Genomic DNA, 144,179 nt, shown 5'->3' with positions numbered 1-144,179 from the left:
TCTCTCCCACAAAAGGCCAGTCATGGCCAAAGAAGCAAACTTAGCTAACTCAGGTGGCATGTCAAAGTTGCTGCTGATGGACACAGCTCCTGCTGGTTTCCCTCATGTTCCCTCAAATATACCAGACTTACAAATGGGCCCCATGGTCTTTCTTTAGCATGTCCAGCAAAATTTCACAAAGTCATTTTATCAGAAGTGTGTCAGATTATTCCTCTTTGGGTGGTTCTGCTTAAAAGGACAATCTTGAATATATTATCCCTATTTCTAAATGTAAACTGATATTAAACATGTATTTTTTTTTTCCTACAGTCCAGCTTCACTGATTGAAGAAGAGTTATGAGCAAGATGTGCAGTTTTTTCACCCTTCTTATTTCTAGAAGTTAAACACAGAACAGGTAGAGCAGCTTTACTGATTTTTAGTGACTGTTGGCATTGGAATTGGTTATATTTCAGTTCATTATCTCCATATTTTGTTTTATCATCTTGAACAAGTAGCTGGAGAGCAATTTAAAAATGTTTAGCATTTGGGAAAAAATCTTCTGTCATTAAATGATTGAACAAGACTGTAATGTCTGTTAAAATGAAGAAAAAGTCTCTAAGTCTGCTGAACTGATATGCCTAGCAGCAATGTCATTTCAGTTCTTTCCCTGCTAACTCCTTTATTCACCATCTCTTCTTTTATGCTTAAAAGAAGCACTTTTAAGATCGGAGAATTTAAGTATAAATGGTCTCTGGTCCATTAATTTGGATATTTTCAGTCACAAAACTGAATTTGAAACAACTAGTTCATTAATGCCATGGAGGCTTTTAACTGTACTACATAGTGTGGATCACTTAAAATTGAATAAAAAAAATTATCTCTCTTTTACATATAGCAAATTTTAAAGTGAATTCTTGAAAGTAACTTTGAGGAAAAAAATTACATTTTGTCAATAAAAATTAGGATTCAGTAAGTCAAGTCAGGCAGCAGCAGTGATTTTCAAACAGTTCTACATTAATGACCAAGATCTCTGCCAAGAACTTCTTGAAGAATCTTTTGGAATTAAAATGCAAAATAGGATAAGATAAAAAGAAGGTCAAAGAGAACTTGGGTGAGACCTTATCAGGTAAGATTTTTCATTACTCTCCTCTTGTGTAATTTTTACTTCAGGTGCAAATGGATTGTAAAAGTTAATGATTTAAGAACAGCACAATCCCATGATGAAATCTTGCCCATAGTGTTTAAATACATTTTGAAATATTAAGAACAGGTGATTCATGCACTATGTGTTGAAAAGTAGATTAATTACTAATTTTCTGATACATTCTATAAGAATCTATGAGAAAAAGTGCAGGATTCTATTGGTTCTATAGAAAAAATGAAACCATATGTAATTTATGCCATTATATTGATTTGATCATTACTAATGAAAAGAAAAAAAAATGGTAATGTCTCACTAGCTCTTAAAATTTCTCAAACACACACTTCTTCTGAATTGTAGAGGTTGAGAATTGTTAAATAAGGACCTGACTTGGACCATTAATAAGCACCATCTGTTAAATGGATATAAGATTTTTACATTGAGAAAGATTGTTTCTATGTTAAATTTTATGGATAGACTTCTTTAAAACAAATAATATTCTCCCTTTTTAAAGTTTAAGTGTTGTGACTGGTTGAAATGTGTGCATTTCCATATAGAGAGCCAGACAATACAGTTTTTTAGCAGTGTTTATTTTTGTAAAAAAAGAAAAAAGAGACCAATGAATTTGAAAGGAAGTCATATCTGTCTTTTGATTGCACATTTTTAAACAAAAATAATACAAGATGAAGAATGAAAAATACAGATTTATGTTGCTATGTCAAAATAACACCTAAGACTATGAATGTTCAAAATTAAAATATATATACCTAAATGCTAAAATGTCTATTTTACATTATCTACAAAATGTATGTTCTAATCCAGCCCCAAATCATAGGAAAATACTTTGATACATATGAAAAGCTATAAACATAAGGAAATTTTGGAGGGAAATACACATAAAAGCTCATTAAATAATTACAACAACAAATAAATAGTTTGTTCAGCTTTACTTTTTGATTGCTGCCATGCATATTTTAATTTTTGGTATACTGAGATAAGAGAAATGAGCATGCAAAGCACTTTTTTTTAGAATTAATCTGAAAGCAGATACAATGTGTTGCATTTTAAGCTGTTGTCAGAAGATCATAAAACATGATATAAAAGGCAATAGATGTGATAAATGTTCTCAGGAAAACACACAACAAAGCATCATTTTACAAAATTGACTTCAGTGAATACTCTTGGCAAATTTTCTTGGCTTCCATGGCTGGAGAAATTGTAAAAGTTTATAGTGTGGTTTTGGAAGGCTTGTATTATTCCCAATCTTGAGCATTTGGAAAATCACCCAAAAAGTCCATATGCTGAGAATGCCCCTTTCGATTTTGGTCAAAGCAATAAGCATGTAGTGTCAACTGAGAACACAGCAATGGCAGACTTGTCTTTAAGCAGTCAGAATGGTAAAGGAAATGGTTACAGGTGAGTTCAATTTTGGCACAAGGAGAGGGAGATGAGAGAGCAGAAAATAGTTGACTCCTAACTTGTACTATGCTTGCTGGATTTACTGGCTCTTTTCCTTTCTTTGTGGTGCTGGATGGGTTTTGCTTGAGAGGTTCCCTCAAAGTTGTGGCTGGACTCATTGTGCTGCCTGGTGTATCGCTTGCACTTGCAGGCCGTGACCACAGTTATTTTGTAGGTTCTTATACTTCCATCCTGGCACTGAAGCTGGATCCTCTGAGTGCGAGTTTTGTCGTTGACACATCTCCACTCCTGAGAGCTCCGCCTGCTCCAGTACTTGGTTCCGTAACCTCCTCCAATCCAGTTGGGCAGCAGTGGCAAAGGGAGGCATTCACCAGCACACACCAGTTCTTTCAGGGGGTTAATGCTGGTGCACTGGCCATCTGAGATGTACTTGGTGGATCTCAGTTCTCGACAGCCAACTTGAACACGATCTGCACAAGAAGCAAGAAGCGCTGAGATTCAGAATGGAGTGATTTCCTTAACCAGTCATTTTCACATTAACCAGGTATGTTTTAAAGAAGTTAAAGTAGGCTGTAATCTTTACAGGACATCTCTTTACTCTTGTGTCCCCCAACACAAGGGCCTCAAGTGCTGATGGTATCTCTGGATAATACCACAGCATAAAGAAATCCTAATGGCATGCACTTCAGCAGTTGTGGTAGAAGAGGCAATTTTATTATCTATACTTCTTCTCAGGGACATACCTTTTAGAAGAGAAAAAATGCCCCAAGGGAAGAAATGTTTCCTGCTCGTTCTCAGTCTAGGGAATCTGCTCTGTGATGTTTACAACAATTATGTTGGATCATTAGCAAGGGGGAAAACATTGCTTTGGAAACAGTTGAAATGCTTTTAAATTAATTTCAAACAGTGTGTTTCTTCTCATTCCATTGTTACAGTGGACTGAACTCTCCCATGAACTCTGTGGCTCTGAGCAGACACTGCAGAAGTGGTAACAGCTGAAGTTACCAACAATGGGGTTCTGCCCATGAAGTTTGAATGATTAGCAGTAACAATTTCAGAGGGGTCCTTTCACCCTCAAGGGAGCACCATCTGTGTAACAGTAGTCTGTAGTCTGTATATTATATGTAACATAGAGGATCCTGCAAATTCTCTCAGGCAGCTGACAGAATCAACATGCAGAGCTTCTCACACAGACATGTTTGTACCCGTCTCTATGTGTGGCTCTGCACCCTACAATAAACACAACTGTTTATTTCAGTAATTATACTTTGAAATAAACGCCCACAGTGTGCTTAATTTTAATAAGCAATCTTTACTGTCTGTGCTCTCCCTCTTTCCGAAGGACAATTACGGCACAGACAATGCAATTAACTAACGCTTTTAAAATAGAAGTAATTACTAGAAACATTTCAGAATGAATCATAAAAGGCTTTGAAGGTACATCTACATATCACAGCTACAGGCTGCTTCTGTTTCTACTTGGATTTTTGGAAGCAAGTTCTGAACTGGGCACTGCGTTAAGATTGCTTCACCTTGTCCTTTGTGTCTCAGGGTGGGCAGGCAGAGGGGACTGTAAATCTGCAGGCTGATCCCAGGGAATATTGACAGAGCTGCTCTACTGCCTGCTTTGCAGGAAAGATTCAAACTTGCCTTCCTGCAGCTGCACTCAGGAATGTACTTGGAAGCATCTGGTCACAGATCTAAGTTTGTCTTTCCTTCTGTTTTTCTGTCTTCCCCGGCTCAGCTTTTCACCAGTGACAGCTCAGTGACAATGAATACCTACTGAGCTGTCCCAGTAATCTCATAATGATGAGATGTTTCCTGTGCATTTAAACCCTTAGCATTCTTAGAAGCTGACACACCTGGCTTAGCTGAAAGGTATCAGTGTCACTTGTTGCCTTCACTTTCCAGGGATGACTATTTTTATCAAGTTGCTGTGGGTGGGTTGGTGTGTGTGTATGTTTCTCTATCTGGATTTCTTTCATTTTAAGGGGGTGTGCAAGGGAGGGAACAGATAAAGTCAGCAGGTTTCCAGATCCCCACGTATCTGACTTATATACATAAAACTCAGAAGGAAAAGACTGGATATAAAAAAAGGCAAGTTACAGCAGAGATCATAGGTAAATTACAAGCTGATTTGTTTACTTTTGCTGGAGGTGTTAAGCGGGTAAGTACTACGGCAGGAAGTAAAACTAAACAGCGGGAACAAAATTCAGAGTTTTTTATTGCACTTGAAAAGTAGCCCAGACACCTCCCCTACCCGCAGTGGGAGGTGAGTCAAAAAAGCGAGCGCTCTGGAAATGCCTCTCTCTCCTCTTTATCTCGCTTCCCTGCCGGGTAGATGCCATAAGAACTCGGCATTCCTGGATGAACCTCCCTCAGGAAGCAACCTGCCCGAGAGAGCCGGTCCTACAGGACTTCCCAGCACGGGGGTGGGAGGGCGGCTGGCTCGGAGGCCGCCCGGCGAGGCAGATCCCGGCCCGGAGCCAGCAGCATCTCCCCGGGGCCCGGCTTCCCCCAGGCGCCGGGTCCCTGGAGCGCCGCGCTCGGGCTGCGGGGCCGGGGCGCTGCCACGGGATGCGCGGCTCCGGCCGGGGCTCCGCTCCCGCTCCCGGGGCCGGGACAGGCGGGGCTGCCGCCCACGGCTGCGGTGGAAGTGCCGCCGGTGGGATACTCACTGTTACGGTCGGATCCAGTGCTGGTGTAGTGCCTGCCTCCGTTCCTAGCTTGATTCAACGTGCTGTTGCTACTTGGGCTCGCCGCAGCCGGTTTAACAACGTGAGAATAAAGTATCTCTGTGGCATCGTTCTTGAAAGCCAAGTAGCTTCTCGTGAAGATGCAAGCCAGGAGAAAGCCATAGAAGTGAATGGCAGGGAGAAGCATGGCTGGTTCAGGCTGTCTGACAAAGCTCGATGAAATCTTTTCCTTCTGCTTCTTCTGTGTAACTGAAATTGCTCTTGCAGGTTTCCTTTATATATTCAGAGGGGTTTGGCATTCATTCAGGTGTAAAGTTGTGGACAGCTTCAGAATGAAAACCCACAAAAGGGGTGGGGTCCCTACATGAGCTGCGAAGACCTTTCACCAATAGGAGAGAAGACTGCAATAAAGGAGGAGTTAGATGCACTAATTGCAGGATTCCTATTTGGGGCTTTTGAGGGTATCAGGAAACTCTTAGGAACCAGCACACAGCAGCATTCAGGCTGAGAGTTAGAGACTGTCGGCTCTGCCCTGCCATTCCCTATGGTCCTGCATGACTGACACTGTGGTGTGATGTGACTAACACAGTATCAGAATGAGTCTTTCCTGCCCAACTTATGCAAAGTTATGTACCCTCTTCTCAAACTGAGATGAGCTCTATAAGGATGCAAAATTTATAGAACTTGCAGAAGACTGCTAGTTACACAAATATTGTCTGCAATATACCAAAATTATTTTTAAAAAATATTATGAATAATTTAAAGCTGCTTCTAGATGCTTTAAATTATGCAGCTTTGATCAACAGGGAGTACTGCAAGGGAAATTACTTGGTTTAGGGGAATATTCTCTCCCTGGTGTGCAGAGTTATAAGTATGTATTTCTGTATCACCACACATAAAAAGTGTCTCCTCTAGGCTCCTTAGAACAAATGTATCCATATTCATAGCCTCTCACCGTGCTCATTCACCAAACTAGTCTTTTTTAGTTTTGTACATTGCCTAGAGCATTCTTATATTTTAATATATTATTTCATGTGATAAAGGAAACAATGAGAAAACATGCAAATCTTTTTTCAAAATTTTGGAAGAATAATCCTTATTTTGGCATACTTTTTTATTGTGGCATACACTTACTTGATTTTACATCAAATTGCATGGCCCAGATAAAAACACCAGTGTAAACTGAGATGTTGCCAGTAGTCCGATGCTTGCCTGCATCATGGGGAATGCTCTGTAGATTTTCAAAATAAATAAAACAACAGTGATCAACACTGAAAACTCTATTGTTCTAACTAGAAAGGAAGCCCTTTTATTGGGAAAAAGCACAGCCTTTCAGAAAGCCATATTTATGTAAAGGTTAGACTGTAATCTCACACTCTCTATAACTGAATTGGTATCTAAAGTCACACTGGATTTTATTGCTGTAATAAAATCAAAAGTGGAACACAGGTTAGTTACATCTATTGCCAGTATCAAAATCTGTCATTCAGAGAAGACAACTTTATTTCACCCTAGTCACAAGCAGATATTTGTCTATATCAGCAACACTTTCCTCTTGCATCACTAAGAAAGTTATCCTGGATTTCAGCAGGAGTGAGGACACATCCACAATGAGTGCCAAACTGATAGCTTTTGCTTAAAGGACACAAGAAAACAGGAGTGTTGCAAGGTGAAGTGAGTTTTACTGGCAGAGCTGTGTGTGGGGAAGTTGAGTTGATTGCCTGCATCTATTATGATTAGCCCAACCCAGTTCTGGAATAACAAGAATGTTGCTAGGCAGAGTGAGATCTTTCAGCAGGGTAATGTATGGAGGAGTGGGATCACTGCTAACCCCTTACAAAGTGCCAAGTTCCACTCTCATGGAGAATCTAATCTAACCCCAAAAGCAAAGATGTGCATTTTACCTTCCCTTAAAAAAATAAGTTTTCTTAAACAAATAAAAAATACATGTACATTACAGATCATTAATATCTGAGTATTGGTTTTTTTTCAACAACAGAGAACCTTGTTGATGTTGAAGTCCTACTTCGTTTTTTTTCATATTCGCAGATCATACAGATCTTTACACATCTCACCTACTCTTCAGGATAGTCTCTGTGCTGAACTGAGCCACTGTAATTAAAAGCATGGAACCAATTTTCCAGTTATCCACAGTACCTGTGTATACCAGTCAGGGGACCTCTTCCTAGTAAAGAGATTTTCCCACATTAGAAAAGTCTTAAAAATCAGAGGCTGCCTTGAGAGCTGTTTTCTTTGAAATAAGGCATATAATTTTCTCACAGGGAAAATGAATAGGACTTTGGAGTTGTTATAGAGCTGGGTCAACAAGGAGCTTTCTAGGCCTCAACCTTTTCAGCTTTCAATGAAAGCCAATGATCATCCTTTCAAATTTAGTCTAGATTAAGCCATTAGGTTTGCTACATACATCTCTTGGTCTTGTCACTTAGAGAAGGAAGACCTCACAAAAAGCTTCTTACAGCCTTTGGAAATGAAAAGTTTGGCCCTGAATTTGCCACAGGAAAGATAATATAGATTACCTCATTTTTCTGTGCACTAGACATAGAGTTTTAATTTTATTTATGTTTTCCACTTGTTACATATATTGTAAGAAAATATTGCGATTTCAGTTTCTTGGTCAGTAGTGTCAACCTCCCTGCTTTGAAAGGTAAGCAGGCTTCTGAAGAGTTTGTCAGTTAGTTTGATTTATACTTTCTTTATCAAACCTAAAGCTTGCAGTCTTTCACTTTTTCTGGGTCTTCCTGAGAGAGATTAGAAGTTGCTTGAAGGAATTCTGATCAGATAAATTTGGTTATTCTTCCTCAGTGAAGTTCAGGATAAAAAATGTTTCTTATTGCTTAACTTAGAATGAGTTTCCAGACTTAAAATATATTTTGCTATCATTAGTTAAATGTCGTGATAAGTTATTAAAGGTGAGGGCTCTAAGTTATCCTCATAGTCTCCAAAATAGACTTACACAGTGTGTAGTCTGTTCTCATTCTAGTCAGATTCAATGGCTTGTGTTGAACATTGCTCTGCTTAATCTGTAATATTGGCCATAAGGAATATATTACACAAGGCCTTTGAAGTCTGTACTGGCTTCCTTTTTGCCCCTGGGCATAACTCAGGATGTTCTTATTGATCTATAAAACTCTATGAGCTTTGAGTCCTAGGCAGTAAATTCTCTCTCCTTTATCTTCTATTATGATGCTGAAGATTAGCTGGGGCATACTGACTATACCTGAGTGTCTGGAGAGGTTGAGTGCTCAGTATGAAGGGTCCAGGAGTCTTGATTTCACTGCTGCCAAGGATACAAGAGAGCCTCGTTCTGCTGCCTGGCATAGTGCAAAGGTCTTTGTTTATTCAGATGCTTGAAAAGTGACTGTGGGGAAGACACAGGGCAGAAACCCATTAACCAGATTAATTTAAATGTTTGTACATGTAGCCAGGGATAAAGTGCTACATGTAACTTAACTGCTACTCCTATATTAACAGCCTTGCTTCTGAGTGAACCTAAACATAGTGGTAAAGTCATCCATCACTCTTTAGAGAGAGAATGGTATCCAGAGTTATCTGCACCTTAAATCTTGCTTTTTGCATTTTCTGTGATGGAAAAAACATGCTTTCTCAATGGATGTGGAATAATATAAGGAATACGTTCCATAATGATCCCAAAAGAGAATTCCCTTCTTCATGGTCATTTGTAAGTCTGTCAGGATCCCATTTTCCATGTTTCTTAGACACTCTAATGATGTCTAAAGGGCAAAGTTTTGTGCAGAGTGCACACACCTGTCTAGCAGCACAAAACAGCCACAGGGAATAGAAGAGTATGCACTGACAAGTAAAAATGACTGCCAGAGAGCCTTGCAAACCACATGATTGCTGAATGTGCACCAAAAAAAAGAAGGAATCCTCAATTTTTCATAAAACTTAGGCCTGCCCAGTTTTAATAATGACAGAAAATGTCCAAAATTGGAATGAAGGTGTCATGGAAAGAATGGTTCAAAATTTGTGTTTATATTTTTATTGTTAGTTCCAAGAAGAAGACCACTGCACTTCTGACTTGTTTCAAAGACAAATACTTTGAGAGTAAGCACAGGCTCAGATAAATGATTGGAAAAAATAAGCTGACATTTATTACTTTGCACCTTAACACAGAAAGGACTGTCAGGATATTTTCTGTTAAGCAATAAGTATATTAGTAATGTACTTCAAAGCTGCCTAAAATGTGATTTGGAGCTTGATAAGAGAACTTGTCTGAAAGTGAGGTAAAATTGTAATAAATACAACTGTTGAGAACTTGTAAGCTGTTGTGCAACAAGTGAGCATAGTTTTAAAGCTCATACAGAATACATGTTAGAGAACCAAGATACCCTCCCATGCTGCAAATTCTAAAACCAAAGATTTTTGAATATTGAGGGGTTTTTCTATACTGACACTTCTTAATTTCTCAGTAAATTACATTTGAGAGATTCAATGGAAAACATAACATATATTCTCATTAATAAGAATTACTAATTAGTTCTGATTTATGTCTTCTTCATCTCCCTAAATACCATATTACAATTTATTTTTTCTACATGCTTTTATACATAATGTAGACAAAATAATTTAGGTCAGGCTGTGGCTTCAAATGAGATAAATTATACTTTTATCAAAAAAGACATTAAACAGACTGAAAAGAGTTGGGTTTTTTTAATTCTAGGAAAATTTACAGCAGAGTGAAGAACCCTTCTTGAGTATTTGCAGTAAGATTTTAAGACAAGTATGAAGACAATGTGGTTTATCATCCAAAACATATTTTGGGATTTCTACATGTGTTGAAAAAGAAAGAGTACATTTTACAAATGAAAAGAAAAAAAAGAAAAAAAAAAAAGAATGAGAATAATGAGCCTGTCCATTGGTGATAATGTTTTTGGAAAGTCTTAAATGACACTGAAATGTAACATTTTTCTTTTAAGGAAATTAGGACAGGGAAAATGGATTTTTTTTTTTTTTTTTTACTACACATAGACACTGAAATGAACTGGACTTAGGTATCTACATATTTTTGTAAAGTGTTGCCCTAAGGAGTGAAAGTCCTATTGATTTTTCAGTGAGCCAGTCACTTAAATGCTTTTGAAAATTTTACCCTCCGGTTAAAATTCTGAAACTCCTACTCAATGTTAAACAGGCAAAGTCCCATCAGCATGCCCCAGTTGCAAATAAAACAGAAACTGAGTAAACGTTTTGAAGTCTGACTTGTTTCTTTATGTGTAATTAACTGAACTCTTAATATATCACTATGTTTCAGTAAACTGCTTTGTGTTTCTAATTATGTGGTCTGAAATGATTACAGTGTATTTTAAAAATGCACACTCTACTACAAACCAGCAAAGAAAATCTGGCACAGTGTCAGGATTTCCAAGGCAAACACTTGCCAAACCTGTTGTTAGATCCAAAGTCGTAATTTAAAAACAAGCCTACAAGGTATCTGGAAGAAGATCCCTCTTTCCTTCCTTCTGCTCCATCTCCCACTCCCTTTACAAGGAAATCATTTTACGTTATCAAAACAGAACACTTACTGACATTTGTCTCCTCGTAGGAAACTTGTCTCTGCTACGTTCAGATTTTAGTTTTAACTAGTGCACATTCTTGTTCAAGAAAAAAGTTATCTTCACTAAGAATGATAGTGTCCAAATTCTTCAATCAGATAAACATGCACAACTCCCTGCTGAAATTAAGGAAGTTCCTGAGGGCAAAACCTGGCCCCAAATTAGAATTTTAATAATTGCAATACTGTGTAATCTTTTCCCTGCCAAGAGACAAAAATGGCCCATCCTGCACAAAAAATTCACAGGTTTACCACACACTTGGTAACAGGGTTTCACCCATGAACCACAATACAGTTGATCAAAATCTACAGAGTTTATTTTATTAAAATTAATCCATCTGATATGATGGTGCATTCATACAGTACTAAGAATTTCTTATTTGCAGATGTGGGATCTGCTATAATCCAGCAAATGTTTTCACATTATCACCCCAGACACCATGTTTTAACCATTGGAAAGGAATCTTAATTAAAATGGAAATCTGTCTCTTTCTTAAAGGATCTATCTTGATGTATTGGTTTTTACTCTTGGCTACTGAGATTATTTCTTTCCTATCAGAAATTAATTTTACCTAATTTTTTTTTTTAGTTTCACCTATTTTTTTTAAATCCCAAACTTTCATGCAATAAATGAATGAATCAGTCTGAATGAAATTAGGACACAGGACCAAGAATGATCTGACTACACAGACACTACAGCCCATTCCAGACTTCTTTTCCAGCAATTTCATAACCTTGAATTCACATGTAAAAAGAAAACATAACAGGAAGAGCTGATTGAGATCTCAGTGGAATGCTCTAGAATCTCTTTTAAAATTATATTTACTGAACTAAAGCTTAGTAAAACTTAATTTGACTGCAAAACCTTAACGAATAGAGTGGAAAAATGCACAGTGAGAATTAAGTTTCCAAAATTCTAGGGCTAAGTGCCTAATAGTTATTAGGCATTTTTACAGTGAAAACATTTTGTTGTTGCAGTTGAGTCATGCCACTCACAAATATAACACATAGAAACACATGCTCAGTCTGTTTGGTGAAGAGTGTGAAAAATGTTATTGACATGAAGTTGAGAGGTGGGAATGAATATTCAGTACATTCCACCCATTCTCCAGGTTCTATGTAAAATTTAATATCACAACACTTCAGGGAAGAGCAAGAATGGCAATTCTTTGCAGCCATAAATGTCAAGATTTCAAAATCTTTTCTTCAGTCCAAGTCAGAAAAAAGTCGTTACATTCTGAGTCTCCTTATGGAGGAAAATTCAGAGAAAGAAGAAAATCTAGCCATATATTACTATTTTTATCTTTTCTTTGATTAATCATGACTTTTAATAGTGGCAGTTCACCAGCAATAGGATAATCCCTGCCTTAGGTTTTAAAGGATTATTTATCTCATCTTATCTAAGCTTAGAAGTCACTTAGTATGCCTTCATGGAAATAAATAATTATTAGCAGTACTTGCTTCACAGAGTTTTAAGCAAAACAATCCTCTAACCTGAAGTGCAGTGGGATTTTAGTTTTCATCTAATGCTCCATATAGCTATATGGTCACAACAGATCAGCACTTTGAATTAAAATTTAGTTAAAGTTATATGGTTACAAAACAACTTAACAATGAAGCCACTGTCAGCAGAGATAATCAGCAATGATTATTTTAATATTACTACTTCTTTGAAGATTAAACTTTGTCCACACTGCTCAAAACTGGCCATAACAGTAGCTCTTGTCACTGTTGCACTTCACATCACTGTCCAGGAACTAAACAGGCTCAACAACAAACACATGTTACACAATATTCAAAACCTTAACTATTTATGCCTGTAACCTTCAGGCAACTAAGACATTCTTTTTCCAATGCAAAGCATGGTTGTTGTGACCGACATTTATTGTGGGACTTCAGTCTTTAGTCTTTGCAATGACAAACTGGTTTAGATGACTAATAAACAGTATTCAAGAAAGGAAATGTCAGAACATTCTGTTTGTTCACTTGGCTTTTCTGCAATTCTTCATAGCTTTTTAAAGAGTTGCTTTTCTAAAATGTATCTTATCATGGAAATGTTAGAAAAATAAAGCTTCATAACTGTCAACATCTGACTTTGTTTTTCAGGAGGAATATCTCCAATAAATTTTCACTCTGAAAAGAAACAGAGTAGTATCCTTCCTTCTTGAAGTTTTCATCTAAAATGTAGCTCTCATCTCACATATTCATGCCTGCCTGATTAGAACAACAAAACACATTTTTTACTGCAAATGGAAAATTCTGCAGGTGAAAATACCTAGCCTGATTCTTCCCTAATAGTAACCAGACTGGCCTCCTGTAAGTCTTGGAGATGCCTATTTACTTTGTAGGGATGTATCAAGCTGCCTTGGTATAAATAGCCAGTAAGCCATAGTATTTTGTTTAATTTTTGGTTTTTCTCATTACATGCTACCTTTGCTACCTCTTAGGAGAGTAGGACTATGAAATCTTGTCTTCTAGCCTCCCTTCAGAGTTTTACCTCACAGATGCTCATTTCCATCCACCTCTTGCACAGCTGAATGGAATTAGTGCTCCATGCTGACTCCCTCCTTTTTCCATTGCAAACTCTGGCAAGCTGTTGGAGCAGGAGAGGTGTGATAACAACTGCCTGGCATTCCCGTGTCTGTCCACCTGGTTCCTCTGTGCAGGAAGCACATTTAGCAACCAAAAGACGAGACAGAGTATTGGGACTGTGTATCTCCAGAGATTTTTTTTTCACAATTGAATTTTCAAGGAAGGAAAAGAATTTGAAGCACATATAAAAGCTGCATACTTGCACAATGTTAGAAAAGAGCCATTAGATCAGGCAGGTCCAGGAGGCAATTTGGGGACATAATTAATAAATTTGGTATTCTGAGGAGATTCTCTTAACTAGTAGGTGGCAATGCATTTTGCATCCATTTATATAAAATCATTTGTGAAAGACAAATTTAGAAGTTTCTGTGATTCTATCAAAGTACCTGTTTACTGTAGAGTTCCTTACAACAGTGAAGAAGTATATCTATGATGGCTGTCTTATTTTATGCAAATCACATAAAGGAAAACTAGTTAAAAATTACTTCTATATAGCATAGTTTTTACATTTTGTAGGTGTAGAGGATGTTAGTGTCATAGCTCAAATGCTTACCTGAACTTTGAGGTTTTTCCCTCTCTAGCTAATATAAAGTTTCACATTAATATATTTACCACATTTATATATGTAGTCTGTTATAAATTACACATAAAATAGATGTCTTTTGCTCCTTTTAACAAATAATATAGAAAACTGCAAAGAGGATCTCTTACACAGAATAAACTTTTTTGTTCTGCTCAACCCAATTCATAATTCTTGTAGACATAGTATCAGTATATGGTCTGTTAAGAAAAGAACTAAAACTCAAGGGCTGGAGTGAATTTATTAATTAATGACTTTCTCTGTTGTAAAGCAAGGAAAGTTGTTATTTTATTACAATTAATTTGATCAAAAAGTATAAACAAGACCAAAATGATATAATGGTTACTAAGGGCAGAGGAATACATGGCCATGAAATGTGTTTTACTGTACAATCTAGAAAACACTTTAAAAAAAAAACTGTTTAAGTTACATAATTTGATTTCTAAACTGTCACAACGAAGAGCCATGCATGCTTTTTGCTTCAGCATTAGGGATCCAATCTGAACCTTGCTGAAGTCAATGGAAGTCCTTCAATCATCTCACAGGGAGTTGTGTTTAAAGCCTCTGTGCAGTAATACACTCACCAAGGGAGAAGCTGGCTAAGTTCTGATGATCTGTGTTCTGAGGTTCTGAGTATGCACTTTAAAATAACCCAAAACATCTTTCCAATAGGTGGCACATGAGATTTCACAGTCTAAAATGTGCATACAGCAATGGTATGTCATCATCAGCCCAGAAGGCTCTTAGGTAACAAGTTTGAACTTAAAGGTCAGTATAAAATTTAACTGTCTATATGCAGCAATCAGAATGGTCTTTTTACTAGCTTTGGCTCAATTAGCATTAGATTCACATTTCCATGTTAAAAAGAAACATTCATTATATTTATGAATAGCATGGTTATAAAAATTTTGATTTATCCAGCTTGTTTAAATAGTTTACATCTTTTCATTGTTTCCATTACTTTATGTTTATTACTACTGTCAGCACACTTGTGCTAATTATGTGATGGCAGTCCTTCCCAAGTACTCATTCCAAACATCTGAGGGAGAACTTTATTCATTCTTCCTTTTAGAAGTGCAGTCTGTTTTGAGGTCATTAGTGAATGTATCATATTCTTCCCCCCCAAATATGCATTGCTCCCTATGGGCATTCAACACTGAGGCTCCAATTTCAACCTCATGTCACATGCAGTAATGCCACTGCAAAAAAAAAAAAAAAAAGAAAAATCTGAGACTGTCCTTGAAACAGAAGTTTGGGAATCCTCCCATTCTCATTTGATCCTTTTTGTATCACTAAGAGTTCTTTATTTTGATACAATAGGTAATGTAGCATTGCCTTAATAACATGTCACCACATAAGACTTATCACATTTTGTGAAGCTACAATACCTGAAAGAACTTGAAAAAATCCTAATTATCCCACACAGAAAGATTAAAGGAAGGAAGGAAGAAAGTCTCAGGAATACAGAGGTTGCTAAATGTAATCATACTTCAGGATTACTGTTGGCTAGGGGTGTTGCAGAGGATTGAAATCAGTCACTGTTTGTCTTATTACCTTATTACCATGCAAGGAGCAGAAACACTGAGTGTGCTCTCCAAATCTAGCCTTCAGCTTTGTGGCACACATAATCTTTGCATGGTAAAAGTTCAGACTGTATCCTGAACCTTAATTGGTTTGGGCTCCAGCATCAAAAGATGGAAGTGTACTTGAAAATATCTCATTAATCTAATCTCATTATTTTGGGACCATTACAATGCATTTTATGTCTAGCATTTGCTTCTCTACTGTCAGGCATGTGTGGATCTCAGAATATTCTCAAGACCTAACTCCTCCATAATTCACACCACAAACCCTTAAACTGATACTGAGGTGTTATTTAGATGGGTGCCAGGAGGTGGAAAAACTCTCACTACTCTGAGAAACATTGATTATACTCAGTGGCTTTGTGTGGGCCAAGCTTTTGTTCAGGCAGCCTGCCTGGCCTGCACCCAGGCAAAATCAATCATAGTAATGGTTCATCAGCTAGTACTGGGAGGTTGGTTTTCTTTGTAACTGTGTAAATTATTTAAAACCAAGCTGTGAGTGGGCTATGTATGAAAGTAGAGATGGAAAAATTGTGGGACATGTGGCTTAGGGTGCCCATATGTGCAGTCAAACCCACTTTTCAGTTTGTAGTCTAGACATGGCCTTATGGCTTGGATTTGGCAATACTGAACCTCAAAGAGATGAAAGTCGGATATAATACCCTAAGGCAGATGGATTGGAATGTGGAGAAAACCTAATAATGCAGGTTACTTTAATGTCTGCAGTATGACTGTGGTCAATCCCTCTCTTTTAAATGGGGAGGGGGAATTTCATGTCATCAAAATTTGGCAGGTACAATTCAAGACAAATAGTTTGAATCTCTAGTGAGTGTGGTTTGGAAATGAAATTTAAGTTTCTAATAAATTACTGTAAATTTTCTTTGTGAAAGTTCAGCTAAACACAGCTTCTATCTTGGAGGCAGCTGTCATAATAAAATATTTTACATTTATGAAGTGCTTTTCATCCTGAAAAGTCCCAACAGACTTTGAAAACTTCATTCAGTTGAATTCACCTCAATATGAGTAAATTGCATAGGGAGCAACAACCTAACATGGAGGCACAACACATACCTTGGGCTACAGAAGTTTTGGCTATGAACACTAGACTAAAATTCTACAACTACTGAATGAATACTACAGGTTTTATTTATATTAAATGTCCAGGACCCTGGATTTTTCAAAATACTCAGTTGATTGTAAATTTTACTGGTCCACTAAGTACCTGGAAAGGTAGAAGCGGTGCAATTATTTGGTTGGGATTGGAACAATAAAATTCTGCATGTCTTAAAGCTAATGCTTAAAGTGTTAGACTTTCCTTGACAGATATATCTGGATACTAGCTCCTATGCTTTGCATGCAGATGAGACAGTCGTCAGGTACAAAGCCTTAGTGAGGCTGCAGATAAGCAAAAGTCCTTTCCTACAGGAGAGTGAACTGAATGTTACCAGCATTCATTTGCCTGATTGGTATTCTTTGCTAAAAATAAAAAATACTAAACACAGTAGTAACTTTGAAAGAAAATCAGTACTTCATGCAAGAAACTAATACAAGTAATAATATTGGGTGAATGTATGCATTAAAATCACAGGCTTTTTTGTGAAAGTGGAATTAAAATGGATGATATAGTGACTATTCTTTCTGTTTGCTTGCAGAACTCTCCTGTAGCATTGTATTTTGGCATCAAGTATGTTGGAAGATCCAAAAATGCTAGACACAAGTCAGGACTGAAATGTGTGCTTCTTTAGAAGCAGGAACTCTCACACAGTTCAACTGCAACTGTGCATAAGTAAGGCAGGATCTAGCTTGCTGAAGAGTAGCTTGAAATGCTGAAATATTGTTAGTTAAGACTGGAAAAGTAAAGGATTTACTACATGGCATTAGAAATGTTAAATCAAATTGAAATTGCACTTTTGTGTATTGAGGAAAGAGTCTCAAGAAATTAAAAATGTATTACACCCAATAAAACAGATTTTATGTACTCCATGCTAGCTTACTCCTGTCAAAGGGCCTGTCCTTATCCAAGCATTTTGTGTAAATTACCAGTAGAACACTTAGGGACAAAACACAACTCATATGGTACAGAAAATAAACATGTATATAAAACATTTTGAAATATACATTTTCTTCTTCCCTTTCAAAAAGTAAACTATAATCTACATACTTTCTTTTTTCTTTTCTTTTTTAACAAGTTTTTGGAAGAATTCTCTTAAAATTGGGCCAACTTAATTTTAAAATAAAGTAATTATTACAATTGATGTTGCTTGTTGAGCCCTATTATTCATGAAAACTTTTTGTTTGCTTTCCACACAAGGTCTATTGGCCAATTTTTGTATGTTGTTCTGTGTTACAAACTGTAAATTCTTTAACAGTATAGCTTTGTTTCAGGGATAAATGTTAAGAAAACCAGAAGAGAAGTACTCTTTTTGTAAATGTATGGAATGCAAATTTTTCTTGTTTCTGATTTTGTGTTTGCAGCAGAAACACAAAAAATAGAAAACTTATTTTGGATGAAGTCTTTAAAAGAGACTAAGAAAATCAGCTGTCCACTTTGGCTCATGAGGATGGTTTATTTTCTATCACCTGGACATTTATCTGAAAAACACAGTCATTAAAGCAAGGCACTATATTTCATTGTAGCCCAAGAATCTGAGACTATGAAACCACAAAAATATATGTAAATTATTAATTCTAAAGGCTACAGATATGGCAAAATACTTGGCCTACACGTGAAAAATGTTCAAATGTTATTTCTTAAATGGAAGAGTAAACAGAACATAGATCAAATTTTACTTCATTTCTCAAGTCTTCTTCAAGATTGGAGGGCAAGGGGATATTGCTAGGTGATTTTATACAATACATCCAGGTTCTTTTATACTGAACTTCATTACCTGTATTGACTAAAGTATGTGTTTCAGAAAGACACTGAAATGCAAAGGAAAACTTCTTCAGAGATGTGGAATCCATCCCTTCTGCTAATCTGGACCTTCTCCCTTGTTATCAAGAATATATATCTTATCTATAGCCTGAAGGTTTGGGATTTCATTTTTTGACCACAAAAACTTCTCAGATATAATACTACCTAGAACTTTCCCCTGTAAAGGTAGAGGCACACTGTCTCAGAGATCTCTAAGTCTTTTCTTTCTCTCATTTATCACTGTTCAGTCTCTCAGACAATGCCAAGCTACTCAGCTGAACACAAAGGAGTTATTTTTGTCTCTAAGAATATAGTATGAGGCATGCTATACAGAGAGTACAAAACATCAAGGCATTCATGACAAAAACCTAATATAAGAACAGTGCTGTCAAATTCTGAGCAGTGTCAGAGTGAAGAATACCTTAATAAAAATAGTTATATCTATATTGACCTTTTACGAGCTTTGCTTCATCATGCAGGTAGCTACTTCTAGAAAATGAGTTAGTTGAGGTTGACCCCCTCGCCTCAGTTTTTTTTGATTTTTTAAAAAATCATATAACAAGAACTGGGCCTGTTTCATGCTGGTTGCTAATTTTTCACTGGATGCTGGTAATTTGTACCTCTGCACAGTTCAATTTTGCATTCTCTCTAGAATCCTCTTGCAGTATAAATTACAGATTCATTAGACTGATCTCACTGAACTGTACTGGTTTATGAATAAGTTATATAGACATTGTCTTAGATTCTAAAACTGTGCACAAATTGGGAAGTTGGTGCTTTCGTGGACTTGAAACAAATGCCTCATGAAACAACTTGTGGGATGAAAGTTGGTGTCATTTGATGTGAACTGGGAGCAAGGTTACATGTTCAGGCAAGCACTGTGGTTTCAGACCAAAATTTCCATCCCCTGGAGGTATATTTCTGTATTTCATCAGGCAAACATGTGAATCTGAAGACGGCCTTAGCAATTATACTGATGCCCCACATACCAGCAGAGTATGAGAGCCCAGGAGCATACCAAGGAATAAAGGCAGTGTGTGCTGAATTTTAAACCACAGAAGGGTACCTGTAATTGCCCCTCATGTTTCATAAGTACTATAGAAAACACTGGGAAGTAAAAACCTCGGGAATTCTACTAATAAACAAGGATTTAACACAAAAACTGGAAACTAATTAGAAAATCCAATACAGAATATAGTGAATAAAAGGATGGAGCATACTATTAAATAGAGTGTCAAGTAGCTGCACACCATCACTAAGTATTTTATACCAAATTATGAGCTCTACCTCAACCATTTCATAGAAATCTTATGACTTAAAGCCCAAAGAACCTGGAGTTTTTAGGGTTCTCCATTTTTTCTTCCCCCTTGGTTTATTTTTTGTTTGTTTGTTTGTTTGTTTTCCTTTTTGTGTGACTATTATTTACTTGTCATTCTGGGCCAGTTCTCTACATAGGAGACCACTCCCCACAAGTCATGGTGCTTGAGAAGTGGCTAAAAGATGGATGAGGACAAGGCATAGAGCTGTGCTGGGGGAATGTCTGTTGGGAGGACTGCACGGAGCAGGGGCAGAGGGAGGCCATGAAACAGTGAATCCACTCCTGAATGATGACAACTCCAGAACCAACCTCCTCATCCAAAGCAGATACTGGAGCATACACCAGGAAAAAACATGTTGATACCCTTCAAAGTTAACTAAACCAATCACTACCATGAGAGTGGTATCTACGTGGTATAGAGTCAACTTTTTTGCCCATGACTTAGGTATCTACTTGTCTGTTTTTATTTTCTATTTGATTTTTCCTGACTTACTGTTTTGTTAGCAGGGAATTTAAAGTGATATGGTATTCTTTCATACACACAACCAGATTACACTCAAATACATACCTACAGCTCCATTCAGTAAAAAACCTTAAATTCTCATCTTGTGGTTTTCTGTGAAATTTTTTCATTCTGTCACATTTCCTTTCTCTATTGTTACTACAGACTCCATGGGGTACCATAAGTGAAGATTCACGAGAATGCTCTATTGTAAGGTCTTCCTTTTGTGCTGCCTTTTGTCCTGGCAGGAGATAAACCATCTCCTTCACTCTGTCTGGGACACAGATGGGTATGGGCAACATTCTTCCACTATTGAGTCATTATTTAAAAGGATCTATTTTCCACTTTTTAGTGGCCTCCCTTTTTCAAAATTTTGTCACTGTTGACTATTTTTTAAGCTTGGGCTTTTCCTAAACCAGCTTGAATTGATTAATTTAATGTCAATATTCTCTAAAGCATGCAGAATTTCTTTAGTTCTAATAAAATATGGACACTTTGGATCTTCCTGACTCCATTGCTTGTTGAAAGATGAAAATGGGCAAAATGTAATGCAGCAATAAAGTGCACTGTTTAGAATAGGTTTTTTTTCCCAGATATGGCAATTTAATAAACTCTAAAATTTGTCCTTGAGCATTCAAATGTCAAAAAATGTTTGTGAATTTCAAGAATCTGTTGCTGGTATTTGTGAAATATGCACACGACTGTTCCTCATTCCTTCAGGTGGGTCCTAAGGGCTATGTTGGGGGCCATCCATAAGGTGAGTAAATGTACTTAAAACAAAGGTTTATATTTGCAATTACATATTTTTGTACTATAAAATTTGGTTTTGATCTTACAGTTTTGATATCTTACAGTTTTGCTCTTACAGCTTGATATCTTACAGTTTTGTAACCATATTCAGTCTCATGCTAATGGTAAGAAGCATTATTCTGATGAAAATCCTTCACAAACATGGCCTCTAAGTAACTCAGACTATCAGACCATTGTGTTTAAAGTATTGATTGAAACAAAGTTCAAATGTTGATGATACCCACGGCAACATTTAATCATTGACATTTTAGCTTGTGCTTCTGCAGTATTTATCATGCTTTTATTCACATGACAAAACAATCTCAAAGCATAGAAACCAGGTAGCTGCTAGATAAGATTGATCTAGAAGGTATGCTCCAAAAGCACACCTAATGTTCTCCAGCCACAGAACCAGGCTATCATCAATCTATCTATCTATCTATCTATCTATCTATCTATCTATCTATCTATCTATCTATCTATCTATCTATCTATCTATCCATCTCAGAAATACCTTCCTGAAGTGTGTGATGTGGCTGTTAAGCTCTCAGCACTAACTCATGCCAGAAATGCTTTCCCATTAGCCTGCACTGCTCACTAAAGTAGACATCATTCATGTGGCTCACCTCAACCTACCTGCACAGCAGAGATTACCAAGAAGGGCTTTGCTAATCTGACTGGAAATTTCAGCCCATCCAGCCAAGTGAACAGCAAAATGGAAACACAACTGAGGCAGGGCATTCTATGCTCAAGGATTCATTGCATGTACCTAAGGTATGTAATGTAGCAGCTAGGTTAAAAGCCCTGGGTCAAAACTTTACTTTTTAGTCAGAGTCCAGAACAATTAACTTCTAGAATATGCTTTTTTTCCCCCTTGGTGTCATAGGATGAAAATTTTGAGAGATTTCCTTAGAAGAAGGGTATTCTAATGAATTTTCTATCAGCAAAAATAGAATTTTGAAGAATTTTGAAGACAGCATTATTAAAAATGTATGTTATACTTTTGCCTGAAAAATGCATTTTGTCTGCTGTTTATATTTCTCATGAAGCATGCAAAGAGAGAGATAGTGTCTTTTTTAAAACAAAAAAAATGGAGACAGAATTGCATCTGTGTATAATTATAGCTGATGTTCTGAAAATTTGCAGATCTATTGTGAGCTCATCCTCAGCAAAACCTCACACAATCACCCCTTTTTGTGCCAACAAATGTGTTAAATAGCCTGGATTTTTCCACATTGCCATAGTGTTGGGAAATATTATCAACACCAGTGTATTTCTAAAAAGGTATAACACATTTTTTTATGCTGGTTTCTAACTAAAATTTGCCTATAAATTTGTAAGCACATGCAACCATGTAGTACTTTCCCATTATATGATACAATAAAGAATCTCAAAATACACCAGCTGTATATGTAAAACAAAGTAACCACAAATTCTTACTATTCAGAAAGCAACAGTATTCCTGAGAAGGGGGAACATAATTTACTGAAATTATTTTTATTAGGCAAGCCCAGTTTTGACTTTAATGAGGCCAAGATAAGTTATATAATTTAAGATTATATAACTTAAGATTCTTAAGTTATTTTAACAACAAGCTGAACTATTCAAGTTTTACATTCACTTTTAGGATTAAGAATGCTTAACAGATTGATCCTTACATTTACCTAAAGCTCTTAACTTAAGTTTAAGAATGTAAGAAAGGTTTTACTGGGTCAGACCAATGGTCTATCCAGCCAATGATTTTGTCTTCAGCAGTGGCAATAGGAAAAGTTGTTCAGAGATTAACAAACCCAGCTGTTCTCAGAGGTCCTTTCCTCTTTCTCTTTCCAGGACACACCCCTGTTGGTCAGGGCTGTCAGAGGTACATCCTCACCCTATTGTGATATTGTCCATCCATTTGTCTAATTCCTTTTGGAACCTCTTGATGTCCTGAAATCACATGTCATAGCAAATGCCAGAAGTCCACTACTTTGTATTTAAATAAATGCTTTTAAAAATTTGTTTGATGTTGATATTCCAATATTTTCAAGATCTCATTTTATAAGGTAGAATGAACAGAAAATTTGCTTCTACCTTATCCAAAATTTTCATGACATTGTCACTTCTCTTCCCCACCTTCTCCTTTCACTACTGAAGACTCCCAATCCTTTTAGTCTCTCCACACAAGGTAGCTGATGAATTCATTATTATTTTTAAGTTCTCCTTAGAGCTACTATATTTTATACAGAATTCCAAGACATTTTTAATTATTTTGAGAGATTCTCATCAACTTTGTGATTCAACTGCTCTACTGGCAAAAAGAAAACTGAAGCTTTTCATATTATCAATCTGATAGTTGCTTTTCTTTTGTTTATGCATAGAGGTCCAAAAATTACTTCTGGAGAATACAGTTTGACTTTCCTCCTTACTAATTTCCAACAACTATTTTATATGTAATGCTATCAATTAACTTAAAATTTAATATTTAAGTAGTATCCAATTTTTGCTATGGGAGGCTAATATATTTAGCTGTGTTTCAGTAATACACTTTCCTCCAGTGTGCTGTTTGCTTATTCCTTTAGTGCATTTATCTATATCTACAGCTCTTTTAATTATGTTAGGCTCTCCTGGAATGTCTTTAAAGTGTTGCTCAAAAACTCTGAATCGTGTATCTTCGTTGCCTTCTCTGACACAGTATTTCTGCTGCTCTATCAACTCCATCTGAATACTTTTCACTTTCGTTTAAGGGGCGTTTTTCCCACCTCATCTGCTACAGTGTTAATTTTGCATTAGTAACAGGTATTATGTACAAGCACAGAAGCTTATGGCCACAGGTAGCTTTCTTCTTCCTCCCAGGAGAAAAATACAAGCATTGTGCTGACTCCTAGAGATTTATAGAACACAAAGGCTTCATTCATTCTCATTTCAGGGTCATCGCTGTGTGATCTTCTTTGAACAACTTGCAGATAAGCATCAAGAAGTCCTCATGAATAACAATGACTAAACTGTCATGGCAGTAATAGTGTGATTGAAGAGAGCATACTCTAAATGCAACACATAGTAAGGAATGCGGAGAAAACTTCCATGCCTTACAGTTGTGATAAAATAGCAAGTGCTATTTTTAATATAAGGTGAACTGGAATATTGATTGGAATCAAATCCTGAACAAATGGCTTATTTAACCAAGAAGAGAGGGGGGTTGTGTTTTGGATAAAGCGGAGTGATGTGCGGGAAGCTCGGAGAATACGGTATCTTTCTCTGGCTCTTTTATTCTGTGGGAGGCCACTTTATAGCATTAAGGAAATGCCTTAATGGTGCTGCTGAGCTTCATATGAGCACATTGACAGGATGCACAGTTTGTCACAATTGCCTATTTCTAATCTGAATTACAAATAGCAGTGGTGGCAAAGATCCAAACTGACCTATATTGGTGGAATAATCCAAGTCATTATTCAGGAAACTGTAATGCAAACACATTTAGTTGTTTATTTTCCTGTGGGGTTCAAAATGCTGCAAAAATCTCATGGTATGCTACACAACTGTGAGATGCATGCTGCATACAAAGTTTAGTAATATGGTGAGGTATTTAATGAGACTGAGACAAAAAGATATGTACGACAAGATTCTAAGGAGTAATAAACTGGGTTTCTTTAATTCCTGAATAAGTTTCATAGAAGTAGGACACGTGAAAATTGGATAGTAAAGATTCCCATGCCCAGATCAGCTAAGGATGCCATGTATACTAATTAAGCAAACAGAAACAAAAAATAACTTCTATGCATTTTTGAGGTGCATACAATTCACAATAAGACAGGTTTTCAGTGCCAGATAAGCCTAGTCAGAAAAGATAATTGATTGGTTTTATGCACCATTACACAGTGTCTAAAGGCATTCATAATCTATGGTTGATTGCATTTTGAATATTGCCAAAATGAATACAATCCCCTCACTGTTGGGCAAGATCACAATATTTATATTGACAATTGAGAACTTTGAATAATACATGGTTCCATCATCTTTTCTATAAAATTAAGACTCTTTTATGTCTGAAATCAAAACCAGTCCAAATAGTTAGGATTTTGACAGCATTTTTTAATTACAATTGCTTATTTGAGCAAGTTGTGCCTTTGTCATATAAATATGAAAATACATTCTCACAGTACGGACTTGAATTCAATTAAATTTCCAGTTTTTCTTAAATGTTCTTATAGTAAGCTGTCTGCTTACAAAATGAGATATAAAGGAAGTTCTTAGTTTGTGAAACGGAGAGAAAAAAACAATGTTCCCATTTAAAAATTCTGTCTCAAAAGTTTGTGTTAAATACAGAGACATCTTTCAAGAAGAGTGATCACATTCACTTTTCCATCGCACAAGCTGAGGGAAGAGTATGTCCTTTCTCTGAAAAATGTCCTGCTCCACAGTCAAAAGTTGGAATAAAAAGCTATTTAAACATTTCTGAGGGAACATGGGAAACATCACTATAACCTGTGAATGTCCTAGTCAAGCAAGAATGCAGAATCACTTATAACATACCAATTGTCAAGCACTTCAAAGACTTATTCTCAGGTTCAAAATTCACTGTGTGCATTCAAGTATTTTAAAAGTTTTTAAAACTATTTTATTAAAATATCTTTCAACCCATTTCCTTTTTTCTCCCTTCTAATTGCAGAGAGCTCTACTATTTGGGCATCAAGATGAGAATTAGTAGATCTTAATTTTGTTTCTATCATTACTATTTTGTGCTTCTAATTTCACATTGATAAAAATAAATTATTTATTAAGCTTCAGGATTTATTGATGGAAATACCTTTTTACAGAAACCAATGAGAATAATTGTGATTGATGGCTCCCAAGAAAATCTCTAAGTTATCTAGATATCCTAGAACAAATTTGAGGCCTAAAACCAAACCAAACCTGTAAGTGGAATAGGTTCATCATTGCAGTATATCCAGTGAAGAAGTAGTTAAATTTTGCTCATGGAAGCTTAGAACTGAAATTCCTGCCACAAATCTGACAGAGGAGCAATTTGGGGTCCTCTATATTCATTGAACTTGGGGCATAAATGATCTTCTCAGAGGAAAGTACACAGAGAAGAACCGGCATGTTGTGCTGATGCTGGAGAGCCTCTGAGACAAAGGGAATCCCATTCATTACTGATGCCACTCCCAAAAATTACCTCTGAGTGTTCTCATTCTGTACAGGTAGAGGAAGAGGGTGCTGGGGTGCTTTGGGCACCTAGCAGATGTTGGAGCTGCAAATTACATTTTCTGTTGGCTAGCTCAGTGTACAATCTGCACGGCATACTGATTTCAATTAATTCCCTTTTGGACAGCTAATTTTTCCAGCATGGCAAGTTTACTCAAAATTATGAATTACTGTAAGTGAGAGGGTTTTCATGAGTCAGGCACAGCAATACTAAATTTTATAACTCTTATGTTTCCCTTTTATAAAAGTCTTCTGCTTGTGTGTCTTGAATAAAATTTTCAGACAATTACATTTCATAATGGGATTATTAAGTCAGGGACACTTATTCCTGGTAGGTTTGCTCTTATATTTTATCTCTATTAAATTTTTTCTTTCTTCTTGTTTACTGTTTCTCCAATATCCTTGTGATACAAAATGACATGGGCTATACAACATAGCCCATGATAATCGATTGTTGATTAAAATGCATTGCTGAGAGTCAGGGTATAATGAAAAGCTGCACAATTAAGAACTTTAAAGCCCAACAATGAAGTTCTGAAGGCCATCAGAGCATTGAAGATAGAGGTGTCACACCATGATGTTATCAGGGAGGCTGCAAAGGTACTTCTTGTCCATGCTGGCTGTTCTGTGAGGGCCATGAGGTCAGACTGCCTGGATAAGGGGGATGAGGATGCTTTGAGGTTATGGAACACCCTTTTATTTTACCATGGGAAGTCTCAGGTGCCAGTTCCAAATATTAATTTGAATCACTTTTGAAATTCTGTGAGAATTCTGCAGAACTGCTTCCTGCCTTTGTTGACACTGTTTCCAAAATGTTAATTGGGACTCCTTTGGTTCTTTTAGGCAGTATGGGAAAACATTACAGAAAATTGTTCAGGATGTACTGTTTAATTTTAGCACACACATTGCATGCCAGAGTTGTTTATGTATGTGGTTAGCACAGCAATTGAGAGGGGTGAAAAAAAACCAAAAACCCCAACAAAATCCCCAAACCAAAAAGTCAGTTGCAGTGAATGGCAGTTCAGCTTGTTCTTATTTGTGGTGAACTTTTTTGCTGGTAGTTATTTTGGAAAAAACCCAGTCTTTAACTACAATCCCATTTACTCTGGAGTTAAGTATTCAGAACTGCTTACTAGTGACCTAACATTAGCACTACAAAGCATAAGTATTACTGGCAGTTAATAATGTTCAAATAGTATATGGTTTAGCCTGTTCTGAGAGTTAAGATGATATTGTGGAAAAAGCTTGCGGATATATATCCAACTCAAGCAAATTCCCAGCAATGCACTGACAGATACAGGAAATCTTGTAAAAAACAATCAGAGTACAGACTAGGCAGTATTTTATTCCTGCCCTTGTTGAACAAAGTATTTTAAACATGTGAAATGCTTTTTTTTCAAAGGAGTGTTTTTGAAATCTGAAAGTTCTACAATTACAACACTCCTTTCCATTCTGAAGTTGCATGCTTCCTGGATCTCTAAGACTTTCTAAAAAATTTAAGTTTTCACAAAAAATTATATTTGGGTAACATTTTTAAGGTAAAAATCATATCATCTTGAATGAGCTAAAATAACAAAAGCCATGCTGTGTGTGTGTGTGTGTGTGTGTGTGTGTGTGTGTGTGTGTGAGACTAGAATTCTTTTTATTGCATGAGACATATACTTTTTAATATAAAAATATTCCTATTCCTCAATCCAACTAAAACAAGGAGCTCCCTTGTATCAATAACTTTAATTAACAGCAAATCTTCTGTTCCCTCAAGGCAAACAATCAGGTAGCTCTGACACCTGCAGCTACTGTAAACATTCACCTGAGAAGGAATCAAACTAGTGGGAGCCTGGGGAAATATAAATGCAGTAAATGCATTAAAAATACTTCAGATGGTGCTTAGAGATTGTGAAATCATGAAGTACTACTTTTTTCCAATAAAGCAAATCCCTAGAACTCAGGGGTTTAAAAATTAGCCTGCTGTGGGGTTGGAGCAATTATCAGATACACTTAGGAAAGGAGGTGTAATATGCATTAAAGCCATGTTCATACACCAAAATATTTGAAGGTAGAACAAATGTCTAGGATGACAATTCCTTTTAAGATCTGCTGGCATCCTTTACGGAAGACATCTAGCACATTTAAAAAAAATATCATAGATTTTCCTGTAGAATTGGAAATGGGCTTTATCCATATGTGATTTTATAATTTGTGCTGGTCTTTTCCAAAAGAAATCGCAAATTCACTGACAGACAAAAAGTAAAATTCTCAAAGGTACCAGCATACTTAGAATTCCAATTGTCTAAATGTTCTTTATAATTGATGTTTTTCAGCAATTCCTCTACATTTAACAAATTTCCAAAGGATCGATATTGTATTCAAATTGTGTTCTGCTACACAGACTGTTACTTGCTCAAGTTCCCTTCCATTTTTACAGAAATAGTCTCAATATTTTTCTCCCTTGTGCAAGTTCACAAAACTTGAACATGTATCTTTGTAAGACATGGGCCAAAATAATGCCAATACATACCATACCCCTACATATCATTGCACAAAATCATTGTGAAAAATGAGAATATGGGCAAAAGAAAATTTTAATCTGAATTTATAAAACTATTCCTCTGTGACAGGGAAATCATCATGTCTACCAGCTGTAGAAAAACCTCCAAAGTTAGTAACAATTATGTAATTTGTAAAAACTACATAATTGATGTTCATGAAGCTGGTCTTGAAGCATCTCCTCCAGCTTTTCACCATTCAATGTTACCAGCTCCCTTCCTCTCCAACATGAATGTAAGAAAGAAGAAACAAAATCAGAAAGAGCTGTGAAATATAATTATTGTTTTTTCATTCTGCTGCTAATTGACAAAAATATGACAAATATATGAATGTGATTACATGAACTGGAGAAGAAACAGTGGACTTGATCTAGAAGTTCTGTTCCAAATCTAGATCCTATTTTCTGCGCAGGACAGTACTGCAATGGTGGCTTTTGCCATGTACAAAAATTCGAGAGACAACTGAGAATTAATCCATTACTTGCCTTTGATGCTCTGCTATGGTGCCCAGAAGTCATGTGACTCTAACTCTTTTATTAGGTTTAGCTACTTTTCCAAAGCTTTAGCTTAGGTACAGTACTGAGTATATGGCAAGAATTGTAGAATAAGAACAGTAGTAGTAACATAGTGTGTAAGTAATTCATTCACACAGTTCAGATCAGTAGAGCTTGATAGACTAAACAACTCTTACAGGATATCAAAATATCAAATCAGTGAGATAGACCAGTCAGAGTTTTTCCCAGGGCAGAACACATGAAGAACCAATTTCAGTGCCAGGCAGCCAAGAGACATAATGTATCCCACATTTAGATTAGGATATATGATCAGTATAATATAAAGAAAGATTTTTTTATAATTCAGATAATAATTGTAAGAGTCCAGGTATTAAGATTGCACTCCTTTTCCCTTGAATGAATGCACATGCAAGTTCTTACATGTGTAAATTCAAACACTTCTTCAGACTTTTATTTTATTTTGTATTGCTTATAATAATTTGTGTCTATTTAATATTACAGTATGAATTAAGCACAGGACATGTATTATCTTCATGGCATTAACTGACCAATTAAGTTATTATACTTGTTACTGGGAATACTTATGCTCTCTGAGCATTTCTCTAAACCCTCCTGGCTCTACAGAGTGTTTGGGGGTCAGCAATAGATAACGGACTCTCCAACACCCAAGGAAATTGATTCAGAACTGCTTTTGTGCATCTCTATGTGTTTCAGATAAGCACAGTCTCGTTGTCAACATATTAAAGACAGAATACTGGAAGTTTACATCTGCTAATTACATTGGTAGATATCACTATTAAATATTATTTGAAAAAGTTAAGGGCTTTTTTCAGTATCTACAGGTTACAAAACAGCTCACTGACAGAGAATTCTCTGAGTTAACAGAGCCACTGGAAGTAAGAACAGTATTGACTTCTACTTATAGAGAGCTCTGCAGATATTCTTCTAGAAAGCAGTTATTACTTAAAGGTTAAGGTAGTCAACTTTGTAAGCAACCAGTATTAAAAGTTTTAAACATGCATAATATATTTTTATTAAAAATACTATAAATATTAATATATCTATATTTATATATATCAGAATAGCTATAAACCATTGTGGAAGTGCACATACAACAGTTTGAAAGATTAGGATGCAAATTTCTGAGAGTAGAATAATAGGATCATTTGCCATAAGAATGTTGTTTGCAGAATGTTGTTTACATATCCATAAAAGAGCTCCAGCAGACAATAATTTCTTTCCTGATTGCTGATCAGACTTGGAAGCCAAACTGCAGGAACACTCCAGCTTGCAGAATGGCCAGGGAACAAAGTTAAGAGTTGGCTATATTGAAATGAAAGATATGTCCAAATTGTGCTGATAGCAAAGTAAGACAGAGTATTTATGAGCCTGTTGGATCTCCTTTCCAGCAGGCTTGTCACATTAGTGGTGGTGGTCTCTGTTCTCCAGGGCAGTATTCAGTCAAGTCAGAGTGAAGCTGGATTCAAACAAGGTCGTTCATCCATACGATGCAGTCTGTTGGGACAATTTTGCCATAGGTTGCATCTGGACTGTTTTAGTTTCTTCCATACACTCACCATTGTGCATAATATATTAATTTATATCACACATAATACTAGAAAAATTAATTAATGTTTCCCAGGCAGCAGCCTAACCATTCCAGTTAATCATTACCTTCAAACTAAAAATAGTCTGAACTGTTTAGATATAGGCTTGACTTTGTATTATTTATTGGAAAAAAACCCTCAAAAACTACCTTCTAAAATTCTGCTCCTGAACCTGATAGAGGGTCACTGGGATGTTATCAGTGCCATCAGCAAGATTAATAGCATGAGTGAGAGAAGTGATTCAAATTCCTGAATGCTTTAGACAGTGCTGAGTATTTGAAACATCTGCACAGGGCTTGCAGCTACTGGACCTATGAGAGAACTGCACTCTTCTGGAGCAATAGCTGGAATGCAGGTGGGATATCCTCCTGATCTTTCCTCAGGCTTCTGGCTTTCACCTGATAAACACTGATAACATATTTCCGGTTACAAGGAGAAAAAAAGGAAATACGCATTTATGTGCAATTTTTTTGCATTTCACTTTCCATGTGAAATATATTTAATAACCTCAAAAACAAGTTAATTGTACTAATTTTTATGTATTATTAGTATAACACAGGCAATTTTAAATTTGTCCCAGATAGTGCTTTTATTCTTTGATGGATGTTCTATAAGTAGCAGAACTGCACAAACATGTGAGATGGAAAGTAATTCTCTAGCTGAATGTACTTTCTTTGGGAGGTTGGACTAGATGACCTCCAGAAATCCCTTCCAATGTAAATTAAGTGAGTCTATAAAATGTAGATGCAGATTTTACAAAATACCCTTGTGGCAAAGTCATACAACACAGTACCTTTCCTAATATGCTAGGCAAAGAATAACTGAATTCTGAAGATTATTACATTTGGTAAATAAAAACATCACATATCAGGCATTGGTTTTTAGTATATTTCATCTACAACAACAGGTTAAGTTACAAAGAGCAATTGTGCTATTGTTTTTTCAGTATTGTCAAAATAATTGAGAAGTAAAAAAAAAAAAAGGCAGAATGATTTAGCACATCAAATCATAATTGTCCATGTGTCATTTGCTAGACTGTGATAAAACTCTTCCACAGAAGAGTTTTCCTCAGAGATGGTGAAGCATGTGGATGGAACAAGACAGTATCCAACAGAGACATGTCACATTTTAAATCAGATTTAATCTGAATTTCATTGTACCTAGCAAATCTCTGTTTCTATAATGTGGTTTTTGAAGCAATACAATGACAGTCTCCTATATCATTGGTATGTGGCTGAAGCACAGACATACCAGGAGGTCTCTGAAGTAGAGAAAAAAAGTTGTCACTTCCCAAAGCACCTGTAGCCTGATTATTTACAAAATCAGTAACCTCCAGTTCTGCCTGATCACCTTTGTCAGTAAAAGCAGATGTCTGTGCTTTCCCCTATTTCTATGTTCTGTTATTACATAAGGCCACGTTGTCTTGTTGCAACTACTAATCCACACATAAGCACATTTTTTTCTACATAAATATGAGAAGTTTTTTTGAAAAAATATGTATAAAAAATCAGTCATTATTCTGAGTAACCCACAGGAAAAAATTATTGTTTGTTCACTTATGGACAACGATTCAGGAATAGTAATAAATAGGTGTTAGACTATATATTTGGGGAAAAAAAAATCAATATCAAGCCAATGCAAAAATGCAAAATATGGTGACAGTCCAGTCTGAATTAAAAAAAAAAATCATTTTCTGCCCAAATTCCTTTAAACTCATTGGGAATTTTAAGATTTGTTTTGCAAATGCAGAAAGAAATAGATATTAACTCTACTGAATTTGAGGCAGTCTCTATTTAATCATCCAGATTAAGTCTGTAGCTACCAGTTGCTAATAGAGACAAGCACCTCAGAACCCCAAAACATATCAAAAAACCCCTTCACCTCATGTACATCACACCTCTGTGAGGGAATACAACAAAATAACTTCCAGAGGTTCCCTCTCTCTCTCTTTTCCCATATTTAATTACTGAATTTTATTTTCCTATCACATTAATTGGACTAGCTGATAAGTAATTTTTTATTATTCAACAGGACTTTACTAACTACCTTGCCTTTCACAATTCTAAACTGTTAGCTCTATCTTATTGATTGAAAACACTGAACTTGAATGTAGAATGAAAAAAATACAGAACTCTTATACCAGTTTCTTCTCCATTACAGTCCCTCTTTTCATGATTTTAAATACCCTAGAGATATTTTTAGATAAAATAAGGGATTAAAGCAATTCTTCTTGTCAGTTTTATACCTTTAATATGTCTAGTTTTCTTATTTGAGGTTTCTATTTGTTTAAAGCTACCTAGCTGAAATGGAAGCCACCCACAGAATTTTTTCCATGAAAATTAGATATTTGCAATATAATACTTGTACTGTAGTTCCATTCCTCCATCATACACACTACATCTAGCTTCAGTGGTCTGAACAAGCAAAGGCATGCACATAATTAATTCCATGAGGGACAGCTTATTCATATATTTGCACACAAAACTCTCGTTCTTTGTATATCAGTTACACATAATTTACAATGACTATTTCTGCTAACTTGAGTACTCGGTGTAAATTAAATTCTAAATAAAGCTCCAAGTTTTCAGACATACTTTTGTTGTAGCTTGATCAAACATTTTCTTTTGTCCTACTTGCACATGAGTGCGTGCACACACACACACTGGAAATGGCTTTTTCTATTCTTCAGCTTGTGCTATGCAGTAAAATAGTTACAAAAATAGCAACATGGCAACAGTTGCTTGCACATGTGGATGTCATAAACATTTTGTGTTCCTTTACAGCCAAACTCAATCCAAAGCACTGTCGCAGCAGTGGGCCCACTCCAGGAGCCAGCATGGGAGAGGGGCTCTCAGGCACCAAGGTGATTTGCAAGTTGCAAGGGAGTTATACATACGGTGTGAATTAGCTGTAAATTAAAGGCACAAGTGTTTTCTTTATAAGTGACATGTATTTTGGAGGAATTTCTTCACAGAAAGGGTGATTAGACATTGGAATGGATTGCCCAGGGAGGTGGTGGAGTCTCAGTCCCTGAAGGTTTTTAAAGAAAGACAAAATGTGGCACCTAGTGCTATGGTCTAGTGGGCATGGTGGGTTTTGGTCATAGGCTGGACTCAGTGATCTCAGAGGTCTCTTCCAACCTAATTAATTCTGTGATTCTGCAATATACATACATAGACATAGGATCTGTGCTTAAAAAATAAAGAAACCATAGGAATATAGTTTAAAAAAATTAAAGAAAGCAGGCACACTTTTTCTGGGTTGTGAGCAAATACGGTCCAGGAGACACCACAGAGGTATCAGAGGTCTCTTCCAGTTTCCCCTACCCACTGCCCAGCGGGGTCTCTCGCTGGCCCACCCAGGACCCCTCCCGAGTCCTGGCTCCCGGTCCCGACCCCTCGCTTGCCATCCAGCTCCTAACCTCGCACGAAGCCCTGTCCTGGTTCACGCCTGTGTCAGTGTTACACCATTTCTACTGCGTCCAGATCTGGGACCGTCAGTTCAGGAAGGACATTGAGGAGCACGTCCAGAGAAGGGCAGGTGAGGTGGGGGAGACTCTGGAGCATAGGTCTTATGAGAAGTGGCTGAGGGAGCTGGGGGTGTTCAGCCTGGAGGAAAGAAGGCCCAGGGGAGACCTTATCACTCTACAATTCCCTGAAAGGCGGCTGCAGCCAGGTGGGGTCGGTCTCTTCTCCCAGGCAACCACTGACAGGATCAGAGGACTGTGTCAAGCTGTGCCACAGGAAAACATAATTTCTTCACAAAAAGGGTCATTAGATCTCCCCACGCGGGGAGGTGGTGGAGTCACCGTCCCTGGAGATGTTTTGAGGAAACACTAGAAGTGGCACCCAGTGGCATGACCGAGTTGAGGCGATGGTGATGAGCCATAGGCTGTACTTGATGATCTCGGGGGTATTTTCTTAAAGCGATTCCGTGACTCTGGGGCCGTGCTGCGGCTCCCGGCCCCGCTCCAGCCGGGCCGGGCCGGGCTCAGCCCGCGCCTCGCGGCCCCGCCCCGCGGCCGCCCACAGCGCGGCCCCGGGATGGCGGCCGCGGCCGGCGGGCAGGTGAGCGGGCGCGGCCGTGCTCTCCCCCCGGCCCGGCCCGGCCCGGCCCGGCCCGATCCGGGGCACGGCGCGGCCCCGGCGGCCTGGGCTCGCCCTATCGCTCTGCTCGCCACCGCCCGCCGGGGCGAGGCGCGCTCCGGCCTTCCCCGCCGGCCCCGGGGCGGCCGCGGGCGGCCCGGAGCCTCCCGGAGAGCCGGTGCAGCCCTTCCTGGCCTTCCCAGGCAGCGGCTGAGCAGCCCCGGGCCCCCTGGGGCCGGCAGGGACGGGCTCGGCGTGGGGAGAGGATGGCATGTCGCATAACGGAGCACTGGAAATACCGATCTTTGGGGCCGCGGCCCCGGGTTGGTGCTCTGTGCCGCGGGCGTGCCTTCCCCATTGTCGCTGCGCACTCGGCATCGCGGGCCCGCACGGCGGGGCCTGACACCCCACTTGGGCTGTCTCACTGCTGCTTTTCTCAGAGATCGCTTGGTGTGCCATGGGCAGATTTTGCACGTATAGTAACAAAACTATGGCCATTTATTTCGAGACCTTTGTCCTTCCCGACACGTGCAGTTGACAGCTGGCCGTGCGGGGTTCTGGGCAAAAGGCAGACACCCCTGCGTGTGTGCCTGGCTGCCTCTAGCCGCAGTGCCACAGGTCCCACACATTCGCAAGTTCTTTTGTGTAGGCTTAGTACACCCAGAACACGTTGGAGTGGTTGTGCAGCCAAGGCAGGCCACTCTCAACATGCCTATCATTGTTTCCAAGCCATTTTGTTCTTGTGAATTTTGTACTTTAAACAGTAGTGGTCATAATGATGTTGCGCAAAATAGCTCATGTATTAACCCAGAAAAACTGGGTTAAAACTGGTTTGTATCAGAAAAAAATTCTGATATGCATTTTAGTTTTTATTAACCACTAGTAAAAGAGATCCATAATTCTTATGTTAATGGGTTTTGTTGCTTTTGCAAGTTACGACACATAAGTAATACACTCTGAAAATAAGAATTGTGTCTTCATTTTTCAATGTTAAATGTACAAGCAGAGTTTTCTAGATCCCTAGTTTTAAAAGGTCACATGCATAGTTTTAAAGTAAAGCTGCATAAAGTAAAGTTGCAACTGTAATGCAAAGTAAGCAGTTTCCTTGTTCATCACAAGTACTGGGTTAGCTGATCTGAGTGAGAAGCCAATTCTCCAGTTAACGTATGTTAGTTTCTCACTTCATGTCTACCAACTATGATTCTCCACAGGAAAAGAAAATTAGTGTAAATGTAGCTTAATTAACAGACTATTTTTATCAATTTAAAATAAGAGACTGGAAATTTAATACTTCTTTGTCTCTCTTAGACTACGTCACAGTTTGCTGTAATAAGGTGCTGTGATACATGTATTTTGGTCTACATGTTACTTTAAACGCTGAGTTCACATATGTTACAATGTAATGAATCCATAGTGATGCAGCATATTATACTGACAAATGTACTGTGTACTGTATACTGTCAGGCAATAGAAAAACAGTGGAAGATTTGTGGCTATAAGAGCAATGTGGATGTCGTAGCACTGTATCTGGCTAGACAGTAAGTAAAATATTCCTTGTTTTGACTTTTACTAAGAGTATGCAGTAAATGGAAGTCTTTCACATTGCTTTCTCTATCAGGAACTCTCTGAAAATAGTTTATATGTGAAATACCAGTAAATCATATTCTTACAAAGTCCATACATGTGAATAAAGACATGGTAAAGGTATACAGACACACAGCAGCACTGTGCTCACAGCTAACAGCCTCATCCCTAGATACACAATCTGTCTCCAGCAACCCAGAGTTGCTTGAGAGTCTGTGAGTTCACAGAGTTGTACATGAATTTCTGCCATGAGGAGCAGAGGAATAAGAGCCGGTGGGCTGATCTCTGCCTGTTCTAACAGGCTCATAAGGCTGGGTGGAAGGAGTATCAAGAAGGCAAATGAAATAACATGGATCTGCCCAGTCTAGGAACTGCCAAATTTCTGAAGAAATGTGTTACTGCAATGGCAAAATTCAGTGGTACCACCTTTGAAATTACCTGCATCTGTACTGCTAAGAACTGAAGGGAGGGCAGGGCAACATGAATACAAGCACAAGAATACATTTTGGACAAGCAGTACTGATGAGAGAGCTGATCTTTGAGAGCTTAATGAAACAGCTTGAGATGTAGGGCAGATGAAGAGAAGAAGATGTGCTAAGTTAAGGAAGGCAAACTTTCATGAACCTGTGGGTGATCTAGGTTGATAGAGGTGTATGTTGTATTATGAACATGCTGAGAGGCTGCCATAGAGGCATGGATACATGACAGGGCATACTTCAAAGTTTTGGGAAAGCGTGCTTTGAATTTCTGGCCAGGGCACAATTCCAAGGGTTGCATACCTGTCTGCAGCCTCACAATTGCATCCACTGCTCACATGGTTGGTAGCATATAGAAAAACTAATGTAGTTTAATCATTCAGGGACAAGGTTTTCAAGGTCTCTTGGTCCAGAGTGAAAAAAAAACCAAACCGTCTTAAGGGATTCCAGTGTTGTCTAGTTTGTTTTTAGTGGAAATTATATGATCTTGAAAATCTAAATGTGCTCACTTATATGTTTAAATTCTTTATCACATCTTGTGATTTACATCAAGCAAGTATTTGATGATTTGTGAGGTAAAACATACAGTTACTGTCAAATTTTTTTAAATGTGCATTTTAAAAAGAATAAAAAAGGGAAAATTTAAGGGAGAAGTTTCAATAATGAGAAAATTACAAGGTGCATATATACATACTTTCCAAACAATACAATTATTATACCACATATGTAAAGAATTAAGACTATGTATACAGTCTTAATTGTAGTATTTCTGTTTTTAAATGCTTAAATGTGTGCTCTCACTGGCTTTCAGGTATTTTTTTTGTTATAGAATATAAAGAAATGCTCACATGGCATAGTGTTCTGTCTTCCCATTAAAACATTTTGGTAAAGATCATAAAAGATGGATTCTTTCATGATTGGATAGAAGTGAACTCCTTTTATTCTGTATCAGTTTATATAAACTTGAGCCCCAGCCAAGCTCAGTATCAGATCATGCCTCCTTTAGTGTTGGCTTGGCATATTTTTCTGCTAGCTGAAATAAGAAAATAGAAAAAAATTAAAGTCAATCAAATAAGAGGGAACGAGTTTATATTTTTAAACCACTACTATTAAAGGGACATGAAGCAATGTATTTTGGACACTGAAAGCTGTCATCCCAGGAAAACTGATTAACTTAGCAGTAGGTAGAAAAAGAGTGCTGCAGGCCAAAAAGGATCAGTTTATAAAAGACATACAAAGTCTGGAAGGCATGTAGAAAAGGACAGGCTCTTTTAAAATGTTAGAGGAATTAAGCTCTACCTGGGGCAAATTAAATGCCTTAATATGAAAAAAAACCAACAAAAAACCCCCAAAAAAAACCTAAGCAAAAAACAAAGCAACAAACCAAAACCAAAAAACCAACAGCTTGAGGCTTGGAGATAATCAAAATGAGGCTGTTACTAGACAGGGAGTAAACCCAATTAAATGTAAAGCTGTAAACTAGTTAGAGAGTGGCAGTGACCAACAATATAAGAAATTTTGGCTTTGCTACCTGAAATGTAGTTCAGGGATGCACAGGAGAATTGGATAGGAGCTCTGTATGTCCTGTCAACAGCCATCTGCTTGTCCCTGCTACTTGCAGTAATGTCTTTTTCTGTTACTTGTGACTGTAGGTACATTAAGTATGTATTTGCAGGGTTAGTTTTTATGGCTTATCTGAGAAGCCAAAGAAACAGTTTAAAGTAGCATCATGAGAGGATAATCTGATTCTCAGTAATACAAGGGACTAAAAGTACAGTGCCTCAACTTTGTAGTGTTTGCTCTTGACAGACTTTTCATTTGCAAAAGTAAGATGAGAAAAGGCATCCACCCTCCCTTTGTCTGTACCTGGAGGGTGTGTTGGAAAAAAAACAACCCTACAAATAAAAAGACAACATGGAAAGATAGAGACCAGACTTCACAGTTGGAAAACAAACACTCCTTTAGCCTGATGATGTGAGCTTAGTTTTTATCAGTCCTGTTACTTTCTGAAACACTGGCCTTCATCTTGCAACACATTAAAATCCACAAGAAAATTTTTATTATGGCAATTAAAAATTGTCAGGTAAAAGTAATCTATAATTTTTCTAGTGGAAATTAAGAGCATTTATTTATAGCAATGAAAATAAAGAAGAGCAGTTAGTTAAAATTACTTGGCAGCTCACTAATATTTTCTGGTCAGCAGGTAATTTTTTATTTATGGTTCACTAGCAAGCTCAAAGTGCTAGATACACAATTAAACATAAAACCATACTAGCACATAATGGGAGATCGTTTCAGCCTCAGTGGATGTACTAAGTTTCTATGAGAATAGGGCAGGAGTGGAAAAAAGGCAAAAGTTCACAATATACACTATCATGAAAAATAATTTTAAAAAGCACATTGGCATGCTTGATGTCTGTCTTCTGCTGGCTACTCTGGCACTGTGCATGGACAATCCCCGCTGCATCTTCAAAGTAGTTTTGCTTTTAGCTTCATGTCCCCAGGGTGCCAAACTTCTCCTCCTGTGCTCTGAGCAGGATTTCTGCAAAGTGCAAAGTACATGTGACTCAGACTCATAACTCATGCTGTTATGGAAAGGCAATTGATGTATCACTTTTTTTGTTCTTGTTTCTTTACCACCTGCTGCCTTGTTATGTTTGCAGGTGTGCAGAGTGCTTACACTGTCTCTGCCACCTTCTCTTTTTGTCTTTCTCTTCCATAAATTCTAAGGAAGTGTGCCTTTCTAGTTCTTGTCTAATATTATTTATGGAAAATTAAAATATTTTTTCAAATTAGGAAGCACTATTAATGTTAAGAAATTTGTTACCCTTTTTTTTCTTCCACCAGAGGACTAAAAAGTATCCCAAGTCTATCACAGTTTCGCAGATTAAGGTATTTGTGGATTAACAACAATAAGGTAAAAAGATATTCCTTTAAAGAGCTGAACAATGCATCTGTACTCCATGATTATAAATTTGTGGTCTTTTCTAGCATAAAGTATTATATATATTGTCAAACTAAGAGATTATTTTTAATTTCTAGGCTAATTTAGCTGTCAAATATAACAGATATGATTTTTTTTTTTTACATTACAGAGTATAAGCTTATGTATTTTCCTTTAGAGTCACGTCAGATTTATAAATTTTGTTTGTTTAAGGAGCTGAGGTTTTGTGCTAATTCCTGAGCTCCCAGTGTGATAAGAGCAGGCAGTTCTTGGAACAGGCTGAGGGGTGGCATGGCTGTAGGACAGGAGTGGATTGCAGGAAATGCATGGCTCTTCTTGCAGACATGCATAGGTTATTTCCTGGTTGAGGTGACGCTCCTTTTTGATGTCATGCACACAAGAGTGGCATAAAGCTCTGTGAAATAAGCTTCTTCCTGTGTACAGGAAACAGCACTGCAGTTCTAGGGATTACAAGATATAACTATGTTACTGTACAGTGGTTTACATGACTTTCACAATGAGCCCAAATTTTTCCATCTCCAGAATTGCTTGCTCAGACAAATAAATAGATCTGTGAGCAGTAGAAAAAAATAAATTTTCATTCCATGTCCCTTCAGAGCACATGTATATCTGCTGCCCCAGGCAGTTATATGGCATCTTATGTCCAATTCTCTACTTTACTAACTATTTTTGAAAAAAGCAAATGTAGAGATATATTAAAATGTTAAACTAAAATCACAGGTATAATAGGGCTTTTCCTTGTATAGCTAAAGGACATTAAAAAGAAGTAATGACCTGATGACTAAGTTGATCTTGCTGATCAAAAAAGATAAATAAATTGGAGTTTTGCACAAATCTCACTTTCCTACCTAAGCAGTAACAATATTCTTTTGTTGTTCTATATAGCTTGTGTGGAGGAGTCACTCAGTGGCTTTTCACAGGAAAAGTCTTACTGAAATGCCTCAATAGGAGCAGCATATTTTTCTGCACTCAATAATTTTATCAGAGAAAGAAGCAAACTTCAGATTCTGAAAACAAAACTTGCCAAAAATAGGGAAAACCATTGTACAAGGGAGTGGGGAAATTCTGTCTTATGCTCTTGCTTCCACCTTTCAGGTACTGTTAATATACAGAGCAAAACACATTTATTTTGGAGTCAGTGGCAAAATTCAAGGACTGAAATAATTCCTTTCTAACAAATTACTTTTTGTCACAGAATTTACAGAGTCAGGAATTAAATTCTGTTTGTTGTTCTTGCATTTAAACTGTAGGATAAAAACTTTATCATCATTAGTACTCCCAGTTGTCAATTATGAAGGACAGCTTGCTATCCCACTGCAGATGCTTAACCTTGCACTGGATCCAAAAGTGTATTGGATTTGACTTCTGCAAACAAGAAAGTAGGATTCCATAGGGACTAAAGATAACTCCTTATTGGGAATACACCCATACCTATACTGTTTTTGGTTTTTTTTCCTATAACTCCAATTGATTCTCTAAATATGATTAGATGACATTTCTGGTAAATAAGAACAAATCTGTGCTCTTTGAACATGCTGGTGAAAAAACAATTTCAAAACAAGATGCTGAGTTTATTCAAACAATACATTTCAGGAATATTCTTAAGTCAACATAGAATTATTACGCTCTACAAGGGTCTTCTAACAATAAAAAATATTTCAAATATGAATAGAAGGAAGAGAAAATGTGGAGACCAGTTAGTCAAAGAAATCTGTTTTCAAAAACAAATGTTAAATGTGTAGTTCAAAAAATTAGGTAAGGTTCTACTGCTTGTATTTTATTTGTACTTAGTACTTCTAATGAAGGTTCAGTTGTCAAGAGAATCCTTAAACCAAGAGTCTTAAACAGAAATATAAGAAACTACCTGTGGTTAAACAGTTTTCAAGGGGCCACGTTTATAATTCTCCAACACCACATTCAGAGTGACATATAACAGTTTGCCTAACTCTAATTTCAGATCAAAGATTTAACCTTCTTGATCAAAAACTATTACTTGACTGAACTCTATCTCAACAATAATGAGCTGACAGATATATCAGGTACCAGTTTTCCCTTTTTAAGTTGTTGAGCAGAGGCCTGTACTTTCTTTTTTCTGTATTGGCATTCAAATTTATAAAACTGCATTACAGCAAGTGACTTATTGGTTGAAAGATCCTATGTATGTATAATTAAAACATGTTAATTATTAGATATTTAATTTTTCCAACATACCTGAGTGACAATAAGATGATGTATTTATTCTGGTTTAAGGGATGAGAGGTCATTAGCTTTATTTATTTTGGGAAATATTATATATTTCACAAAACTATGTGAAATATTTTTGATCTCACATGATCATATTTAATAGTGAGAATTTATAACCAGAAGTATTTTCCAAAGTTACTGCCAAACTTGGTTTATTTTAAAAATGCATCTGTCTTATACTTCTATTTTGGTTTTGCTTGTCCTTGTAGATTAAAATGGCTTTACCAGACTTGTAAATTTGTGAATGAACAGGCCAAAGCTCAATACATTTCTAAATATTTTAGACATTTTAAATGTTAATATTTTTTTTCTGTTCCTATAAAATGCTGGATGAGAAATGATGTTGATTGGTTTCTGTGAGATCTCAAGGAAACTTTATCTTTGAAAGACATAAACAGGGACACAAGAGACAATAAAAATGATAAAATACAGATCAACAGAAGGTTATCATTAGTAGATAAATGTGGATAAAATACTGTATATAATTTGGAAAATGACATTTCTAATCTTGTTGTATAAGGATGTGGACACTTGATGTGAGTGGGTCAAAACTTGAGGATGTGGGTCAAAACAGTATTTTGTAATAGCTTTTTAATACATCAATAATTAATTGAAACAGAACTATTTTCTAAGGAATGCACTATTTACTACTTGTGAGACAAAGGTAGTATTAGGATATACTATTGTTTGTGAGGCAAAGGTAACATTAGGTCAAGGTAAAAAGAAGTGAATTAACCAAAGATTACAAGGATATAGGAGGAATGAAGGGAGGTAGAAGAGAGTTTGCAATTGAGACTGATTTGTTGATGCAAGGGTGATATGGACAAATGGAAAAAAATGGAATGAGAAAAAGATAGGCATGTGCTTAAAGGATGTGACTAGAAAGGTGAAAAGGATACTGAAATATCTTTAATTTATTTTTTAATTAACATATCATACAAAGTGTTAGCAAAGGGCAGGCATACATAGATAACTAAAAAACAAATTCAGTGTACATAATAATAAAATAATGTTCTAATAAAGGCAACTAGGGTGAGAATGATTAATTATTTTTCATTTTTTTCAGGTGCTCTGAAACACTTATGTTCATTACAGATTCTGTTTCTTCACAACAACGAGTTAAAAAAACTTGGCAAAACAGTGAAGGAGTTGAAAGGAATGATAAGCTTGCAGACTCTAAGTAATGCCTTATTTTTATTCTGCAGAACAGCAAGTAGTAGCTTTTTAGTTTCTTATCAGGATGTTTCTTGTCTATTTCCACATCATTTGCCAATAGCTTTTGAAGATAATTAGCAATTTCAGCCAAATTTGACAGAAGAAAGAGATCTCCAAGACATGAAAATTCCACAAAGAGTACCTCAACTGAGGAAAATCTGCTAAGAGAGTTCAGAAGTTAACTTTTTGGCTTCTGGCTGCCAGTAGCTTGGATGAATAGGTTGGAGGGCGTCTAAGCAGTTTACAGCTGCCTCTTTGTAATGGAACACAGGAGTAGGGTGAGATTAACATAGAGGTGAAAGGAGTTGGAAAATGTGTGTTACTGCTGTTGAGACGGTGAGTGATAGGTTATAGAGCCCGAATTCCTGCCTCATTAATTCTCTTTCTTATAGAACTTCCTTTCTGCATCTTTTTTGGCCGACTGGATTTCTATAGTCTAAGAATAAATGTACTTTAGGTATTATTCATAACAATGTCTGTTAAGGAGCATGCTTTCTGATACACTGGCTGAAAATGAAAATTGCACCATCTCTGAAATTTCAAATGAAGTTGTACAAGACAATGTTGGTGCCACTAAGTTACAACATTAGAAGTATCCTCCAGAAAAGGTAGGATTATATGCTATTAAGATATTGAAAGTGAAAATATAAGCAGTCTTTTTCCATAATTCCTAAAGGAATGTCAACACAGATCATCATAGATCATGCCAAATGCTTAGTACTTAGAGAATATGACAGTAAACAAGTTTTGTGCCTTTGTAACATGGTTAAAGAGGTGAATGTCAGAATGTCACCAGCCCGTAACACTTCCTTAAGCATTCAGAAAACTGAATGTGTGATTGTGGGAAAGGAAAATATGAATGAAAAATTAAACTTTTAATTGTTTTAATTGAACCAAAACTAAGAAAAACAAATCAAGTATTTAGGAAAACAACAGGCCAGCCAAACTATTGCAATTCTTGTCATTATATGCAAGATAGAAAAAGGTGTCCATTTAAGAATGCAGTTGTTTGAAGTGATTAGTCAGTGTCTGGAGAGACATCCTATGAATGAATGGTGCAGTCACTTGAATTTAATGTTAGCTATACAAATTAATAAGGAGCTTCAACAAGCACAGGAAGTTTGTTGTACTGGTTGCAACCATGTGTGGCAAGGACATAGCAGATAGTTAAAGTGCTGCTGAGTTATTATAAATGGCAGTTACAAAGGCATGGTGAAAATTGCATGCAAATTGGACCAGCCACCACCATAGAAAAGGAAGTCTTTGAAAGAACAATCAAACAATATATATAATATACTGATCTACCCTAATTAAAAAAAATTGTTGTTTAGTTCAAAGATTTGTACAAAAGTAAACAGTAATCAATGGAAGAAGCTTAACAACCTTAATAACCATAACTTTAAATCATTCCTTCTTGACCTTAGGAGTCATGAAAAAAACTGTCAATGTTTTTGCTTCAAGGGGATTTTGTAATAATGAATTCTCAAATTAACAGGTCTCTATTGGTTTAATAAAATGTCCTGTCACATTTGAAGTAAATTAAATCAGTAAATGAACAAAATAAAATTTAAAAGTCATAACCTATATATTGTGTTACTATATAATATATCTGCCTTCTTGCAATATTAATAAATATTAAATGGGTGCAGAATTTGCACTGTGTAGCTTTGCAAAGGGCTGTGCACATAACTCATTTTTATAAAACAAAACCAGTGAGACTTCTCACTGTTATGAGGTCTTTTTTATTGCCAATCTGATTAAAAAAAAAAATAAAGTCACTTGCTAGCCTTCAGTGGAGCTCCTGGATGCTTAAAAACATTTTTTTATTTTGTAGCTCTTGGGGACAATAGAACTATTAAAACACACTATTATTGTTTGCTTCAGGAGTAGCATCCAGCTGCCAAAATGTTGCATTTCTCTTCCTGAAGTCTCTCTTGTGATTTTAGCCACTGCCCTGCACTGGATATGTAACATAACAACCATCTTTCATCAGGTGTCTAGGGAAGACACTCAGCCTCAAAAGATTTACTGCTCATGCTGCCTACAACTGCAGCCTTTTGGGAGATCCAGAGTGTTTCTTTATGGGCTCACCTTGTGCTCACATCTCCCTTTTGGAATCAAGATTTTTGTTACATACTCTGTAAATTGCCTCAATTGATTTATTGTCCACAGCTGATAACATCCTGCTGCTAGACCTCAGAAAACTCTCTTGTTCACTAAGTTTCTGCCCCATGTGGCAGAGGCACACTGTTTTCCTACACTCTAAATAGAGAAAACAGACAAAACTGTGGAGGAGGAAAGCATTATCCTAATTTGTACAACTAAAATTGCATGACCTTGACAAGAAAGTAGATAGTTCAGCCAAAAATTGATCCCAGATGTTTTGTAACACAAAACCATCTTGATCTGTACAATGGTTGAATTTATAGTAAAAATGAGTAGTAGAAAAATGCACATTCTCTAAAACAAACCTACAAATCAGTGTTGTTGAGCAGGGACATGGTCCAAGCAGCATCCAGATTCACAAGTGTTTAATATGAGACCTGGTTTGTGCCTTGGAAAAATCTCTCTTGAATCTTTATTCTATTCCTCTACCAAACAGTCCTGCTTTTCGAGATCTTTCTAAATAATTTTTCTCTTTGGAGTGCTGTAATATATTTTCTTGACTCAAGAACAGACTTATCAGATACATACATAATATTCTTTCTTATTAACACTTTCTAGGGAAAAAGTAATTCAGTTAAAATCAAACTTTCTTTTGCTGCCACCTTGTGGGTATATTACTAATTTTAAGTACAGCAATTTTAAAAATTCGTTAATTAAAATAAAAAGCTCTCCTCTGAATACATTAACAGGTGTTTTCTGTGTAGGAGAGGACAAAGGCTCATTCCAGCCTTCTTGCATCTTCAAAATACTTGCTAAATCCCATCAAGCACTGAGCCCTCTCAGCAGTCCTGAAGACCATGAAATTGCATCTTGTAGTTTACCAATCTGTGTGGAATATTTTCCAACTTTTTTCTTCTACTATTTCTTACTTGCTTCTGTAACACCATCTTCCTCTCCCTAACTGCTAAAATGACATACGTTTTTTACCCTAGAGCAAGTATTAGCCACAGCCTCTCCTCAGAAAAACAGATGACTGTAGACTGTAGCAGTAGTTACAAAAACGATTAATTTAGTATTTTTCCCTTGCTCATCTCAAGGTGACAGCCTCCTGATTATTTTTACTGTCTTAGAAGAACACCATTTATATCAGGAGATAAAAAGCTTTATTAGGTTTTTTATTTAGAAAATAGGTTCCACCCCACAACAGTTTATTAGCTCATCTGTGAATGAGCAAATTTCTATTTTAATCAGCTTCAGATATCACTGTCACTTAAAAAAACTGATTTGGCACGTGAGCTAGGCTCATGTTCCACACCTGGAAAAGCAGCAGCACAGTTGATCACTGTCTCTGTGTTGCAAGGGTTTGGTTATACAGGTTAATGAGCTTTTGGAGCTTGGTATCTCCAGTCTTGAGGAAAGCAACTGGGACCCAGGTTCTTAGGAATTTAGACCCTCTGAAACATTTTTCTTTTACCTTTCTTTACTTTTCAAACTCATTACCTGTCAAAATATTAGAAGGCTCTGTATTTGCATTTTATATTGTATCTGTGGGATAGAGCCTTATATCAGCTCTGATAAAGTCTTAGGTGTCCTAAAGCTCATCTGATATTAATACCTCCATCCTGCTACAAATTTTATGTCTTATCTTTAAGCTGTCACACCTAAAAGACCATTGCTATTTAAAATAAGCATTACCTGACATTACGTAAGAAAATCAAAGGCAAACACTTCAGTGTTTTTTTCTGTACAGGTTTGGAGTGCATGATGACACCTTTACTCAGTTCTTGCCTGTGGTATTTTGCATACTCTGCAGTAAGTCAGTTCCTGCAGTCCATGTTTAGATGAGTAATTTCACATGTGTAAAGTGTTTATCCAGCCAAAGAACAATTTGAATTTAATATTTTCTACAAAATCTTTGGTTCCTAATGACCTTTATTTTTCCTGCCTTGCAAAGTTGTTGTTTTGCTGGGTTTGCTTTTTTGTGACACTGGGGTTTTTTGTCTGTGTTTGTTTTGCAGACCTATTCCAAAACCCTCTGGCATATGATCCAGACTACCGGCTTTATGTGATATACTTCCTTCCTTCAGTTCAGCTCCTTGACAGGAAGTGTAAGGATATTTTTCCTCTCTCTCTAAGCATTGACAGTTTCTTTTGATTCTAAGCAGTTTGGAAACACAGGTGAAATTATCCTATCTGTTCTGTATCTTGTTGATAGAGAACTAATGAACAAGATACCTGTTTTTTGTAAGATTTATCAAGCAAAAAGAATTTGCATGGCATAAACACTTTGTCAAATGTTTTTGATTTTTTTTTTCTTTTGAAATTGTGTTGGTTTTCCCTGTATCTTGTTTATTTGGGTAAAGGTAAAAACTTGTGCTTAGAAACATGTACCTCCTCTGTGCAGTCAGACTGGTGTATTCACATGGGTGAGTGTGCTTGCTTAGGTTTGTACATGTTCCTGTGCAGTTTAAGTACATATATGCACATTTCTTGATAAGGTAAATGCAGACCAAGCTTTCAAAGCTTTCAAATATAATAAATATTCACAAATTATCAAGAGATCTTTCACAGCTTGTCTACTGTAAATTCTACAGGAAAAAAATTGTCTTAAGAATAGCCAGAATTTAAATCAGTGAATCCATAAACATGTCACAATGTACCCATAAAATCGCCTTTGGTGATTTTTTTTTTTGGGAACTGTGTGACTGACAGGACTGAAAATTACTGGAGAACACTGAGAAAATAGCTGATTCCTACCTCAGCTCTGTAAGAAAGTAGCAAGGACAACCAGCACCTTCCTGAAAGGGGCCTGAGCAAGGCAGATGCAGGACATCTGCAGGTGCTGGGAAGCTGTGCAGCTGTCATGAAGTAAAGCTGGTGGATGGGCCCCAGCAGGTGCCAGGGCTGATGAGGAGTTGCTGGATCTCACCAGATGCCCATTTGCTCACACAGTCATTTTGCACAGGTACCCCCTACCCCCCTCGTCCTGAGCACTTGCTCTTGTGTTACACTTGTGCTTAACTCATCTGTCAGGCTGTTACTAAAATACCACATTTTGACTGGGGAGTGATGACTGAAGCTAAATGCGCTGAAAAATACATGTTGCATTTATATGTCTAGAAACACTTCCATAAAACTTCCTGGACTTCATCTCCTAAATACAGTTCTACTGTAATCAGTCCTGGATTAAGATTTGAGGCAGTAATTTGTATCAAGCTGTATCCTGGACTTTCCATTTAGTGAAATATTTCTCTAGAACATTACAAAGCTTCTTCACCATCTGTAGAACATTAGCAACATAGTCCTGGCTGTCTCCTTCACACAAGACATGTGCTCATGTTCTGCTACCTTCAGGCATGAGTACTGCAGTTCCTTCCTAATTGGTCCCCTAGACACCATGACTCCAAAACTTCCCTGAACTGAAAATGATTCTGCCAGTTACTTGTTCTAAAAGTTCAGCTGACTTCTCTTCCATAGCTGAAGTACTAGATTAGTACAAGGTTCATAAAATTGAAGCTATCATCCCAAATTTAACAGCCTTAAACTATTTGTTTAAAAATTAAAGTTGTTTTTCTTAAAGTGCAAAACAGGAAAAATTTAAACTTTTATTTTGATTGCACTCCAAGGGTTTTCCCTGTACTTGACCAATGGGAATTGAACTGGTGTTAAATCAAGACTTGTTGCTATTCATAAAGACACTTTAAATCTTTACTGACTTCTGCAGGAAATCTCATTTAAGCAGCACAAAAAGTCATGCTTTCTAGCATCTTCATTTAAAACTTCTGATCCTATTGCTCTCAGAAGAAAATACTTTACTGTACAGGGCTTCACCCTAAAGCCATGTTCCCATTTTGAATTGCCATGAAATTGTGTCATTAACATTATTATTGTTAAAAAACTGCACAGAAAATATATTAATCACCTTTTATATGCTGCCTTTTAAACTGATAGAAATAAAATTAAATTTTTTATATCCCTTTTAACAGTAGTTACACAAAGAGAAAGGGAGTCAGCACTTCATCTCTATAACCCCAAAATGGCTTGGGTCATGCAGTCAATAGCTTTTGGGAAGAGAGTAGACACATCCCTGGGGACTACGGTGGGATCTAGATGCACTCAACCAGCCAGAAGACCGATAATGCCCCCAGGTATTTATAATGCTCCAAGGAAGCCATAAATTTTTAAGTAATTTGAATTAGAAACGTTTTTGGTTTTTTTTCATTCATCTGATAAAACATTATTGGTTTTAGTAATAAAATATAAATGCATCAATAACTCAGCTGGTTTGCTTCATAAAGTAAGTAATCGTAGCAGCAGCAGGCAACACATGAACCCTTCTACTGCGAGTATTGTGGCAGATAAATTCTAGTCATACCCTGTAGTTACAGAGTTGTCTTTAAAGATAACTGAATTTTTTTTTTGTCAGTATGTCTCGTGTTTAGTTTTACTTATATTTAAAACATCTCAGTAGACTTCTCTCAGTGCTCAGCATCATAGAGTTTTGATGCCCTCTAGTGCTTTTACAAGATAATCTCTTGAAGAAAGTATTTTCTTCTAGTGTTCTAAATTTTATGTATCTTGCCTGGTTATGTAAGCAGATTCCTCTTTATGCTTTCCAAGCTGAGAATATTTTAATGATGTCTTATAATAGCATATGAAGCAATTTTTAGAGTTCTTAAAACATTCAGATCTGGAAGAGAGTATGATCCTGCCACAAGACAGCAGGCGAATCCACCTGGAACATAAGACTTGTATCACAATCCAGAACCAACTCTGAAATCCCCCACAACCTTGTCAGCTTTTTTGATGTTTTAAAGATTAAAAAAACCCCACCATTGTGCACAGAGAGTAACTGAAATTGAAATAGTGTAGTTGCACTACACTAATAGTAGCACTTTAAATAATGTAGATTAAAGTTTAGGAAGTAATCAAATACTTGCAAGTTTTTTTTAAATGTATGTATCACAATAGTAAAACTGAAAGCACTGTATTTAACAATGATTTTGAAAAGGTTGGGAAAAGCATAGTTAATAATTTGTTTTTCTGATGATTATCAAAGCGGACAGTTGTCTTTGTCCTGCAATCATACACATCTAGAGTGGCATCATTTTCTGTGAAAGAAAAAGTCTGGTTGTGTATGTCTTTAGGAAGTAGAATACAAAAAACTTAAAAACTACGTACACTTAAAACCCAGCAAATACTTGCTTCCACAGAAATTTAATAAAATATTATCTTAAACATTACAAATCGTGTGCTAGTTTTCAATTATTTTGAACAGTTTAGAATCAGGATAGCAATCAATTCTCAGCTACTCAAATTGCTGTACAGCCATTAACACCGTAATTTGAACTTTCTCCTATAGGTCATGAATTTGGAAATAACACAAATAAGTAAGTAATGTTTTCAGTGTCTTCTTATTTTTGCATCTCTGAAGCATTTAAGCTCCTCTTCCTATACCTAAAAAATATCCCAACTAGAGAAAACGTACAGTAAAAATGAGCTTTTGAAACAGTTTCAAGCCTTTGTATTCAATAAAGCTGCAACTCTACACTAGGTTTGTTGTCTAAAACTTAGTATTGGAAGGTATTCCACATTTGGAAATGGGTACATAACAATGCCATTTATTTGTAAGATCAAACACTGATCACTAGAAAAAACATGCTCAAAGTATTAGAGCATCAGAATAGCTGTTCTGTATTATGTCCCAGAAAATGTTCTCCTGACTGGCTGTTCAAAAATACACTCTCTGGAAAGCATTATGACTTGTAGAATGAAACATTTTTAGTTGGTACATGATATTATTTTTATTCTGTTCAGTTTCAAAATGTAAATGTAAATAAATGTAAATAAATTAGATAAATGTAAAACTAATCTATGTGTCTGGATTGAGACAGGAGAAAGGTTGCATTTTAATGTGATGACATTTTAGATGCAAACTTTGTAAGAATAGATTTACAAACTTTAGGTATCAGGCTTGGCTATGCTTTCTAGCTTTACAAATGAGAAGATCTGAAATGCTTTGAAGGAAATAGTAAGAGCCTACCTATAATATCCTTTAACAGTAGTCTGAGCATAGCTCTTTAAAAATCAGGTTGTTTCTGTTGAAAAATTAAAAGTCTTACCTGCCTTCAGTGCAGTTAGCTGTCGTCATTGATAGAATGGATGTACAGCTGCCTTGAGTCTTATTTATGGAAATGCTGAGGCTTTGCAAGGTGTCTTTTTGTGAAAAAATACATGATACTCAGTGGAGATAGTCCTGTGGCTTATATGAGTTGTGTTACTACAGGGACATTTTTAAGAAACAAGTTCTTGTAAGATAGTTTTAATATTGTATGTGAGTTGGAGGGTTTTGTTGCTTGTCAGTGGATGTTGCCAATCTGCTGCTTTTCTCTTCCAGACTGCAGCTGTGGCAGGATACATGAACACAAGCTCACAGTGATCTGGATTCAGAGCTTGGAGAATGGATATTTGCCTGTGGGCTAGTTAAGATATCCACAGTGAAATCAGTGTGCATTTCCATTAATGGGTGCCAAATCACTTGAATCGTGTCCATTGAAGCAGCATTAAAAGTATACAATTACAACTTTTGTGAGGGAAAAATCTGAAAACAAAGAAACATTTTTAAGTCTACTAAAAATGTTTTCTAAATAATTTATAGCATGATCTTTTTTCAAATAGAATCCCATGATTCTGACCTTTTTTCATTTTGTTCTGCTTTCTTAAATTTGGTAGAAGAAAATCTTCTGAAAATTTAAAATTTTTAAATCCTCCCTCTTCAGTGTCACATGACCACTACTTTCATTTTCCAGAGAGTGTGTGTTGTGAATTAGTTCTGAAGTGGTTTGGAAATGTTCAGGTAATGGACTTGCTTTGTTCTTTTTGCAGAGTACCATTTGAGGACCCCGAAGATGCAATTTTGGTACGGGCAATGACAAGATCTCTAATGGAATTTTCCTCTGTGGACTGGAACAAAGTAGCCACTTGTCAAGAAAGATGGCTTAAAAACAAAGCAGAAGAGCCCCTTGAGAAGCTGACAGTCCAGTTTAGATGAGAAAAAACCAATTTCCCTCTCTAATGTTAACCCTATAAGTAGGTTAACAGCTCAATAAACCAAGTACACAACAACACCTATCTAGTTAAGTGAATTTCCAAAAAACAATATTAGTGTAACATTTCTTTTATCATATGCTGTATAGAGAATGAAAAAATTAAGATAACAAATGGTAAATAGTTGCAATGTTATAATAAAAGTTGCTTGAAATGCAATTCTTACCATAATTTTGTTACCTGAAAGTACTGAACTGCACACTAACTTTTAGGAAACTAAAGATAAATACTTTTATTTCTTATCATACACTTCCTCACATATTTCTCCTTTCAGTCTGTCAAGGCCTAAAGTCAATGATGCTTTCAATATATTTCAAAGCCCTTCTTTCAGGTTGTAGCTTGTCTTCTGAGTTCCCTCCTTCTCTCCTAAGTCAGCACAGAGCCACAGGACAGTCTGTGTTGGCAGGGATCTCTGGAGCTTATCTAAGTCCAAACTTCCTGTTGGAAGCAGGATGGAGATGAGGTTGTCTGGTGGCCTGTTGGAGAATCAAAGATTTCCAATGAGCAAGGCACCACTACTGAGAGAATGAAAGCAGGATTGGTGCTGGGGATTTTAGCACGCTTCCAAAACTCTGACTCTTTTTCCCTGAAGGGATGACATTTTCAGAGAATCCGTGAAGAGCAACACATGCCTGTGAGCCCCAAATGCTGTGAGTGGAACAGGGAGGCAGCAGCACTTCTGTATTCCCAGACCTCAGAGTGGAGGGTGACTACAGCATGACTGCAGATCTGAGTTCCAGGTAGGCATTTCTTGCCTGCAAATTGTCATGAAGTTGAACTTGTATAGTCAAGCTACAGGAGTCCCCTGCATGTCACATGAGAATGTCACCGTGTTACAGACGCAGGAAACAGAATTGCCACTTAGCCCCTTTCTTTAAAAAAAAAATCCCTTTATTCTTCACAATCTACTAATCCTCGAAATTAAAACACAGGTACATCTGCACAGATGGATTTATGTATCCTCACTCTTACAGTTTTGAGAATATTAAACAAAAACTTTCAACATATTAAATAGTAAAAAAATTAATAGTGTTTCCTCTGTTTTGAGGCTGATCCTTACTCCTCTAATTAGAAGAATACTACTATATTTAAAACACCAGTGATTCAGCTGACAATAAGACAGTCTCCAATTTTGCCATCCTTATGCAGCAAGTGATATTTTCAGTTGTGGCATTCCCATTGATTTAATGAGACACAGAAATAAATCTGAGTGAAAAACAAAGTTGACAGAAGATGTTTTCTAGATCTGGCATTTAGCTGAAAGCTAAAGTGAAATCCCAGTTCTATCAATGCACACATGAATTTTCTCATTCAGTTAAGCATGAAAAGTACTAAGCATTTTTTGTTTATGAAATAATTCATAAGCAACATCCCACTGTTCTCTAAGGCATCTTTAACTAAAAAAAATATTAAGAATGCATTATTCTTGTCAGTCAAAATATTTTGAGTCATTCTGGTCTTCCCTTCATTAGACTTTGGAATATTTCCGACCAAACCAATAGTGAAATACACATTTCACCATCAGCTTGAGACACCTGAAACAGCAGTTTCATTTACTACAGTTGCCCTAAGATAGACATTATTTTTTGTGCTCTCACTAGTCAAAAATATTTACAGTAATGTAATGAAAAACTCAAGAGTTCAGATGAGTATATTCAAAAACTTAATTGCTACTGAATTCCTTCAGATAAAGCTTCATAAAGTGCTGAAAAAAACCTCAATTTAACAGTTTGCCTTCCAGTGCTTTTTAACTACAGGTCTAGATAATTGCAGAAAAAAAAAATAAATTAGAATTAAAGTAAGTTTTAAGTTTGGAAAACATGAATAATACAAATAAAATGCTGTTCATTTTTCACTATGTGGTTCATTAACCACAGAAACTCAGTTTCACTACACTTACTGTTGGTATACATAGAGATGGATCTATGCCACTAATTTTTAGCAGATAATAAACAGCTATCTTGACAATTTACAACAAAACCTGGAGTATTTATAGACAAAGTAGCCAGTATTCTATCTCTTGATGAACAGAGACATTCTGTCTTTTAAAAGAAGTCTTGCATAAGCCATGCTCCAAGAACTCAGACATGGTCAGCATAAAAAATTCTTTAGTACCATTGAGAACTCTCAGTCCCTTCTTATCCTCTTCTTACTCCTCAGAATCTTGAATTTTTTGAAGATCAATGTCATCTAAGGCAGTTTCATTCTCCAGGGGACTTTCAGGTTGCAGGGCTAGTGCCTCCATCTCTTTGGTAAATTCAGGTTCTTCTGTTCCATCAGTAGGATGATTTGGATCCACATTTTTTGTAGGATCTGGACCAGGATCTGACTGCTGTTCACTTGTAGAACTACCCTCTACTAGTTGCATTTCATCTAAGCAAAAGAGAAATTACACAATTAATAAACACTGAACTTCTTTGCAAGCAAACATTTTTATTGTTGCAAACCAGTAGCACTAGGATACTTTGCATCAATTACAGAAATGCTTGATTTAGAAAAGCTTGATTCAAAAAAACCAAAAGCACTAAAGCTTTGCTTAAGTTGGTATAAGGTTACTCTGGAACTAACCCTATATAAAGCTCTTATTAATTTATCTTCCATTTTTTGCCAGACTAATTTTTTTTTTTTTTTTTTTTTTTTTTTTTTTACAGAGAGGAGCAGAGTAGGACACTATAGTTATTCTAACTTTCAATTCAAACATGCTTTATTGACACTGTTCTTATCACCAGCTTTTCAATGGCTGCAAGCCAGTTAAACACCAAGTACGGGTAAGGTTTGTTTTCAATCAAAAAGGCATGGACACAACTACACAGGAAGCATTTCTACATAAAACAGACTGAAGAAATTATGTCCTTAAAAACAATAATCTTTGGTTGAAATGAGTCATCCTAAAATTTGTAACTTGACTGCATTGAACAGAATAAGCTATTGCACCTTTACTCTTCAAGCAATGTTTTCTGAGAAAAAAAGTTGTTAAATAATTTTTTTTCCCCTGATTCTACTAAGTAGGGCTTGCACGCTAGGATTTCTAAAAAGAAAGAGAGAAAGGCCTAATTGGGAGAAGTAGTTCTATCTTGGTTTATTGTTCTGTTGTGATTGATAGCCAGCCAAAAATAGTCACAGGTAGCAAGCCATAACCCTGTCAAAGCCCTGCTAAGGTCTTACATGGTAGGGGGCTAAAAGCCTTCAGCACAGGCTGACACATAGACTTTCTTGACACTCACCCTGTATAGCAGAAACACTCAAACTATTGAGTTTGCTTGTAGTTGCAGCTGTTGCATTTGGTTTGTTAATTATTTCTTTCCTGATGTACAGGATTAGTAGTGGGTATTGCCAGCTTTCTGAAATAAAACTGCTGTTGATATGAAACGCTCTGATACAACACCGTTCACAAGGTGACCTGAAGCTCAGATGACTTCAGTGTCTTACTAACAGTGCATAATTGGATAAGGTCTGTAGTGTGCTGGCTGTCTACCTGAATCAGTTAGTGAAGATTAACATGTAGATACTACAGTAGAAACGTTAACAGAGTATGTTAGCTTCCCTTTTTAGGCAGGAAAGGAGAAGAGCTATCCACCAAGATCCTGCCTCTCCCTCTGAAAAGGACAGCACATGAGGCATCACCACTCACAGCTCATTATGTTTTGTTGTACTGGGATTTCTAATATCCTTGCCTCCAACTTCCACAGTCATCCTGAGTCCGTGCAACAGTGCAACAGCAGCTCTTGTAACAGGATCAACAGAGGAAACTGTTGAAGACTTCAATTATTACTGATTCTGTACTCATTTATATCCTGCTATTTTGAGTACAGCTGAACATTACCATTGTAAGGCAACCATGACTTGTGCAGCACACTTCTACACTGCTTAAAACAAAAGGGAAATCCAGTAAGTTGTAAAAGAGAAAAAGTGGTTTCATCCCCTACTTTCCTATTATTTCACTTGGAGAAACATGGGAAGGGGCAATACAGTGTTTGTTAGGTTATTGTGTTTTAATTACTTGTTTCCTGAAGGGAGAAAACCACCATGAGCAGTTTAAAGACTACTGCTGGCTTTCCTTGCATTCAAAGCACACAACACAATTAAGTTGATACTGTGATTATGAAGAGAAGTATTATGGGAGATTTAACACCTACATTAACCTTTGCAACTGGAAGGAGCAGGCTACTTGCTTATTATCCAACTTGTCTTAACACCTCCAACAAAACACAGAGCAGCATTAAAGTTCTGCACTAGCTTGATTAAAGATCTGGACTTTGAAACAGTGCAGTGTAGGTCCAAATGCTTCCACTGTAGAAATCTGTCTAACTGCATCATTAAAAAACACATTTGGAAGTATGCAGCATTTGTAAATTTAAAGGCCAGAGTCCAAACAAACTCAGCTTTGTTGTTATGTTTCATCAAAGATTTTTCTCCCAACCTCAGCTGTTGGGAGTTTTAAGACCTGTTAAATTGCTCTTTGTGATGCAGTTAACACAGCATTAACTTCAACAAGCAAACAACAGATCCTAACCTTTTTTTTGCTTCTTTTCTTGTTTCCTTTTCTCTTTGGCAGCTTCTAGTTCTTGTTTCTCATGAAGTTCCTTCAGGATCTTGCAGACTTTTTTGTGGGTAAACCAGTGTATTTTCTGGCAGTTCTGGTCACAGTACATCACCTGAAAGTTACCAGAGTTATCAATTCATTTTCATGTACTAAAGAATTTCCTTGCATTTCTTAGTGCAGCAAGTTAAATGTCAATGTGTAGCACTTAATGGAATTTTTAAGCAATTTTTAAGGTCATATGGAGTGATTCTAACCTATATAAGAATCTATAAAGGGCAGTTTTTTATTAGCTCCAAACATACATAATTTTTGCTGTTTCTTCATTCTTAAGCATACACACTTGGAAATCCAATTACTCCTTCCTACTTGTGCATTTCAGACATCTTTCTCAGAAGAACATCTTCAGTGTAGGCATGCATGCCATTCCTCCAAAGTCTACACAGTGAATAGGGAAGCATTCAAAATCCTCACCACCTCAGTGCAACTATTTTCTTTTTATTCTTACCATTTTACAGACTGAGCATCTTTTGTCTGCTCCCTTTCCCCCACAAGTTGTACAGAATTCAGCATCCACAAAACCCACTTGGCCAGTAATCGCTTGTGTAAGCACAGAAAAAGCTGTGGGGTCAGAGCCCTGAAAGAGAAGAGGTGGTAATGAGATTAAAAACCAGCACTGTTGCAGAGAGGGATGTGCAAGGGAAGACCAGAAACTATGAACACAAGCATTGGTCTCACTGAAGCTGCTGCAGCAGTAAAAACATAAAACCAAACCACAGAACTTCAACTAACATGCACAACTTAAGATTTATCTTTAGATAAACTGTTGTATATGAAGTTAACTTGAGCCCTGAGCTTCTGTAGTATTTCCTCTGTAAGTTAATAAACTCCACATTCTTTACATCTGTAGATCCTATGCAGCAGATTTTTGCATCTTGGTCTCTCTGCCGGCACACAAAAAAATGTTTCATTTGTCACTGCTGTGCTCAGTGCACACAGGTGCTACAGACCAAATGGTCAGAACTTGAAATTTTAAATTATTTGCATATTATTATTTAGATGTTATTTGCAGCATCCTTCTTATGGAATGCAAGCAGTAAGGTTTAGGTAACCATACATTAAAACTATTCCTTTGGGCAATGATGTAAATATTCCAAGAAAAAACGCCAAGTAGTTCTGGCTCTAAATAATTCCTTAAACTTCCAGACTACCATGAAATATGTACAATCATAACTACAACCACAACACTGTGATGCCCAGACTGAATTTAAGTAATTGTGCAATGAAAAAGGTCAAAGGCTTCCACAAAAATAAGAATTATAGTATCTCTTCTTTCCAGTTCTGCATAATTGACAGAAATCCAATGGAATAAACTGTCTTTGTTTAAAGGCATAAAAGACTGCAGGCTCTCCTAAGGAAAAAGCAACAGGAAGGAAAATGTTTACTCTAAAGCAAGTTGTAATGCATCACAATGGCTTATGTTTTCACACTGTGTTTATCTTCATGGCTTAGGGAAACAGCAGAGATTGCACTAAGCTTCAGGACATTTTAGCAGACCTGGAGCCACTTAAGATGCAGGCTATTTTTAATTGGCTCTGAATAATCCAAACATGTCACAAGATTGTTCCAATTCCCCAGTGTTTGTGCATACAACATCTCTCGCTCAGAGATCAGAGAGAACATGCTTAAAAAAGAACAGCCACACTTGTGTAAAATTTATTATGAAACAATAAATAGTCCTAAAATGAAGAGTGTGCTAGCAAAGACCTACAAGGACAACTGAAGCTAGATTTTTAACTTGTTATTTTGATTTCCTAATTTAGATATAAATTTTGCTGCACATTGCATCATCTCAACTCTCCCTCTCTGTGATAAAAGGAACCCCACCATCATTTTCTACTATTATATATTACCAAGTTCTTATGCACAATAGAACAAATGAATGCATTAAATCTAGGAAATTATTCAATATTAAACTGAATTTAGACATTGTGAAAACAAGAGTGCAAATTAAGCTTCATTTTTATCTGAATTTACCATTTCAATAATTGAACTGCCATAGAAAAACTGAACAGACATCCCAGAGGAGGAAAAGAAAGCTCAGAGACAAGAAAAAATTGCATCAGTTTTCTTTAAAAGCTGAGGTGTTTAAGCATCTTTTTATGGGCACATGAAAAAAATACTAGTTGAAGTACTTTAGAGCATTTTCCTGCAATATGTAAAATCCAGCTCTAGAGAGTTTAGGGACATCAAAACCCTTTGCTTAATATAATATGTTGCAGAAGCTGAGGACAGAAAGATGTCTCAACCTGGATTTACTATGCAAGTTACTGAAAAAGGATTTTCTTGACAAGAAAAACTTACAATTTCAACAGGAGCAATACTTCTCACAAGCTGCTGGAGCAATGTGGCTTCACAGTAAGGAAACTTCCGGATACTTTCTCGAATTAACTTCTCTTGATACACAGGGAAACCATCTTTATCTCTCCCTTTCAAGAGGCTAATTTTTTTAAAATGCATGTAAAATAAGAAATCACACAGTAAATATATTCAAGAACGAACACATACAGCATGCTATACTCTCCCCCCTTTCAGATTATAGAGAAGAATTCACAATAATTTGGCAACTTCCTATGTTAATATGTTAAAACGCAAATGAAAGTGTTTTTATTCTAATGCACAATCATTATGAAATACACAATATATAAACGTATGCTCTGAAACCAAGACTTACTAATTCAGTCACAGAGAAAAATAATAATCTATAGGTATACTATCTACATCTGACTAAAATACCAAAACGCTTTGAGCTGTTTAAAAATTACCATTGTAATGATAAACACTGATAAATGAACAATAGCTCAAAACACAAATTCCAGTTTATTATGTTTAATAACATGTTATTAGGCCTCTTTGGCTATTGTTTTTTTATATGGATCACTGATGCACTATTCTATTTCGTTATGCAAAAACTGACTTCATAATTTATTTTCAGTCTCACGGAGGATTTCAGTAAAAATCCACAGTGGTGTATGGGGAACGTGATCCTTCTAAAAGTCAGGTCACTTACTTTGATATGCAAGATCAGGTAGCTGGTTTGTAACTCAGTAGATTTTGAAGATCTAAGTTATTTAAGAGGGTAAGTCTCATCCAGAATCTGTGGGACTTGCAGTTCTCATTTGCTTAAATGTTTTTGAAAAAAAATCTCAACCTGTATGACCGCTGGAAAGCAAAATGGCCCAAGAAATGTTCCAAGATGAACCCTATTGGACACTGAGAAATTCTTTTTTCAAACCTATCTCTCCCCTTTTTTTCAATCACACATTGCTGTCTGCTGCTTCATGGTATATATGTAAATGCCAAGTTCTAACCAGTTCCAGTAGAGCTGGAATTCTAGGAATGTTTCCTTTGCACCCAGGAAAGGACAGTGTCACTTCAGACACAGAAAAAAGGGAGACAGTGCCACCCTGGAGTAAATGCAGCTAGGATTATTTAACAAGTTACTTGACAGAGCCTTGTCCAAAATCTGTTCCTTCAGTTGTCTTTTTCCTGGTATCTCTAATGCCAGGACATACATGTGCTTTCAGACCTCTCTGTAGAAATACTCACCTTTTGATAAACCCATCTAGTTTATCCTCTCTCTCTTTTAAAAATGTAATACATTTCTGGAAGATGCAACTGATATAGTGCATTTTCATAGCAAGAACTTCATTCATATCTTTCTGCTTCATGCATTTCTCACAAATGAGATCCAGAACCCTGTAACATTTCTGCAGTGCTTCTTCTTCAGCCAACAGAGGGTTCTCTTTCACCAGCAACACGATCTAGAAGATTGAAGAAAATGTAATCCAGTTAAGACTTGTGCATTGGCATTAAAGCTTATACAGCTCACTGTGACTAAACTTCAGTGGAGTTGCTAATATTCTTCTACTTCCTTCTTATACAGTCTTCCCTTTCTTTTTCCAGTCATTATTTACCATTCTTATTCAATATACTGTAATTCACAGTTCCCATACAAGAAAACATTTACTTAGAAAACTAAAGCTGGTATTAAAAATAATAAGTTTGGTGGTTTTATTTTTGTTGTTTTTTGTTTTTAGAATAAGAACCTTAAAGTCAAAAATACTTCTAAAGAAAGTTATAGAAACTAACTATACTATCCTAAAATCTCTTTCCTTTTGAAGACTACAGTCTTGTATGGTTTAAGGACTTGTATGATTTAAGCAGTTTCACAGAACACATCAACCTCACATAATCGTGGAATACTTCCTGTAGCCTAGTAAAGCACTGAAAAAAAATATTCTAGAGGAAACTGTATGCTCTACTCACTCAGTCCTACTGGTGCACTACTGTCTCTGTGTATTGCAGATACCTGGCTGGAAACTGTTAAAAATTCTGGACTTTGACTGGGAAGCCCAAGGAATTTGTATTTGAATTTAGGTATATCCCTTTCTCTGAACTACACTGGGGGAGCAAACCATAAAGACTTTATTGTCAGCAATATCCTGGGAAGTAAAATAAACATTATCTTGCACATACTTTCAGAAACAGCAGCAGTGGTAGATGTTACTATGGAGAACCAGTGATGTAGGTAGGAAGATACATGCTGAGAAGAGCATTGAGAGAACAATGAGATTTTGTTAAGATAGGAATTTTTTTTATGTTTCCACTTCAAGTGAGGCTGAGAAATAAAGCCAAGAAAGACAGCTATTTATGGTTACTGATAGAAGAAATAAAAATCACTCCACTTAAAGGTGTTAGTTCAAGATTCTGGTTTATACAAACACTGAAATAATTTTTTAATCACATATAAATGTTGAGCCTGATTCTTCCTCATTTTCAGAAGTAGCTGAATTAGCAGATAATGCTTTTCATCTCAGCTGAACTTGCAGAAGATCAGAATGCTTTCTAACACTGCTCCCACACCAACAAACACATACAATTTACACATTATTTCACCTTAACAGGATGCATGTTGGTAGTAGTAATAATTTTATGCAGAGGCCCAGCTAATTTTACTGGCAGTTTTGGTTCTTTGTCTAAGCCTTGTGGTTTAGTATAGTAGTCCAGCCTTTCACGTGGAAAGAAGTTGTTGATGACAGTCACACAGTCATGTTGACCTAAAAGCACACAAGAAAAAAAAATCACCAGTGAAATAATAACAAAAAAAACCCCACCCTAAACCCAAATCTACTATAAGCAATACAAGTGAGAATTACCCACATCCAAAGGAGCTTTGCATTATATATCCTGCACTACAAAGAGGCAACTCTTGTCATTCTCTTGCATGTAGCTTTAATCTTCAGCAAGTGTTATTAACTTAGTGACTCCCAGCAGGGAATGCCCTCATGAAAATTCATTTTGAATATCCTGTCCCCTTCCTATATTCTCTTTCCCTGATAAGCCACAACCAAGAGAACAGTTATTTCTCCCCCAAATTATGCTATACCAGTAGTCTCACAGTGCTGCTGTAATTTTTCAAGATAAGATTTTTCCACTTTGTACTTTTGAAATTAATGACATTTGCATTGAGACTCATACATTTTCAGACCTATGGTGGGAGAAGTTGTAAGAACAGAACATGCTTAAAGTTTACCAAAAATAAAAGGACTGTAATGAAAGTAACAAGATGAGAAAAGTTACACCCTCTTCTTGTTTTCTATATGACAATACAATGGATTATTTGACTAAAGGGAAAGTAAAACTTATCTTTTCTAGTTCAGGACCACATTCTTTAAATTGATTGATTTGTCTTGGCACTAATCCTATAATCGGTAGAAGACACAGCCAACCAAATTCCAGCATTTAAAATCCTCCACTGTTTTAGAAGAGACAGTTCTGAGCTAACAGAGTACAGTGTAAGACAAATGACAGGGGAAGAAGTATCCTCACTTCCCACACACAGGCAGATGAATTAACGTTGATTGGACAAAGAATAAAAAAGGAACAGGAATAGATTCCAATGTGCAGATTTTTAGAGAGCAGTGTATCTCAGTGTGCCTGAAAATATTTATGCTACCTTGGTGATGTGATGAGATTTTAAACAAGAATTCTCAAAAATTATGCTGGAGTTAATATTCACCATTTACTCCATACACCATCATATTGGAAAAGGCTCTCCAAATCCAAAGAATAATTACTAGGAATAGACTTCTCTGATACTTAAATGAATAGTTAAGGTTTTGCTGCTCAAACCTCAAGTAAGCAACATCAGCCTTTTCTTCTTTAAATCAGCAGAATAAGGTAAAATGGAAACTGAAACTTAGCACTAAATCACTATTCAAGGAAGTAATTCTAAATGGCAAGGTAGGCTTGAATTCAGAACACCCAAAGGAATTGAAAGGGAATTCTCAGGCACTTAAATACCTAAGAAGGTTGTGTCTGAAAGAAAATACATGTCCTTGTTTTTGGGAAGCAACAGCTGTGCCATTGGAAATGACTCCACTTAACCTCATAATATTTTATCAATTCTCCTTGCTAGAGAAGTAGTGGGACATTAAACCAGGAACTTAGTATTGTCAAGGAAAGTAACAAATTTAAAAAGGGCTTAAAGAAACAAACAAAAAAAGACCAATAACAGAACTACAGCAGTAAAAAAGCTTGTTGCATGTTTTGCCAGGGATAATTTTGCATGCTGGAATGACAAATCTTTATCTTTTTCTAGTGAAGTTCAGGTAAGTAAGTAGTGACTACCTCAGAAGGGGTTCCAAGACTTCTCCCTTTCCCAGAAGTCTGGGAGAAGGGCAGGGGGTGCCTTGCTGCCAGCACACAGCTGCAAAGCTCAGCTGAGTTCCTGACTCCTGGCACTATGGCCATCCTTTCCCACAAGGAATCTCCAATTAGCACTTGGTTCTGCACTTCAGACCCCTCCAATTCAACCAGCTTCCTCTTACTATTTCCAAAGCAGTAACATTGCAAAAACTTAACACACTGGTGTAGCACCTGTTCTCACACATAAGATCATCTGTGTTTTTAGGAAATCAAGCATGGGAATAGGACACAAATTGACTCTTACATGATGAGATGTGGAAAACAAACCTCAACAATGTGTCAGTTCAGAACAAGTCATTGAATAATGCTTCTCCAAGAAAAAGCATCAGACTCCAACACTTTACTTCTTTAGGAGTTTAGAAAGTGATGATAATTTTCATCTTACCAACAAAAGCAGCCATCTGAGCTGCTGTCCTTCCCACAGAGTTGACAACATCAGTTTCTGCTCCAGCCTCTAACATCATCCAGGTGATTTCCTTGTTTCCTGACATGGGGAATGAGCAAGGATAAATCAGAATTTATAATCCTCTATGCTTCAGAAAAAGAGGTACTGAATTTCTTAAAGACCAGGAACAACACTGAGGAAAATGACTGTTCTTCATGTCATTATTTTAAGCATGGATTAAGAGAAAAGCATGTGCTTATTTAGAGTTCCAGCAGGTGTAACTCTCTCTGTAATGCACACTCAACTTCCCGTGGAGCTTATGGGAGTCATACTCATGTATGTAGCTACACTAGAGGTTGGTCCCTCTGGACAGCAGTATAGAAAGAAATTCTACTAATCTAGTTTAACAGTTCAACTACATTTGCTATTCTAAGAAAAAAAAAACATTCAGGACTGTGATGTAGCAGGAACACAGTGAACAGAACAAATTGTTCCTTTCTCCACAGTGAGAACTGGGTATTCAGACTGGGCTAAATACCAAGTAAAATGAAGCTAAAATTTGATGGGAAGATTAGATGACTTAATTGGTGCCCTTCAGAGACTAAAAAAGGACACTTGTCACCACCCCTCTGGTTCTGCTTTCAAAGGTATTCTTACTTTATCAGTTTTTGTGCACATGCAAAGTACAGAAAAGTTAATACAAAAAGGGGATGGTGGATGAAAATGAATGTTTAAAAACAAAGTCACTGCATCAGTAGTGCTCATGTACTTTTTGTGCTCACAGATAACAAACTGTAAAGTCAACATTTCAGAAGCTTTCACACCCAGGATGACAGACTTAAAGCTCATCTGTGAGAAAATGGTATAAATCCAGCATTTTCCATACAGTTGCAGTCATTTAATAGCCTCTATGAGTTTGTTCTCATCTATCTGCTGCAGCTGTGATATTGTTCAATACCACAGAACACTGGAATTTCACAGATCTTTTTGCTGAAGTTGTAGCTGAAAAACAATCTAGCAATCTAGTTGAGGTTCATATACACAAATAAGCCTTTTTTTTAATACTTATGATGAATGAAGGCAGTTTAAACTCTACCTGCTAAGAAACCTGACTCCTCTAGAATCTCATTTTTGGGAAGTCATAAGTGGCTGATTAAAGAAGATACTTAAAATAACCTAATATTTCCAAATCAAATATTTTCTCCAGAAGGAACAATGTTTTAATGTAGTGTCTTTTTCTCACTCTAGGAAATTACTGTTTCAGCCATCAGGGAGAAGGAATAGCAAGAGGAAAGCTGCAAACCACCACTTGAGACAGGAGAAGATACACACAGCTATAAGCATTCTCAAGAAAAAAAAATATGAGAGTGATAATTATTCTGGGAAAACAGGGTTTTAAAACTTACTAAATATATTTTTAAAAGATCATAGGATAGTTGGAAAAATAATGTAGGAGAAAGACAAAATTTGAAAAATACTGGATTGAGAAGTCTCAAATATTATCAAAAGCTACTGGTGCAGCATTGCTTTCAGTGTAACACAGTCTAAGTTAACAGAATGTATCCCACTGCACAAGAAAACTGTGCCAGGGAAGTCAATGTTGAGATCCCAAACAAACAGGACAAAGTAGGTACAGGACAAGTAGACTGTATGCCTCAAAATGCTGAACAAAATAAATTTTTATATGAGCCTGAACAGAGGCTCTCCTTTTGCATTGCCCACAGGATTTTACCGACCATGACATAGTTGCATGGTTCACATAAATAACAGCAAATCCAAATAAAAAAAGCATGTCAACGCTTACTTTTAAATTAGCTAATGGCAAATTGTACCCATTGATGTCTTAAAAATCAGTGATCTGAGTCTAGTAAGAAGTTACCTGAAAGTCCAGCAAACATCAAGGCAGTGTATCCGTGCTCATGTTCATTGCAGTTTACATCAGCTCCGTGTCTCAACAGCAACCTGCACATGTCCACCTTCCCTTTGTAGGCTGCGTGCATCAGAGGGGTCATGCCATGCTGGCAAAAGAAAGGAGAAGCAAGTAGCCCACAAAAAAGAACGTTAGTTCTCTTGATCTTCATACCACTGATCATTTTTACTTGACCATACATATTTAATATAACTACCAAAGCCTCACATATTATTTTATTAACAAAAACCTCACAAAACCTTCATGAAAAGATACAGTTACTAACATGCAGCAGATTTCCATGTCAGTTTTCTGATAATGCTGTGCTGTAGATTTGCAAACAGAGCAGTGTTGAACAAATGAAAATAATTTACAGTCAATTTATCATTGTCCTTTTATGTAAAACATTAGTGTTGAAGACAACTAAGGTTTCTGCTAGTTGGAAAAGCTTGGTTTAGAAAACTTGTTAGCTTCCTATGTTAGTCTTTTCTCCCCTGCTGTGGCTTATATGATAAGCATCAAGAAAATTAGAAAGAGGCTGTTGTTGTTTTAAACATTACCAAGATTTTCAGTCTCTGAAACCCATCTTGCTCATTTTTAATCATGATTGCTGGTAATTTTGCCATCTGCCTCTCTCCATCTTCTCCACCCTTTTGGCACTGTGTCCATGATCAGCCAGAGCTCTGAAAGCCCTCATAAAGACACACAGCTCTTGTCAGAATTTAACAAACATGGCTGGTTTGATCAACTGCCTAATGCAAAAAGGAGTCGCTTCAGCATGGGAGGACTGTGGTGTGATATAAGGGTAAAGCTGGGGAAACCCCAGAGGAAATTTTCAGAACTAGGGTGAACTGTTAGTGCATGCTCTCTCCCTCTTCAAGGGCAGGCAGAAGCATGCTGCTGTTTGACAAAATTGCATGGCACTCTATTTTCAGCATACAGTATGCTTTTTCCAATATTCTGTTTATTTCCACTTAACATCAGGTCAGAATTCACTTTATCAGCCAAGACACTTTAACTGTCCAAGAACACCCTCCAACACTGCATACCAGGGAGAGCGCTTTAGTTTGTCCCTGAAAAGAAATCAAAATGGCATTCTCTTCCTTTTTTTGCCAGTCAAAGCTGTGTGCTTGAATACATTCACGTACAACATTACTGCAGCTCTGTAAATGCCTGCTAATGAGATACTCTGAAGTAATGTAATTGTCAGTTTGAGCCTTAATGTATTTCTTGTTTCAATTTATAACTGAGTGAAACCCAAGTAACTTTAATTTACCAGCATAATTTTCAAAACATTTCTAAAGGGGACAGAAATTGGAAAAGTTAAAAGTATAATAATTTTAAGGTATTACAGTTTCATTACTCTCCATCCTAACTGAAAATAATAGAAAGTGCTTACTTGATGCATTATGTTTTAGTAACCCACATATTTTAGTAAACTGCAATATAAACTGCCATTGAAGAAACAAAATACCTAAAGAGATCCCTTAATGAATATGAAACAGACAGCTTTTGTTAGATTTCATTTGGGGTGTCTCAAATGTTGAATAAAGACTTTCTGTCCTACTATATAAAATACATTTTATTACATTACATTTCATAGTGTTACACCAAAAGCAACTTTACAGGCCTATCCCAGTCTGGAGTCACAGTAGGGATTTGTATCCTTTAGCAGCACAGAAAGGTACTGCAGTAAGGGAATATAAACACAGCACAGTTTTTGATGGGAGAAAGAATTTTCAGAAAACAATGACTTTTAAGTTTGGTTATATCTTGAAAGCCAGTTGTTCTAATTAAGACCTGAAGATTATATGACAAAGTAAAGAACTGGGTTTGTTTTATCCTCTCCTCCCAAAAAACTGTTTTTTAAAATCCTTTGATTTAATTTTGGAAGTGTCAGGCTGTGGTGTGGATCAAAAAAGCATATCAGGCAAAAAATATGTGGATGATCGCTATAAAATTGGATTTAAAGTCACATTAATATCAGTTTTTCACATTCACAGCAAACAAAAGAGGGTCAGACTAGACACAAATTTATCTGGAAATGCTTGATACCCTGTATTATGTCCCTACACAGAAACTGGATTGACTGCAAATACTTTTCTCACCCTGAATGTCAAAGACAGGTCCAGCAACAGTCTGTTTTCTCACAGATAACATTTGGATTGTAAATACAACGTACTTAAAAGACAAAACTTGCAGATGATTTTTTAAGCATAAAGATGAAACAAATTTTTGTTCCACAATGAAACATCAGATGAAGGATCCTTTTTCTAGCTGTTACCATGCAACATTCTTCTGACCAAAAAAATCAAACTTTTTAATTTTATTCCCCAGGACAAAAGTGGATGTTCCCAGCTTTTTTTTTTTTTTTTTTTTTTTTTTTTTTTTTTTTTTTTAGGTATGTTACATAATAATATCTTTTCTCTTCTGCAGGGCTCTAAGTATTTACATTATGTCTCACCATTCAAGATGAATAGAGTTTGCAGTGCCTCTAAAAATTAGCTGGCACTTCTCTTGACTGGGTTCTCCACCTCATCAACCAACAAGGCCTCCCTGGCACAACAGGGCTCTTGGCACAGCCTGCCCAGACATTACAGACCATCCTTCCCAGCTCCTCATGTTGAAAAGAACCCAAAAGCACACTAAAGAATGAGATTCTAAGAACTGCTGCCACGGTGGGGAAGTCAATTGATGAAAAAATCCCCAAACAACAAACTATGGGATCAGTGGAGGGGCAGGGAGATGAGTACCAGAACCGGGGAGGGGTTGGACTCCACCACCAGCACAGAGGAAGAAGAAAGCAGATCAATCTCTCGTCAGCATCCAACTGAGGTGTGCTTTAACAGGATGAATAAAAACTAATTTATGAAGATAATAAAATGGAAAGCAACCTTCTGCCTCCTAGGAACTACAAAGGAAGTTTCCAGCAAAATTTGCACTCAACCTTCATCAACCAGAGGAATGGGGAAACACATGACAGCTAGGGAACAAGAAGTGGGACAAACAAACAATACATAATATCTCCCACTCAAGTGACATGTGCATATTTGGCACAAAACCCTCCATTTTGTGAACATTTAAACACTCATGCTGACTGTGTAAGAGCACAGACATCACATGTGTATTGTTTTGTGGCCAACAGGATGACAATTCACTGCTGAAGTAGCCACTTAAACCTGTGTTACTCGAGTGAAAAGTGCACTCCAAGTGCTCCCAACATTCCCATGCTCAATTCACCCTTCTTCTCAACCACAGAACCTTGTTAAGATGTGGCATACAGGCTGGATTACACTGGAGCAGTCTCTCAGCAGCTACTGAGGTACACTAAGGCACTGCACATGTGAGTACCAGCTATTTAAATAGCGCAGGGGAAAAAAAAAAAAAAAAAAGAATGGGACAGGGCTGTCGAAAAACTGGTGTAGACACCTGTATGCCAGCAATATTAAAGCATTCATCTCTCCCTTCCCCAGCTCATTTTCTAATGAAGAATGCAGCCCCACATGAACACAGAAAGAGTGTCTCATTTTACCCTTCAGGTTCATGAAACAATTCAAGTCAGAAAATTATAAACAAAACACATAACTCTAGGTTTGGCTTTTACTTGAGACAGTACTTGGGACATTACTAAAAATTATGTAAAAAGAACAGGTGCTAAAAGGCAGAAATACTTGTTGATGTATCTCTTCATCTCTCTTGTACTGAATGCTGTTAGTCTAGAAATACAACTTGACTCTTCACAGGATGAAAGCCTCTAGAAATTTCACTCTTCAAGCTTTTGAATAAGATTGCCCTTAGACATCTTAAATTTCCTAAAAGCAGGATTTTAGGAACAGTTACATACACAAATAATTTTAGCTGTAGCTAAGTATGGACTAATTAGAATATGAAATATTGTTCAGTAAGTGTCGATCACAGCTATAGTTCTCCTTTATAGTCATCCTGTTCAGCTGTTGGTTTCACATATGCGACACATTAGATTCCTCTGATGATCATTCAGTTCATCTGCAGTGACGAAAAGTTAAAGCCTACATCAATCAGCAACCTGAACTGAAACCAGACAATTCTTACTAGCAGAGGAATTTTCTTTGGTTTGTGTATTTTGAAGTACTATGTAAAGAACATCACAAGACAAAACTCTTCCAAGCAGTTAGAATATACAGTCAAACCAAAAATGAAAGGAACAGATTATGTGTGGGTTCTTTTTGTTTTCATCTGCTTCTGATCCTGTGCATTCTTCAGCCTGAAATTATTAAATTGTGATTGCATGCTTGCTGTACCACAGCTAGAAGACAGAATTACATTAAACCTGTGCTCATTCTGTGGATTTTCAGGTACAAAATTCTTCAAGGATGGAAATGATTTTCTAACTGAATTGAGCACCCACTTAATACCTAAGCATTCCATCTTCAAGGCTTCCTTACTTCTTAACATTAACAAAATAAGTAACAGTAGTAGTAATATAAATGTGAATTTCAAGATAAGCAACTAAGGCAACAGAGAAAAAAAATAAGATCTGATGCACTGAGAGCAGTCTCCAGTTGTGGCAACAATGAAAAACAGACTAAGCTGATGTTTAACTGGAATTTCACACACTCTCAATTTTGTATAGATCTTAGAATAGCACATTGAAGCAAAAATGGGTTATAAAAGAAAAATTGTAACACTCACATAGCTGATGGATTTAAGAAACGTAAACAAACCTGAACCCTCTCCTGTTTAACATGCATGATTACACACCATTCTTGGGAGTAAAAAAGCCTGCAAGAAGTCCACTGCATAAAGTTTTATGGGCCTTATGCATATTTAGTCAGATGTGAGACTTAGGTAAATACTGTTAATACTATTTCTTCTACAACAATAGCCTGAGCATAACTCAGATATGGTTTCTTTGAATAAGTCATATCCTCTCAACACTAATCCTGGATGTTTCACTAATACTGCAGCAATGCTGCCGTCATTCAGCACGACTTCAGCAATTACACTTAAGGAAAACCTTTTCATGTCCATACAATAAAGCACACTTGCAAGCACATTTTATTGTGTCTTGAGCTCCTAAAGTTCACTGTAAAACTTAGTTTGACTAGTTTTACAGAAACATGTTGAGATCCATGCAGTAGAAATTCAGGTTAAGTATTTAACTTAAGAACAATCAGAAAACGGATCTGTTGGCAGAAGAAAAGGCTAATGATATCCCATGAAGATACCTGGTAGAAGAAGTGCAATTTTTCTCCATTCAGCATTCATGAGACTACATCCACAATATACCCTGTCCCATTTTGAGCCAGTGCAATAAAGATATGGATAAACTGCAACAAAATCAATGGAGTACTACCACTACACAGCAGGAACCTGAGCACTTGCACAGTGAAGAGAGGCTGCAGGAGCTGGGCTTGCACGGCCTGGAGAGATGGCTTTTGTGGGACCCAACAGCAGCCTGCCAGAGCTGACAGGGAGATCATTGAGAAGACAAACTCTTCACTTACGGTGGTTGAAGGACAAGGGACACTGAGCCTGAGCTGAGGTTCAGACATAACTGAAACTCTTTTTTCACCAAAATCACAGTAAGAGAGTAGAACAAGTTTCTCAGAAATATTGTACAGTCTCCATCCTTAGAGATTTACAAGGCCAGACATGTCAAAAAACACAGCAATCTCATCTGACCATGGAGCTGAAGCTGCACTGAGCCAGAGGCTGAACTAGTCACATTCTCAGAATTTCCCAGTGATCCTGTGAAATTATAAAGCTGTGAAAATAACCACAGATTAACATTTAAATCGATAAATTACACATGAATTTATCATGCATGATGGGGAATTAAATTTGTTTGCATGTTATATTTCATATTAATGTTGCATGCTTTAGAAAAACATTGTAAAAAGAAAAAGAGGAGGAAATAAGAACATCATATAAGGTTCCTTTCTCCACAAACCTATTCCCACCTTCAGGTAGCACTTGAGGATTTATCTTCTACACGTTTACCACACCCACTTGTATGAAAGGCTGTGGTTCCATTTCTGATCGAGCTACTCACCCTCCAAGTATGTTTATGAGACCCAAGCATGGAATGGGGACAGGTGCCATGTCTGCCACAGAGGGACTAAGCAGAGGAATTACTGTTTGTGAAGGTGACAAGAAGTCAGGGAGCACCCCCACGTGTTTTGCTGCAGCATTTATCCCACCTTACAGACAAAGCTCAGGCTGGAACGTGAGACAAAATACAGTGTTGTACTTTAAATAACATTAATCTTTAAACTTGCTTTAAAAAACAGTAAGAACTCTTCAAATGTTCATTACTCAGCTGCAGGCTGGAAATATCTTGAGATTAACTCTGACTTTCAGGGCTACAGCAACTGCTGTTAGAGAAATGCTATTTAACATTATGAAGGCCTTCAGACCTAGCATTTTCCTTATTAAACTCAGCATAATGCTTGCACAGTTTTGCAGTACCTCATCCAAGCAATTGACACGGACATTCTTGCTCCCCAGCAGCCTTCCAGCCTCCTCGGTGTTTCCTTTAAATATAAGGACAAAGAGAGAAAAAGGGTTGAGAATCTAGAGGAAAATGGTCATTTCCATTTCTCATTAGAATCAAACTCTTTGCATGTAAACTGATTGGGATGTAGATTAACCACCACTAAAGTAGCACTTAGTTGACACTTGGTGAAGAAGCTTAGGAACGAGCAGTATTATGTTCTAGAAGCTAAAAGCTGAAAGAACTCACAACATCAAGGAGCAGTTGGAAAGCATGAACTATAAGTAAACATCAATTTTTTGTGAAGTAACTGACCTACACACACAAGAAAAGGAAACTAACATAAAGAGCACATGAACAGCTCCAAATGAGTGTCGTAATACTGAGCATTGTAATACATTTTGTACTTTCATCTCTTTTGGAGCATCTTTTGTCTAAAAGAGCTGTTTACATTCTCAAAAAAGGAAATTACCTCACTTCAAAGACTTTTTGGTTTGAATGAAACATGATTTATCATTTACTCACATAATTTTTCCTGTTTCAATTTGAAATTTGCAATGTTTCACATTTACAGGAGTGGAATGAATTTGCTCTTGGTAATAGAGAGCAGAGATAGAAAGGACAAGGACCCAGGTAGCTTGATCACTAACATCTGTAAAAATTGCCAAATGCATAAGTAGACTGAAGACTGAAAGAAAATGTGCCAGGAAAAACAGGTTACACCTGTTTTCCAATTCTACTGTCCTGGCATTTTTCAATTCCTTACCAAAATCCTTTTGGCTAAGCCACAGGTCTAAGAATCTGATTTAAAGCCCACTGGAGGACTATTCAGATATTGCCAATGCAGCTTCTACAGGCACAAAGAAATAAATGACATACCAAGAGTCTGAGTTTGGAGAATATTTATTGCAAATTAACAGAAACTTATAATTACTGATTCAATCATAAGCAAAACTCTTTCAGCAGTGATGTGCTTAATAAAAATAAGCACTGCATCACTTATTTTAATGATTTTCATGTTCATCTTCACTCTTTCAGAAGGTGGTGGTCATCTGTTGCCCTGATTTTTAAAAGTGTTTTCTTTTATAGTTCTTTTGAAAGTTTTAAAGTTCTTCTAAAAGTTTCCTATGCCTTCTGATATTTACATATTTCTACTGGCATTCTCATGCACTGTTCATATAAATAACGATTGTTTTACATTCTTCTTTGTGAGAGGAGAGAATTGATGGACTGTTGGTTTGACCAGCGTGGTTGGAGAGGTGGCAATTCCATCCTCCAATCCACTGTCACTTTTGGAATTCTATATATTGCAAGGTCAGAAATAAAATTTGCTCTTTTTCTCCTTTGAACTTACCAAGTCTCTGTGTACTCATTTTGTGTCCAATAGTGACAGTCATCCAGCAATTTTTCAGCAGAACAGCTCTTGCAACTTCAGTTTTGGCTAAAAATCCCATTGAAATACTAGAAATAATTTATTTTCACAAGGCTTTTTGGTGTGATTTAACTACACTACAGGGGCTTTTACCACTTTTCTTTTAATTCATTAATTTCATTAAAAAAAGACAATTGTCTGAGTCATTTTACACACTTAATAAAGACCCCTGACAGTCATGGAACCATCAACCAACTTATTCCCCCAGACATACCTATATTCTAAACACGTTAGAAACTTCTTAAGAACTAGATCAGTTTACAGAGGAATATCCCAGCTAAAGAACCAACATCAGTAAGAGAAAGTCTTCAAGGGGTGATCTTCAAGTAAATTTTAATACAACCTAAGCAAAGCAAAGTTGCATTTACAAATACAGAGTTCTATATGACAAAACGTTGAAAGATTTCCAACAAGGCACTAAACTGATGGAAGTCAGACTTCTAGAACTGGCCAGAGCTAAAAGTTGGAGCCAGGCCCCTCACAGTGGTGGCATGGTAGGAAGCCAAGAGGTTAACAGGCAGAAGCTGAAATAAAAGGAAGCTTCAGACTGGATACAAGGAAAACATTTTCACAATGAACCCAGTAAGGCAAGGAGATTGCCCAGAGACACTGTGCAGCCATCCTCCTTGGAAGTTATCAATACCTGATGGGATAAAGCCCTAAGTGATCACATTTGACCTCACAGCTGATGTGTTTTGAGCAGGAGGTTGGCCTAGAGACCTCTTGAGGCCTCTTCCAACCTGAATTATCCCATTACCCTAATCAGAAGCATCAAGTAAGTTAGACAGAGGTGTCTGCAAGATCAAGGTCTGAAACACTTATTAAAGTGAGTCAATCAAACTGGTTCTGGTCCACAACAAATTCACTGCTGACTGTCTTATGCTTGTGTCTCTGACATGGAGAAACAGTTAAATACAACTGAGAGTGAAGCATCAAAACTGTAGCAAAACTTTCATGCGTTCAAATTGCCTGGTAACTACATACAGAAATGCATAGAACACATGAATTTTTCGTTTGCTTCCAACTAATGAATGTTGTTCATGATTTTCAAAATACCAGCTGGAGGGGAACTATTTATTCAGAGTTATGAAATTCACATTGCTGGAACCCAAATGACAGAAAATTCCCCTGGCAACCAGTATGTGTGACAGACAGTGCAATGAAAGTGTGACACTCACATGAAATGCAAAACCACAGAAGGGGTCAGGTTAGAAGGGACCACAGCAGTCTGGTTATCTGGTCCAACCTCCCTGCTCAAGCAGGCCCATCCTAGAGCACATGGCACAGAATTGCATCCAGACAGTTCTTGAGTATCTCCAGTGAGGGAGACTCCACAACTTCTCTGGTTAATCAGTTCTAGTGCACGGTCAACTCCACTCTTACTCAAGAGGAATTTTCTGTGCATCTGTTTCTGCCCACTGCCTCACATCCTGTTGTTCGGCACCACCGGGAAGCACCTGGTTCTATCATCTTGATACCATTCCTTCATATAGACATTGATCCCCTTTCCTCTCTCTAACAGAGCAATATAAGATAGTATAAGGAGCAGTAAAATAGAACATTATAAGGGATAAGAGGTGCGCAACGCCCCAAACAAGCTCAAGTGCTGGCAATGTAAGAATAACGTGTCTGCAAAGACGCCCTGGTCTGACAACATGACACGGGAAAAACCTTACAGCACGCTGGAAAACTGGATTATCCCCAAGAAAACTTTTTTTTTTTTTTTTTTTTTTTTTTGGCAGCGGACATCATAATTCGGCAAACGTCAACAGACATTGCCAATAAGATGCAAGCAAGCTTTCCTCGGCAGCGCCAGACCGGCCCAGCTGAGCTTCCCCAGCCCCGCTGCAGCGCAGCGCGCCCCCCGCACTCCCCGGGTGCCGCCTGCCCGAGGGAGGTGAACCCGCGGCGGGGAGAAGGGTGGCGGCCGACGGCGGGGGGGAGGCAGGCGGCCCTCAGCGCCGTGACCCGAGGAGCGCGGCCGGGGCGAGGGGAGCCCGCGGCGAGCGGCCGTAACGGCGCCTCACCGGCCGCCCGCAGCGAGCGGGGCCACGCAATCCTCCGGGCACGGCCAGCGCGGCCCGTGGGAGCTGCGGCCCGCGGCCGCGAGCGGCGAGGGCCGGCAGGGCTCACCTGTGGAGATCACTGCCAGCAGCTCTTTCTCCTCCGCGCTCAGGTCGCCTTTCCTGGGGGGAGCCATCGCGGCCCCCGCGCACGGTAAGGCGGGATCGGCCCGGGACGGCTCCCGCAGCGCCCCCTCCCGCGGCACCGCCCCGCCCCGCTCCTCCGGAGCCTTCCGCCCGCAGCCCCGCCCTGCCGGGGCCGACGGCGGGGCGAACCATTCCTGCCCAGGGATGGGGGTCGCTGCGTGCCAGCCTCTCGCCCTCCGCCAGCTTCCCACCCGCTGTTGTCGGAGAGAAGGAGCCTGTCCCCTCTTGTTCCTTGTTTTCAAGTTGAGAAATGCGTTACGCTTTTCTTTTGTCTCCCCTTTTTGGCTTCTCCGGGGCTCCTCCGTTTCTCCCCCCCGGGGAGGTGCCGGAAGTGGTGCGGGCGGGCGGAGGCGCCGGTGTGTCAATGTGTCCGTCCTTCACTCCTCCATTGTCTCCCGCCGTCGCCGCTGCTGTCGCGCTCGCTCGCCCTCCCCGCCCCGGACCGCGCAACCACCCGACAGGTGCGGCCGGGATGGGGAGAGCGCCAGGCGGGAGCCGCGCCGGAGCCCCGCCGGAGCCCCGCGGCCGCGCTGCCCAGGCGACGGCGGCTGCTGTGGGGCAGCTCCGGGCGGGCGGGCGGGCGCGGCGGCCATGGCGGAGCAGGGCGGGCGGCGGCGTCACGGCCCGGTGCGGGTGCTGCAGCCCGGTTCGGAAGTGCCGCCGTTCGTGGGTTTTGTGGAGCGCCGGCGGCGCCGGGTCCGCTGCGGGAGGGCGGCGGTGCGGGCTCCTGGCACGCCGGCTCTTCCTTCCGTGCTCCCGCTTTCCTGCCTTTTTATGGCATCGGTTGGTTGGGTAGTTGGCTTTTTGTTGTTTTATTTTTTCCAGGCAGGAAGAGCGTTTTGTTCGGCTAAAGCGGCCGAATGGAGCCGTGGTCGCGCCGCGGCATCGTGTCTCCGGGAGGAAGCGGGCGCTGATGGATCGGGAGGGGAAGGAACGCGCTCAGGGTGTTCAGAGCGGTGCCTGTTGTTGGTGCCTTTCTAAAATTAAACTGTTGCTGGAAAAATAATCTTTGTTACAGATCCAACTTTCCACTATTCCAGCGGAAGCTCGGTAGGCACAGGGACGATCCTGTCGATTCCCTCCAAGGGACAGAGACTGAGGTTTAACATCTTTGATTTTTGCCTGTGTTTATACCAGAGAAAAGAGCAGGACCCTGGTACTTGATGCTGACTTTTACCCTCTTTTGCTCTACTCTTAAATGTATATTTTCTGTATTCTTCCTTTTAAGGAACTAATTTTTTTACCTGTAACGAAGTTTTGAAGGCATGGCTTTATCAGTAAGCCGAATTTTTCCATTTCTTATTACTTGCAGGTCACCTCATATTGAAATATTTCAATATATTTTGGAATTTCTTTTTCTAATACTAAGCTTGTTCTCTATTTTGATACCTGTTGATGACTTGTTGACTGACTTTCAGAAATAATGAAGTCTCTCATAGAAGAGCATGCTCGCTGAATATAGCCTATCTTCATAACTATTTGGGTAAAAAAACCAAAATGTGATACAATTTTGTTTTAACTAAATAGCCAATTTCTATATGTTTACATGATTTTAAAACTCATAGAAATAAAAGGGTGTACCACCTAGTTTTACTTGCGTCAACCAGTGTATATAAAAGAGATTGGTTTGGTCTTCAGATTATAAGAGATTCCCTTGACCTTTTTTTTGTGGGAAACCAAAAATGTTGTGAAGGAAATGCCATTGAATTACAAGTGCTTTTAATATTCTGATCCAGAAACGATCCCTATGTGGCACTAACAGAAGTATGTCACTGGCTCAATCATGAAGGCTGAAATTAGGATTTAAGTGGTCTTTTGTTGGTTCACTGCAGGGTGTGAATTTTACCTGCTGTGAACAAATCTTGTGATACTACAGTGCCCTGATAATCTCTGTGGCACTGTTAAATAATAGACTTCAAGCTTCCTTTTGCATTTTAAAAAAATCCCAAAAACTGTTGTGTTTTCTGCACAGAAAAATGTGCATATGACATTCCTTTTATTTAATATGAGAATGTCATTATTGCCATCCTGCCCTTGTTCACAGAGTGAACAGACAGTTTTTCCTTGGCAGCCTTAACTGGATCTCACTTGGTGACTAAGGCTACAGGAGTGTTCCATCTGCAAGGGTAATAAAATACTTTAAGTGCTAGTTAAAACATGTTTCTCACTCTTACCTGGCTTCTGTGTGACCTTCAATCCTGTAACATGCAGATATTTCACAATCTTAAGATCACCCTTGTGAGAGTGTGAGGAAGTGGCATTGCCTCCATTTTATGACCATAATTTGAAGTGTGGAGGCAACAAGTAATTTTTTTTCAAGGCAATGTAGAGAGTCAGTGTCTCGGCAGGGAACTGGAACATGCAAATGTAGGTTCTGTGCCTTTGTGTCTTTCCCTTTAATGCATTTTCTTTTATCTGTTTGTTTCACATATTTAAGACATGTGCATTACTGCTTGGTAATTAATAGTTTATATTTTGAGTATTACAGAGGGAGAAGGAAATGTTAACCTCACTGTGATTCAGAATATTTTCTAGATTTTAAATTGTATGTTTACATATTAAAAATTCCCTATTTCCTCATTAGGTGATGTGTCTGGTACTTGTGATTTGTGAAGCAGGAACTAGTGGTGAAATTTTTCCACAGTGGTTTGCTGGTTTTACTGCATGGAGGTGTGCTCATGGGGATTCGTGATAGCTATTGTTAACCAATGTGTAGGTGATCCTAAGTGCCTATGTGCAATTGTCAGGGATAAGAGGCATGCAAGAAGATAACAAGGATTTCTTTAATCAAGTAACATTCATTTTGGGAGAATGTACAGAATAATAACCTTTTTCTTGGGTTATCTTGGGGAGAAGAGACTGGCTGCCCTATGCCTTGGAGAGTGCACCATGAAACTCTCAGTCTTTGGACATGGAAGAGAGAGAAGGGAAATGCTGAACTGGTGTCACTGTTTTCTCTCAAGTGACCTACCTTTATTTCTGTCTTGGAGAGTTGCCTGAATTCTGGGCACGTACTCTGCAGAGGTCAAAGATCCCCATAGTTGCTTTCAGTGCCTGGGCCTGGCAGGGTCAGAAACCTGTCTGACCCACTCCATTTTGCCTAGGGGAAAACAAAATAATAGGTCAAACAAGTACACCTAGTTGTATGACTTATTTCCTAGCTCCCATCTCACTGGTTCAGCTAGGGATTTCCTCAGCAAGAAGTGTGTCTTTGTGTTTACCTTTATATTTGAGAGCCTAAAGCAGGCTGGCAGGCTTTTTAAATTTAGGTAAATTGTGTGTTTCCAGCATCCCATGATTATAACTTTCATGACTGCTTGAAAGAGGATCACTTCTTTCCTGTTTTAGAACCTGCTACTTCATGGCTTTGTTCAGCCCCCAGTTCCTGTTTTGGAGCCGATGAAGAATTGTTTCCTGTTCAGCCTTGGCATGCCATCAGGCCTTGACAGACCTGTGGTCTCCCCTGCCATTGTCTTTTTGCTGAGCTGAAGTCTTAGGTGTATGTAAAATCCATTACATATTGTTGCCAAGTGTGTTTTTGTGAATTAGGTCTGTCTTCCTGCATGCCCTGGGCAATAGGAAATCTCCTGCAAGAGGAGTTGAACCTTGCAGACAGACCCCCACTGGGTTTTGGTCCTTCTGTCTCCAATCCTTATAATTATATCCTGGCCAAAGTTAAGAGGGTCTAATAGGATTATTCATTTAGATCAATTCAAGTTCATGCAAGTTCAAGGGGTTTTTATTGCTAGAAACATCCTCTGTTTTTTCCTTGCAGATCTCACGAATAGTAATCTATGGATAGGTTACTTCCATGCCCTCCCCCAGTCCAGTTGATTGGTATTGTATAACTGTTAAACTTCTTTAAGTGTTTTTGTTTTATTGTAAGGCAAGTTGTTTCAACTTTCATCTGTTTCTGAGTCTTAGGGCAGCCACTTGGTCTCTGTTATGATCTGTGACTGTTGCTAAGGCCTGTTTTATACCTGGGAATAGATTATAAAACCACAGAAAAATAACTGAAACTGACGAGCACTGATATGTGTATTTGAACACAACTGATGTATTATCCACAATAGCTACACACAAGGTTTTCCTGTAGCTAAAATATTAATTTCAGACCTTGATAGAGATCTCCACCTGCTACCAGTTCCCTGTGAGACCTTGCACAAAGTTAGGCTTTCTCTACACTTGGGTCTTTAGAAGCAAATCCCAGGAACTTGACTCTAGCTGTATCCAAAGTCTGGCTAGATGAAGCTTATGTTTCTTTCATCTGCTCTTGAATCCTGACTTGAAGGATTCTTACATAAATGGGACAGAAGGACACCAAAGTATTTTTCGAAAGATTGTCTGATGCAGACTATAGGAGGAGTACAGGTGAAGTGAGCAATGTTCTCTGGCAGGAAATACAGGTCAGAGCAGTGTGAAAATACAGTTTGGGGCTTGGATATCTGTATAATGGTAAGGAACTCCTGTGTGGGCTTAGTAGTCTGATTTAACTTAAGTCCTGGTTTGCTCCAAGACTTGACCTGATTGAACAGAGCCAGCTTTAGTGGTTTTGCACCTAAAATATATTCAGAATAGCAGTCACCTGTAGAATTTTCTTGAAAGAAAACTGTTCACAAGTTTATTTGTATATGTTTTGAAGCACATTTTCTAGCATATGCTTTTATTTTTGTGTGTCTTTAACTGCTAACCATGCCAGGGCAACCAGAATCTTCCCGCAGGGAGTGAGGATTAACAGAGCAAAGAAGAAATTTTGAGGTGCTCAGCTATTGTGATGATGATCATGGGCAATCTAAGTGCCTTAGATGAATGTGCATTTGTACTACCTGGTTAAAAGCTTTCTTTGAAAAAGTCAGCATTGCTTTCACAACCAAATCAGATATGTGTATCTTTTTATTCTTTTATATTCTCAGCATTAGAAAAAAATAAATTGTTTTTTTGCAGGATGAGTTCACATTCTCTTAATTGTTTGTTCCAGGTAGTTCTAGTATGAGTGGCTTGCTCAGACAATACATGCTTTGTGCTTTTCATTTGTAGCTCAAAGTCAGTGTGGTTTTATTGAATTAAAGGAAATGTAAGCTTTAAACAAATTGTTTCATGCCTATGAATTTCATGTAGTTAGGTACTTGCATTTTTTGGAAGAGATGGCATGCAAGCAACTTTTTGCTGTTAAAGACTTGAGATGTGTTTAGTGACAGCAAAGCAGTATGTGTCAGAGTATGCCTGAGCACCTTTGCAAGACGAAGTTCTTTCCCTCTTAAGCTTTGCAGGTGGTAGCAATAACCCAGTAAAGCATTAGCACAGCTTCTGTAAGAGTTGGTTCTCAATTGCTTTTCAGATGGCTGTTCCTAAAATAAATTCAAAATTTCAGAGATACAAAGCAAATAACGTTACATAGAGGTGCAAGGGACATATATCTGTGTGTAGGAGGAGATTGAAAAATTACAGCACATTTAGAATTTGTACTGGTTTTAGGGATTCATGAGTGCAATACTGAGGAAAACAGTGTTAGCAGCATTTAGTCAGTGACAATCAAACCTTTATTTGGTGAAGAATGGTGGAGGCACTTGGTTAAACATGTAATTAGGTCTAATTAGTGAGTAATTTTTTTAACCTCCAGACAGGATTATTTAAACTCTGCTTACACTCATGTGCAGATATATGTACCTCTTTGTAGGCTTAAGGTTATTGTTTAGGACAGAGGAATTAGATCATGCTTTGAATGGATGTGTGCTGTTAAATTCAGATTGCTTTAAGAGGCATCATCTTTTATTCCTCATTTTCTGTCCTTATTGCTCCTGTGCAAATTCAGGAATTTCTACATCTGTGTTCCTCATAAGGCAATATGCTGTCAACCACATCTATCTCACTCCCTGAGCTTCCAGGTGAAGTAATTCCATTTTTATATTTTATGAGCAGTAAATTGCCTGTTAACTGCCATGGTTGCCCATTAAACTGTATATTTGATTTCTGAATTTTTTTTTTTTAATGTGATCCAGTGTTGATTAAAAATGACTCCTCAATGGCAACAGTACTTACATATTAAAGTAGTAACTGTCTGTTGAAAGATAAATAAAATACTCAAGGATCACTCAGGGGTAATTCTGGTGTGTGAGAGGAAAATTGACAAATGGAAATTTTTTTTTTTTTTTTCCCTAGGGAAAAGTCTGTGGAATGCAATAATCCTCTGCCATGCCTGAAAACCCTTTTGAACTTACTGGACCATAGTTCTTAAATGTAGCTGTAGATCTTGTAAGAGACTGCAAAAGTCAAAATATAAAGCCAAGCAGAGTCCAGTACCCGCATGCAGTGATGTGGTGGCCATTTTACTGCATTGAAGTGCTCTTTACCATTCTTGCATGCTGTACAGCTGAGAGCAGAATGAAACACTTGAGTTTCAGGGTTTAACAGCTTTGATCTTCTGTGAAGTGTGGTTGTATAGTCCAAGCACAATACAGGGAACTTATATTTTTCTAACAATTTGCTGGTAAAACTTCCAGCTTGGACCGCTGTTTGTCATAAGGATGGTTAAGTCCAAGTGTGGCAGCTTATGTAGATCAGATTGTAGGACTGTTCTTACTCCATCTTTAGATACATTTTTGTTGGCTAAGCTGGTTTTAATAAAGAAAAACGTCTTCCTCACATGTGCTGTATAAAACAAATAATCGCTGGTTTATTTAATGCTTCCAGGAAGTAAATCAGTAGTAATTCCTACTTATTCTTTGAGAGGTTTTAGTTGCTATGTGTCTTAAGAGTTTTTGAAATCAGAAATGAGTTTTTTTTCTACTACAGAAATTACAGAATTACTTTTAAAATTCACTGAGTCCTTCATACATACGTATGTTTTGTCATTCTGTATAAGGATTTGCTCTGCAAAATCTGAGCTATTCTTAGGCTGGATGGCGAAGTTTTGTGTAGAGATCACTTACAGTTTTTGCAGGCTCAAAGTGGCAGACAAAGATTACTGCTTTTATTCAGCCTGTAAAACAATGGATTACCTCTAGTGAGAATTAGGATTGAGGACAGACAGATCAGGCAAAGGAAATGCTAGACAGTCTGGAACAGAGGTTGGCCAGGGAGATAGGAAGGAAACATCTTTTGTGATCTCTTGAATCTCAATGAGTTACACCCTTCTACAATTCCTTCAGCTACTGCCAGCAGAACAATTAAATATGACTTTGGGGTTGTACTTGCTTGTAATAACTACTGTCTCGTGTTTTTCTTAGATGTGTTTTCATGCAGAAAAGAAGTCTAAGCAGTTCAATGGTTTGTAATTTGCAAGCTAAACTGATCCTTTCATTTTAGGTTTTGTTTCCATAAATAAAATCCTCTAGTTCTCTAGAAATGTTTTTAAGAGAGAAGATACATTCAATGCATTAGTAATTTTCTTCTGATAAGATACAGGGGTGAAATCTTAGGAAGATGCTACTGAGCATTAGATATTGGCCTTGTCATTTATTTTCACTACCATTCCATGCCTTGAGCAACAGAAAATTGGAAAAACAAAGTATGTTACTACTTTTAAATGCTTGAGGAGAAGTCAGCCCTTTAGAATAGGGGCTGATGAGTTTCTTTTCAATTTACAACCTTCTTTGTATGCACCAGTATTGATGTGAGTTTGGTTTGAGTCTAGTTGCTGTTTTTTTCTATGTCTCTGCACCTTTCTAAAGCCTGTGTTAAGTGCTTTTTGTCTTAGGTCTGTTTTGGCTGTTTTTTTAGTGTGTGGTTTCTTGTGACCGTGACCTGTAGATCCCAAAATCATCAGCCAGTGCTATGGAAACCCAATCTTGTGCTGTTGAATATCATATTCTGCCAAGATGTCTATGGATTTCTTCCTCTACATTTTGTATGAAAAGAGGCCCCAGTCAGTGTGCCCCCTGGGCCATGTGAATCCTTGGCTCTGCTCTTCAAATTTATCATCCTCCCATTGATCTCAGCTGCCTTCCCAGCATGAAGAAGCATCTTCTTCCATGCTCAAGCACATGCATGAGGTCTTTTGCCAGGTTTTGACCTTGGCTATCTTGTTTTGTGGGGCCTTGTTAAAAGGTATCTTGAATTAGAAGAAGGAAAGGATGCACATAATTCTCTAGATGAGACAAGGGAAGGGCTTTACTTTGTATGTTTATTCCTGTTAAATTGTTTATTGGTTTATGCACTTTTCAGTGCCTTTTCCCCAATGTACTCTGCCATCACTATATCACCTTGCATTGCTGTTGTGCCTGTGCAATTCATGATGACAGTGGACTGGTTGGCTGGTGATTCACACTGCTAAATTGTCAGGGCATCAGACTCTCGGGTCTCTCCTGTGAGGAGATAGTGCCATTCTTGAACTTTTATCTGTGAGCAGTGGTTCCCAGCTCCCTGAAGCCAAATGTGTCAAGCCAAAGCACTTCATGGGTAGCCTGCTGGATGCTAGGATTAGTTTAGTATCTTAGTGCCCTCCCTAAGCTTTATTTTGTTGAGGTATAGGAAGGCCTCATTCTTTCCCATTTTCCTTTGTCCTGTCAGTTTAAATAATTGTTGACCTTTTTAGTAGGTATCGGCACTGCAAAAGCAGTGTTGTAGTATGAAGAGATAACATAAAGTCTTTTGAAACTGAGGGAGAGCAAAATCTCGGTGATAAGGACAAGAACTACAGGCCGTGTTCCCCATTTATTGTTTTCAACATACTTGTTACATTTTTTTTGTAATCCCAAGATAAATTACTTAATTTATGGTGAAAAATAGGCTACTAAATTACTGAGTAAAGTACTTTAATTCATGTTCCTAACACATGATTAGTAAAGGTCCATATCGACATATTTTTATCTGAAATATCAACTCTATTTCTGAAGCATTGTCAAGAATAGCAAAAAAAATACCAGTTATTGCAAAGCCTCCAATTCAGAGTCATGTTGAGTATCTACTCTCTTAGAATTGAGAAAAAATTAATTTAGGTTATCACTTCTATCTTTGCATTTTTATCCTCCCTTAGCAAAGAACATACACTACTAACTTTACTAGTCATTCAGCTCTACAGAGTGTATCAAACTATGCAGAGCAACGTTTGAGGTGGGATACAAATGTGTTGGTTTGCATGGCTTTCAGCAGTCAGTCCACTGACTTGGAGAGTTTGTATCCAATGACTGAACAGCTCTACATTCTAGGATTTAGCTAGGTTAACTGCCATGTCTTTCTGAAGCCTCAGAGGGGCCAGCCAAGCCTTTCTTTGTGGTGTCTCAATCCAGCAAAAAAAAACCCTTTAGCTGTCTCATTAGTAAACCTTTTAAATGATTCATAATTTGTATCTTCATAGGAAGTGAGTTGTAGAAATCTAATGTAGTTTTTACTGGTGTTTTTGCTCTCTTGTACAAGTGTATGTATGCATACACCTACAGATAACCTAATAAGGGCTCCATGGAATGGGTATATACAGAAGTAGATTGCTGATATTGGTCTTTCCAGTGCATGAACAGTGATGTTGTAAACAAGAAAATAGATTTCCCTATTAATAGTGTCAAATATAATTGTGCCAATCTGACGTTGACATAGGCCAACCAACCACAAAGTGGATGCATGCTTTCTCTGAAGGAAGCAAGGCTATCTGGAATAGAGATACTTTATGCCCTTTAAAAAGATACTAAACATATTCTAGTTAGAAATCCATAACTCCTGCAGTAATGCTTGGCTTCAGAAACTGGGTTGGGAGTGGGTGGATGGCTGTGGTCTGATACTGAGGCTATGCTCTCATCTTTTTTGTGGTACACTGGATTTCGAAACTTCTCAGACAACAATGAAAATTCTGTGAATTATTTCAGAAAGATAAACAAGCAGGTCTACTGAATTAACTAAAGAACTGAATAGTATATAAATAGTAATTGCCTTGTTGTTAATTTTGGGTGGGTAACTAAATTCCTAACTCCGCCTGAGATGTTTATAGGTATCACTGAGCTGTAGACTTTCACACAGATGGCCAATCTGCAGGTGCGAATTTTGATCTGATTCAGATACCTAAAAAGTACCTTAAATCTGAAGCTGTGAAGCTGTTCACCCATCTCACTCTAAGATGGGCAAGCAAAATATTTTAGATAAGGTATTTTCTGGAAATCTTTATGTTTCTCCTTATGGTGAAAACGGGCAAGAATTGCTGGGTCAGACTAGGTGTCATAATCCATTTTTTCAAGGCAAGTCAAATGCAGCTCGTATTTGGGTTCCGACAGTTGGCTGTTTAGTCAAGAAAAGTCAATAGGGGTTTTGGCTTATGTGATTGCCTTCTAGAATGATCAACTGTAAAACAGGGAGTGGTCCTCGCAACCAGCAGCATCAATTAAATTCCTGGGTTTGGCATTTGAACTGGGCTGACTGACATCTCTCTGTGCTTCCCTTACCAGTGTGTGGACACAAAGAACTGCAGTGTATTCAGCACTGCCTGCTGCCTCTGTGGTGGAGTGGGGTAAAATATTACATACCTGCTCTGATCTGCATTTGGGTGAAACAGATGTCTCAGTTACTTCTACTAGCTTATTGTAATGTGATTAAGCTCTTAGGAGATGACGCTAATACTGGAAAACAGATACAAATTAGTGACACAACAGGCTTGTTGCTCTATTTTTTTTCTACCTCGAGTGATTTATAGTGTTGTGATTTATATTTGACTTCCTTTTGTGACACTGGGTTTCTTAGTTCTGAGATTTTGGCCACCTGTGTATATAAATGTGTTTTTGAGAACCAAGTTTTCATCTGATTACAATTATCATCAAAATTGCATATAATTACCACTTTTTGAGAAGCAAAACTTAAGAAGCATTCATAATAGCCATTGCTTGCAGTGCTGTGTTTATAGACTGTGAATTCTTTGAGTCCAGTTTGATGTATTTCAAAGTCATCTGAATATAGATTACCATCAAAGACCATATTCTAGGTTTTATGCTTTTATATTTGCAGATAAGTCTTGAATTTTGTCAGTTACGTTTAGACACAGGATGGAAGAAGATTTTTCTTAATCTAAGTAAAGTTAAACTGTGAAAATTGAGAGAAGATGCAGTACTTTGAGAATTTTCAAGACTGTGTCTGTGTATGATATTCCAAAATAGGGAAAACTTTGCCATACATGATTGCTTGGTATTTGAGCTTTGGGTTACCAAACCAAAATTGCTCTCATATTTCTGATATGTGAATAGTGTTGGAGTCCAATACTCTATGATCAGCATTTTTTAGATATTCCACATATGGAGGGTATGATGTTTAATATCTAATTTCCCCACCTGAAGATAGCTGAGATTATGTGGGATTTCTGATTTAGCAAAGTGACACAAATTATACTGAGAATGTCATACAAATGTAAATTACACATAACAAAGTAAAGCAGTTGCAATCACACAATTCAATCACAATACCAATGTGATTCCCATTACCAGTTTTTGGAAAGAAATACGTGGCTTGGATCACAATTATGTCTCAAAGATTTTTGCTCTCTGAAGAAAACTGGTTTGAATGTTTTCCCTTATCTTACAAAAGCAACTAAAGTCCTTCTGCAAAATTAGCAATACAACAAGCTGACCCAGGATAGTCCTCTTGGGATTTCTGTTTACTTCTCCTCCTAACCTGACCTTACTCAGGTGCCACCCAGCTCTCAGTGCTGTTGTCCTAATACTCTTGGGTGGAATATGCTGCCATGGATGAGTAATATAAGTAATGTCTTGTGTGTTTGTGAATTTAAGAGACAGCCTTCTAATACCAAAGCTTGGGTCTATAGTCTCATCTCTGGAAGTGGCCTGTAGTGTTGGTAGGTGAGAAAAGAAAGACAAAGAGAACAAAACAAACAAAAAAACCACACAAAACCCAAAACCAGTATAGGTAGAAGGGACTGCTACATTTCTGTTTCATGTCCTGCCAAACTCAGCCATTTTCAAGCTTAGAAGGTTGTATCATACGTGTGCTTAATAGTCCTTGATAAACTATTCTTCCATTAATTAATCTAGGAGCTTTCAGGTTTCCACATAGAGGTGAAGAAATGCTATTCTGAAGTAAGGCTGAGAGTGCTGGTATGGGAGCTGCCAAGCAGTGGTTAGGATAGCAAGTGTCTGCTCAGTCTGTAATAGTTGTTTTTCTGACTCACCTAGCATAACAGTTGATTGTGTAGGCACTCCATGTGTGGCCTTTATTTCTTTTTTTCACCCCAACACATAACTTGGATGTGAATCAGTATCTATTGCCATGGGATTATTTTACCTTGATCTGAGAGGAGTTGTACCCAACACTGCAGAAATAACTGAAGGTTGAAGCTGTCCAAGCACTGATTGCTTCTATTCCCCACTCCAGGAATTTATTTACCAAAACTAGTGTGTTCTGTCAAAATGTTCACATGCTCTGAAGAGGAAGAAGCCACCTCAGGGAATATGGGACTGCTTTTGGGATGCAGAGTGACACAAGTCAGTTACAGACTCCATTTTTTGTCCAAGTGAATACTGCTAACAGCATAATCAATGTTAGCTGGTATGTTTGGAATACTAGATATGGTGAAAAAGATTGTATGTTTTCACTGCTGGACCTTTGTGCCAGAAAGATCAGAATTTAGATATCTGGCAGCTGATTAACTTTCCCGTAGGTAAAAAAAAAACAACAAACCACCATGCATTATCTTGGTGAACTCCTTGCACATGCTTTGAAGAAATAATTAGGGAGTTCTGAATTGAAACTTGCTTTAATGCTTAAAGCAGCTGTTCTATTAAAATCAAGGTCTTCACCAGTTGCAGGTGTGTAGGAGGTGCTGGCTATTAATACATCCCTCCTCCCATTACTGTATTTAGTTCATGAAATAATGAACTGCTAGCATCTGGGGGGCATTGCTTTCTGGAGAATGCACAGATTGTATTTATTTTAAACCTTATCCCCTTAGTTTATCAGTTTTCAAGTGCTGCAGCACTGTATCCTGGAGCCACTAGTGATATCCAGTGCTTTTGCTACTTCTCAGAGCTTAGAGGTAGCAAGAAGAATGGAAGAACATCTTCTGATTTTATTGTTGATACTGAAATTGCATGAGTAGGGTCAACATTATAAAAACTTCCAGTGGATTGATACATTTAAAAAAACAGAAGCAGGATCGACTTGAACAGAGGCATGGTACTCTATATGAAAAAGCTGATGTTTCTGCCTTAATTATAGAGCTGTTATTGTATTTTCTTGTATCTTAACAAGCTTTGCTTCTGGGAATGAAGCCTCTCTGGTACTTTTTTAAACTCGTTTTCTTCCAAATAACCTGTATTTATTGGTTTATTAGAGAGCTTGTTACTATAAAGTAACTCCATTAATGATTTCTTTCAAAGGTACTGTGAAAGGTGCCTACTGTAGTTGTCCCCCAAACATTAATGAAGGATTGAACTAAATTGCTGCAGTACCTTTACAGTTGTGCTATTGCGGAATTTCAACTACACCATTTTTCCCATAACAAAATCATCTCTATGGCAATTGCTAAGACAATTGTATTTTTCAGGATGATCCGGACATCTAATGTCTCCAAATTTGAGAACCCTGTTTTAGCATTTGCACAATCCATTGAAAGTGGTGATTTGTGTGAGGAGAAAACTTTGTTAGCTTTGGAAGAGTTCTGTCTTTCTTCCACTTGTTTTCTCAGTTCACCTGACCCGATCTCTGCCTGATGCTGTTTATCCCCTTCTTTTTTAAGAGGTTTTCCTATTGGCAAGGTATGCAAGCTTGGAGTTGGCATTTTATCTTCAAATGAATGTTAATTGGCTATGAATTGATCTGTAGCAATGTACCATCTATATTATTGCAGCCTATTCCAGTTAAGAGTATAGCACCTAAGAGAGCTCTCAACAGTGAGAATACCTTGTTCTTAAAGAATTACATCTAATTCCTCCTCTTTAGTTGCTGGAAGAAACCTTGTTACTGAAGGACAACATTTTTGGTGTGTCAACCTGAGTGCATGATTTAGTTTTCTTAACTTGTACTTCTACCTGCCAATTCTTAGGAATTTTTTACTCTTTTTTTTTTTTTCTTTTCTTTCACTGACTGTGCCATGACTAATGCATTTTTATATGATTCCTGATGACATGACAGAGAAGTCCATTGTCTCAGTGCTCACTTTACAGTTCTCTTGACACCATGAAGTGCATTTGAAAGTGCTTCAGTAGTGTTACTCATCTGAGCCACTTCTGTAGAAATTCCTGGTTAGTGACCTAAGAAGTATCTGCTGCCCTGAAATCAGTGTAGTGAGGTGAATCTCTAATAAAGTGTCTGATTATACATTTATTTGTGGCAGTAGGAACTGGAGGTTTTCTGGCTGTTTTTCAAGAAATATCTTTCTGTATGTTGTTGCAGTTTAGCTGTTAGGTGATGTGATTTGTGGTGCAGACTTCAGTGAGTCCATCTTCTTAGTTTTTCTGGGTTTATCATGTTCTTAAGTGCCATCTGCATGTCTACCAAGTCCATCTACATGTGTTTTAAATAATTCCAGTGACAGTGGCTCTACCACTTCCCTGAGCAGCCTATTCTAGTGCTTCACAATGCTTTCAGTGAAGAAAATTCTCCTACAATCCAATTTAAACCTCTCGTGAGGTAACATGAGGCCATCTCGTCTTGCTGCTCATTACTTGGAGGAGACCAGCTCTCCCTGGCTCTGGCCTCCTTTCAGATGGATACAAAGAGCAGTAAGGCATTCCTCTTCCTTCTCCAGGATAGCTCTTCACAAGCTGCATGCCCAGTTCGTTTTTGGAGAACCTTGCATGAGCACAGGTTTTTATTTATTATTTAGTGTGTGGAAGTTTCATTCTCTTCAGGTATTCATTTCTATTTGCTGCAGAATTAAATCAATTCCTTCTGTTTCATTTCCTTGTTTTCTCTCTCCCACTAAGCATGCTAATAATGGACAAATATTTTTATTGAAGTAGATACACTTTTTACTGTGGACTAGTACTGTTCTGTGATTAAAAAATAAACATTTTTAAAATATTTAAGTGCAAGAGCTTCTGGAAGACTCTTTAGGGAAAGACAGGGCATGTGGTTCAGCAATATTCATATTTCATGTAAATTTTAAAACCCCATGTTGATTGTATTTACCCTGCAGATTCATATGTTACTGTTTTGTCCCTGCATGTTGCTGTTGAGGCTATAAAATCAGGGAAGGGATTTTAATGTGGCAAGAGCCTGGCTCTGTCTTTATTGTTCCTGATGAACAGCAGCTTTGTGTTAAAGGTTTCGTAAACGTGGCAGCTGTGCTGGTGCCTCTGTGGCAAGTCTGCAAGATAAACCTGGTTGCTGGTGCTGCACTTCCTGGTGATTTGTGCCATGGTTGAATTTACAGCTTATTAGTCACTTCTTAAAAGCATCCCAATATTTTAGGCACAAAAGGCTCAGTGTCCTAATGGAAAGTGGAAAGCATGATGAGGATTTGTTGAGAACCTGTCTGCATCACATCTGCTGTGTCTTGTCCCCTTACATTGCTCTGTTCCTCTCTGCTGGTAATGATTTATATGTTTTCCACCTACAGATTTTGTTAGCTCATGATCTAGCTGTCTGCTGCTTTTCAGTGAGCAGAGGCAGCTGCTGGCTGCATGCTGACATGTTTCCTCTCTGGCAAAAGTGCAAGGGCAGCTTTTCCTCTATGCTGCTCAAGTTCAGTGATTTTATTTGATGTAATTTCTTGGCTTGCTGCTGAAAGGGGTGGAAAACTCTCTTTACCCCAAGCCTGGAACTGTAACTGTGAGACAATGAAAACACCCAATAACATTACTGGATAAAAAAGACGCAGTATGACTTTTTAATGTCCTGGATGTTCTTTGGTGGGAAAGAAAAGATTTCCTTTGATATGTGGGTTGGGATGTTTCTTTCATAGCAACTCTACCCATCTATGCTTCTATTTTACTTGCCTTTGTGATGAGTGCCCCCGTCTTACATGATAAGGGAAGGAGATGGAAATAACTCCTGCCAAGCATCTGTTCCTGTGAAAGCTGGTGGTGCTGTGTTGGTGGTGTTCTGGCAGCTCTCTCCATCGCCCTGTCAGTCAAACGCCATCGGCGCCAGTCCCCACAGCAGCAGCAGCATCCTGTGGAGCAGTGCTGCCTGACCCTCCCTCCCCAAGCCCCCCCAATCCAGTGAGCTGCCCAGAGGGTCACTGCCTGCCCTGAGGGCTGTGTTTTGTGCCATGCACACAAAGAGCCATAAAATCCTGGTAGTTTTTATTAAAATGTTGTTCTTTTTCTTCTGTTGTCTGGAGCTGATTCCCTTCTCTCTGTAACTAGGGCAGTGAAGTTTCACTGCTGTGAAGCAACTGTTCCCAGATTCATCTGAGCATGTTAATGTTTGAAGACTCTCAGATGATTTTGATATTTTGGTCCAAAGAAGTGCAAAATGATGCTTAGAAAAATAATGTTGCTTTGAATAAAGGTTTTCAGTGTTTTTTTTTTCAATTTGAGCAAAATGTTTCAAAGAACAAATGGTAGAAACTTCAGCCTTACCAAGGCTTTAAATAATTTAGGAGTTAATCATCATAAGAATTTCCCTGTGGTGTGGATAAAAAACTTAGTAAGTTTTCTAACTTACTAAGCGAGTTCATACTTGCTGAAGTGGTGAAAAAACTTCTACTTCATCTGCTGCAAGGTTTATAAATTAATTTTATTAATTAATGCTGGATTTATTAATTAAATTTTTTACAATTTTTATTAATTATGTGAGATCACTTGGTTAGAATAACTCCTATATAATATGTGTCTGCATATCTACAACTATTTATGTCCCTCAGTTTTATTTTAACTGTTTAGGGTCATTAGCATGAAAATGAGGAGCAACTGTAGAGAAAGCTTAGTTCCTGAACTTCGAGGTGTCTCATGAGAATGTGCCATCTCACCAATTTATGAATTTTTAAAGTATGAGTCTGTTTTATACAAGCCTGTTAACAAGAGTGAGAATGGAGTTTGGTGAAGTCATACTTTTTTTTATTTTTTCTGATGAATTTTGTCGCTGCAGATTAGTAATTAGCAGGCTTAGATGTTTTGTGGTTTGTATAGATAATGAACCCATTGTGGAGCATAGTGCCAAGCTCTGTAGTGCTCTGACATCTGCTTGAGTATTGAGCAGTAAATCGAGAGTAAAGCTTCTGTTGCTGAGCCTCTCCCATCTTCTTCTGAAGAGTGGAGTCTGCAAAAGGAGTGAGCTGTCTTTTCCATATCTCTTGCTTGCTTTCCTGCTGGCAATTAATGTGAATCATGGAGGATGTTGGGCTACAAGATACAAGTTTGGATGGTGGTTTGAGTTTTCTTTTGGAGGCTATTCCCTTCCTACCCATACGTATCCTTAAGATCCTAGCTCCACTGAAACCATTATGAGTTGTCTAGCTGCCATTTCAAAACTGGCATTGGCTTTGAGCCACCCAGGTGCTGTACCTTTCAAAATGGAGAATATATGTAATAGTTCAAGGTCTTAAGTGATTTCAAGGTTTTACAGCTATCTGACACCATGGAGGCAGGCTGCACTCTCTGATGCAATCAAATGTGCTGTGCAAGTTTATATGCTGCCACCCTGAATTTACAGCCTTCAGCCACCACTTCTGTGCTGTTGTTAGCTTCTTTAAAAAGTTTTTGCATTGCATTTACTTTCGTAAATTTTAAACTATTATGCAGGCATCTGTTGTGGTAGTAGCAGCACTTTAAATCTCATTTTCAGGAGCCGATGCCATTCTTGATTGTTGTATAGATCACTGGGTTGGTTTTGCTCAGTCTCAAGATGCTGTTTCTTAATGAAGGATCCTGAGCCATTGCTTGAGGCAGTGCTTTATAAAGCCAGACTCTCACTCGAGCAGATTAAAGCACAGTACATTTAAAGCTAAATATAGAAGAAGGCATATCCTGTGTTCCTAGTAATTAGCTATTCAAGAGTCTCTTCTGTTGAGCTGAACCTCTAGTCATTAAATCTGCCACAAGTTGGGAGTCCTGCTTTAACTGTTTGTGGTTCTTTTAATCTTTTTCCCAGCTGTTTTAAAGGACACATTTTATGTTCACAGGCAGCAGTTAAAATCCACAGTCAAGCTTCAGGTACATGCAAGTGTTTTTGTAGCTTAAAAATACACTGCATCCAAGGAAAGAAGTCTGCTGTTAGAAATTTAGTGTATGCATTTATTTCTTTTATAGAAACAGTGAAACTGTACCAGTATGCTGGGTTGAAGGCTTTTGTGTGTTCCTTAAGGAAGTACGCACTGTGACCCCAGCCTGACAGCACGTTTGTGCTCTGGAAGAGCTGTGAAAAGTGGATTCTTACAGTTCTTACCTGCTGTGTGGCTTGCTTGACAGTTCTTTGTAAACCTCTTGGACTCCTCTTGCCATCTCTTGAAATCAATGGTTTTAGAATAAGGTGTAAGGTGTCCAGGCAAAACATAAAAACAAGTCAAAAATAACTAGGCGAATGTTATAGATCATTCTCTTTACAAATAACTGAAGCTCAGAAAGACCAAGCAGATAAATATGTCAAATCTAGACAGTCACTGGCTAGAGGCTGGATTGTTGCTTATCCCTGTAGACTGCTAAATTATCTGCCCAATTAACTTATAAAGCACGTCCTGTTCCTCTGACACTGAGCTGTCTCATCAGGGGAAAGAGCCTTTTGAGCTCTGCTGTGAAGGCAGTCCTGGATCCTACAGCACTTTGAAAGATCCCATCATATCCTGGTTTACCATCTGTAACTCTTTGTAAATGAGCAGAACGTTTTTCCAGAAGGCTGTTAAGTGTTGCAGTTGTTTTGAAATGCTCCTTGGTCTGTAAGAACTGCAGCTGTAAATCTCAGCGATGAGTATGAATCTCAGTTGAACTGCTTGTTGTGTATTTGTGGTTTTGTGATTTACAGGAAGCAAACCTAGTCTTGATTCTGAATTGTATGGGCTATTTCCAGCTAATGTGCCTGTGTGCAGAGTTTTTGACTGTGGATAAGTGGTAAACCTAGACTAGAACGAAGGTATTTCCCAAGTAAAATATTTGAAATGCTGAAAAGTCACCAGCTAGGAATGCTGCCACTAGAAGTCTGGTGAATGGAAATGCATTGTATAGCTGGAGCATTGTTAAGAGAGTTAAATGAACTTTCAAGGGCAGAGAAAACACTACTTGGATAGTTAACATGTGATTGATGGCTTCTTTCTCAGCCATGGAGCTTGAGTTTCTTTTCATTTGTGGTAAGGAGGCATGTTGGCGAATCTGTGTACTTCTAAACTAGACCTATAGAGTCCACAATGAAGAAATACAAATGATACAGATTTATGTAAAACTATTGTTGTTAGAAGAAGACACTGAAAGTCTTGAATGAGAAGGCTTAATTTTGGACAAGCAACTCATGTGTAACAGTGATCTAATGGCCTGCAGGGTGTGGAGTAGGTGGCCTCTTAAGTCTCAGGGCTGGCAGGTGCTGTGGGCAGGGCAGGGTGATGACCTGTGGTAATTCCTAGTGCTGCAAAGCTTCCTTTTAATTGCTGCTGTTTGCATGCAGCTCTTGGTTTAGCTGCTCTTTGTGTAAAATGTGTTTGTTATGTGCGATGAAACTGATTATATCCAAAGCTTAAAAATAGTTGTTTTCTTTAGATAAAATGACATTAATATATTACCACTTCCCAATTTTTTTACATTATGTGTTGATATTTGCTATAAAGGTCTGAAGTAATACAAGCCCAGTATTTTGTACTGTTGTATGATGTGCCATGTGTCCTTAACTCTGTATTTATGCTCAAAGTTGATGGGGCGAGGGATTTGTTTATCTTCTGTTATTTTTACAACACCCACATGCTTTTCAGAACTGAAAGTTGCTAAGATACAGTGATGCTTGTAAGAAATGTTTGATTAGAATTTGATGGTTAAAGCACTATCTTTACGGTTACACCACAAAATCTTGTCTTGAGGTGGACAATGCGCAGCCCTGGGCATCCGTCTGCCTGGTGACCGTGCTGGAGGGTGAGACCTGTGCCATGCTGAGCCTCACCAGGATGGTTCCCAGTCCTCTGCTTTAGTCACTTCTGTGCCCCCTGTGTCCCCATGAGCTGCATGGGCAGTGATGCTGTACCCCTGCCCTAGGAGTAAGGGCAATGATTCCATCACCTTCCTGGCCAGTTTTGAATCTTCTTGGTTTTTTACAGAGATGCCAACAGCCAGGTTTTAAAAGAAACACATCTCATTGACATTATCCTTGGATTGTAGTGGTCTTCATCTTAAAGATAATGTGAATTACTCTTGGAATATGCATTCAGAATTTTCTTTACCTTTCATATGTTGGGATTTTGCTACACTAAGTTTTTATTTTGCCTTTAGATTAAACTGTTGCTGTAAATGCTAGAGTATAAATATTTTTCCCTTTTTTTCTTTCTCCAGAAATTTTATGAATAAGAATCAGAAGCCAGTGCTAACAGGCCAGCGGTTCAAAACTAGGAAGAGGGGTAGGTTGCATTATGTTTTTTTGCTTTATTCTTTGTTAAAATGGCTAGAAACAGAGCAGGTGGAATGGTTGAATGAAAGTTCAGCTAAAGGATTTTTCTCCCCTTTTCAGCTGTGTCAAGAATGAAGATATTACTTTTAACGAAGCTCTATGAATTCTATTATTTTCACTATATATCCTAGGACTTTATTTAAAATTTTAGTTTATTAGCTATGAAGTCATGTGGAACTTCAGTTAAAGATTAGATGCTAAATGAATGTATAGTATATTTACATATGATAAAGAAAAGTTTTTAAATGTTCAGTTTGGATGTTTCTTAAAATGTCCTTTTCAACTAAGAAAGCAAATTATGAGCTTTTATTTAAAGGTTGTGTAAAGAAAATTACCTGGGCTTTTTTGGTTTGATTTTCATTTTTACTTCTTTGACTCAAATCAATGCCATGTCTGTAAGTGAAGCTTTCATATCTAAAAAAGAATTTTCTCACCTTCCTTCTCCATGAAATGGTCAGATTATCTCACTGGCCTGGCTTTCAGATCAGAAGGAGGTCAGGAATTTCCTCTTTCACAAATATTTATTTCTGCTGTGTTAGTGTAGTTTTTTTTTTTTTTTTAATTTGTTAAAATAAAACAATTATGTGAGTCCCAATTTGCTCATTGTTATACTGATTTTCTGTAAATATGACCAATGCTTTGTTTCATTAAGTACAATAGAAGATCAATTTTTGAAGAAAGCTGAGTGATGCTGATTGTACTGACCACCCACCCCGGTCTTCTGGCACAGCAGGTGTTATCCTAACATGCTCTCTCATACCATACTCAGAATTCATTCGTTACAGTTTAGGTTGCTGGGATGAATGCCTAACAGTCTGAGGCAGAAATACAAAATACACGTAATTAATTCTTTTATTCCGTTGCTGCTCCCCCACCAAAAAACAAAACCCTAAGTATGGGCTAACATGTCTTAAAAGCTTATCTAAATGTCTTGTGACCGAAAATGTAAATATGAGCATTTTCTTAGTGTGGATGAGAGAAACAAAAAGAGTTGGTAACCTTTCTCAGAAAATTTCAAATTTTATCACAAGTCTGAAGAGCTGAATGATGAGTGTCTAGAGATCTAGGATGATGACGAAGCTTAGGTAGGAATACAAAATAGTTTGGTTTCAGTCATGTTAAAAAGCAGTGCCAGCTTTTTCTCAGCTTTCCTCCCTTGTACCTAGCACTTCTTCAATTTGTTTCACTCGTACAGTCTCTTAAATGCAAAGTGTCTTTTCTATGGTGTACATACAACGTTTGTAAGGATAAATAATTAAAAAAGAGACCAGTATTGTTTGTAATTAAGTATCATGGTGCTCCAGTAATTAGTTGGATTAACGTTCTATCAGCACAGTCAAGAGCATTATGCAGTGGGAGCTATACACTGCATTAACTCACAACCTTAGAGGTGTAGCCAGAGGAGTGGAATTAGCAATCCCTAAAGAAATCTGTCTGTCAGATCAGCCAGTAATAGCACTCAGAAATGCACACTGCTGGATTGATCTCATGTATTTTTCAATCTAGTCAGTCAGTTGTGGTAAATACATTATTTGATAAACTTGTCTTAGAAAATATTCTCTCTTTCACAGAGACTTTCACCTTACGTTTTCAACTAAGTTTGTCATAATCTTTCATAATAGAGATTTGGTCTTTGACTGCTATTTAATTAGCAATAATTAGAATAAATAAAGATACTTGATTTGCAGTTCTGTGCCTATCCCTTGGATTTCTGTTTACAGTGATTGGAAGTAGCCCTAGGTAACTCGCTGATTACATGGAAGAAGGAAAAGACATGGGTGGTCTGAAAGATTAACTGTGATTTTTCCTTTGAGAGAGGTTACTTAAATGGGATTGTGGATATTAAGTGACTTTAATATAGAAATTTTAACATGCAAACACTTCTTTTACTCAAAACATAAGATCTCTTTTTCAAAAGTGGTGTCATCCTGATTGCCTTAATATTTTAATAGCCTGCTTAGAAATTTATAGCTACTTGGTTCTTTCTAGAGGCAAAGTGTTTTAGAAGAGAAATTATTTCCAAGTATGTTTATTCCCTTAGTTTTCCATATACTTCTGTATCACAGCAGTGCCATAGGTTGTTACATCTTTGACATAAGACTAAAGGATACTCTGAGTTTTTTTTTTTTTATGCTGAGTTTCAGTATAAGAGGCATGAGTACCGAAATGCCATCCAGATAGGACAGAATGCATTGGCTGTGGTTTGACCATGACATTATGGTTTTTTGAGACTGTACTGTGGTGTGCAATAGGCAGGCAGATAGAGGGTCTGAAACATGCACTTGCTGGGGACAGTGAGCTGCTTGTTTTTACCCATTTGTGTCCCATGATACTCCTTTTTCCCTTCTGCAGATCCCTGCAGCACTGCTATCTCAGCAAGGTGTGACACTGCAGTCAGGCATCTAATAAAACCAACTGCACATGTGAACTCTTACCACTGGTCAGCTAGCTGCAACTAATCTCAGGTTGTGAGCAACTTCTGAGCTGTCAGAGCAAGAAAGAATAAAACAATGTTTTTCAATTTAAAGTTTGAAAGTATGCTTAGTGTGTAAAATATCTTTGAGAGAGAAGAGGAGGAGCTTGTAAATCTCTTTCTAGTTACATTGGTTAACCAAATGAAAGAAATAAGCCTTGCATGCAACATATGTAGTGGCAGACATTCAAATCACTTTAAAAAGGTTTTAAGAAAAAAATGATACTGTTAAGGGAAAAACTTTCCAAGGGAAGGAGGCATCTCACAGTTCCTATAAATCTAGGCAAATAAAATAGTTTGGTCAGTTCTTGGTATAATCTCTGTACCTGTTGAATATTCCTTTTGCAGTGAGGGTCAGCAGTAGTTGGTGTCTGGCCAGTATTTCTGTTTATGGAGCTATAGTTATGGAGATAAGAAAATTATCTAATAAAAACTCAATATTAGCACCTTTATGTTACCTTGTTTGGCCCTTCTTCTTACTTCATGTTATCTTTTTCCTTCCATAGAATTACAGTTGTGGGCCTTCTGTTGTAGTGATAAAATTAAGGCAGGACTATGAACATACTTTGTGATTTTCTTAGAAGCAAAAGATAGGAAATAAGGATCTAGGAACATTCTGAAAATAAAAAGCTGTGTATAGCACTGCTGCAGTGGATATTGTGTGCATCACATCTGCAAGCTACACCTGCGTCTGCTAGCCCATGATTGGAGCTGTGCTTGTTTAGTAATTGTGCACTTGACAACTCAACAGACTGTCATCCCTTGTTGGTGATGGCTTCTTACTCACCCCCTGGTAATATTTCAGCATTTTCCTCTTCAATACATTAGCTTACTAGGAAAATGTTTCAATAAAATCGTTTTTCATGCAATGAATTCACCTCCTGTTCCTATGTGAATTTTTAGATTGTGATAGACAAGACAGTAATAGAGTACTACAGATGAGAGGAAGACTTCTGGGGCAGGGGAAGAATCTATTTTAAATAGCTAAGAAATATTAATCATGGTATTTGTGTTTGTACTGAGCACTGTGTACCCATGATACCAAGCATATAATACCTTGTAGTTTAGATGAGAAAACTTAAATTTTTAGATAAAATACATTTGAAAAAGTAAAACAGGATTTTTTTTCAGCTCTTAAAACAAAAGTCTATCTCCTTGTTGGTTGATGTATCATCAAGCATTTTGAATTTTTTTTGTGCTCTTCCAGTAATTCATACTTATTTAGTAATCCAAAAGAGAATAATTACACTCAGATGCTTGTTTATGGGTGGAACTGTTTCTTCTGCACAAGTAAAATAGCCTGAAGTACACACTGAAGTACTTATTTCAGTAAAAGACTGGTTTGTTTCTTGGTTGGCTGCTTTGTTCTTTGTTTTGGGTTGGTTTTTGTACTTCAAGTTGGAGGAGAGCTGCAACAGTTTTTGGTAGCAAGTCTGGTGGCTTGGATGGGATTCCAGTAGTATGCTTCTCTGTGGGTATTTCCCTGGAGCAAAGGCACCTACTTCAATTCCCCTCTCAACCTCCTTGTTTGTCCCTGATGCCCGTGCCCTGCAGATAGGAGAGGCGGTTCCTCAGAATACAGACTCCAGGTTTTCATGCCAGCCAAAGTCAAGAGAACGTGGCTGAGAGTCTGAAAATCTCCCAAGGTCTGGTGTGAAGTAAAAGCCTGGGAAGAAATCATTTGCAGTCCAGAGGGGGGACATTATTGAGTAGTGTATTGGGTGGTGAGAGCATGGTGGTGGAGAATTTAGGTTTGCCATATGTATGTGTGCATCACTTCAGGGTGAGCCAGAGTTGGGGGCAGATGGTTGCTTGAACATATGTATGGGTGTCCATGGAGTTATCTGTTTTGGTCTGAGGAGGTCAGACTTGGGGGATGGGGAAGCAGTCCATGTGGAGATGCGTAGTAGACTCAATAAGTCACAAAAAGTTCAGTGTAGCAGGGGCTTTCTGGAATAAAAGGGGATGCTGCAGTTTTCCAGTGCTTAGTGCTTGAACTGCAGCTGACTGTGTGCTGCCAGGCTCCTTGAAAGGACAAGTGGACTAATCCCCTGAGCTTCCCAGTGACCTGGGACACTGAGTGGAAGTGACTGCTTTATGCCTTCCAGGTGCAATTGCTATGGAAGAAGGGGATGTTTTGGAAGTGGAGGAGAATGTGCAAGTGAGGTACTGAAGGTGCTAGAATGAGTGCTTCTCAGGTACATGCAGCAGAGGAGAGAGAACTTTTCTGTATTCTCACACAGAAAAGCTATCAAGAGTAGAAATTGTCTGTAAAATAGTTATTCAATTGCCATGAAAGTACGTGGAACGAAGGAAGAGATCAGGGAAGAGAGGCTGTTAAAAAGCAAGGTCTCTTGTTTAAGATCTGGGATGAAAAGCTGCATTATGAGTAGCAAGGAACGGAAGCTACTCATGCAGCCAGAGGATGCATAAAGTCCAGAACTTTTCACAGAAAGTCTGCAAGAGTTACAGCTGGCATGTTTCAGACTGCATTAGCAGATGTTTGGACAGAAATGTAACCAATACTCAATTCAGTAAGTAAAAGTCTCTGGACTGATCCTCTGGATATTTACTGATACAAGAACTTGTATCAGTATTTGTGTCAGCAGGTGATAACAACCCTGTGTATGAGTGCACAGAACAGCTTGCAATTTTGTTTCTGAAGTTTGAAGTTATTTTAACAGTAACAGGCATTTTATTTGTGCCCTTTTATAAAAGTGAGTTTTTTTAAGAAGCTTCAAGTGGCCACAGTAAGCTGTTAACTGCATGGGCAAAAAGGCAGCAGGAGGTATGGCTAAATCTACATAAGAGTTATCTGGAGGTTGCAGTTGTTTCTGTTGTGACTAATGACCTTGAAACAGGGACATTGGGGGTCAGGCTGTGCCTTAATTGAATTCAACAAGGGACTGCTGTGGAAAATGCTATGTGCGTGCTGTGTTCCTAGTGCTGCTTAGGTCTGTGAATATAAGATATAAATTCTTGGTTGCATTGTGTTGCCTTAAATGTTTATTCAAAAAACTATTTTTATTAATAACTCAATCACCTATTTTTCCTGAAGACTCTTTTTGAAAACATATTAGTTATGTGTATAGATAGTTATTAAAAGAAAAACAGCAAGAGATGAACAGTGAAATGTTCATATAGTGAGATTATGTATTTATAGTTTAGCATTTCCTTTATTCTGCTCTCAGAGCAAGAGAAGAGTAGGAAGTTTGAAAACAATAGTTGCTTTTCCTCAGTTTATTTATTCCATATGTTTATGTGTGTTTTGCTGTTGGGAGATGATGAGGAGAGGGGAAGCAAGGGTAAACACTGCAGAATTTCCTGAAATTATACAAGCTTAAACAAATTTATGGTATGTTGAGCAGAATGAGAGGAGTATTTTAGGTGCCGTGGTCCTTTCAATTGCTGACTGATACAGGATTTTAACAATTTTTAAAACTGACACTCACTCTCTCTCCTTCTTCTTTCTCTCTGTTTCAGATGAAAAAGAGAAATTTGAACCCACAGTCTTCAGGGATACAATTGTCCAAGGCCTCAATGAAGCTGGGAATGACCTGGAGGCTATAGCCAAGTTTCTGGATGCAGCAGGCTCACGGCTTGATTATCGCCGCTATGCTGACACACTCTTTGATATTTTGGTAGCTGGCAGCATGTTAGGTAACCTGCAGAATATCTGACAGAGAATTTTGATGATTAGCCTCACTTGCTTGTTTGAAGATGCTGTCTTCCTCTACAGTGGAAATTATAGCCTGTATTACAATTTCACTGCTTGCATCTCATATCATAGCACTGTTTGTTGTTTGTCATACAGTAACACCTCAGTACTTTCTGGATACTGCTCTGAGAACCCTTAAGTCTGAGCTAAACCAGCATATGCTTGCAACAGCAAAGAGAATGAGAGGTGCTAACTAGGGGAAACTGAAGGATTTATTAGCATAAAAAGTTGCACTCCAGATTAAAAGCTGCTGCAAATCTTGCTTTGTAGATGTTGCAATAAAAGGTAGCTCAGAGAAGTGAAGGATAATGAGGTGTGCTTTGTGCATGTTCATGGGACTTTTCTGTCAGGTATCAGTGGCAGCTTCTGGCAAAAACATGCTTTTCACTTTCCTCTTAATTTTGAGTAAGTTATCGCCTTTTACTGGTCACATTGCTTCGACTGCTGCTTCCTGCTCTTTGGTATGTAAGACGAAAAGATGTTTTTGTAAGATCTGAGGTAATGCAGGAAACAGCAGCTAGTGGAAGTACCTAGGAAAAAAACTCTCAACAAAATAAGCCAGTGTTTTGCATGTTTACATGAGCTTGGTAAGCATTAGAGGGGTTAGCAGGATGTTCCAAGTACTCAGATTACTAACACAGTGCTAATACTTTTCTCTTTGGGAAGGATTTACATTATTATGGTGTTTAAAGTAAGAATTAAAATAATGTGTAAGGGTTGTGCTCCAACCCATACTTGTTTGATCACTCTCGGTGCTCTCAGGACCAGCTGAGATTCCTTAGGAATTCCTTAGGGTGAGCTGAATCACTCAGTCCTATGAGGACTGTGTGATCTACAGTGCAGCATATCAGCCAGGTGTTCCTTCTGTCAGGTGCCACCATATCTTAGCAAAGTTTGGTCTGTCTCTGTTTTCTCCCTCTCCCCAGCTGTTACTGTGGCCTTTTGCCTCTGTGATATTAATGCAAGACTTACTGGACTTACTTATTAAATCTTACATTCTTTAAAGTAAGAAATAATTCCTTGCCTTTTTTTTTCTCCTTTCTTACAGCTCCTGGAGGCACACGCATAGATGACAATGACAAGACCAAGATGACCAACCACTGTGTATTTTTTGCAGATGAAGATCATGATGCCATCCGAAATTATGCTCAGGTCAGTAAAGGCGCAGCTGATTACTGTTTTCCATTTACGTGTCAAAAGGGATTATAATGGAACATCTGCAGTCTGTCTAGGCTGCACTAGACTAGCTACAGACCAATTGAAAATCCTGTTAATCATTAATCTGCCCTAACATGCACATTTTAGGTAAGAAAATAGGATGTCTGGGATAATCTGATCACAGGTGTCAATGCTTTCTTTACAAAAAGCAGTCTTGCTTATCACAGTCCACCATTGGTTGAGTCTGTTTCTAGAAACCACCCTTACTAGTTTTGTTGACTTTTTTTTGTGTGCAGACTGAAATATTTATATGACCATATTTTAAGAAACACATGCACTGTATCAGAAATTCAGCTTTTATAAGCAGTGGTGTAGCCAGCAGTACTAGGGCAGTGTACATCCCCCTGTACTCAGCACTGGTGAGGCCACACCTCAAACCCTGTGTTCATTTTTGGGGCCTCACCACAAGAAAGACATTGAGGTGCTGGAGAGTGTTGAGAGAAGGGCAGTGGCCTGGGGAAGGTCTGGAGCACAAGCCTTGTGAAGAGCAGTGGATGGAGCTGGGAGTGCTTAGCCTGGAGAAAAGGAGGCTCAGGGGAAACTTTGTCACTCTCTACAATTCCCTGAAAGGAGGCTGTAGCCAGGTGGGGGTCAGTCTCTTCTCACACATAACAAGTGACAGGATGAGAGGAGATGGCCTCAAGGTGTGCCAGGTGAGGTTTAGATGGATATTAGGAAAAATTTATTCACTGAAAGAATTGTCAAACGTTGTAGTAGGCTGCCGAGGGAAATGGTGGAGTCACCAGTCTTGGAGATATTAAGAGATCTGTAGACATGGTAGCCTAGGGCCATGGTTTAGTGGCACTTGGGACTGCTGGGTTAACAGTTGGACTCCATGGTCTTAAAGGTTTTTTCCAACCTAAACAATTCTATGAAGTATATGAATGACAAAAAATATAAAGCTCACGCCTCCAAACTTTAGTTGCATAACTAGTTAGGAGTTGGGCATATATTCCAAGAGCTTTCATTTCTCCTACATGTGTGATGTATAATTTCTTCTTGCAGGAATAAGGCTTGCATAAGCATGCCTATGTGAAATTAATACAAAAAGCCAGTGAACCCTAAAACGTTCTTGAAAATAAACTAACTTTGCATAACCCCATAATGGAAGGTAGTAATTATATGAGAAATTACAGTATGAATTCTATGGAAAGTTCAAAGCCACCATGCATTTCTGCTTACCAGTAGGATTGTATAAAAATGCAATACCCTTGCAACTCCCATATGTCAAAACTGTATTGCTAATTAAGTATGTATTTATCTTTTTAAATTGCTGGGTATTATTGGAATGCTGGAGACAGCAACTAAAAGCATAAAAGCTGGTGTTCCTGCTAAGGTGTTTAGGGTGATAAGCTCCTGGAGAGGTCCATAGCTGATTCAAAGACTGCTGGGACAAAAATCTACATTGGTAAAATATATTTGCTTCATAGCAGAAAGCTTCTTTAAAAAACACCTTTAAAAATCTAGATTAGTTAAATTACTTATTTTTGGAAAGGAAGTCAGTATTTCTCATGTGTCAGCTTTATCATCTCTTGAAAACAGGGTATTTGGCTTCAGGGAAATCTCTGTTATCAGTAAAGGCATTGATTCTGTCTTCTTGAATTCTAATATTTTAATGATCTTTTGAACAAAAATTATCAGTTCTAGTCCTCCAAGGAGAAATTTGAAGTAAAAGATTTCATATTGAAAAATTGAAAGTAAGGCTTTGTTTCAGGATTTGCAGGAGTGGAATTTTCAATGGATTTGCTGCACTTCAAACCAAAAGCCACCAAAATAATTCAACATTTTGTAATTATTGCCTGAAGAGATGTCTTTTTATTGACCTTGCAATTTTTTCATTTATAATGAAAAATAGAGCTCTTACTGTATTATGAAAATGTGAAGTTAGTCTAAAATAGTATTTAGATTTTTTTATCTAGAAAATGCCTATAAGGTAATTTATTACTCTGTCTCCCAGGTAGTGTGGCTGGTTTTTTTGTGGATTTAGTTATGGAAACAATTAAAAGTGAAAATTCTTCAAGTCAAAAGACTTAAATTAATATTGATATTTTAGTGGATTATTTGCATATGTCATGATTCTGTCATTTACAGAGACTTAAAAATATGCAGAATTTTATTTGGGAATATTAACAAGAATCTTACATTATCATCTTCTATCTTATTTTATTAGGATTCTGTGTGTTCTCTAATTTTGAGTATGGCCACACTTGATTTTCTACTTTTTCCGAGCCAAAATACTACAAGTTAGCATGTTTGGATGTATTTTATATTACGGAAAGTGAATTGAAGCTTTCTAAACCAAATTTTCTTTCCTCCCCCATCCAGTGTGGCAATAATGTCATTTGTTCCCCACATAAAGCTTTTTACCTGTGACAGTGAGTCATAGGCTTTGTGCCTTTTTACAGCAGTGCGAGTGATGATTTGTTTAATTTAATTTCTTACCTCTTCCTTCTTCACCTTGAATGAACTCTGCACCTGTGCTGCTTCTAGTTTCATAATCTGTGGTCACATGATGGGAAACAAATGGTCAAAACTAGAGAACAAGTGATACAAATAATATAATTCTTTTAGAAGCTTTGGCAAATGTTCTTTCTCTGACAGTAGTGTGTTTTGTTGTAAACATTTATGTAGTTGAATTGCCAAGATATTGCATCTATTGAAGATGCCCAGCATCCTTACTCCATCAGCCTACAGCTGGGAGCTTCCTCCTGGGAGCTACAGCTGGGCTGCATTACTGTGGGAAGGGTGCAGTTACCCTGTTTCTCCTCCTCTCCCTTGCTTTTATCTATGGATAGGGTGAAAAGCGGAGAAGGGAAAAAAATTGAAAAATATTAAAATATTCAAACTGCAGTAAATTCTGCCATTCAGTCATTGCTCTATGAAGCAAGAATCACAAAATTGAGAGAAGGATGTTTTGTGTTCTCCATGGGGCAGACAACACTAGAGAAATATCCTGAAAGCTGCTTATTTTCCTTTACTTTTTTTTGTAAAGAAAGATGGCTGTGATTGTTACACTTTTTAAGTTAATCTGTGTTTGTCTTTAGGTCTTCAATAAGCTTATCAGGAGATACAAATATCTGGAGAAAGCATTTGAAGATGAAATCAAGAAGGTAATGTTGATGGCAGTCTTTACTGGAATGATAATGTTTTTACTATATTTCTAATATAATTGTATATGTACAAATGTGATGCTGCTAGGTGTTTTATTTAGCTCTACTGGAAAAGAGGATGGAATCTGCAGGAGGCAGCTTTACTCTGCAAATTCAGCTCTGTGGGAGTACTGCAGGAAGCACTTGATGTAGCGTGTTTATGAATTGATGATTCCTTTGGTTGCTCTAACCAAACTCACTTTCTTATTCCAGACTTCATTGTGCAAAATTTTGATACAGTTTGGGGTATTCCTCTTAATGAGAAGTGGTATTACTGTCCTGCAAATAGAGCATCTCTCTGGTTTTTTCCCAAAAAATAAATGCAAATCTGCTGTGCAGAATGTCTCTTGGTGTAAGAGCATTAAACCACTCCTGCACTGTTGGAATGAATCCTTACCACAAGTTTTTTGTATTTGGGGCCACATATATGTGTAAGAGACAGTCCTCACCAGTGGCAGAGTGCTCAGGATTTGCCTCTTAGACTGTAGTGGCTATTTGTGAATGCTGTTTTGTTTTGTGATACTGAATTCTAAGGAGACGGGAAAAGCCAGGGTAGAAATGTTTGAAAAACAACATATAGATTTATTTTGTCTATTTTGAGTCCCTAGTAACAGATCTAAATATCTTTTTCTAATGGCCTGAATAAGTAATAATCACTGTACTGTCCTGTAACTTAACAAGCATGCTGGTAGTGGCAAAACCTGTCCCATGACTAAAATATCATGTTTGTTAAACATAAAAATGTGTTTCCATATTATATAAACATTAGAAAGGTTGCTACAAGGGTCAAATGAGGGCACATTTGGAGCTTGGTACCTCACCAGCACTTCTTGTGCCTGAATTAATTTGGCTTTGATTTATACGTTCTTGCACATACAGGAAATTATTTTTACACTCGTGGCCAGCATGCCTATCAACTGATGCTGATTACTCAGTACATCATTCTAAAGACCTAAATTTACCTCTATCCCCACATAAATCTAATGTTCCTGCTGTTAATTACTGTAATCACTGACATGAGAAGCGCTGACTCACAGCATTCAAGTTTCAGAGAGTGCTCAGCATATTAAGCAAATGCCATGTCAATTGAAGCTGCCTCCGCTCATTTCTGTAACTTGCTTGGCTTTGCATCCTCTTAAGCTTCCAAAAATTCACTTTGCACTCTTAGTGACAAGATGAGACTATGGCACCTCCACTGCCATTGCCCTTAAAACCCTTAAGGACTACTTGTAGGTGCCTTTTGCTTACCTTCTCCCTCCCTTTGCTTGTGTGAATCCATAAAGTGGCTGTTTTCTCACTTACGAGGCTGCAGGGTTTTTAACCACTTCATCCTTTAATCCCTGCATGGTGTTATTTATACAGGAGTAGCTGCCCATGGAGGTCCAGAAGATAGATACATTTGTATTTCCAGAAGTCGTGGCTGCAAGTTAGTTGGTGGTTAGATATTGTAAAAGAGTGACTTGCTGACATTTTTTTGTGGGTCATTGTCCCAGCAATGAAAGTGATGTTTCTGGCAGACTCATTAGGCAGATAGAGCACTTGGGGGGAAATTAGCTCTTCTCATAGAAAAAGGCATGCCAAAAAAATCAAGGCAATACCAGCAGTTTCACGCTAAAGAAGCCAATGCTGTCAGTGGGACTTTTCTTTCAAGAGAGCTTATCTTAGATAGCAGTATTTGCACAAGTAGTTGCTTTATGTTTTCTAGATCACGACTTTCTCATTAGGACATTATTTTCTACCATCTTTCCTCTCTTTGTCTGCTTATAGCTTTCAGTTGTTTTATTTCTTACCTCTCCTTAAAATTGCCAGTTACTCATTTGTCTAATGGCATAAGCAAACTATATATCTAAAGTTTTACATATAAGTTAGTTTGTGCAAGCAATTTTAACAATGTTTAGATGCATTGCTCACTTGCTGTGTTTTCATGTAGGCACTTTTAAATTCATATGTGCATGTCCCAATGTACTGGCATAGGCCCATGACATTTTGCAACCATTTCAGTAAAATTCTAAGTTCCAAACTTGTGTTCTTCTTTCTCTACATATGTATTTTCTTGGATGAAGAATGCAGTTATTGTCTGTCTGTCTAGTATGTTTGCATGTTTAGGTAATTTTCTATATAAACTTTTTAATATTACAGTTGGGATAAAGTACAGATAATTTTTTTTGTCTTAACAGTGGTAAATATTACTGAGTCATAAGAGGATGTCAAGTGCCGGCAGATGTTGTGACGTCCACTATTTGCGTTCCTATTTTCCTAATGAAAGAACTGTAAATTAAGCTAGGTATTAGGAAATAAGAGGAGAATAACATGCTGCAATTGAATAGAGAGTGAGCAGAAATGCTTTAAGTCAGCTGAAAGAAAGGCAGGACTCAGTCAGCAGATATCTGTTGCTATATTAGCTGCCTTTTCCATTGCTGACAATTCAGCTCTCTGCAGATGTGACAAACTGTCAGCAACAGACCAGGTAATGAAGACATAAAAAGACACTATGCTCCCTGTGTGGGTAAAGTTCCGTAATTTTCACCATTTAAAATTTCTGGTTCACAAGAGGTGATCAGAGGCACTTGTTTTTCTTGTGTGCATTTTAATGTTCTGTGAATATGTTTATTTGTGCACATCTTCTATGCCCAGAAATTATACTTAAAAGACTTTTTCTTTAATGACAAGAACAACATGGAACATCACATGAGGCCTGGTCTTAATGCTTATTAGGTATTCTGAATTTCTGCTTATATAGTTGGGAGTTCTTATAGATATCATAGAAATACAAATTAATGAGCCAGAGCTGCCCTTTTTATGCCTGGAATCAGTTTGTGTCTAATGAAAGCAGTAATGTCTGTGCTTGGCTAACAGCAGGGAAGCATTAGTTTGGAGAATGTTCTGTGGGTGGTTGGGAACTATTCTGAAGCGTCCTGGACATTTTGTGACTTCCCTACTGAGGTTTGTAATTGTGATGGTAAAAGAAGAGTGTTTAAATTAATTGGTAGTAAAAATCTGAAGTAACAACTTTGAACTGAAGTTTAAGTTCTGTTTCATGGTTTTTAAAATGGATTTATGAAAGATTTGAGTTTTCCTATCACTTAGTCTCCCCCTGAACTATGTTTCACAACTGCTGGAAACTATAGAATAGTATTCTTAGGCAGCAGAAATGGGTAAGTCTAGGTTTGAGCTGCTTTTGAAAAATATTGGCAAAACAAAAATTAGGCAAGTAGCACCAACAATACTTTAAGTAGCAAGGGATGTGTAGAAGATAAAGGTTCTGTTTGAAACAGAATTTGACATGAATGGGTGTAACTGTTCATGATCTACACATTACTGATGTAATGGATGGAGGTTGGAGGTTGGAACTCAGAAGTATATCAAAACCTGTTATGTTAAAGTGGTCAGGGTGACCACTTTCTAATCAAAATCCTAATCTATTGGTTATTTAGAAGCAAAAGAAAAAAAAATTAAGTGGGGTACACAAATCTGAAGCTGTTTTCTCTTTGTTAACAGTCTCCATACTTCCAGGAAACAGGTCTAATTCTGATTTTTTTTTCTTGTGTAGGTCTCATTTTAGTACAGTATTATTGACAAAGCTTATATAAAGAAAGCTTTAAATCCACAGGCTTCCAGTTTACACTAGGATTATATTGAAATTCTGTAAGAATGTTCTGTTTTCCATTAAATGTGGCCCTGGAGTTCCTTTGCCTGCACCATTATACACACCAGTTAGTTGCTGCATTTGGAAATACAGCACACCACTTGTTTCTCAGTCATGTATTTAGAAATAGTAACTCCATTCTTCTGCATCCCGAATTTTCATGCATTTTGTGGTTGAGTCACAGTTTGCTGAAATAAAATTACACCTTGAGATGTGGTAGTTTCATAATTGTTCTTTTAAGCTAAAAGTGTATGTTGCAGTCATTTGGCTGAAGCCCACTGAAAAAAATTCCAAGTGATTTGTCTGTGGCTGAGTCATTCAGTCCTGTGTAAGCTGTAATTTAAAGCTGATGTTTTTTTGTAAGTACTACCGTATGAATGAGGATTTTTTTCAGTTCTGTTCACTGATGCAGAGAAGAACTATTCATAAAACACTGCATGAGATTTAATAACTTTGTTGGTTACCTGGATTTTTAAAACATCACTGCATTCAAAAGTTTTACATTTGTTGATAAACTGCTTGGATATCTCCGAAAAAGATCTCTCACTGTCCATGGTAACAAACAAGGACAGGGACATGTGTCATATTCTGTCCCTTTGTATGGGTAGAATCTGATAATTAAGAAATATCCTAATGGTGGAAACCTGGTGAGAATTTTCTATCAAAACAAACTGTTTTGCTTTAACTGCATTTGTTGCTCTTGTAGAAAATAAAAAAGGGTGTCCTGACAGCAGAAGATCAGGACATCCTTTTGGAGAGGTGCCATTTGTTCTTCCTTATGAAGAAAAAAAAATGAGTATTCTTTTTAACTGCAGAAAATTGTATCTGCAGTAATCTCTTTTTTTTTTCCTTTCTTCTGTGGCAATGGTAAATTTGTAAGCTAGCATTTGATGGAATCAGCAGCTTTTTTGAATGAAGCTGTCCTTTAATGACTCATCTCTTTTTTTTTCCCCATCACCCATATTGTGATCACTAACAATACGTTAAGAAAACATTATTGTTAACAGTAATGCCATTGACAAAACCTGATTCTGCATGGCTTTTTTTTTTTCTGATATAAAAGAAAAAGGGCATAATGTACTTCCTCAATATGCTCTCAAGTCAATAATTTTAACATATGAAATTAAGATTTTAAAAATACTTAATTGCCAGTTTTAGATTTAAAAGGTGTATATGTAGTTCAGATCTTCCAAGCTGATGAGATTTGTAATTTTTTCTCAAGTTGTTTTCTCTTGTAATTAGTACTAGGAATGGTAAGGTCTTAAATGGGCCTGTGTTCCTGTCTGTACTGTGTTGGCTTTATCAATAGTGTCTGATCTTGAAATATAATTATTATTTTAGCCAGTAGAAGAATCTGTTGTAATTGTGCTGTGTCCCCTTCCCTAAAAGAAAACCAGGAAATTTTCCCATCCTTTTTATTGTTTGCATCAGCAATAGTTTTTAAAAGCTAGAAAACAAATTGCAACTCTGTGTGGCTTAGCTGGAAGTCTGAAGATGTGAATAGGCAGGCTCCTGTCTGTGATCCTGTAATTTCTGTGTGTCTCAAGCCTGTGCCAAGTACTTTTATCTTTAGACATGCATATATATATTTGGAGAAGACAGGTCTTTTATTCCAGACTAAAGCCATATTCCCTGCAGAATCATAGAATGGCTTAGGCTGGACCTTAAAGCATCATGGAATGGCTTTGGACCTTAAAGACCATCTAGCTCCAACCCCCCTTCTATGGGCAGGGATGCATTTTACTAGACCAGGTTGCTCAGCTCCATCCAACATGGTCTTGAACACTGCCAGGGGTGGGGCATCTACATCTTCTCTGGCAGCCTATCCCAAAGCCTTGCCACCCTCACAGTAAAAATTTCTTTCTAATTTAAATAAGCTTTGTTTCAGTTGGAAGCCATTCCCCCTTTTGCTGTCAGTACCTGCTCTTGTAAATAGTCTCTCTACATCTTTTTTGCAGACTCCCTTCAGGTACTTGTCTTGTGTTCTTAGAGAAAGTGAAATTACAAGAGATCAGTGAAATGTCACTGTCATGCTTCTGGGTAGATTTTGATGTGATTGCTGTAATTTGTATTGAGATTTCTCAAGAAATAAGAAATAAAACCGTTAATATTACTTTCTGCCTGTTGTCCACCTGTGCCTCAAATAAATACTTTTTCTTTTCTTGTCTGGCCCACAGCTCCTGTTGTTTCTTAAAGCCTTTACTGAGACGGAGCAGACAAAACTGGCAATGCTTTCTGGCATCCTCTTAGCCAATGGGACTCTTCCTGCTACAATTTTAACAAGTCTCTTCACTGACAATATAGTCAAAGAAGGTAATTTTCCATATCTTTTTTCTTATCTTAAATTTTTTATGGGAGATGTATTTTATTGCAATGCATTATATACGTTGCAATAAAATGGAAGTTGGAAACTTGTGAATGTACAACAGAATCAGTATTTTAAAGCAGAAGCATAAACAGACAGCAGTGGCCAGTATACTTTGTGAAATCTTATAAGAGGCCAATCAGACAGAAAAAAAAGCCACAAAACAAAAACAAACCCTAAAGGATTTATGGTTTTTTGGAAGTCATACTTGTGTATGCAAAACTGTAGAATTTTTGTATTATTGTGGTACTGTAAAAGTGTGAAGTACAATATCTCTTCCTGAGATAAGTCTGGCATTTCTTCAAGTGTTGTTAATATCTTGTGAGTGAGAAATGAGGCAGATCACATGTAGGCCAAAGGGATAGTGCAGATCAAAAATCAGTCCCTCATTTTGCCTTCATACTAGTAGTGATCAGTGACTGATAAACTTTTTCACGATTTTGTGTTTATTATGAGTAAACGAGTTCTTTCAGTCTTAAGGTGCCTTTTTGAAATTACTTTATTTAAGGAGTTTTGTTATATATTTATAGCCATGTACCTTGGAGTCCTGATTTTACAACTGCTTCCTCAACAATTTCTTTCTCTGACAGTTCTGACTACCTGGCATGATTGTAAATGTAGTGGTAGAGTGAACAGTTTTCATGACCTTTTTTTGGTTTTGTTAAAGAGTTATATATTAGCTAAAAAGCTAAAATGTATTCTAATTTTCATTTTTAAAAAATGATTCTAACTTCATGTTCTCATTTGCAGCATGCTAACCATTGCATTTGTTTTCTAAATGCTGCAGAAAGAAAAGGCACAGCTGCAGCTTTGCTCTATCATCACTCATGGCTTTTGAAATCATAATTAAACTAGGAAAAATCTCAAACAAAAGCACTAATCCATGTTTTTAGGATGATTGTCTGCAATGCGTTTAAATGAAAGTCTTCATAGTTATGGGAAGACAAAAGGCATTGGAAAACCCAAATTATTTAAAAATAATGGAAATTGTTATATTTTAAATTTAGCATTTTAAGAATACGATTCTTACTTGCTTTATGAACTTACATTTCTAGGAGCCCTAAACTTTTATCAGAGCTTACATATACTTTTAGTTCTTGGTTTATATTTATTAAAAATGCATCTATGACAGCATTTGAGGAAAGATTTTTCAGTCAGTATCTTGGGGTAGGTATTTTATGCAAGAATAATTGAAGATGCAAAGATAGTTTAAAAATGGGGATCAAAGAAAGGCAAAACAAGTAGATCATACATTAATAAATTCAAAGATTCCTTTGATTTACAAAAAAACAATGCTGTAGGCAGGTGAGGTTAAAATATGTGAGGAAACAGGTGAGCTGAGGGACTTGTTGATCAGCATGGAACTTGTAACATTGGCTAAGAAATGGCTGAAAGTGAGATAAGTGTAGATTCTGTGGACAGGAGATTAGTCAAGTTTGAGTGCAAATAGCTAATTTATTTTTAGATTACCTCATTTCAGTGTTGTTGCTACGTTTACTGTTTTATATAGTTGGAAAACAAAATATTCTTTCGTGGATTGCTGACATACTTGGAGTAGAGACAGAGAAAGGTCTAGGTGGTGGTGGAATCTTGCCAGGGTTAAGTGTACCCTTCTTGTCCCCTGTGCTGGCAAAGTAATTCAAATGCAAAGAGCAGCTAATGGGGTTAGTCAGTAAAATAAATGACTGAAATTACTTTCTGCAAATAAGGGGGGGAAAGAATGAAGCAAGCAAAAAGAGAAGAGCTGTTTAAAGGAAAAGAATGAAAGCACGTGTACAGAGTATAGGAACAGGCTAATGATAAATTTGGACTGTAAATGAGAAGTAAGTTTGAAAATATGTGGGTAGTGAAGCCCTACAACAACCTCCCCCTGTCATGGTGTAATCCCATCCAGTAGTCAAGCCCCACACACAGCTGCTCACTCACTCCCACACCAGCAGGATCAAGGAGAGAATGGGAGGGGTAAAATCTGGAGAACTCATGGGTTGAGATAAAGACTGTTTAATGGGAAAAGCAAAAGTTGCACACACACAGAAAGCAAAACAAGGAATTAGTTAATTGCCTCCCACAGACAGGTGTTCAGTCACCTCCAGGAGAGCAGGGTGCCATCACATGTAACAGGTACTTAGGAAGACTCTTAAAATGTTCCTCCCTTCTTGCTTCTTCTCCCCACTTCATATACTTAGCATGATGTCATATGGTCTGAAATATCCCTGTGGTCAGTTGGGGTCATCTGTCCCAGCTGTGTCTCCTCCCAACTTCCTTGCCAGCATGGCAGTTGGAAAAACAGAATAGGTCTTGGCTCTTTGGAAGCCCTGGTCAGCAATAATAAAAACATATCTGTATTATCAAACCAGTGTTCAGCATAAATCCAAAATAAAGCCCCATACAGCCACTGTGAAAAAATTAACTCTACCCCAGCTGAAAACAGCACACTCTCTAATCCTGATACTGGCATAAAACTTATTTTGTTTTGTTTTAAGCTAAAACTAGAGAAAATGGGTACGATGTGATAATGATTGGTGACGGAGGCCATTACATTCAATTTTGGTGTTGAGCACATAAGCACATGGATATGCTGAAGTGTGTTTGCAGTGGAAGTTATGCTTAAGTCACCTACTGGTTGACCAGGCTTTGTTAATCTTAGCTTGCAGCACTGAGGATTGCTGCATCATGTCCAACATGTAAAAGAAGCCCAAAGAAATATTTGCAGGCCTCTCTTGGCCTGGCATGGTGTATCCCTGATTCTGTACAGTATTTCTCTAAGGATCACATCTTATGACTAAGCTCCTGAAATAAGCTTGCCAAAACTGCCATAAGTCAAGACGTGTAAAGTCTGTCAGTGAGCTTTACAGTGGTCTGGGAGCAGTCTCTTCTGTTCTTGTTTGGTGACTCATTTAGTCAAAGTGTCCTAGAAATAAAAATAATTAATATCTATCTATAAAGTGGCTAAGAGTGATGAAGTTCCTTCTCACCAATAGGTCCCATGTAGCTCTAAGAGCTTCTGGGCTATCGGGAGGTGAGACAGAAAACTACAGTACCCAGCTGTAGGATTGTGCTTTTCCTTATGCATTACCATTGTCACTGCCTTCAGTAGCCCTGATGCTGGTATGAGTGTAGTATGGAGAAGCATAACTGACCTACAGGCAACCTTCCTCAAGGATGAGCTCCATCTCCGAGACCTTTTCAGCTTCCTTCAGCTCCCTGCACTTGCAGTGGAGAATCTGGAGCAGTCATGGTGGTGGTGCAGCTCTAGGAAATAGGAGGTGTGGGCTTAAACTAGTGCTTGTGCCTGGTACAACTGGCTACTAAATACCTCCTAGGAAGAAATAGTACAATCAGTGACCTTGAAGTTGCAAAGTTATTTAACCTTATTCCAGGATTTGCTAAAAAAACATTTGAATACATGTTTTTTTAGTTCTTGTTCCTGGTTATCTTTTATTGCTTTGTGCCTTTGTTTCCTATCCATTTAACGCATAGTTTTTCCTCTTGCATTGTACTCAGTCTGTGAATTGGGAATGTAGGAAAAATAATTGCAAAGAAAATCTTTGAACAACTGAATGGAGATGGGCAATATCAAATGAAAAGATTTTCAAATAATCTAACATAATTCAGAAAACTGATTTTGCATTAGAGGAAAATAGGCATTTCAGCTCTGTGTGTTTGTTTCTATTGTCATAAATGTATTTTCATTCCAGTCTTGTAACTTTTTTGTAACCTTGTACTTCCTATTGTTTGCTCTAATTTATGTTGAAAATTACTGAAACATGTGTTGTGCTTTTCTCTAATAGGGATTGCAGCCTCTTTCGCTGTGAAGCTTTTTAAAGCATGGATGGCAGAGAAAGATGCCAATTCTGTTACCTCTGCTTTAAGAAAAGCCAACCTCGATAAGAGATTGCTAGTAAGTACAATATATTTTCAATAATCTTTATCTCTCCCAGGGAAAAGGAAGGAAAGGAAATGCAGATGGTAGTTTGCTGTAAGCATGTTAACTCCCCCTCAGACTCTGTTAGCGTTTCTAAAATGTTTTGAAACACAGCAATATTGTTATGGCTGTAGCACTGATACAGGTTCAGGAATATTAAGTATCACATGTTTTTACATTCTGTCTCTATTTTTCCTGTAGTCAGATGCCTTCTGAAAGACTATATATATGGGGCTTGTGAATTAAATAAATGGGGCTTTTTCCTAACCACTGCTAACAAAACATACCAGCAAATGGGCATGAGCAGCTCTATTTCTTTAAATTTCTTTAAATATTTCTTTTGCAAATGGTATATAACGTATAAGGAGTTAGATTTGAATGTAAGATTCTGAAGCAGCAGTGTTTAAATAGTATAGTAAACAAATAGTAAGCTAATGTTCTGCAGCAGTAGTCATCTAGGTAGCAAAAGTGGTCCTGCAGGGGTGGCAGCAGACCTAGTAGGTATAGTGCAGAAGGCTTTCAGCCTTAGGACTCAAAACCTGTAGCAAGATACAGGTTATGGGTTTGTAGCAAGATATTCAGAGAATATATGAATATGTGCCAATTTCATTTTTTTCCACTGTCTTTCTGAAGATCGTTTGGGGTTTTTTAATCCTTCAGAAAGGTGGCTGCTGTGATAATGCACTCAAATACACATCCTGTGTAGCAATGCCTGGAGACTCAGCAGTTATTTCCTGTTTCTACCTCAATAATATATAACTAAGCAAGTATCTTTCAGAAGTAAGGGTCTTCCCATGCCCCTCCAGCTCTTCAATTTGCACTTGATTTTAATTTTACTAGTCATAAATAATCTGCCATTAACTGGGAAAGGGGCTAATTACACTGTTTATTGTGCAGGGAGGGCAGGGGAGAAAACTGCATCTTATTTCTATTTCAGGCTTGACTGGCTTAAACTTTCAGCTGTTGGCTCTCATTACTTTGCTCTGTTAAACAACTGTAAAGTATCAGATGATATTGCCTACATAGATGCCTTCATGAAAGTTTCTTAATTTCATTAGTCAGTAAGTAAATAGATGGAAAGTCTCCAGCTTCTTTTTTTAAAAAAAGTGTTATCCATCCCACAGATCATTAAGACACTGAGAATGGATGGTAAGCAAATGCCATTGAATGCTTTCCAAGATGGGGCATTTGCTATAGTGATTTTTAAGAATAATTTTAACTTTTCTAAGTAGCTGGACTTCCATAAATTGACAGTGCCTTTTAATTAGAAATGCTTGCAGGAGTTAATGTTAACAGTACATAGTAAATTTTGTGATTTTTGTTAAATGATTAGTGGTAGGTCAGGGTGGCTGGGCCACTTATGTTTTGTTGAATGTATTTTTCTTAAGAGATAAATGTGTGGATGCACTGAGAGGGCATGATAAATATGCTTTGCTTATAATGAATGGCTTTGCCATCTATTCCTTTGTACTTTCTCTACAAGACACTAGGAAACTGGAAAAAGTATGGTTACTCTTAGGACTGCTTTGAGCAACATGTTTGGCTCATGGCTATTCCTAAGTACATGCACGTCACATGGAGTGAGTGTTAGCTTATTTGTGTAACTGGACATAATTTTTTTCCCTCCACTACAGTGAAACACCGCAATATGAATGAAGTGTTGACTTTTCAAGTGTGGATACAAGCAGTGTTTTAAGTGAAGTAATAGGTTATTCCCACAGTTCATTCTTAAAAAATGTTCTTTCAATTCTGTCAAGAGTCATAGTTGGTTATTTAACAGAGAGCATTCCTGTCTTTTTAGGAACTATTTCCAGCCAACCGGCAAAATGTGGACCATTTTGCCAAGTATTTTACTGAAGCAGGTCTGAAAGAACTCTCAGATTTCCTTAGAGTTCAGCAGTCACTGGGGACTCGTAAAGAACTTCAAAAAGAACTACAAGAACGTCTCTCTCAGGAATGCCCAATTAAGGAGGTAAACGTGGTTTTTTTACAACCTTCTGTTTATATAATCATAATCAAAGACTTAAATCAACATTAGGTAGAGAAGATCAGATTTCCTCTGTTTTTCTTTAAACTATTTTAATTTATTCATGTGTTCACTCTGTGCTTAAAACTAAAGCAACCAAATATTCTCTATATTTCCAGGTGTAGTTTTCTTCATTTTCCTTCATTTATCCTTGAGAATGTATTTCCTTTAACTTCATTAACTGTTAGGTTGGAGGGGTGGGTCAAAATCTTGTTCTAATTTTGTTTCTTAATACTTCTACACCATGATGTTGTAAATGAGTACAAGTGTTTGGAAAGTCGGCATAATTTCTGGTTCATTAGAAATGTCCCTTATTTCCTTCTTCAGGTAGTGCTTTATGTAAAAGAGGAAATGAAAAGAAATGAGCTGCCAGAGCCAGCAGTGATTGGTCTCCTTTGGACCTGTGTCATGAATGCTGTGGAATGGAACAAGAAAGAGGAGCTGGTTGCAGAGCAGGCACTCAAACATCTAAAGGTGCGTGCATGGGTGAAGAGGAGAAGAAAGCTGTGAATTCACAGAATACATTCTTTGCCTGTCAAGTTTTTACCTGTTTAAATCCAGGAGATTTAGATTTTTGAAGGCTGATGCTGAGCATACCAAGCATTGTGTATAGTCTGACTTCTGTCAAATGGATGCAAAAGTGAGGTAGTTCAGATCACTGAGTGCCCTGAGTCCCGAAGTGCCAGGGCAAGCCAAGGTGGTCACAGCCTGAGCATCTCTTTTTGTGCTTTCCCAGGATGCCAGGTTCCTGAGAGGCTTCTTGCACTGGGGCAGGGCTAAGGGACTGCTGGGACTCAGCCTGCTCAGACCTGACTAGTAAACCTGACTAGTAAGCCTGCAAGAACTGCCTTTGCAATGTCTTTGCTAGAAGCAAAGACATTTTGGGAGCATGGTGAATGCAGCACCTGTGCTGGCTGTGCAGAAGGTTGGATGGATCCCGGCAGGAATGCCAAGGCCAGATTCTGTGAATTGGTTGTTGCCAATGTTGGCTGTGGTAGCTGGATACTCAGTGACTTGCCAAGTGATAAGCCAGGAGCTGGCTTGGGACTGTGTGTGTGTACAGTGTTGTTACTCTCTGATCCAGCTACTGTCCTTGAGGATGAGGGAACAGAATACATAGAAAGACAGGCTGCAATATTGCAGTACCACCACTGCATGTTGGTACAAAAACTCTAAGGACCTGGGATAGAAAAGAAACACCAAACCAATGCAGAAGCATCAATCACTGCCATCATTGGTATTCTTCATCTAAGTCTGAAGTAATTGTGTAGTGCAAGACACTGGATCTGAGAGCAGAAACTTTTCTGCAGGCTTAGTCTGCTAAGCAGGTAATCTATGACCAGGAGAATACTCCCCTATAGCCAGGGCTTTCAGAAGTTTGCCTTGGAACAGAAGCAATCTGGGATTTATTCTTTATGGTAAAATAGATCTTTATTCATATTGGATGTCTCTCCATACTTGGGTGTTCCCATGTTGGTTTAGCTACTACTGCTGCTGTCCTTTTGTCTGAATTGGTTTCCCAGTCAGTAATCCTAGAAATGCAGTTGCTTGGGATATTGTGTAGTCTTTGATGGTAAGAATGAATGCCTTCAAGTTTTCTCAAGTGGCTCAAATAGCAGGAGAAAGACAAGATAGTTTCCAGAAGGAGGAGAGACATTGTTTTTCTTGTTCTTCTGATGTAAAATTTGATTATCTCTCTTTGAGTTGTAGCAAAATAGCCATTGAGATTTATTGTCTAGTACTGCAGGGCAAATTAACAAACACTTTCTGGAATATTTGAACTCTGGGAAAAGAGAAACATAGCTGGCTTTATACAAATCCTGTTGGCTGGATGTTTAGTCCTATGCATCACCCCAACAAATTAGGTAAGGCATCTTGCCTATATAAGATAGACATCTTTCTAGGTACATGCACTTTGTAAAAACAGGGGAAAATTTGTATGGAGTATTTACTATTTGTAGTCACGGGTAAGATTTTAATAGAAGCAATAGAAATAGAAACTGAGACTTTGATAGCTGCTTCTTTACAGTTCAGTCTTCGAAAATGAAACAGCATTTTTACATCCTTCCTTTTAGGATAGGTGGAGACAGATCTTGGATCCTTCTCTTAGGGCTCTCAGCTACCTCAATGTATGAACCAGCTCCAGAAGGTGAATTAAGAGTATTAGGGATGATACAGAGCTCAGCTCTGTTCCCTCCTGTGTGTCAATGTCCCAGAAAACAGGGAGTTGCTTTGACCTGGTGCTGTGATCGGAATGTGTATAAGCACATACCTGATGTGTAACATGTCAGATGGTGGGATTTATTCTTTTCTGGTTCTATTGTTACATGACAGGTAACTTTCACAAAGCACCTGACTTTGACATCTGTCTCTAACTAGTCTCTAATTTAACCAGATTCTGTCAGTTGTACACAAGACACCCCTGAAAAGATGGGTCAGAACACAGAGTATTGACCTGGTTCACAGACCTTAAAAAGCCTTGCTGGATGGGTGGCTACCTAATAGCAGGGTTGAGGTGGCCAGCCATGAACCAGCATACTTGGGCAGTGTAGTTAAGTCATGTGTGCAATCCATATGTCAGGACCAGCAGGAGCTGACCTCAGGAGGAGACAGGGCATGGATCTCACAGAATAAGCTCCTCATTGTCCCAGTAACGTCACTGTGACACCGGGGCTTAGTGCCTAGGCCTCCTCCAGTGCAGAGATGATCTCCATGGGTGAGGAGAATCTTCCACACAATTTTCACTGGAGGCAAGCTTCTGGTGAGCTTCACAGCAGTGTGGGTACTGACCCCCTGCTCCCTAACATGATGCAAATGGAAAATAATGCCACTTGCTCAGCCAGCAGTGAGGTTCCTTAGTCATTTGTGAGACTCGTAACTGTGAGCCTTTACCAGCTGAGAAGTGAGGGAGGAATGTGAAGGGGATAAAGTCAGATGTGGCAAAATGAAGACAATTAACTTCCAAACTAAAAACATAGGATTTTTATTAGAAGTTATTAATGTTTGTAGAAAACAGCACTTCACAAACATGTAAATGGGGGTGAGTTCTGCTGCGGGTATTAAATAAACCAACTACACTGTATATTGCCCTGCCTTCCTACAATTTGCCTAAATACCAGCTGAATGCTACAAGGGCTAAAAGAGGGAAAAGAGCTACTCACAGCCTAAACAAGTTTTTCAGAGCTCTTACCAAGCACTGATGCTATTTCTAAAGATGTGGCTATACCTGCCCAGAGTGGAAAAATTTGGCCTCTGGTGTTACCTATATCTAGCCATTTTAAGGGGGTTTCTTCCAAAAGTACTAAATACTGCTGGCCTGCTGAGCTGCTTATTGCCATTGTGATTTCATGCTGTCTTAAATAGCTGATAATTATTGCAAAACACATTTTGGAACAGCCTTTTAAATTTCAGTTGATTCTCATGTGTTTTAATAATTACTTCCATTGACCATATTGGGTAAAACCCTCAGGATTTGCTCTTTGTGGAGAGGTGCTGGAGTGTACTTTTAAACGTGCCCATCAGTGCTGTGGGTGATGGGTGGTTTGTCACCTGAATAAGACCAGCAGTAGCCCTGGTCACTCAGAGCACAACTCTGTGATATCAGGCCATTGCCAATCCAGCTGGAGAATGCTGAACTGGGGTTACTGAAAATTCGGAAGAAAAGCTGAGCTGATAATGCAAGAGCAGATGAAATAGTAATATGCAATGTATATTTGGCTAGGGTCTCTGAAGATCAAAGGTAATTTAACTTCATCTCTTAAAAATACTCTTAATATTATCTTAATTTTTAGATTGTCATCCTAGCTGAATTCATCAGAGGCTAAGGTGACAGAAAATTGGAGAGATATGGATTTAAACACTAGCTTTTAAGGAAAAATATGGTCCTTCAGTGTAATTTTTAGTTTTAAGATCTGAAATAAGAGAGGTAAATTGCATAACAAATATGTTTTTGCTCTTTTTTTATATTAATAAATGCCACAAAAAGACGGTGAAATGTACCACTACTGTCTTGTCAGAGTGACATTAGCAATTAATACTGTGCTTGGAAAATGTTGCTGTTTACCAAAGGCTGTCATGGTATTCTTGATTGTGATAATGAGAAAAAATAAGGACAGTTGATCACAGTTAATTTGGAATAATTTACTTTTTTTAAGTTTCCTGGGACTTCTGAAACCCCTGTGAAACTAGAGACTTTTTTTCATGTATTTCATCCTGAGATGTCTTATGTTATGAACATCTGTAAAGCATTACTTCTGAATGAACAGAATGCTGCATTGTGAAATTTAAGAAATAAAGCCAGATTGTAGACTTTATAAATTGATTTTACAGAATTCAGTAACTAAGTGGTACTGAATTTTAGCTTTAAGTATGCAGGACATGCTACAAAAAATCATGGACATTTGTGTCTATGCATTGTATAGACGCAAATAAATACATTGTCTTTTAGAAGATGCAGTGTGCAAGTAAATCTAAGGTTTCAGTGAAACATTTTCAGGGATGAAATTCATTATATTTATTCTAAAAAAGTTTATCTTTTAAGTATACTGACATGCATTTTATTTTTTACCCTCTCTTCCTTTCAGCAATATGCCCCTCTACTTGCTGTGTTCAGCACTCAAGGCCAGTCAGAGTTGATCCTACTCCAGAAGGTGCAGGAGTACTGTTATGACAACATCCACTTCATGAAAGCCTTTCAGAAGATAGTCGTACTCTTTTATAAAGGTAAAAGTGTATAATCCACTGTTGTATTCTGTGCTTGGATTCTCAGTGTCAGCCACTCTCCTATAATGTTTAACCAAGTAGTGCATATGAGAAGGCTGTGTGGTTGAACTCTGGAATATTTTGTGCTTTGAGAGTTCAAAGGAATGTGTGGCAGCCGGAAAAGCCAAAACAAGGCCTTGTCTCCCAAACCTCACTGGTTTCATCCCATTCAAGAAGTGTGAGCAGGATCAAGCACTGTCCAGTCATTTCAAGTGCAGTTTAGCCCTTGTATAAAATCAGTTCTAGGAAGACATTTTTATAAATTTCTGGCAGATTTCAACAGTAGATCAGAGCTTGGTTTTAAGAAACCATGAGAGTGAAAATCCTTTTAGCAGGAGGATTTTTCAGGGGTTTGGAGTTGGAGGTTTTTTTACTCACTCCCTACCAGAAGGAGCTTTTCTTATTCTTCTTTTCCTGCCAGTTTTTTTGCAGGTGCTATAGTTTTGATGGATTTCATTTTTATTGTGAAATGGACTTCTTCACAAGTTTATTCTGATCAGGTTGTCATAGAGACTAATGGTCTTGCACGGCGTGTGATGGGTGGGTGCCAAACAGTTTGTTCTGACGTTCTTGCTATAAATAGTTGGAGGAGAAAAGCCAGCAGGAGTAGAAACCTAATATTGATCTTTGTTCCCCCACTCTTGAGTCCAGGTACATGTTCAAGGCAAATGAGTTCCAACTGTTACAATAATTTCATGGTTTCAGAAGGCAGAAGGAAGTGAGTCATGTGGATTTATTTCTATCCTTTCAATATAGTGTGGCCTCAATGATAAATGAAAAAGCAGTTTTTCATTCACCTTGTCCTTCTGCCCTAAAATTCTACAATTTGAAATACTATTAATGACCATAGAACAACTTGAACCTGCAAGCTGCAGCAATCACTTTATTCACTTTTTTTTGGAAAAGAACATTTGCTTCGGACATGGTGAATGAGAAGCATAATTGCTGTGCACTCAGAGCATAACTAATGGTCAAGCCAGAAATAGTCTTGTGTAGGATTGCTTTCAGAATTTTTGTAGATTCATTACTATGTTAACCTGCAAGAGCAGTCCTAAAATTCCAAAGCATTCTAAAATCAAAAAGATAATAAATTACTGAATTGCATATTAAACTTAATATACTTGAAGAACCTAGTTCCCTTCTATTCTGCTCACCCTACATGTTCTTTTTCTGACTCAGGAGATTACTTGGGCAGGCTTGTTTGGAGAGCTGAGAAGACTTCAGCCTCAGCACTACAGGTCCCATAATACTGTTTAGTATTCACATATTGTCTAGAGGAGTGTTTGAAGCTACCGTATGGTCTGTCCAACATGTGCTGCTCCTGTATTCCTGCATGGAATATCTGGGGCAGGCGTGCTGCAGCTCCAGCCTCTGCCATCTGATGCAGTCATGCAGCAGCACAGCTGCCAGCCCTTCCTGGCCCTGTTTAGGCTGAAGCTGGAGCTGCCCTGTTTGACAGACCTGCTGCCTGCTGGCAACTGTTTGCCTGACCTTGCAGCCACTGCCATAGGGCCCTTGTAGGTGCTGGATGCAGGGAGCATCTGGTTTTGGCAGCTGTGGAGTTAAACAGTGTCCATTAGGTCCACATGCTACTTTGTCGACCAGGGAAGATTCTGGGAACACTAGGCCTTCAATTCCTGTTTCTTCTACATGACTTTTACTAAACTTTAGTGGCTCATGGTGTGGTTTGTGCAGTGCCATGCTTCCTGCCTTATCTTTGTTTCACTGCTGGTAGATTTCACCCTCTCCTTCTCCCCACTTCATTCATATCTATCCACTAAAAACAAGCCATCAAGTCTTTTTAGAGACATACACTTTATTTAGGTAACTTCCCAATGACAGTTTATCTTCTGTTTCCTAATTGCCGAGGAAGAAAGCCTTCTAAAGCTGTTACTGTGTCAGTGGTGAGGGAGCAGCAGACACCCCTATTCCCCTTTCTGTTGTTCTTAAGGCACTTAACATGCACAACTTCTTGAGAGGTTTCAGGGTCCCTCATGAACTTCAGCTAGCGACAAATAAAAGTATCTGAGTATCTGTGAATGGGCAGATAAAAATCCAGCTTTGTACCAGCATGAATGTGGACAGTTTGTTGCTTGTTACTCATTATGAGGGAGTGCTTCCTGGGCATAAAAATAGTCAGCAGGTGATGATAGGCACCTAATGCCAGTCAGGCTTTGACTAATTTAGTTCTATGACTACTCTTATCAGGATGTCCAACATCTTGCTTCTCAATGCTTTCCATTTCCACCATGAAATAGCCTGTGGATTACTTTCCTGTGAATTACCTAAACATGTTGACAGCTGGGACTCATTAGCACCTAGGAGATCTTGAAAGTCTGTGGTGTTGATTTTTTTATTATTCCATCTCTAAACAAGAAGGGGCATCCATTTTTTCCCCAGCGTAAGCTCAAGCCCTATTTTCCTTTAAGTAGCACAGCTTCTTACTGGCTTGTAGGTATAATTTGCGAAAACAGTTCTGTAATTGGTTAAAGCTTGTTAACATTATTGTTTTTACTACTCTACCCTTGTGTTTCTGAGACAGTATAGAGAAAAATAAGCTGTCCAGTTCTATACTGATCCCCACCTATGATGTTGCTTCTCTGGCTTTCACCTTAAGCCAGTACAATTGTTTATCAGACAGCTGCATTTTGACTAAGATCTAAAAGCCAATTGCAGAATAGGAATTGTTGAATTCTGAGTGGCACTCAGCTTCCTTGCTTGCATTGTAAAATGTATGTTGTTTGCTAGTTCCTTCTGTGTTGCAGTGTGTCCCTTAACTGTTGGTAAAATGAGCGCTGTTGTTGGAATGCATGCTATATATCACATTCACCTGTTGATCCCTTTCTTTTATTTTGTGTATATCCTTGAAATTTCAAATGTGAAATCTTGACACTGTTGAAATTAATGACCGTTCCTTTCATGAGGATCAGAATTTCACCCTTTGAATGGCAAACACAAAGCATCTGTGTACTTTGTCATTAGAATTCAAGACAACATTTACAAAATACAAGAATAACTGATTGCAAGTACGTGTGAAGTAGGACTCTGGTTTGAGGCATAATTAAGCCTCAGAAATATTCTTTTGCAGTACAAAGATACAGCAACCAAATTATGCAGACTGAGAGATTCTCAGACTCTGCAGGGAACACTTAGAAGAAAGGAATCTTCAAGTTTCACTTCATACAGAGGTTTTGTTTTGTGATGGATCACAATTATCTTTAAATATCTTCATTATTCAAGTATTTTTTTGTGGTACTTGATGCAAAATTTTCCTGGGAAAAACCCAAAACAAACCAGAAAGGCCTTAACTGTAGTGTGGGTGACATTCCTTGCATTGAAAGAACCCTTGAAGGCTCTGTTCTCCCAGTTGAGTTAGCTGCAATGGAGTTGAATTTTGCAGATTGACTGTGTTGGCAGCTGCCAGGGTGTGCTTTTCCCTTCATTGCTCATGGCTATGTGGTTTGAGTTAAAAGCAGAAATTCATTTGAACTGGGTGATTGAGTGCAAAGCTGAGACCTGAACTTCAAGTAACTTTCCAGTTAACCTGAAGAAAAGAGACTGGGCTGTTCAGTCTCTCTGCTCTGCAGCTTCTCCCTTTCATGAGGGACATCCCTGGAGGCTCTGGTTGGGGGTGGTTTGAGTGGCAGCTGGCTGCACCTGCAGGAAAAGCAGCTCTCTGGGGCTGGCATCACCTGGGACTGCAGTGAAAATTATGTGCACACGCCCACAAACCACAGTGCTCAGCTTCAGCCATTAAATATATCTATAATCAACTCTGATGAGGAACAACTATATATATACAAAATGAGTCATTCCCTTCCTCCTCCTTCCATTTTCCCTTCCCACTGCTTCAAACCAATTTAGAGGTATGATTAACTACACCCTGTCCTGCATGATTGTTGAATTGAGCATCTTTGTGCGGGTGGGAGAATTCCATCCCTTATGAGCACTGGAGGCATGAATGTATTACACATAATATTTCTTAGAAATTAAAGGAGCATTGCAGTTGTCCTTTTTGTAGTTCAGGGCATGTTCTTCTCTGTTAGGGTAGGAGGTTGCCGTGGAATTAAATACAGGCAAATTTTCCATCTTCCACACTTGTGAATGTTTTAATCTTTGAGACACACAGTGAGATTACATGTTGCTTTTATCACATTGGGGTTTGGGGAACGGAGGGAAAAATTGCAGTTTCCCCTTTGACAATAAAACCATTGAGCTTATGGGCTTCAAATTTAAAAAAAAACAAAACAAAACCAGACCTGAATCCTATTACTTTTGAACTGAGCTATGTGCCTACCTGAAGGTGCTTCCTTGTACAGTTATCATGATGTGACTTGTCATGCAGCAATGGGCTTCAGCACTTCTATACAGCAGCTTCATACTTGTGAATGCCCACAGTGCCCCAGAGCTTGAGCTCGGGACAAGGTTGCTCTACTTGGGTTTTTTCAGTTGTTGTTTTTGTTTTCTGAAATCTCTCCTGATTTTCTTTGGCTGTCCTGTGTCATACCCTGAGTAATTTTGCAGATGTAGTTGTGTGAACTTCAGGACTCTGAGGTAAATGTAATGTTTCCACATACAGTTTAATGTAAAAGTGCAGGTTCATGAGTCTATGTGAAATATTTTCAGCTTTGCTAAATTAAAATCCAGATTAATTAAATACTGTAATGCCTTTGAGCTGCTACTAAGGACTACCAGAAGTATTTAATGCAACATGTTCAAAACCTCTTTCTTTCTCCAGTGTTTCTGTAACATTGGAGAAGAAGTTAATTGTGGCAGGTTGTGATTTCAGGAGGATGGTGGAATTTTTTTGTCCCTCCTGTAGATTCACTAAGCACAATCTATATGTATGCAAAAAAGCATAGAGCTGGCTCAGTCCCTGTTTTCCCTGCATTTTCTCAGCATTACTGTCAGCTGCAGTAAACTGCAGAATGGATTTTATTTTGGAAACGTGCCTGAGAGGCAAGGTAATTTCCAGTCACACACACTTACTAAATTCCTAATTTTCAAGGAGATTTCATATTCAGTTACTGTTGAATGTTGTGAAATAGTTTTGATTAAGTTCAAACGTATCCCTGGTTGCTTCCATCTGTTTATTATTCAACAGCATATGTGAAATGTGTCTCCTCTGTCTCGTTTGATCAGATGCTTTGGGGTTTTAGTGTCATTTATTTCAGTTTGTCTTCTTCCCTTCCCTGCCACATCTGTTTTAACTTTAGGCTGAAGCAGAAGGTGATGGTCAGGGTCGGTGCCTTGGCAAGCAAACACCCAGTGGGACAGCACCAAGAAGCTCAGGGAAGCAGTGAAGTACAAAAATGTGTTGATTTTGAGCAGGGAGGGGAGTTTGTTCAAAGACAAAAAGAATGGAAATTTTAATGAGGTGTAGAAAGCTGTCTTTAGTCTTTTTATAGAACAAATACAGTTTGATTTTTTTGTTGTTGATGTTGTTGTTTGTTCTTGCCTCTTGTATTACGTAACTGCCAAAATGCCATTGTGGATCCCAGATTTTGAGTCTACAGCCATCAATTTCTGAGATACATGGCTTGGCTGGATCACAGGAGCTTTGTCCTGGGGCTGGAGGTCTGTTGCTAGACCTAAATTTGCATATGTTGGTAACAATAAGTGTCCTTGCTATTTATTAGTATTTTTTTATTCTGAATTGTACTCTGCCTCACACGTCCTCACTGACAGCTGTTTTGTTCTTGATGCTTGACATAAAAATGTCAGCTGTGCTGTCCCTCCAAGCCAGTCTCTTAAAATGGGTGGTCTGAATAGTGACCTTAAAACTTATTAGCTAAAAACAATATAAGACCTTTAGGGGAAAATGATTACAAAAAATTAATGCTGGCTGTCTCTTAAGTGTTCAGTCAGGAGGTATCTGCTACTTCAGATTTCTAGAACCATGCACAGTTCTGTGATAAAACAGCAAGAAAAAGCATGGTAATTCTTACTGTGGTAATTTCCAAGGTGTGCAGGCTGACTATTATATTTTTTTCTATCCAGCAATCTTATGTAGTATATTTAAAACAGATGAAAAAGAACTCTTCTTGACAGAAGCACAATATTTGATACTTTAATTTTAAGCCTGATACGTTACACATTTTATTACATCTGGAACCCATTATATGCATCAAATATTCTGTATTTGTAGCCTAATATAGATCATCCAAAGCTTATTCCACTGCAATCATATTAGCTGTATGCTGCCTTTAAAAAAAAATCTTTCTCCTCTCATGTTTGAAATCTGCTAATCTCTAAAAAATACTTTTTTTTTACAAACACTGATCTGTATTTCAGCTGATGTTCTGAGTGAAGAAGCTATTCTCAAGTGGTATAAAGAAGCACATGTTGCTAAAGGCAAAAGTGTTTTTCTTGACCAGATGAAGAAATTTGTGGAGTGGCTGCAAAATGCTGAAGAAGGTATGGGTTTGTTTGAAGAACTATGGTAGTCTCTTTGCAAAACAATTTTTTTTTCACATTTTAGTTGTACCAGCATATGAAGTATTCTGGACTCAAAATACAAAACAGCAGGCATGATCATCTCAGTTGTTTCCAGGCATACCTAAGCCTAACACTTGCTGCTTTTTTAGTGATTATGATGTCCCTATAAAGTGAAGTCCTTTATTCACTGGGTACCACTTGCCTATAGATAAACTCTTTTAGCTTCTGCAGGGAGGAACTCTGCAGTGATGACAGTATCAAGCACCTTGGTGCTAACACCTGCAGCCAAACAGTTTTCTGTCTCAGTGCCTTTCTTGCTGTTGTCATGTTTAATGGCACAGAGCATGAGCTTGCCTGCACCCTGGCTCTTGAAACTGGCTTTAGCTGAATGGTCAGGTTAACGTTATGTGATCTGTATTTGCTGCTTTAAAGTGGTTATTTAGAAGAGGAACTAGTTTCTTTAGTCCCTAGCTTGGTTTTCCTCAGGTTCTTGATAGGAAAATACGTCTACTAAATAAGTTACCTTTTTTTGCATGGAAAAAGAATTCCCCATCAGTTGGGAAGATAAATCCATGTGTAATAGATATGGATAGAATTATTAGGGTTCACTTGCATTCCATTTAATGTAATTAATTTTATAAACTTGGAGGGAATATGTACTAGAAACAGATAAAACTCAGCAGCAATTCACATGTTTAGGTAGCAGTATAAAAATGGCAGCTGCTTTCACACTTAGATTTTGGATGGGCAAGCTTGGTCTAATTAAGCTTTTTTAAAAAATTTTCTGCTTGTATGCCTTGGCTGCTCTTTATTTTTATCCTTTCCTGCATGTCCCCTCTGCCAGATGTCCTTAATTACAAAGTCCAGTACAAACGGAGACAAAATGTTTCTGTAAGAACATGCAGACCATGTTTGCCCTCAGAAATCTGATCTATGGTGTAATATTTGTTGGCAGTGAGCCCTTTCCTGTCAGGTGAGCACAGAAATACAAGATGATGAAAAGTAACTTTAGATTACAAAACCAGCATGTGTATTCCTTTTTCTAGGTTACTTCTACTTCTTCTGCTTCTATTACTAAATTAACTTTATCTTATGCTATAAAAATAATTTAAAATTTGGTTTGTACATGTTTCATACTTATGTAGGGTAACAGCACTTAGCCTTTCTAGATAGGCTGGGCAGTGATGCTGACTGATATTTGCAAAGCAAATAGTTTTAAGGATGCTTCCTGGATGAGAGTGCTACAGTCTACTCGTAGAGATTAGAAGAGTGAGCAAATAATGCTGATCCTTTATTAAACTCAGCTCCAGTATATATTGTGGCTCTGTAAATGAGGACCAGAATCATTCATAGCAATATGGTGAAAATTTTAGTGACAGATCTGCAAATGAAAAGCTCCACCAAAGAGGAGCAAACCTTCATCTCCTGAAGCTGTGCGTTTCTTTCTCGTTAACTCTGTTTGATCTGCCAACCTTTCCTAGGAAGTACTAGGTGTGGTGAAAATTTTCATTTTTGTTTTGGAAGGATATCTTGCTATTTTTATATATTTACTCACATCAGTGTCTTTGTGCAGCCTTCATGAAGTGTTTCACTCTCTTCTCTTGCAGAGTCGGAGTCCGAAGGGGAGGAGAACTGAGGTGGTTCCACAAAGCACAGTCTCAATCTAGGTTAATGCCAAAAGCGCTTGGGAATGCAGTACTGTTCAAGCAAAGAGGCTTTACTTCAGTGTCATACAGAAAACTATAGACTAGACTTTCCTTTTGTTTAGAAGAATAAAGTTTTTTAATGGAGCCCTGAGGCATTAGATGCTTTACTTGGGACTCTACCTCTGGCTCAGTGTACACTAACTTAGGCAAAGACATTCAGCAAGGAGCCATATAGAAAAAATGAAACTAAATACTTATGGACTCCTTTTTATTAACGGTCTTTTTCAGGTACTATGGTATATGAACACTCCAATTTCTGTTTATAGAACTGTTTGGTCTGTGTTTGTAGCTCAGTATTGGCTTGTGTATGTGATTTGACACCACCACATTTTTTTGAATAAATGGCTTTTGTATCTTATTTTTGTGGTATTAGTGTGTTCTGGCTTGCCAAAGTTTTTATGATTCTTCAAGTAAAAATTACACAAGAATGCCAACAGACCATTTGCATACTTCTTCCCCAAAAAACTCAGCAGCTGTAGTTAACTGGTGGAGGGATCACTGCCAAATCTTTATTCCCATCCTTACATACAACTTTGGACAGATTAACTGTATTCCATAGCAAATATGGATTCATTCTGTTCCTTAATTCAAAGAAGATGTACAGGAACAAATCTGTGGAGTCCCAGTTTTGCAGGTACAGTTTATGCAAATGATATATAGAATAATATGTTTTGCTCAGTTCAAACTAGACTCAGTTATTGGTGATTGCTGAATTTAGAAAGAGAAGTTGACTCATTTTAGAAGAATTAGTTTCAAAACATGCGTGGCTAAAAGTCATTACATGTGAAATCTAAAATTTATTTACATCAGGTTTAGAAAAGCCAAGCTTGTATTCTTACAGGGGGAAAGCATGACAGGGCATAATCAATTAATGAAGTGTATTTTGTCATTAGAAACCAGTAAGTTAGCAGATAGTACAGATTTTTCTGAGGGAAAGTCAACACTTTATATAAACCACAGATGATTCTCAATATGTATCTAGTTTTACTGTAAACAGAAGTTATCAGGTGGAAATCCAGTGCTGTTGAGTGCCAGCTTTTCATCTAGTACAGCATTTATTTTCCTAACAGGTATCAATCTTTGGAAGGGAAAATATGTCATGGTGATGTTTCCAGTAAGTTTGAGAAGACCAGAGCCAGTCATATTAAAAAGCAGAACCTGATGCATTAGCTGCATATTTTAAATTTTGGTTCTTGTTACTACAGAAAATAAATTTGCTGGGCATGAAAACATCCACAAAACTGCAGCTGTGACGTAGTAATACTGAGTCATCAATATGCAGCCACTATTGCTAAAAACATCTTAAATTCAAAATTGCTGTTTCCTGAGGTATTAATGAATATTTAGTTTGGTGTACGTAAAACCACTTTTCTGTATGATTTTGAACTTAGGCTGATTTCAGAGGTACCAGTCTCGAGTAGTGAGCGGAGATCACAATCCTGTTTCCCTGCACTGACTGCCAGGGAGAGGCAGGCACGGCTCGCTGCGGGCTGGCTGGGCCATCTGCTGGAGGCAGAAATCCTCGGCTGCAGGAAGCACTTTGAGACCAAAGGCAGCAGGTCTGGGGTGCCTGCTGCAACCGTGCCCCAGCACACTGCAGGTGCAAGCAGAGCTGAGTGGATCCAGGCACCCGAGTTGCACCCTATGCTTTTCAGGTCCCTGCCAAGTTGAGATATTCTGTGATTGCTGACACAGTTGTCCTAGCTCCATTTATAGACATTGTGTTGGAGAGAAATGGATGTTTTTAGCACAGGGCTGCTGGCCAAGTTGAGACTTGTGATTTGGAGCAGGGTGAGGAGTTGCACTCAGGGCTGACAGGAGTTGTTCACTTTTCAGTCACACAATGCCCAAAGCCCTACATCTTCGTGTTCATACCATGCCTAATATGTAGCTCCTGGGAGCCCCTCTCAGCTTGTCCTCCCCCAGGAAAATTATTAGGCACTAACAGTTTCTCAATCTAGTTTTCAACAGTTTTTCCACTTAATCTCTTGAATTCAGATGGGAATTTAAAGGTGTATTTTTTCATCCAGAATTTCACATGTATGCTGGTAAGTGAAGTAGGTAGGGGTACAAATACAAATAGATCTGGTTTGCATCAGACCGAATATGAGTACAAAAGTGTGTAATGGTAAGGTTTTTCATTAAATCTTAGTAGATTAGAAGCTGGGCAGAGCTTTTGATGCGACTCCCTTCAAGCAAAGTGCCTCTCCCTTAAAGCCTTCAGAGAGTCTGCATTTTGGTTAAAAATGTTCCCAACCCAAGTCATTTCTTCAACACAGCTCTTGAATTAGTGTTTCTCTGCTAGAGAAATCAAAGCTGCAGTCATCACCAAATACATGTTTTAAATATGGAATCAGTTGTCTTGTAAAAATAAAAAGTTACTTCATAGAAAATGTGCTTCACAAAATATATTGCTTTCAATTTTGAAGCTGCAATCTTAATGTCAGAACTGTACATCTTTTACTTTACAATAAATTGCAATAGGGTGCACTTTAAAATGGGGATTGCTGAATTTGAAGGTGATTCTTCTATTCTGGCCTCTCCCTGAGGTTTTAACTAAGAAAGCCAATTACATTGCTTTAAAACATTCCTCTGGTGTACAAATGCTTTCCAGGAGAGAGACCACATCATCCTTGGGATGACACAACAGTGAAGATGGTTAAAGCACTGGTCATGAATCTGACAAAGTTCCTATTTCTTGCTGCTTCAACTACCTTATTGCATCGCAGGCTTGTCTGTGTCAAGCTCTGTGGAAAGGGGGGTTTCCAGCCCACTGCAGTCAGTAATCCCACAGATCACACACCATCACTGAGCTGACACTCCCTGCACTGTTTTCAACAGCAATCCTGCTTCACCCTTACTATGCTTTGGCTGATAGAGATTTACCACCAAGAAAGTGATGACCTGCTGTGCCAACATCCCCCTTTTCTGTTTGGCCAGCACATCCCAAACCTAGGAGCCAGACCCGTGCCAAAAGGAGTGATAGAAAACTTCCCAACCTCATCCCTATGGGAGCTGTGGGCTGGCTGAGCAAGGAAGGCATTTAACATCCAGGGGAACCAGTATCTGCCAGGTGAGAACCCCCATGAGATCCCAGGGTCCACTCCATGACCACACTTGAGAAAGGGAAGGTGGTCTTGTGTGTGTACAGTTAATATTTTTCCACAAAAATGGCTCTTCAAGCAATGTAGAGCTATTTTCTCAAGCCTTTAAAAGTCTTCCCCCTCCCCAATCCATTTAGTGACAAGGTGGTATTAAACAATTCCTCATAAATGGGTGGGTGTGGTGTTGGAGGAGAGACTTTACCACCACACGAGACCCCTGACCAAGCCCGGGGTTCTCACAGTGTGGGAGTTGTTTTCCTCCAATGCTGCCATATTCCACAGTTTAGAGGCAGAGCTCTGATCAGAACAAGCATCCGTGCACTGAGCAAGCAGCACTGCTGGACTGGGCAGTGTTGGAGGCCCTTCCTCCTCACTCCAGGTAACACTTGGGCTGAGGGTGGCTGGTGCAGCTCTTTGTGGGGCTCCTGCTCCCAGCACAGCTCCCCAGGGCTGGTGCCTGGGTCAGGGCACTGACAAGCAGCTTTGGTATTCCATTAGCAGCAAGAAACAATCTGCTTCATGTCTGTATTAGAGCAGCACAGCTTTATTTCAGGGCAGCTTGTGCCCTTCAGCAATGACAGGCCAGCACTTCAAGGCAAGCAAGGGGCAAGAAAAGGTGGCCCAATCCTTTCTATTCACTAATGTAACGGTGTAGGGTTGCTGAACTCTGATTTCTGCTTTGAACCCCTTCCTCAAAATGTGACCTACCAGAACCAGTGGGTTCAGCCTGACTGGTTGCAAATGGGGGCATGTGGTGAATCAGTCGTGCCAGGTTTGCCTGAACAGCATTTGGAGCATAAAACCTGTTGCTCCCAAGCATGCCCTCAGCTGAGGCACTGGTAAGCTGCCTCAGGCTTTTAAGCTCTTGTCATGTTCATGGACAAGAATAACTACCTTTAAAATCACATTTGCACTTAAAAATGGTGATTATCTAAAATAAGTCTTGTGGGCTGGGACAAACGAGTCCTTTCTCAAAAAGAGCCACAAATAACATGACATGGTTTAATTGCAGCAACCATTCAGCTCTCACTGAGTTATGCTGGTTAAGAACCAAAATTAGGAGAAATTACATAAGTATATATTTTTTTTTAAAAAAGCTGCATCTTTTAATTTTGAAAGGGAAAAAAACCCCAAGAGTTGACTTCCACTTTTCCACCAAGCTTTTGATTTTGTTTTTGCTATGATATTTTAAGTAAAAGTTAGTTCTTGCTCCTTACATGGGCTTTTATAACTTCATGTAAATGAAAACAAGACCCAGGAGGGGAAGTTATGCCAATACCTGCAGAAGACGCAGTTCAGGCAGGCGAGCACTCCTGGGCTGTGCATGTAATCTATATTTGGTCTGTGTCACAGAGCCACTGCTCTGGTGTCCTGGATGACTAAAATAGCGCACATGCTATTTTTTCCTGGCAGGAATCTGATTAACGCCACGGTGACAGCCTCAGTTTCCTCCCACAGTGGCCTGGTAGCTCATACCACACCACACTAGCAGGGGGTTCAGGTGCTCCTTTCCAGTTTACCAATATTATTCCCTGATGAGAAAGAAGTCGCTTACAAAACCTCAGGAACTTCAGTAGGAGCTGTGCAGATTGGAGTCTCATGTCAGCACTGCTGCCCTGGGGCCCGAGAGGCCATGCTGGGAGAGCAGTGTCCTTAGTGCTCATCGAGGAGATCTGGATCAGGAGAGTCCAGGGGACGTGCTTGTTTTCCCGCTGCCTGTCCCGCACGGGTGCAGGAGAGAATTGCACTTAGTTTCAGTCGCCAGCAAGCAGCACCCATGCATGGCTCTGTTCTGCAGACATACAGGACATGTCCCCCACCCATGGGACAGGCACTGCTGGACAGAGGGAAGAGGCCGGGGCTGGAGCTGCTAATGACACAGCTGCAGACTGACAGGTAAAGTTTTGGTACCTGGATCTGTCCCTCCCATGGCTGCCAGAAACTCAATAGCCTCAGTCCAAGTGCCTCATATAAAAGCTCAAGATTAACAACTGCTTGCTGTGTCCTACACTCAGCACAGCTCTTCTACTGATGGTTTTAAAGATTTGAGTGCTATTCAGCACCCTTCACTCCACAGGACTGTAAGAAAACTGCAAACTGCTCTGGAACATCACCAGCAAGGAGAAACACACCCTGAACACCAAATTTCACTGATTTAGGAGCACACAAGAATAAAAAAAATCGATTCAATCCACAGTGAACAAAAAACTGTATCATGGCAACTTCACAACAAGAAGATACATTTGTGTTGCAGTGTTTCAAAGTGCATCAATTGCCTGAGATTTTTCTGTTTATTTTTCCCTGATGAAATGGGCTAACATAGCACTCTCCAAACCATTACTACTTATTCCTGGGATAATTGCATAGCACTGACAGCCATAAATTATGCTAGAAGAAATAACAAAGCAGTATTGTTGATGTATTTAAGGATATGATCAAAATAAGGTTTTTAGCCAGACCTAGGTTATTAAGCCCACTAGTATAGCTGGGAAAAGCCAATAAGATTTCAACTATATTTCCTTCCCCAGGTCCAAAATAGAAGCAGCAGCCTTAAAAAAACAAACTGCAAAAAACTGATCTAAAATTTAGTTAGATTTGTATCAGTAAGACCACTTGAGAGAAAATAGATGGTATCTGTAACACTGAAGGAGATTCTAAAAGGAAATGAGAAGGCAGATAATTTACAATTTGCAGAATAAGTAGGACAGTCATTAAAAGAAAAGGTAAAAATTTGTCATAGAATCTCTCTCTTACTGATGACATAGATAGAGAAGGTGAACTTATCATGAAGCTTGCTGCCCATCCCTACATCAATTCTGTTTCTTTCAGTCCCTATGATCCAGGCCCTTGGGATAACAGCTATGCAAAGACATCTTCTAAAAGAGCCTGGAGATGACACTCTACTTCTAAAACCAGAATTTTTTTCTGGTGTCAAGAAATGGAAGAAGTGGAAGATCTGGAAGATTATACTTCTCCCACATTTTGAAAACAAACCCCAGTTTTCTGTGATTTTATCAAGTCAATGGTATTCTGGGATTAATAGAAACAACCTTTTTATTTCCCTTCTTTTTATCACAGATTTTGTATCTTCTGCAATTTGCTTTGAATTTAAGAAATTAGTGAATCCAGAAAATTGAACCTGTTTGAGAAGAGCCCATTAATTCCGATTTCTAATCAAAGTGTATCTCATCCTGGTTCCAGCTGAGAAAGTCCTGATTTCTCTCTCTCATCACAAACCCCATATAATTCAATAAATCCAACATGGAAATGTCTTCTGCTCCCAGACAGATCACCTCTCACTTATTGTGGTTTCTTACCTTCCCTCAACCTCACAGGTTGGCCCAGATTTCCAGAAAGACTGGGAAAGCATTTTGTCACACTCAGCTGAACTTCTGGACCTGCAATCAGAGCTGTCTACTCTCCCATGCTGCTGAAGAGCCTGCGCAGACATCCTGCAGCCCCTCACTTGGAGGGAGGAAAGGGGATCCCCCCCTTTCCAGGGGCTGAGGCAGGCACCCAAGCCATTGCTTCAGCCCCTCTTGGTGTCCCTCCCGCTGGCACACAGCCTCCCCGCCGGGCCCAGGGGAAGCAGAGCACATGAACCACATCTGGCACAGTTCCGCTGCTCCGCAGGGAGATGTGTGACGAGTACTGAAATAATCACAGCAGCCAGATTTGTAGGGATGCAGTCCCTAGAGATCCCAAACAGGCCAGTAGTTTGTCAGGGAAATGCCAGCAAATACTCCAAAGACAGAGAGAGAGAAAGAGAGGGGGAGAAGTAGCAATCCCAAGAGAAGTATAGGACACAAAAAACAGGACAGAAAGATAATTCAGAATACCTGCATCATTCAAGGTCATGGGTTGTCCATTCTTGCATTAAACAGCACTTACATAACATTCCCATGTGTTCCCCCTCTTACAGTCACACCAGATCCCTGTTACTGATGAACTGAGACTGCTTTATTTCTATTCTTTTTTCTATTTCAGCTTTTAACAGCATTTTATGCATAATCACATCCACAGTTCTCTTTACTTTTTTTTTTTGTTTTGTGAGGGTGATTTTTAGTATTTCTTATAAGAACTGGCTATAATTTAGGGATTTTTGTAGCATTTATGTCATACTTATGTTAAAGTTTAGTCACTTACAGCAACTAATTTCTTTTTTAAGAAACTTTATTGAAACAGCAGCTCATGGTAATCCCTTAAACTGAAGGATTCTTCACGCAAAATGCAGCTCAGATGATGCAGGCACACATCTGGATGATTTATTTAAACTGAATAAAACTATCCTCCCTTCAAATACTAAAAAAACTTGCTTATGCTCTGCCTGTGTACAACTTCACCTTTATGCATTACTAAACTTGACTAGGATGGATGAGATGCAAGAATCAGATATAGGCATGAAGAATTAGCATGGATAAATCAAAGACATGGTTATATTTACTAAAGAACTAAAGCAACTGGTTCTCATGACCCCAAACTCCAAATGGCTTCAACAGGGTGTGGGAGAGGTCTGAAAGCTGTATGGGCAACTGACTGAAGAGAAACACATGGTGGTGCTGATGCTGCAAAGCTACCCTGGAGTTTTAAATTAAAAAAGCACAGAGGAAAAGTGTGGTTTTCTTGGGAACACTAATCCTTAGAGAGGAAGCAAAAGGACAGCATCTTCCCATATCAAAGGAAGAATCCACTAGGGACAATTTTAATAGTATAGATAGAAACCTAAATGTGAACTAGAGGAAAAGCACAAAAGCATGGCCTTCTACAAACATAACAGACAGCAGAGCAACAACCTGTCAGTCCTGCAACAGTGGGAGGTCTGAATCATGACATTTAAGCTGAAATTTTGTTTCCATACTGAAATTCATGTTAACTTTTCCCACCAGAAGTCACTTAAAATATCAGGAACCCAGAGATATTCTGAATTCCCAAGGGGTTTTAGTCCAGCACATAAAATGGAAGAATCCAGATAACCCCCCCAAAATGAACAAGATTCTCTCATCATAGCCAGAGACATCTTCCTGTCTGGAGAAGGTGTTTGGAGGCAGTATCATCATATTACTCAGCCACTTCTCACCAATCACTTTTTACTGCTGTGCTAGTCTGTAATGGACAGAAATGTATTCTTCAGAGGCAAAAAAAACCAAGAAATCATCCACCCCAGGAAAATAATATTAGACAGATAAAGTGATAAAGCACTGTGAAAAAAAACTTAACTGCTGAATAAAAATATCAAGTGTGCTCTACTCCCCAAATACAGAGATGCCTTGGTTAGTGCAGTGTTTGGTTAGTGAAGGGCACATGCCTTTGACACAAGAGTGTCAAATAAAATAATGAAATTAAGAACTGTCTCAGTAATTAAGGATTTTCCCAGCATTTGGAGTAAATCTTTTAAGGGATGTTCTTTGTTCTGTCAGACCTGTGACCTTACTGTCCTTTGACTCAGAAATGGAGATGACACTTAAGGAAGACATTAAGATGCCTGTAAATGCTGAATGAGTTCTGACATCAGTCTTAGCATGGTGAAGTGGTGCTGTCTCAGCCCCAACACAGGTACAGCAATGAGAAGCAGGTAAGAGACCTGAGCTCCATTCCTTTCTTTGTCAAAGAAAAGCTTCTTTGTACCCATAGCCAGAATTGAGACTAGAAACAAACCCTGGCCTGCTACTGCTGAGAAGAGGGTCATAAAGTCTGTCCCACTTCTATCAGCATGTTTCTATTACCACCTGTATTTCCCAATAGCAATCCTTTATCCCTCATGCCAGCAATCCCACTGAACAGGTGCAAGGCAGCACTACAGTGCACCCAGAGGTGCTAGCACTCCAGATCTCTGCACTCCTAACACGACTGACTGCTTGCTCTCCCTAAATCATGGGAAGAAATATTTCCTGGGAAAAAGCAGCCTTCAAGATCACTTTATTCAGAGTATGTATTAATTTAAGGCTGGGTCCTCTAGAAGTATTGGTTCATATTTCAAATGGTTTCCTACTGCTGCAGCAGCTTTGTCTGCACCCCAGTTATTGCTTTGTCAGCTGCTGTGTCTGTCTTGGTGGCATCAACAAGGAAGCAGCACCAAGCGTACTGCCACCTGCCATGACTTGGGCTGCTCTAGAGAAACTCTGCCATCAAGATTCAATACACCTCTAGGAGAAAAGCCACTCCTGTGGCAACAGGCTGGCAGCTTCCTGAGCTGCCATCTCTCACTCACACATAGAAGGTGGAAATAAAATACAAGATGGTGTCAAAAACACTTTCCAGCTGATACTAGGAAGTAAACTAATTATTTTAAACTTGAAAATCCACCATCATTTAAAATTGTCTGCAGAATTAAGTATAGATTTGCTTAGATTTTTGTGTACATTCTGTAAAGGACAGTAACTGTAAATACTCTATTTTAAGATTCTTCAATTACTTTCTTAAAAAAAATAGAACAGTATAAACCACTTTATTCTTCCTTGATTCCTAACTGTTTGCTTCTCCTACCCTCTTGCAGAAGGGTTTTTGACCTATGTGGAAACTGTATTAGCACATCAGCAGAACACTTCTGTTCGTCTGTGTAAACTGTATAGTAAAAAACAACTGCATAGAAAAAAGAACAAACCAAAGCTAATACCCGGCCAATTAATATAAAACCATTTTCAACTGATGGCTGTCTTGATCAGCACCAACAGAAACCCACAGTTTCAAAAGGGCAAACCCTAAACTGGGAAGCCAGATGGTAAAAAGAGACAAATCTTGTGACGCCAAGAAGAAACTTTGGTGAAAGATAAGCCTTGACCTATCAGCTTTATTTTAGAGAAATTGTACCAAGACAATTCAACTGACAGAAAATTCCTGTATGCTTAAGGGATTAATTACTTATTGCAGATACCAGTATCTGACTGTCAGCTTGTGTAATGTCCCTAAAGCAGATGTTTGGGCACTGATAGCAAAAAGCACTGGCAGTAGACTCCATAAGCAGCTAACTTGTGAGATAAAATAGGAAGCTAAGTTTAAATGTGTAAGCCTATATACTGCTTAGCTTACATAAAGCCAGAAATGCACTCCACACCAATACAAATGGGCTGATTTTCACAGTGATATGTCTGTCACTATACTGGAGCTGGATTTATATAGCTCAAGAGAAAGCAGAGAATTCAGAATAAGCATGAGAATCCAGGGTTTCACTGTCAAACCCTGGGTTACCATCTGACACTCCAAGTAACAAACAAGGTCTGTTTCTTCTATTTCCATGTTACTAGATACCCATTCTGCTGTTAGTGCCATCTGCTTGCAAGAAGACTACTGGAAAATGAAGAGCTGTTCTTATAGATGAACATACTCCTGAGGACTCTTGTAGCTTTAAATTTTTATGTGAGGACCTGGTATGCTTTTAGTGCCGTCAAAGGAAAAGAAAGACCAGATGATGAAATTGCTTCCCAGCTTGCGCACAGATGATGGTGGTGATGCAGCAGAGCTGGCTGGCAGCAGCAGGTCGTTTTCCTACAGCTCTTTTCCTAAAGGGCTGTAGCTTTTTCTGCACGCTCCTCATGCAGCTCAGAAGTGCTGAACTCACATTACTGGCAGCTTACAGCTACAGGTCTTCTGTTTGCAATAAAAGAAGCTAGGCTATTCTAATGAGATATTTTAGAGAAGGATGACTTGCTAGAGGCATATAGCATTATCACTGGACCAACTGCTTCAAAATGCATGTTAGGTGTCTAAAGTACTTATGACACTGGTTTAAGATTTGATATTAGGAAAGAAATTGGGTTCTTTAAATTTAACTTCTGAATTTTGAGCCATTTACTGTTCATGATTTCAAGGTTTCGCTTATAACCAAATAATCTATTTCTGTAAAGTTCTTACCAAAGGAGCACAGCCGCTAACTTTACTACAGCTAAGCCATGATAATAGAGAAGGGTGAGAACATTGATTGTGTTTTACAGAAACCACAGAAAGAAGTAACAGATACACCAAAATTTGGCATTCTGTCTTTCTCTTTGCCCTGTGAATTTGAATTTGAGGGGGATTGCTGATTTGGATGAAATGTCTCTTCTGTCCTTTAGCAGGCTATCAAAGGAAAGTACCAGATATGGTACCATGGGGAAAAAAAATTACTGTTCTGGCTCCTAGACAAATGATGTAGGAATGTCAATGGAACTGTGTTTATTTAGTCTACATAGAAGAAGGGTGGGAATAGATTTTACTGTATTCTTCCACCCCAGAAGAGGAAGACTCTTCTAACTCCAGAAAGGAGATAGAATGAAGACAGAGCGAAGCTTCTCATTTGACACAGCAAAAGAGCAAGACAATGGCCACAAGCTGCAACAAGGTTAATTCTGATAATGGAAAGGTTTGCACAGTGAGAATACTCAACCACTGGAACAAGCTGGCGTTGCCCTTCATCCTTAGAGCCATTCAAAATACTTCTGAATGTCTCTCTGGGAAAACTGCTTTGGCTTTCAAGCTGAATGTTGGATTAGATGACCCTCAGGAATCCTCTCCATCCCGTGCTCTCCATAGTTCTGTGACAGGCACAACACAGCTCCTCACACAGCTCACATGCAAAAGAGGAATAATGACACAGCCAAGACATACACCTGGTGATGATCACTCAGCAAATCAACCTACATCAGAACCTTGGTTCTCAAATTTCCTTTATGATACCTAGCTTTTCTCCCCATCCTTCCACCATACAAGGTCCTGGTCAAACCATCCTCTTCTGTTCTGCTATGTACTTATAAAGAGTTAGGATTT

The 144,179-nt window shown here is 38.1% G+C and overlaps 4 protein-coding genes across 6 annotated transcripts; 2 read left to right on the top strand and 2 right to left on the bottom strand.

Annotated features, from left to right (window-relative positions):
* Positions 1 to 1,692: 1,692 nt before the first annotated feature.
* On the bottom strand, positions 1,693 to 5,592 carry SOSTDC1 (sclerostin domain containing 1). The gene is made up of 2 exons (XM_021538294.2): positions 5,219 to 5,592; positions 1,693 to 3,010 (listed from the first exon to the last, which is right to left on the bottom strand). Exons 1-2 carry the CDS (start codon positions 5,421 to 5,423, stop codon positions 2,595 to 2,597), a joined length of 621 nt encoding a protein of 206 aa, XP_021393969.1. The 5' UTR covers positions 5,424 to 5,592; the 3' UTR covers positions 1,693 to 2,594.
* A 30,865-nt stretch (positions 5,593 to 36,457) lies between these two features.
* LRRC72 (leucine rich repeat containing 72) lies at positions 36,458 to 52,758 on the top strand. The gene is made up of 8 exons (XM_021538311.3): positions 36,458 to 36,579; positions 39,949 to 40,018; positions 42,024 to 42,105; positions 43,377 to 43,490; positions 47,650 to 47,739; positions 49,618 to 49,779; positions 50,994 to 51,021; positions 52,517 to 52,758. The coding sequence occupies exons 1-8, from the start codon at positions 36,458 to 36,460 to the stop codon at positions 52,680 to 52,682; spliced, it is 834 nt and encodes a 277-aa protein (XP_021393986.3). The 3' UTR covers positions 52,683 to 52,758.
* Positions 50,830 to 76,490, bottom strand: ANKMY2 (ankyrin repeat and MYND domain containing 2). Of its 2 annotated transcripts, XM_021538308.2 has the most exons (11): positions 76,384 to 76,490; positions 72,794 to 72,858; positions 66,314 to 66,452; positions 64,435 to 64,533; positions 62,238 to 62,398; positions 60,888 to 61,102; positions 59,643 to 59,778; positions 57,787 to 57,915; positions 57,252 to 57,393; positions 54,854 to 55,111; positions 50,830 to 53,214 (listed from the first exon to the last, which is right to left on the bottom strand). In XM_021538308.2, the coding sequence occupies exons 1-10, from the start codon at positions 76,448 to 76,450 to the stop codon at positions 54,888 to 54,890; spliced, it is 1,377 nt and encodes a 458-aa protein (XP_021393983.2). In that variant the 5' UTR covers positions 76,451 to 76,490; the 3' UTR covers positions 50,830 to 53,214; positions 54,854 to 54,887. The 2 variants fall into 2 exon arrangements, with proteins under 2 accessions (XP_021393983.2, XP_021393984.2); XM_021538309.3 differs by lacking the exon at positions 50,830 to 53,214 and having other exon boundaries at positions 53,605 to 55,111.
* Positions 76,360 to 132,694, top strand: BZW2 (basic leucine zipper and W2 domains 2). 2 transcript variants are annotated; one of them, XM_021538307.3, is made up of 12 exons: positions 76,360 to 76,467; positions 96,797 to 96,861; positions 102,868 to 103,044; positions 104,151 to 104,254; positions 107,365 to 107,430; positions 113,293 to 113,428; positions 117,272 to 117,381; positions 119,207 to 119,377; positions 119,759 to 119,905; positions 124,015 to 124,153; positions 130,487 to 130,609; positions 132,238 to 132,694. In XM_021538307.3, the coding sequence occupies exons 2-12, from the start codon at positions 96,804 to 96,806 to the stop codon at positions 132,264 to 132,266; spliced, it is 1,260 nt and encodes a 419-aa protein (XP_021393982.1). In that variant the 5' UTR covers positions 76,360 to 76,467; positions 96,797 to 96,803; the 3' UTR covers positions 132,267 to 132,694. The 2 variants fall into 2 exon arrangements, with proteins under 2 accessions (XP_021393982.1, XP_021393981.1); XM_021538306.3 differs by lacking the exon at positions 76,360 to 76,467 and adding an exon at positions 76,786 to 76,921.
* Positions 132,695 to 144,179: the final 11,485 nt, after the last annotated feature.

This window comes from Lonchura striata, chromosome 1 (genome assembly GCF_046129695.1).
Source record: "Lonchura striata isolate bLonStr1 chromosome 1, bLonStr1.mat, whole genome shotgun sequence".
Taxonomy (NCBI): Eukaryota; Metazoa; Chordata; class Aves; order Passeriformes; family Estrildidae; genus Lonchura; species Lonchura striata.
This window is presented reverse-complemented; position numbering and strand designations above follow the sequence as displayed.

Excerpts from the sequence above, each read along its gene's own strand:
- SOSTDC1 (XM_021538294.2), bottom strand. The coding sequence starts at position 5,423 with ATGCTTCTCCCTGCCATTCACTTCTATGGCTTTCTCCTGGCTTGCATC. Across the intron at positions 3,011-5,218 it reads CACTGGATCCGACCGTAACA|ATCGTGTTCAAGTTGGCTGT; the intron begins GTGAGTATCCCA and ends CTTCTTGTGCAG.
- LRRC72 (XM_021538311.3), top strand. The coding sequence starts at position 36,458 with ATGCAGCATATTATACTGACAAATGTACTGTGTACTGTATACTGTCAG. Across the intron at positions 36,580-39,948 it reads GCACTGTATCTGGCTAGACA|AGGACTAAAAAGTATCCCAA; the intron begins GTAAGTAAAATA and ends TTCTTCCACCAG. Across the intron at positions 51,022-52,516 it reads TTTGGAAATAACACAAATAA|AGTACCATTTGAGGACCCCG; the intron begins GTAAGTAATGTT and ends TTCTTTTTGCAG.
- ANKMY2 (XM_021538308.2), bottom strand. The coding sequence starts at position 76,450 with ATGGCTCCCCCCAGGAAAGGCGACCTGAGCGCGGAGGAGAAAGAGCTG. Across the intron at positions 61,103-62,237 it reads CCAACATGCATCCTGTTAAG|ATCGTGTTGCTGGTGAAAGA; the intron begins GTGAAATAATGT and ends TCAATCTTCTAG. Across the intron at positions 57,916-59,642 it reads GTATTGCTCCTGTTGAAATT|GGCTCTGACCCCACAGCTTT; the intron begins GTAAGTTTTTCT and ends CTTCTCTTTCAG.
- BZW2 (XM_021538307.3), top strand. The coding sequence starts at position 96,804 with ATGAATAAGAATCAGAAGCCAGTGCTAACAGGCCAGCGGTTCAAAACT. Across the intron at positions 124,154-130,486 it reads AGTCGTACTCTTTTATAAAG|CTGATGTTCTGAGTGAAGAA; the intron begins GTAAAAGTGTAT and ends TCTGTATTTCAG. Across the intron at positions 130,610-132,237 it reads GCTGCAAAATGCTGAAGAAG|AGTCGGAGTCCGAAGGGGAG; the intron begins GTATGGGTTTGT and ends CTTCTCTTGCAG.